Below are 144179 nucleotides of genomic sequence, written 5' to 3'. Positions count from 1 at the left end.
TTCTTCCAAACCCTGAATACCTGGGCACAGGGCCATATCATTATAGCAGGGGATTTTAACATAGCCCTTCAGCCAGCACTAGATAGATCCAGCACCCCCAAAGAGAGTAACAAAAAAGCGAGACTCTCCCTGACTTCAGGCCTCCGGAAGAACCATCTAGCGGATATCTGGAGAGAGTTGCACCCGCTGTAGAGAGATTACACGTTTTACTCACATCCTCACAACTCATATAGTAGAATCGACTACTTCTTTGTCTCTAGTAGACTGGTCCCGCTGGTCGCCCGTGCGGTAATCCATGATATTTCATGGTCAGACCATGCACCTATTGAGCTAAGGTGTAACCAAATTAAACATGGCAGGCTGGGAGCAAATTGGAAACTCAACGAATCCCTCTTAAAAATCCCCGATATATGCGAACACATTGGTAAAGAAATTAACCAATTCTTTGAAATCAACACAGGCTCTGTGGAATCCCAGTAAACTCTATGGGAGGCTCACAAGGCGACCCTCAGAGGCACGTTGATAAGTGTCGCGGTGAGACGCAAGCGGGAAAGGGACGTTAAAATTATGACCCTTCAGTCTAAATTAAGCTCCCTATCTGAGACATAAAAAACACCCAGATCCGCAGGTCCTCAAGGATTTGAAAGATACTAAGATTGAATTAAATATGCTTTTGACGTCCAGGGCAGACAATTCGTTATGTTGGTCCAAGAGGAAATTTTACGAAAAGGCTAACAGACCAGATACGATGCTGACCCGTCTGCTACGTAACAGACAGACCAACTACAATATCCAAGCGATTAGATTGATGTCAGGCTCCACCTCGGCCAATCCTAAAATCATAGTTAATGAATTTGGTAAATTCTATGAATCTTTATACAACGGTGAGAAAGTGGCACATACCACAAAAACGAGTAAGTCACTAGGAGATTTCCTAGCAAACTCAAATTTGGCAAAGCTTACTGAGGCGGAAAGACAGAGCCTAGGGGCAGATTTCACTGGGGAGGAATTACCCACGGTAATAAAAGAATTGAAACATCAAAGGCCCCGGGCTCGGATGGCTTCTCGGGGCTGTACTATAAAAAGTTTTGCAAAGTGCTTACCCCAAGGCTGCTCCGAATGTTTAACGCAATATTGGCGGGAGCCCCAATCCCCAGAGAGATGCTCCGGGCGTCTATATCACTAATCCATAAATCAGGCAAAGATCTGCTGGATTGCAAAAGCTATAGACCAATCTCCATGATTAATACTGATATTAAAATCTATGCCAAACTGCTGGCCAATAGACTAAGTCAGATCCTGCCCAGACTGATACATCCAGATCAAGTCGGATTTATTAAAGGTAGACAAGCAGCGGATAATACCCCACGAATCATTGATCTGATAGAATTGGCTAACAGTGGAAAATCACAAATTATGATGTTAAGTCTGGATGCCGAAAAAGCGTCCGACAGGATCGACTGGCCGTATTTAAAAGAAACGCTCAAGGCGTTTGGATTTGGGGAAAGGGTGAGTGAAGCGATTATGACACTTTACTGAGGCCCTACTGCTAAGGTCATACACCAGGACTTTCCATCTGCCCAATTCCAAATTAAAAGTGGCACGAGACAGGGGTGCCCGTTATCCCCCCTCCTGTTTGTTCTTTGTATGGAACCCTTAGCAGCTCAAATCCGTGGCTGTCCTGATATAGTTGGGATAAATATTGACTCGCAATCCTACAAAGCAGCTCTATACGCTGACGACATTCTATTATTACTTTCTCGACCCCTCACATCTCTGCCAAATCTATTTAATCTGCTAGACAAATTCACTAAAATATCTGGATTCAAAATCAATCAATCTAAATCAGAAGCTCTAAACATCAGCCTCCCCACAGAGGTTGAAAAGCTACTAAAGCTAAATTTCAATTTTAATTGGAAACAGAACCAGATTAAATACTTGGGAGTCCATATTACTAAGGATGTTAGAGACATTTATAAGGCAAACTACCTCCCCCTATTCAGATCACTAAAAGCTGACATCTCAAAATGGTCCTCCCAGAGAATCTCTTGGATAGGTAGGATACAAAGTATCAAAATGAATCTTCTCCCCCGTATCCTAACCTATTCCAAACACTGCCGGTGCCACTGAGACTGAAAGACCTAGTCTCGCTTCAGTCTGATATCTCCAAATTTATATGGGGAGGTAAAAAAACGAGAGTAAACAAATTGACCATGAAAAGACCCTCCACAGCAGGGGACTTAGCGGTACCTTGTCTGTAGTCCTACTATAAAGCGGCGCAATTAAGCCAAATTGTCCAATGGCACTCCAACCCTGCATTGAAAAGATGGGTGGAAATAGAAAGGGCAATTTGTGCCCCAATAGAGCTGCAATCCTTGATCTGGCTCCCAAAAAAAGCACATACAGGTGCTGCCATGCCGCTTTCCTCTGTGACCAACTCGCTGTCAAAGCACAATCACTCCCTCACCACTAAAAATTCCCTGATGTCCCCCCTTTGGGGGAACTCCGACTTTGCTCCTGGTCTGCAGTGTAGTAGTACCTCTAGTTGGATAACGGCCGGATATACGCGCCTTAGAGACTTGAAGGGCAGTGGCAACAAAATTAAATCATTTGAGCAAATCAGATATGAAAAGAATATCCCCCATTCTGAATTTTTTAAGTACCTCCAGGTCCGAGCATTTTATAATAAACTAGCCCCTTATTCAGCGCTGACCAATTTTGAAAAGCTCTGTCTGGAAGAATCAGACACTTCGGGACTCACATCGCAGTTATACGGAGAAGTGGTGGGTTCTGCTGACCACGGACAGGGACACCCGAGATACAGATCTCAGTGGGAATCTGACCTGGGAGAATCCCTAGAAGATGAGGACTGGAACGATATCTACCTAGTGGCTGCCAAAAGCTCAATCTGCACCACACTAAAGGAGAATGCATATAAGGTCCTAATGAGATGGTACCACACCCCACTAAAATTATCTAGGTATGTGCCAGGACTCTCCCCGCTGTGCTCTCGACAGTGCGGAGAGTCGGCAGACCTGTTACATATGCTGTGGTCTTGCCCTCGGATCGCACCTCTATGGGAAGAAATTCGTGATTGGACTCAGAGGATCTTGGGCCTCCCGATTCCCCTAGACCTGTGGCTGTTCTTGCTGAACAGACCGCTAGGGGAGCTCTCAAGAGCAAACAACAAATTGATCGGGCACTTTGCCCTAGCAACCCGATGTGAGATCGCAGCAGTATGGAAACTTAACAGGATTCCTTCCATCCCCAAGATTCGGAACAAGATTTGGTTTATCTGCCAGATGGAAAAGTTAACGAGTCTAGTTAACGACACTGGCATCAATTATCTAAAGATCTGGTTACCCTGGTTGGCCCAAACAGACATACCCGGGGTGGAACGGGCCACAATTTGGCATTGATAGCACTAGATGCATTCTCCTTTGGCAGGTCCAGCCTATATTTCATCTTGTTATTAAAATCATCAGGGAATCGGCAAACAGGTCATAGAAGTTCCTTGACAACAGGTGTACGTACACGGGCTCAAATAAGTAGGTCTTCGTGATTCTAGCTGAAAAAGCACCCTCCGAGATCCGCTTTCACCTCCCAGAGAAGACATACCTCCCCCAACCCTATATCCTCCCTCCCTTATGTCTCTCCCCACACTCCCCCATCATCCAGCGGTCAGTTATATATCTCCGGATACGACGGTAGATATCAAGATACCGAAAGATGGATGCTGTCTAAGTTAGTCTCGTCTTGTGTTGTCCTGTCGTCATCCCACATACACTGTATTAATTTGTAAGACTATGTCATATGTACTTCCCTTGATTGGGTTTATGACACGTTATGATTTGTACCTGTACATTACTTCAATAAAAATGACAAGTTACAAAAAAAAAAAAAAAAAAGAAACCCTAAAGAACTGCATGCTCCTAGGATGCATACCCGGGATCATCGACACCGTGATTGTTAAAGAGGCAGCTCATCCTAAAAACGAAGTGCACTAATGGCAGATACATGTTTATCGGGTTACATCTGGGCAATTGATGCCTTTTTATTACAAATCTGACACCTGTAAGTATTTTTAAATACATTGTAATGTTTGTTTGGAAACATAGTGATTGATCCAAGATTCAGTCAGACGTGACATCGCTTCATGTCAAGCTCCACATGCAACACCTACCTTTCATCACATACCTAAATCCACCCTCAGCTCATTTTCCCCTGTGACCGAGGATGAGGGCTGCGTGCTTCTTTGATCTCACCCTACAACCTTCCCTGTTGATTCTATTCCCTTACATTGCCTCCCTGGAATACCAAGCCCCAGCTCTAATTCACCTTTTTAACCTCTCTCTCACCTTTGGCACATTCCCATATTCCTTCAAAGATGCACTCATCACACCCATTCTAAAGAAACCCTCTCTTGACTCGGCCTCCCTCTCTAACTACCAACCCTTCTCTCCTCCCCTTTGCCGCAAAGCTACTTGAGCGATGTGTATACAACGCCTCACTTACATTCTCTCCTCCAGCTCATTGCAATCTGGTTTTCGCCCTCTACACTCCACTGAGAGAGCACCAACGTGAACTAAAGTGGCCAACAATCTACTCACAGCTAAGTCTAATTCCCCATACTAATTCTCCTGGAGCGCTCTGTTGCCTTAGACACTGCTGATCACCCCCTTCTCCTGAACACTCTCCACTCCATTGGCCTCCATGACGCAGCTTTCTCCTAGTTCACGTCCTACCTATCCAACCGCTCCTTCAGAACGTCCTTCTGTGGTGTCTCATCTTTACTCCCTCTCTCTATTGGGGTCCCCCAAGACTCTATCCTTAGTCCTCTGCTCTTCTCACTATACACGTCTTCTCTTGGCAAACTACTGCAAGATTTTGGCTTTCAGTATCATCTCTATGCCGATGATACCCACATTTACCTCTCCCCCTCTCTCCTATCCCGTGTCACCAACTCTCTGTGCAATCTCCTCCTGGATGTTCCCCCATTACCTGAAGCTTAACATGTCCAAAACAGAACTAATACTCTTACCCCCTTCCACTCCTATACCCAAATTCTCCCTCACTGTTATTAACACCACAATCTCATCAATACCTCAAGCCCGCTGTCTAGGAGTCATCATTTACTCTTATCTCACATTCATTCCTCACTTTCAGTCCCGCACGAAGACCTGCTGTCGTCCCATCCCAAATATTCAGAAAATACACCCTTTTCTCACTAAAATCCTAACTCATTAACTCATCTTGTCCCACCTAGAGTACTGCAACATTATCCTAGTTGACATATCTCTTGTCTGCCAGACTCATCTACAGTACCTCAGTTACAACTCCACTTCTGCTGCTCAAATACGCAAATCCCTACACTGGCTTTCTATATCCTCTAGAACAGAGGTCCCCAACTCCAGTCCTCAAGGACAGCTAACAGTGCAGGATTTAAGGATAGCCTCATTAGCACAGGTGGCCCAATCTTTTTGACTAAACTACCTGTGCTCTAGCAGGGGTATCAGTAAAACCTGCACTGGTAGTGGTCCTTGAGGACTGGAGTTGGTGGACCTCTGCTCTAGAATCATATTTAAAACCTGAGCTCTGACTTATAAAGCTCTCAAAGATGCTGCCCCTGCTTACACTCAGCCCTCACCCCCAAATTCATACCAAGATGCCCCCTATGTTCTTCTCACGACAAACACTTTTCTTCCTGCCTTATCACATTCTCTCACTCGATTGCCTCTGGGTACTCCTATTTGTACAGTATGATGTCACGGAGTCTTCAACAAGTGTGTGCACAAGTGAGCCCACTCCCCCTCATATCCCATTGCTTTCCAATAAAGTGAGATAAGGTTAGAGGAAGCACTTTGAGAAACACCCAGATTCAGAGGCCATGGAAAAAGGTTTCGTGCTTGATTTTCAAAGAAACAAAAAACAACCACATATTTGCTTTCAGAATGGAGACCTTTGTTTAAAGAAGTCAAATGTGGCTATTAAGCTCTTTACTCAATGTTTTTAGTCTGCTACAAGAAATTGCACAAAGGCATTTCAAATAGTGAGCTAATAGTAGTAATAGAGAGCTGCAAATACTACCATCTTAGTATTAAGCCAAATAAAACACAACTGTAAATACTGTACCTTGCCTTTGACCATTACTTTTATGTAACCTGGCTGTACATCAACATCAACCAGAGAAGTATCCAAATGCCTGTTGATAAAACAATTCAGATACTGTGTTAATAAACAAACAAACAAACATCTCAAAGGAACATTTATTAATCACTTTCTATGTATTATTCCCAACATACAACCATAGAGGCTCATTTTTACAAAGCAGCCTTCTGCCATAAGACACCTCTCTGCCACTGGAAGACACCCAACAGCCGATTAATAATGGGAACTCCTACAATATAATTGCATGAAAATGCACCAAATAATGTGATCCGTCCATCAATTAATACTGCAAATATTTATTCTGTGGTTTATCTTTCACTTTTCCCATGAACGAGTTAAACCTTTTTCAAATTATAGTGTTACTTTCAATTAAATTGCTGTAACATCTTCCCAGATCCAATGTAAAAAAAAGTAATCTAAACATTAGGAGACTAAATGCCTTATGCTATATTATAGTAATTTGAGATTTTTGAACACAAATGGCCTTGTAAGAGACCTGTGCAGAGATATACTCAGGGTGACCAATTTGAGGGAAATTAAACATGGTTTCATGTCACTTTCAACAGCAATTTAAGGCAAAACATAATACAAAGAAAAACACCAACCCCTGTGTAAGGGCTGACTCACTTCCCCAGTCTCTATCTGCAAGGCTGGGGGGGGGGGGAGGGGAGGAGAGGGAGGAGAAACCCCCTTTCCCAACTATCACACCAAAAAAGTCTAAAGAGGTAACTGTAGGCAGGGGCTCTTTGTGGCAGTCTCTGAGTCTGGTTGGGTGTCTTGGTGTCTTGTTATAAGCACACAGTTCTGCCTGTGTGCTCAAGACGACAGTGTGTCTGTGCTAAGAAGTCTCTACGGGTTTGTCTCCAGGAGGGGTGTTTTACCCTTGTCTGATTACCCAGGTTGAGCTGGTTAATTAACTAGCTGCAATTAAACAGCTGTCTGCTGGATTTCTCAGACAACTAGAGGCTTTTATTTAAAAACAGGGATAAGTCCCTGTTACAGGCCTGAACTGCCGCTTTGGACAATAAAGAATTACCTCATAAGAGGTTCACTTATCAAAATCTATCTGCAAAATCTGCAAAAATTAACAGCATCAGATTTATCAATTAAAAAATCCAATTGTTTTCAAATTTTTTATTTGTTACACACCCTTTTAAACCAATTTAGTAACCGAAAGACTGAGACACTCCCAAATGTCTGCCCAAGTCTCACTTCCATTGTGAAGAATTTTCCTCGAAAGTCTTGTGAGTTAAAATGAAAAAAGCCCTTAACATGTAGAAATCTCAATTAACATTTTAAGGGAACTGATACCTAAAAAAATAATTAGAGATGTATGTATATATATACACACACACACACACACACACACACACACTAATCATCAGCCGTTGTCTACCAACTGCTGAATGAAGGCCCCCCAAGGAACTTCCATTTACTGTGATTACAAGCCTCTTCTCTACGTGGCTCCAAAACATTTTCTAATTTTATTCTCCCATCTTACTTTTGGTCGTGAGCTTGGTCTTTTATTTTCCCTTGGAATCTAGTCAATTTTCCATATTTGTCCTATGATAGTAATTTCTTTGAGTGATATGTTGGCCCACTGCCATTTTAATTTCTTCAGCCTTGCGATGATGCCACAGATTTGTTTAGCTTCTGACCCATTCATTCTTTTTCCTGTTCCTTTGGGTAATACCAAACATGCATCTTTTCAAACTTCTTTGAGTTGTCTGATGCTTCTGAATTATCTTTGCGTTTAGGGTTCAAGTTTCACATTCATATGTGAGCACGGGCAGAATACACTGGTCGAAAACTTTCCTCTTCAGGCACAGTGGAAGATTCACTTAAAAGATTGTCTTATTTCTTCCAAATGCGTTCTATCCCATCTTCATTCTCCAGTTGATATCATTCAAAAGGTTCCCATCCATTGTTACTTGACAGCCAAGGTAGACAGTCTTTGACTTCTTCTAGTTCCATTCAATTAGATCTTTGCAGAGTTTACGTATTTTTTGAACATTCCTTTGGTCTTCCCGAGATTCATATCGAGGCCAACTTTCTTACTTGCTTTGTCAAGTTCTCCGATTGTTGCTAGAGGTCTTCTGGACATGTGGCAAATATAACAATGTTCTCTGCAAATGATCCTGGGGCACAGACTGAAGAGTTTGCACACCCCTGTGTTAGTAGATCGTGAAATCCTTACAAGAAAGAAAAATTCATTCCTGTTACCGTAACCATACTTACCAACTGATGCGTCGTCTTTCTGCTGGGAACCAATCTTTGCATTGAACTCTTCCATAACAATCTTAAGGCGACAATTTCCATTGTTGTTAAGTTTGTTGATTTCATGGTAGAAGTCTTCCACTTCATTATCTGTGAGTCTTGCTGTTGGGGCATACAGTACACTTAAATAATTTAAAAGTCTGTATCTCTTTGTCAACAGAATGATGATTTTGGCTGCTCTTTCGAAGAGCTTTCATTCTCCACTATCTTGTTTCTACACCTCTTGTTGTTAACAATGATGCCTACTCCACCGATTTTTCCATTTTATGTACTTCTAATAATAGATGTCCATTTTTGAGCTCCATAAGGCCTTTATATTTTCTTCCTACTCACGAAGGCCACATCCCATTTAATATTTTCACGTTTGTCTTCCAGTTATTGCAGTACTGTTTCATTGGAGAGTCCGGCAGTTACAGGTAACCGGATTTAGGTTTGAATGACAAATTTTATGTAACTTCCAAGAATTCAAGCATCCTCTGCCTTCATGCCATCTTCCTGAAGGCTGTTCCAGGGTCTGGAGAATTAGGGTCATTGTTTTTTGATGTGTTCCATATTTGGGGATAAAGGCCTTATATGCATATTGGCAAATATATTTCCCACTTTATCAAGCTTTCACAATATGGTTAAACCTACCAGCACAAATGCCACTACACTAGTGATGTACCGGGTACCAGGAAATTACTCGGTACCCAGCTTACCTGGCCATATTTAAAGTACCCAGAAATGACCCAGAACCGACCCAGGGCGCTGGGACCCGGTGCCGGGTAATTTCAGTTCTGCCCTGCTGCCTTGGTCCTCTTCTTGGAGAATGGCACGAGTAGAGCAACAGAAGACTTACCTGCAGCCAGTGGCGAAGAGTGAGGGGGACCGCGGCAGAGGGTGAGGAGGACCACTGCGTTATCCTGGTGGCAATGGAAGCAGCGGAAGACATCCTTCAGGCGGTGGCAGCAGAGGACAACATTCTTCAGCCTGTGGCAGCAGAGGGCGACTGTCTTCCCAGTCGGTGCCGCTGGGAGCAGTGCAACATGTGACCGGAGCAGAAGCATTACTATTGGACAGCCGGGGAGGAGCTGCACCGCTGGGGCGCACTCTTCCCCAGCTGTCCAATAGTAATGCTCCTGCTCCGGTCACATGTTCCTCTGCTCCGGCTGGCACCAGCTGTAAAAGATGTCGTCCTCTGCTGCCACCAGCTGAATAATGTCATCTCCTGCTGCCACCACCTGAAGGATGTCTTCCGCTGCTCCCACCACCACCAGGATGTCACCGTGGTTCTCCTCGACCTCCGCAGCGGTCCTCCTCACCCTCTGCTGCCGGCAAGTCAAAACTACACGGCCGAGTAAAAAAAAATTCCCCGGTTACCCGGTCATGTTTTGGACCCGGTACATCACTACACTATACATGTTCCTGAACACCCATTGTCACTTTCCCACCACTTTGAGGCAATGAAATGAGGTAGAAAATATATATTAATTACCTATAAATAGCAAGATCCAAAATTAACTGGTTATTTTCTTCATCTTCAACCAAAGAGAAATCAAGCCTGTATACACACATGAAGGCAAACATGTAAAAACAAAGGCAGGATACATGTTTACATTCATACTTCTCAATATAGTAAGAAATTCCTTCAAAGCTGCTCTTCTGAAATTCCAACTTAAAATCAACTCACTGAAGTAAACAGCAATGTAGGGTATACATTTTTTTCTAAAACATAAACATTACATTTGCAATAAAGAAAACAAAGATTGCGTAGTAAGAGTTTACATACTATGTATGTATGAACCTTTTTATTTATATAGACAACAGTGTATGTTGCGCTTTACAAAATTACAATACAAGGGAAATAAAGTGAAATAAAGAGGAGGTGAATGTTGCAGCTAATACACCATGTAATGGGTTTACAGGAGGAAAAAAATGTACAGGCAGGTCTCTAGGAAACTAAAATCATGACCCTCTGAGCAGAATTTTGCAAAGATGTGAGTAGTGAGACAGGAAGGTTACTGATGAGATGGTTAAAATAATCAATAAGAGATAAAGAGACACATTTACTAAGCAGTCTTCTTGGGTAAGGCACCTTACAGCCCATTCAAGCCATTCGAGTGATGGAAGGTGCCTTATGGCAGAAGACTACTTAGTACAGTGTTTTTCAAACAGAGTTCCTCGGGCATCCCCAAACGGTTCCCTGCAATTTTCAGGTAATTTTAAAATTGTACCAAATGCAGAAGAATTTACAAAGCATCTGATCTCAGACACACGTTATTAGAGAGGGTTGGGGTTCCTTACAATGCATGTGATCTCAGACGTGCTATTAGAGAGGGTTGGGGTTCCTTACAATGCATGTGATCTCAGACACACATGATTAGAGAGTGTTGGGGTTCCTTACAATGCATCAGATTTCAAATGCAATATTAGAGAAGGTTGGGGGGTCCTTACAATGCATCTGATCTGAGACACACGATTAGAGTGGTATGGAGTTCCTTACATTGCATCTGATCTCAGACGTGTTAGAGAGGGTTGGGGGTCCTTACAATGCCTCTGATCTCAGACACGCTATTAGAGAGGGTTGGGGTTCCTCAGAATTTCACATAGGGTTCCTTAACCACAGAAATGTTAGAAGCCACTGGCTTAGTAAATAGAAGCACATATGATAGCATACATTGTAGCTTTACTTTTCCTATATATTAAACATACAATACCTGCACAAAAGCAGAGTACGTGGTTGTTTTGCCCTTGTACAAAACTGGAGTTGAACATTTATAAATCTATTTTATGCTGTAGATGTTCGGTCTGCAATAAATAAAAATAATCTGTTTCCAGAGGACTGTTAAGAAAATATTTTCTAGAACATAAAAAAAAAATGGAGAAGTTAATTATCTTTCACATCAGTATTTCTACTGGATTGATAATTCACTGGTTGCCTAGTTTCAGGACAGAACTATAATTAACCTTGGCATTCTCCAGGCACATACTAAAGCATATATATATATATATTTATATTTTTTTAAAGATCTGTAATTTATTATACAACAGTCTATTCTCCAAAAGCAGGAAAAGCAGAATAATGGATTTTATACAATGACACCGATTTTGCATCAAATCTGGTTCAATTCCCGGTGTCAGGATCTTGTGACCTTGGGCAAATCCCTATCTCCCTGTGCCTCAGGCACCAAAAACAGATTGTAACATCACCTGGGCAGCGACAGCATCTAAAACTCATATGTGCTGCTCACCACACACTGTAATTGTGAAGGGCTTTGGGGAGAAAAGCGCTATAAGAAATAAAGTTATTATATTTTTTCTTCTGCGTACTGCACGATTCACCTACTTTGGCTCATTAACGTTCAAAACACGTCCTTCAGATGTAATCAAAGTCTTCTGAGGTTTTATTTCTTTTTCTTCTCTGAAAGAAAAACAAAAAAACAAAACAATGAACTTCTTATTCTTACAAGATTCAACGTTTGAATGAAAACCTTTCTTACAATGCAGAGACTGCACCCCAACACAACAGGAAGGGTGATGAAGAGCAATCAAAGATCTTGAAGCAAAAGAGCAAGTCCGTATTTAAGAAAATGTCCTATGTTTAAGAAGAAAATAGACATAGGGTTGTTTCTGCACGCGTTAACTCAGGGATGGCCAACTCCAGTCCTCAAGGGCCACCAACAGATTAGACTTTCAGGAAATCTCTGCTTCAGCACAGGTGGCTCAATCAGTGGCTCTTACCAATTATCGGGAATTTAAATAAGGGGTCAAGAGCATGTTCGCTAATTGAAAGTATAGGTATTACTTTATCCTGCCAAGTCAGACAATGAAATGTACAACATTGAGATACATTGTATTTGATATGCAAACCATTCCAGTTTCTGAGGCAGTTAATGTTATTAACTGTAAATATTGAAATGGAAAAATGCAGAACTCAAAAGTAGAACTTCTGTATTTTAAATAATTATTCAGTCACTTTTCCAAATAGGTATTTTGCGTTATCTTTCGTATTTTGCTTTGTATGCTTTTCACACTTGCTGCTCTTGGCATAAATACTGAATATCAACATGGGGAATGAAACAGCCTTATCTATCTCTCTCTAACAATCAAATTCAATGTGAATAATATTTTTGGGGCAATGCTGTATGAATATATATTTGGCACGTACTTGCATTCAATAGAAAGTCTCGAACTGTGTAAAAAACCTGATGAATTCCCAGTACCATTAAGCCATGGCTATTATATTTCTAGAACAGAAATCACTCAGATACAGTATGTGATACTTTGTCTGTGATAGCCTGTCTCCAAAAAGTTTAAGATAATCCATAAAAATATAGCAAATATGCATGTTTTATTTGGGTACTCGTTAAGGAATCATTGAAGATTTAGGATGACGGCACACGAAATACGAATATGATTACTGCCATAAATAAAACCAACTAAAAATAAGATGACTGAGAAGAGACGAGACACTAATCAAATACTGAGAGCAGACAAAGTAAAGCCAATGCATGAAATGATTGCAAGAAATGAAAAAGGGTGAAAATATCTTAAAAAATGCAACCAGATATCTCCAGACTGCCAGAACACAAAAAGGAAGGGAAGAAACTCTGTAGAAGGTGTATAAATCTTCTTATAAAGGTCCAATTTACAGTGGAGTTTACAAATACATGGGTTACGAAAGAACTCATGATTATTAGAGATCTGCCAAACAGACGGACCACTTTTTGTGAACATTTCAATAGGCACATTTCAATTCTAGTATTCTTGGGCAGTGAGAATCAGTGTTTACTGAGTATCTTTGAAGCCTTAGGTTAATATCCTGAGAAACAAGAAATCCAAACCGGCAAATCACAGAGAAACAGCCAACTTGTGAAACGTCTCATGCAGTACCAGTAACCTTGTAACATGCTAAGCACCCGCTTAGAATACGTACAATGAATCAGAAACTGCAATCTGTTTCTCTGCCATGTGTGATATCACCTGTATGTTTATACATGCAACTAGAAATTACTCCTATTTATACAAAGAACATTATAATAAGTGCTGTAGATGGCCGTGCATGGCCGCAATGGACAGAGTGACATGGGTGTGGGACAGTAGCCATGAGTGCAGGCTATTTGGATGCTTCCTTTGAGAGGTGAGTTTTAAAGATTGGTCGGTATTAAAATAGATAGGTTATATCCATTAACAGGGAAAGAGGTGGCAGGAAGGCGAGGGCAGGCGTGTATATGACTGGGTCTAGGATTAGGAGAGATATCCCCGGAAAAAGGAGGAGGGGTTGGGGGAGAGTTAGAGCAGGTGAATAGAGGATTTGTGGGGGTGCTTTATATTGAGGGGTGCAGAAGTTGTTGGGAAGAGGTGTGTAAATAATGGTGCCGTGTATGGGAACATGTATAGATGGAGGGAAGGAGAGATGAAGCAATGTAGATAGGAGGAGGGTGGGGAAGGTGGAGAGAACTGTGACGTGAACAAAGAGAGCTTTTGTCAAGTTAGAAGTTGACGGGCTGTCAAGCTGCAATCAGCGGCAGACGTTTTATCTCCTGTAATAAATTGGTCATATTATCTAAGCAGTTCTAAGCTACAGTATAATGCCCTTTACAGCTACTTCACTTCTGTCCCATGACTCAAAATAGAATGCAAATATAAAACATTGGCCTAGATTCACCAAGTGTCGATAGATGGAAAAATAGACGTTACTGGTGTTTAACATGTACTTTATTTCATCTACCTATTCTCTAAAGCCATATCCCCAAAAATAAAGCAGTGATAAGGTCTGTCTACCACAGGGATGTGTGTGCAAATGAGCATGAAAATGAGTAATTAACACCAAACTACTTCTTTACATGCTATTCACTAAACTCTAAGGGCCTCATTCAGAGAGGGTTGATAAAAATTATCGCCAGGGCATTTAAAATGCTGTTTTTTTGGGTGTTGCTATCACGGTATTCAGAAAGGCTCGATTACCTGTGATAGCAAAATTCCCAAAACGGGCGAGTTGCTGCCAGCGAGAGCATCGAGCCTCTGAAAAGGCCTAAACCAGCGATTCATTTCTGCTGCAGAGGGAGCGGCTCTGAGAGAGCCACCTCTCCCAGCTGAAATGTCGCCCGAAAATTATTTATTTAAATATACATTTCTTTCATAGTGTATATGTGCAGGGGGTCTCCGGAGTTGAACCACGTTGGTTTCAGGTCCGGAGACCCCCTGCTTCCCGAGATACAGGCACCTTTATGGGGTGCCGGTATCTCCTATGCAAGGAAATGTCCCGGTCACGTGACGCTGTCCCCTGCACCTCTACACTATTAAAGAAATGAATATTAATAAATATTTTTAAAAAATCAATACACGCCCCCCCCCTCCGCCCAAACCCATACAGTACAGTAATGGGCAAAATAACTATTATCTAGATATGGATAATAGATTATTTGCCCATTATTAAACACTGCATTAGCATACAAAAATAAAGTAAATAAATACAGTTATGCTTACCACAACAGCAGGTCCCTCTGTCCTCCGTAGCAAGAAAGCATATACAGTATACAGTACATAATAAAGACATTCTAATGGCCCCTAACCCCTTAATCACCTTAGCGGTTACTAACCGCTATAGTCATTAAGGGGTTAACCAACCCTGACCCGATACAAACCCGGGAGGCCTAAGCACCCACCCCTGACTGACCATACCCACTCTGTACCCACTGAGTAGTATAGTGGTACATCATACCCATATAATAATAATATGGGCATGATAAGCATCTATAGCACTCAATGGGCATCCTAATTACAATACATTAATACAGAAGACACACAATAATAAAACCTAACTCAAAAAAAACACACTTCACTAAATAAAAACAGAGTCAGCAAATCCAATCAATACAAGCAATAACAACATCAACAATGAATTAATTAAACCATTAACTAATCAAAACAATTAAATCCTAAAACAACTCAAAATGAATAGTAACACTAACCAATCAAAACAATTAACTACAACATTAATGAATGTAAACATTAAAATACAAAGAAAGAAATTTTAACAATATCTGAAATAACCATAAAACACATTAGCTAACATAATACAACATTAACTACAAACGAACACCAATCGCAAACCTTTTATTAGCATTAAGCATGAAAAAACAAACAATCGCATCCACATAATAAACTGAAATGAAAAAAAGCAACAGCAATACCAAGCGAGAAATGCCCCCCAAATATTGTCATAATAATGTATTAATCTGTACCCTAAAGAGGTACAGATTAATATATTATCAGTCAATGTGCCTCCCCCAAAAAATCAAAACACACATCCAATGAATAAACCCCCGGCATCAATCCGAGGCAGGAAAAGGGCCTGAATTTTTCTAAGTCCCGACACATCGCAGCTCATCGAGGCAATCTCCCCACCAATTTACCTAATGTTTGAGGTGAATTGGATTTGGGGAGAAGAACGCCTTTTAGGGCTGCGATAGGCCGCGACAGCCGACTAGCGGGTATCTAAATCGCGCGAGTTTATGATCTTCTCGAAAATGGACGATAAGCGGCTGATCGCTCAATTGGCGATTTTCTTTTGATCATAAAATTTTGCGTCGATACAGGCCGTTATCGAGCACTTATCGAGGCTTTCTGAATACGAGCAGCCATTTTGGTCGATAAGTGCTCGATAAGGGCCTTATCGAGGCTTTCTGAATGAGGCCCTAAGACCCTGGAAATATCGGAGCACTGATGTCGTTAAGCCCAGAGGTGAAAGTGGGTCGGTACGGTCCGGCACACAGTACCAGTGATTTTATATGAAACTAACACTAAAGATAACTAACCTGCTTCTCCCAGCCTCCACGTGTCTCCACAACAGAACCCGGCTCCGGTCAGTGATGTAGGATAATATAGATATGCCCATATTAGGTCATTTTACATCACTGACCGGAGCCGGCTTCTGTTGGAGACATACAAGGAGACGCAGGGAGACAAAGAGAGATGCAGGGAGAGAGACAGGTTGGTTTTGGTCAGGAGGAGGGCCGGCCCGGGACAACTGTGGAAGTATAGCATGGTTGTGATATTGTGTGGTGTCTGCTGGCTCCGGTCAGAATAAATATACGTTTATTTGACCTCTCTGTGTCCTGTCTGGTGCGTGATCCCCATGTTAAGTCCTGGTCTCCCACGACAATGTGCAATCATGGTTAAGCAAAGGACGTCAGCACATTCAAATGAGGGCATGGTTCGATGGGAAAAGAAATTAGATCACGTCTACTATGAAGAATTGTGGAAGCGTTCATGAATTATACATGTTTAGCCTCTCCCTTTGTTCCGGAGAGTACCCCGCGACACCCAAGTTAGGTTTTTTTTTCTGCAGACTACGTCAACAAAGTGATTCCTCCTTATTTATTAGAAAGGACACACGGGAACGTCGGCTAAGAGGGAATAGGTAAAGACAAATCAATCCACATCCATGTTTACCCACTAACATTGTTAATATGCTGCATATGAGATTCTTGGGAAAGAAAATTGAAAATGCCTCAATCACCTATATTTAACCCCTTCAACACATCCCCGATATAGGTTTATTTTGGAGCTAGGAGGGATCCCGCCTACAACAAGCAGCCGATTGGCTCTTATACTGTACCTTATGCTCCCTTTGGCTTTGCGTTTTTCCTCCATGTATCTGTGGGTTTCTAATCTACTTTCAGGAGTGTACGGTGACGGCTGCTTCCAAAACTCTTCGTCTTCCTCATTTTCAGTGGTTTTCGATGCCTGTTCTTCCTGGTCTATTTCAGGGCAGTTTTCTTTGTTTTCCACATAGTCTGGTCTTTAAAAAAAAAATAATTAAAAATAGTTGTCAAAAAGGTAAATTCATCTGGTAAAATATAGCTAAATGTTATTTTTTTTTCCGAAATAACCATTACCTGTTCTGATAAATAAATGCATAAATAAGAATGAGCTAAAAGGCGATTAACGGGATTAACCCCTCACTGCCTAAAGCAGTTACAATGCAATGTTGGCCCTTCTAACAGCGACTGTCACAGATTAGATATTGGCGGCTGCCTGCAAACAGTGATACCCGTATTCATTCTGAGATGACTCGGAATCAGTCATTTGCAAATAGCATGAAATGTGAGTGTGTGAGAAACATTAGAAATGTGTCCCTGAAGAGGCTTGGGGAAAATCCCATTTAAAAAAAAGGAAGTGAAAAGAAACGGATTATTCAGTTTCCATTGGTTTGCACGTCTCATATCATCATGACGCATGGATAAAGTAGTGCTCCTACTGCTAGGAGATTTATTGATGGCTGGGAATGTTGTGAACTGCAGGAGTGGGCAAAACGAATTAAAGCAAGAGAGCATTAAGTACACTACTACAAACATGCTCGGGAGGATGAATGATGGACATGCTCAGTAGGATGAATGATGGACACGCCCATCTTTCTGCAACTACTTTGATATACAGTACTGTAAGAATGGCTTGCTAAGCAACTGAAAACACTGGAGCTGTTCTACTAGGGAAGGGGATAAATAAGGGGATACAAATCTGAAAGGACTGTGGAAGATGTCCTGGAGGTAATTGAAAAATTAGCTTTGTTATGTGAATAAACTAAGTTGTATTTTCAAAATAAAAGCACCAGTCTGGTGATTTGGACTGGCATCCCTGTTATGGTTCCAGCACCCATTAGGTAAGCCTACAGCAAGTACAGTATTTCCCCGCAGCTTCTATCTAAATCCCTAATGTTGCCTAGTACTGCAATGTTCAGTATCGCCATAAATAGCAAAAAGTTCATATTCACCCCAACTCCAAAACATAAATGATAGTTTTAACCCCTTCTCTGTCAGCGAGACCTGCAACTAAATGCACGTCAGTTTTTAGTTATCATAGTGTCCCTGCATTACAGACACCCTGATCGAGAATTGGTTGGCCCCTGCAGCACTAGGGGGAGAAAAGCAAGTCTTAAACAACCTAGTTGACACGCACATGGTGTTGTTGATATCTGTATACCAGCGTCTGTCAAATCCAGGCTTTTTCTCTTGTGGTTTTTTATTAGCAGTGTGTTTCCCCGTCAGCTTTATCTGTGCATCGGCTCTCTCCCTGCTCCTCTTCCATGAGTAAGCCTCCTCTTGTTCTTTGATGCGTTGCTGCACTTGGGGATAATTCTGTACAGCCTGAATCCGTTCTGAGCGCTCTATCTCTTTGCCGTCCAGCCACTTGAGAAAAACAAACAAAACTATTTCAACTCATGGATACAGTAAGGAAAAGAAAAAAGAAAAATCACACAGCACATCTGTTTTTCTATATTACTTTATTGAAAAAAAAACACTACACCCAGAAAAACATAAGATGAAGGTAATAAGAGTTACATCTCTGCCAAAGCTCTATAACACCAGTGTGCATAATTTATATTACTCCCATTCTACTGAACACTTATATCATGCAGTGTAGGCAATTAATCTGCACATGCAGCCTCTCCAAAGCAGTTTAGGTAGCAAACATATTGCAGTATTCATGAGGAAGACACATAATGCTTCCAATTCTCTCTGCTCACATCTAAGAAAAAGTCTCTTGTTGGTCCACTAACAGGTGTCACAATCTAAACGCATATACTAAAAAGAAGCAAAAAACACAGGAAATTCATTTTTAATCCTAATCACGTATTGCACGGTCAAATCTTCATGCAGTTTTCCACTGCAGAAAGAACATAGGTGTACAATTATAATTGCAGGGCTTCTTAAACATGGCCAACACACTTCTGTGAATTCTCTGTGAAATCATACTAAACTGGAACTGGGACTTTAATTTAGTAAACGATAAAATATGGTTAGTTATGTTCAAGGAAGGGGACAGAGTAGCAAATATCACCTTAATACATTCCAATTGACTTCAATGCACAGCAAGTTGTCTACCAGTATTGGAAGGTACCCTATGCCAGAAGACTGCTTAGTAAATAAGTCCTAATACCTTTTGCGCTGCCAGAAGGTCCAGCAATGCACTGCAGCGGTGAAAGGGTTATTGTCCAACATATTGAAAGAGAATAGAAAGTATTACGGTCTGGGAATGTGAGAAAGTGTCTATAACAGGGCCTTTCCCCTGTCTAAAAGGCTTCCAAAACAAAGCGTCTTTAGCTGATGAGTCCAGCAGGGAGTGGGTTAATTTCAGCAGGAGTTAATTGACCAGTCTCCACCTGGCTCATCAAGCAGGCTTAAAAGCCTGCAGCGCAGACTGCAGGAGATCTCTAGCACAGGAAAGTCTGTGCTGCCAGAGAGACTCTGTTCCATGGAACACTGATCCCTAGAACCTGCCAGAGGGATCCCCCTTCCCCCACAAACCCTGGACTGAGGGACTGCTGAAATATTAGTCATGGGGTTAGGCCTGATTGTTGTTTTCTGTTCTAATGTATTTACTGTTTAAAGCTGCTGGCTAATAAAGCCTATGTTTATTTTTCCCTAAAAACGTCTCTGGTGTTTTACCCTCTGCACACATCTCCTACACTGACCCGAATAATTTTGCCCTTTTTTTTTTAAAGTAGCCGTTCAAGCTGCCGTAATTTGCTAAGCTGCCAATCGATCGGCAAAGATTCGGCTTGGGGGTTCACTAAATGACTGTTAGTGCAGCAGAAGAGGACCAAAGATGCAAAAGTTATGTGGGGAAGATCATGGGACCAGGCAGTCACTAGATACAATTGGTGCAGTTGTTGGGGAGAGGGCAGAGCTCAAAAAGGCATGTGCCAGAGACTGTTTCAGAAGAGGAAGGGGGATGTGACTTTGTAAATGGTTGCTATATAAACAAAAATGCTTGTTACATTATAATACATTAAAAATATCATTCAGTGTTATTAAAAAAAAATGCTACAATATTTTCTCATAGTACAGAATTGATTATTTAAACACACACATATTGCTTGGTCTGCAGCTTTAATTACCAAATTCCGCTAAATGTTTCACCGAGCTTTACAGGGCAAAAAAATGACCAGCGTTAGTTTGGTATTTCAAGACTGAGAAATCCATATCCTGAAATAGGGCTTTTGCTAGAGATCGAGATACCTGAAGTAACTAGGAATTAAGCTAATTTTCCCGTTTACTGGTACAGTAGGGCCTCGCTTCTCGGCAATCATGCGCAGAAGGGGAGGAAAGACTGAAAATCGCAACCTGCCGTATTAGTGGGGCCCTATTGTATCCCTCCACATATTGTATAGAGGCGTATTTTAGGAAGTATATACTTTAAGTCAATTGGCCATCTACTACATATTTGGCACATCTATTAAGGACCAATACAATCCCTTACAAGACTACCACCTATCTGAAGAAGGAACCTTTGTGATCCTGAAAGCTTTATATTCTTTTGTAATATTAGCCATTAACAATGATCATCTTTATCCTTTATTCCTTTTTATTTTCTACAAACTAGATTCAAATATACAACAGTAAAGAGAAGATGCACATGCAATATGGTGACAAATTGTTTACTGCACCGACACACTTTATTAGAGCAAATACCCGGTATGTACCTGGCAGATACCTGGAATGCGCCGCTCCTCACCTCTGACAAGCCCCGTTGCGTTTGCCTTCCCAGCCTGGGTTCATGCCTGGCTGATGGGCGGCTGATTTGTTAAATGATAATGATTAGGATTTAATAGGCTGCAATGCTTCGCGTGTCTACCAGATGGCATAAATTCATGAATTGTAATGCAGTATATATATATATACTGTGCAGTATTGCAGCCAGCGGGAATAAAATGCTTCAATCCCTGCCTAGAAAATAACCCAATATACTCGGGCAGAAAACAGTCACAAACCTCAATACACCCGGGTATACCCGAATTCGTGGGACTAGCCGAGCTCGAATAAAGTGTGTCGCCAGTGTAGTTCATTTCTATGTTTTTTTTCTCAGAAGCATGGGTCATTTAATTCAATCTTGTGGCCAAAACAGGTCAAGCCTGCAACCACGTCAAGGTCAGACCCTTTCAGCAGGTCATACACTACCCACTTATCGATGCATGTACTGTACTGCAATCGTCATATACGTGCATAACTGATGTAAATAATGCATTAGTAACAGGCTCTATAGTCTCCCCGCTAGTTAACAGCTTACGTACAGGTAGGGAGCCGGTATTGCTGTTCAGGACATGCTGACAGGAGCATTCTTGAGCTGCCGTTTGCCTATTCTGCGATATGTCCTTACTCGCGAGTGTACTTAAAGTGAGTGGCCTTAAACCGGGGTATGCGCATGCATATATATATATATAAATATATATATATATATATATAAATATATATATATATATATACGTATATATATATATACATATATACACAGATTCCCAACAAGCTCTGAGAAACCCCAACCATTACCACATAATTGGGAATCTGTGTATTTTGTTAATTGTGTGCAGTTGGTCTCAGTTGCTTATGGGAGGGTAGTGCCCCCCCCCCCCCCAAGGTTTAAGCTTGCCCCATCCCACTTTCCGAGTTGGCAGGTCAGTTTCATTTTGCCAGGTTACGACAGATCCAATGTGATCATTCTTCCTGTAATTATACAGGTAAATAAGAATGTTAACCCAGGTGAGTGTTAGGACCTGCTACGGTCATGCCTTGTAAGTGGCAGCAGGCTTAAGACGCTTTGGCCAAAGGGTTAAACTAAATGATCCTTTTTACAAGAGATATATAGGTATTGCACTGTGTATTTTTGTCACAATGGAAGTAGCTTTGGGCCTTTTTGTTTTTTGTATATATATATATATATATATATAATGTGTTTTTTCAATTGCACTGTAGCTCACACAAAGACGCTTTATGTTCATTATTAAAATACAAGGGGGACATATTTAGTGGACCCCTTTGGATTATGTCATATCTATGTTCAGATTTTCTGTTAATATCTAATTCTATCTCATATGACATAAGCATTAAGTATATGAATATATATTTGATATACATTGGTTTATAATTTTGCATTAATTAAAAATTATATTTATATATTTTTTTCTAATTATTATGAAACATATGTATATTTAAATCTATTGTTTCCAGTATATTAGAATATACACTATGGATATGTTTATATATATTTATGCATATTACATTAGATATATATTTTGATAATAGTTTGTTATAGTGTATTTATCTCTTGGTATGGAGTATAAGTTTATGCTAAACTGAGTCTTATAACACATAATACATACCATACCATGAATATGAGTATGAGGAGAGGGGTGTATTATGTGTATGAGGAGAGGGCAGTATTATGTGTATTGAGGAGAGGGCAGTATTATGTTTATGAGGAGAGGGCGGTATTATGTTTATGAGGAGATGGGGGTATTGTGTGTATGAGGAGAGGGGGGTATTATGTGTATGAGGAGAGGACGGTATTGTGTATGAGGAGAGGACGGTATTATGTGTATGAGGAGAGGACGGTATTATGTGTATGAGGAGAGGGGGGTATTATGTGTATGAGGAGAGGGGGTATTATGTGTATTGAGGAGAGGGCGGTATTATGTGTATGAGGAGTGGGCAGTATTATGTGTATTGAGGGGAGGGCAGTATTATGTGTATTGAGGGGAAGGCGGTATTCTGTGTATGAGGAGAGGGCAGTATTATGTGTATTGAGGGGAGGGCGGTATTATGTGTATTGAGGAGAGGGCAGTATTATGTGTATTCAGGAGAGGGCAGTATTATGTGTATTGAGGAGAGGGCAGTATTATGTGTATTGAGGGGAGGGCGGTATTATGTGTTTTGAGGGGAGGGCGGTATTATGTGTATTGAGGAGAGGGCGGTATTATGTTTATGAGGAGAGGGCAGTATTATGTGTATGAGGAGGGCAGTATTATGTGTATTGAGGGGAAGGCGGTATTATGTGTATTGAGGGGAGGGCGGTATTATGTGTATGAGGAGAGGGCGGTATTATGTGTATTGAGGGGAGGGCGGTATTAAGTGTATTGAGGTGAGGGCGGTATTATGTGTATTGAGGAGAGGGCAGTATTATGTGTATTGAGGACAGGATGAGGGTGTAAGGGCGGCAAAATTGTAATCTGTCACTCCCTACGTCATAAGGCCAGTTATTTTACCAGTTTTTCCTGGTACAATATTTGAATCAATAAATAAAAATAAAATGCCATAAGTCTGACATCAGAAGACACATTACCCATTGACTTGAAGGTGTCTTATGGCATAGCACCACTTAATAAACATTGGCCTTGATGTTTATTCCATCTGTTATGCATGCTGCGTATAAGAGGGCCAAGCGATATCACAGAAAAACATGGCTATTAAAAGGAGTTTTCATATTGTTTCCTTTAGAACCGTCTTTGTTGTTTGCATATTATAAAAATACTTACGAGTGTCACTCGGATAGAACCCCTTGAATATGGCACTGGCTTTGATTCATCAGAGTAAAATATGGACAATTCCTTTCATTTATATCCACTGAATTTCACGTTCATTAAAGGATTCTCCTATTTCCGCTCTCTCCTTTCATAGCCCAACTTTAATATTTTGCTATGCATGTGTGTTATTCCCCATGTGTTTTGTTCTCTGCCCTGGTTTGTCATGCATGTTAAACAGCTTCTCATGCTGGACAAGATCTTAGTTGCATAAATTGTAGCCTTTAGAGTGCCTGGTGTACGGTGGAAACAACCTCCGGCACTTTGAGGTCCTTTTATCGCTCCAGGATCAATCACATGATGCAGCTGGTCCCCGGATGCCGTAAAACGGAAGTATAGGAAGCTCCGTTGGCGCGGTCAGCCTTATCATCTCCTAGAAAACGGATCAATTGCCTATAATGTACAGATGTAACCAGATTTACTGTCCCCAGAGCCACGGGATGAAAAGCAAAACGCTGTAGCTCCGGGGATAGTAAAAACCGTGGCTGCCTAAAGGGGGGGGGAGGTGGAGTCTTACAAATGGAACTCCACACGGAAACATTTCCCGCTTCCGGGGGAGGCTGCAGTCAGGATCAGCAGCGGGAACATTAAGTCAGTCTGGCTACATCAGTACTAAGTAGGTCATAAGGGCCCTATAAGGGCTAAAGAAGCTGAACTTTTCTACAGAATTGTCCAGCAGCTTTATAACAATTGGAAACTTTTCCAACAGTGTTTTCCCTCTTCATTGTTTCCATGGCCAGTTAAACAAAGAAAGGATTTCAGAAGAATAAAAACTAAGGATCAGTTTGAAGTGTTACTGGTTTAGAAATGCACCTGTTCTTTTCATCATACCTTTAATTGTGGAAGAGTAGCCACTACATATTGCCGATAGCCTTCATACTCTGTGCATGGATTGCCTACCAAATAGATTTCTCGTATATATATGTTGTGTTGAAGACTGTTAATACTGGACAGCTCGCCAACAAAATTGACGGTCAGATCCAGTTTCTGCAGCGATTCACAGCCTGAGATGGAAAAAGAAAGCTTTTTTTTAGAAGAGGTCTTACACACAAGATGTAGACTACAGGTAGGTATTCTAGTACACCAGGGGTGGCCAACTCCAGTCTTCAAAGGTCATTAACAGGTAAGGTTTTCAGGCTATCCCTGCTGCAGCACAGGTGGCTCAATCATTGACTGAGTCATTCATTAAGCAATCTGTGCTGAAGCAGGGATATCCTTAAAACGTGACCTGTTGGTGGCCCTTGAGGACTGGAGTTGGCCACTCCTGTACTACATGAGACTATGAAAAACACAGAACAGATTGGAACAAAATATCATAAATGTCCAAGATATTTGGTTTGCAACAAGTTCTTCTTGGCACACACAAACAGTTCTGGGAGTTTTCAATCTGGTAAAGAGGGCAACCCCTGTTGTATAAAGTTCAGATGACGTCGACTCAGTGTGTATGTGGGGAAAAAACAAAAATAACAGACACAGCGCAACAACGTAAAAACTATGCTAAGCAATGCAATCAATATAAATTATTATTATTATTATTATTATTATTATTGAAGTAGAGTGCTATTAGTGTCACTCTTTCAAAGATATACGGTGTGTAGCAGCACTGATGGAGTTCAAATGTCTCCATGAATATAGTCAAAATGTATTTTATCTCCTATATGTGCATTAAAGAGTACACACACCACATTAAATATAATGTCAGTGTAGATTAATATAAAACTGGATCTTTGACACAGGATGCTAATTCCACCTACATTCCTATATTTATGGATTTGCTTAATTCTACTCTTGGATACTCTCCTTGAATGTGTAGCTACTATTTCCTCTGGAAATCACCACCACCTTCACAACCCTACTTAGAATTTGAGGAACAATATTTTGATCAAGTACAATTTCTGTAATCGTGACATTAAAACCCATATTTACTAGGGCCCACAAGGTGACTTATTGCTTAAGACACTAGAAAAAATATGGTCCAGATTGGGAATAAACGGTATTAAGCAAATTGTACTCGTCCATAACATGAAGGTACTATAAAGATAATATGCATTGTGATAAATTGTAATTCTTTTAAACCTTGATGAAAAAATGACCATTATTTGCTGATGTATTTTAAACGTGCCTTTTATTTCTCTACGGAAATAAAACCCTAACTTATACTGGAGCTCTTGAAAGATACAGTATACGCCTATTTTTATTTTGTTTGTAACCCCTCTTTGTTAGCTCCCAGACTTATGACTACAGCATGGCTGAGGTGGGGGCCTGAGTCCTTACTGATAACTTAATGGGACACGCGTGGCCTACGGTCAGACAGCGGGAGAAAATGCAGACGGTATATGGATGGTACAACTGGTTTACTTGATAACTTGGGCAATGTGATCCTCAGCAGAGGGTCATTACATACAATGAAAATACAGTTCCGAATAATGCTGCGCAGGTGTAAATCGATGTCAGTGGTGCGTTATCCATTCAATCCTGGGTATATTGGCTTTGTGTTGGAGTTCTTTGTGTACGAACTGTTGCAGGCCTGTACTTCGAAAAGGTTGCTTCGTAACCGTTGAGGATCCCCTTCGACGGTGCTGGAACTCTCGATCACGTCCGGACTAACGCGCTGCTATGTGCACACTCTCCAGTCCTTGACCGAACCTGAAATCTGCCGGATTGGACTGCTTTATCCCCAACATGGCCGCTCCCTTTATAAAGGCTCCTCTGCCTTAGTCCCACATCTTTCACAGCCATTATCATTGGCTGCTATCATGTTCATTAACAGTCACATTTATTTATTTATAAAATGTTTGACCAGGAAGTAGTACATTGAGAGTTACCGCTCGATTTCAAGTATGTCCTGGGCACACAGTTATAACAATACATGGTTACATTAAATGAACAGAGTTATCCAGTCAATTCACAGACATTTCATGGACAGATAGAGTTGGAAAATTGGGTACAGGGGATAAAAGGGCTGGTGAGTTTCAGATTGAAATAGACCCACTTTAACATCACCAAACATCAGCGAACGGCAGCAAACGGCTCACACCCTTTGGCTGCCCTTCTGCGGCGCCAAAGGCTGTCCACCTTTGGGGCGACGTAGATGTAGACTAAAGGGGTTCAGATTGAACGCGGCTGTGGTTTCAAAAAGTTCTTTGTCCTCTTGGGTCATTGTGACGGTAGCTTTGAGACAGGTTATTAATAATACAACACCAAAGATATAACTGGGTTGAACTGGACGAGACTTAGATATGATAAAATATAATTTATTCCTTGATAAAAGGTGAACACACGAGATATACAAATAACAGGCAAAATATGGGTAACACTTACTTAAAGGTTAGGACAAGAAAGCCATCAGGATACAGGATGGGCCATTTCTTCCATAATTCAGTTGACATCACAGCAATACATGTCGATCATGAATGAAGACATGAAGACACATGAAGACATTTGAGTAAGGGGTAACTCTGACTTAAATACCATGTCAAACTCATCTCTTAACCCTAGATGCCGAGTTGGCTAGAAAAAATCTCTTTGAAGCAGATTTTAGCTTCCATTGTAAGTGTGAAGTATCACACTTAAAAACACCCAGCCCCTTTGTTCTTGCCCCCAGTATAAACAAGGGCAGTTACCTTTTTGATCACCGGGCTATGTTAATTCTTGCAGGATGCTCTTCCTGCCTATTACCATAGCAGAGGGGGGTCTGCATTTTCAGAACAGATCCAAAATCCCATATACACTGTAAATAACTTCATAACTTCAGTTCAGTGGTACTCACTGGCACGCGAGATATATTACTACATTCCGGCACGCATGACGCTCCCAATGAGACTAAATATTACAGTGTAATACTAAAATTAAGAGAGATATTAATATCTGGCTCTTAGTATCTGTTAAACCTCAGGTGTCTGTAATCATTATTTGCGGATCAGTCCCACGAATACACATATGTAGCTTTTAGCACGTTCAGCCGGGGACATCTCATAATATTCTTATATTTAATAAGGTCACTCATTCTGTAGCCCCACTCCTAAATCAGAGGCGTTTGGCCAGTCTACCAAATGGAGTGTCTGGCAGGATACTATGGTTTAAGTGTGAGTTATAACACTCACAACCCACTCCAGCTTCATGCAAACAGGTACAGTGGCTGAGCCTTTGATCAGGAGTCTGCTTCCTAAACATTTGGTCGCTCTCCTGACCATTTGCATTCCTTAGTAGGCAGGCATCTTTGAGGGTAACTTAAACAAAGGGCTAGAATCACTGTTTTAACATTAACCCTTACCCTCCCGCATCAACCCTAGTGTATGTGTGGGTGCACACACCAGGATAACACAATACATTTACACAGGGGAATAAACATTTGGATATTGAAGCAAGACAAGACACATTACTGGACCTCAGTCCAGTTAACCCCTTGCTTCCCTGATGAGAGTAGAGGGTGGCCAAATGGGGGTGTAACCCCTTTAATCCCATGCCAAATCCTCTCTCTCGTCACAGTCATTAACATTCCAGAGGGTGGGGCTGACTAAATACAGCATTAAGCAAACACAGATAATGATCCTTAGCACACTGGATATGTGCAGAGGGAAGCAGCTCTTGGGGAAAACCCCATCAGGTGTCCGCCTTTGGGGCGACGCAGATGTAGACTAGAGAGGGATCAGATTAAATGCAGCCGTCCAGAAAGCACATGCCCAGAGGACATTGAAGAGGAACCAGCAAGCGTGTGTGGATCTCATCTGCAAGTGTGAAAAATGGCTCCTCATACTGTAGTAACTAATCGCTTCTCTTAATTAATTGCAGATTGTGATTTCAAATACATTTTTTTTTTTTTTTTTAATACAGAGTACTGAATATTTCAAGAGTGCTTCCTATGGGGCACAGAATTGCACCTCTTCAGTACTGATAATATAATTTACACTTACTACACTGCTTTTAGTTGTACGACAGTGTGGCTAATACTAATCATAATTATAATAATAATAATAATAATAATAATAATAATAATAATAATAATAATGTAAGAAAGTATGTTTACATTTTTTTTGTATTCTGAGTGTGACTGAGAAAATGATCAAATGAACATTAAACACAATAAAAAACCCTACTATGTAAATGTTGCTGTGAAATAAACTATATTTCAAATAGTTTTAATAACCCAATCTAAACAAGGCATTGGGTTAGAATAAATACTTTTTTGGAGCAACTGATTCAAAATGACTGAGAAAAATAACTTCCATAAGTTGCTTACCTTCTAAGTTTTCAATTCTTTCTATGTTGTTCAAAGCCAAGTTTAAATATTCCAGTTTTTTCAGTTTGCTTACATTTTCTGCAACACACAAGAAATTAGTTTAGCTTCAGAAAAATCACACAATTATTTTTCTGTTTTAGCCTCAAGAATGAAATTACAGTTGAGAGCCATCGGAACCTCACAGGTCTCTTCTTCAGGTGAAACACAACCTTCATTTATGAAAGTACATAAATAAACAGTCGTAGCATATATACCCTTCAGGACTAAACGGCTCGACTACTGGAACTTTGATCTAAATCAGGAAATTTAGCAAATATTGAATAGAACATTTGTTATCCAACGATGCTTTTATAAAAAGCTAGTGTGTAAGAAGACGGTGGTCCTTTCTTCCCTAGTAATACGTGTCCCATAAAGGGACATAAGGTCCAAAAAGCTTGCATTTAAAGAAACATAAACAATAACGGTCTTCTTTCTAGCTAACATCTGATGTTCTGACAAACACACAGCCCCCTCTGTTGTTAATGTTGAGGTATATCCAGTCAACATATCTAATTTATGCCTCATGAATTCAACCGTGAAGAAGTGTTATGGTTAAAAACCAAATCAATGTCCATGTTGGAAACACACCACAGTTATAATAGGGCTGTTCTCTCATATTCTGACGGTTAGCGAATGTTTTTTTTTTTTTTTTAACAAATGAAACTCCAATTTGTGATTTTGAAGCATTTTGCATTCTTCGTTTTTTAATATAGAATAAAGAAAAACTATTTGAAGTAGCTTCCCATAATACTTAACCCCAACGGCTAATGGCTCTACTTTATTGCTCCAACATAAAGCAATTTGTACATGATTTTCTTTCTTTTTAATGTTGCTGCAAAGAACAGGATCTACTATGGTTCTTTCCCCTCATACAGAGGTAAAAGGGAAGGGTTCACAGTGTAGTGTAGGACCTGCATTAATTTTGGTTATACCTTGACGTGGTATGCCGGCTTATGACGCTTTGGCCAAAGGGTTAACTAAATAACCAAGTAAATATTATTATTGAAGTATTTAAACTTTATACTTATTACTTTATGTTTTGTCAATTGGATGTAGCATTGGGCACCCCTGTCTTTTGTTGTATATTTTTAATGTTGTAGCCATGTTATACTGAAATGGTGATGTCTCTATTAATAGTTATGCATAGCATGCCTCACTTTAGTGCCAAGTAAATGTGTGCAGTGACAAAGCATTTTGAATACAGGAGCAAATGATATCAAGGAGAAAACTATCAAATGTATCCCATAAAGTGAATTTGCTGCACTATAAACATGCTACATATCATTATAAACATCATAGAGAACCAGATGTTCCAGTGATTCAGAATCCATGTTGTCTGTTAGGATCCATTTTGACTTGTCAAATGTGTTAAAAAAAAATAAAAAGTCAGATGTATTTAGAGATGTTTTGTAAGGAAATTCTGAAATCTGCTGATTTTTAGTTAAGGTAGAGCAAGTTAATTCTTATAGTACATTTGGGTACAAAATGGAGCCCATCAAGGTTATAGGCTATGTTCCCAGACTTTTCCAAGGATGAGGATATAGTATGTTATTGTTTAATTGTATTATTGTTTCATACTAACAAAGCCATGTATAGGTTAATCCAGGGGTCAGCAATCTTTTCCTTCTGTGCCCCCCTGCCTGCTTCCCTCCCTGCTCGCGCCCCCCCCCCCCCCGCCCCTCCCTTATATTGTCTCCGGCTCTCGGCATTAAATGATGCCGCAGGGTCACGTGACGTCACGTTGCCGCGTCGCCGAAGACAAGGTAATGGACGTTGCAGAAGCCTCACGCGATCCCCCGGCATTCATTTAAATGCCGTGGGGGAAGAACGCAGGGCCGCGGCAACCGCCGCGCCCCCTAGTTTGCGCACCCCTGGGTTAATCTGTAGATGAAGAAATTACTATATGAATCCGTTTTTAGAGTAGATGTGTCAGAATGAACGATACCATCGAGTGATCAAGGATACTTTACCATTCTCCCTCCATAGTATGTTTTAGTTTGGCCTGTACCTGTAGATGAAGCTTTATTGTTATTTCACCTTATGATAAATAAATGAACTGCCAAGAGATCTGTTTTCGGATATTTCATGTGATATTGGATAAGAAAAAACTATTACAAATAAAGGAGAGATTATTTTCACCAGAACAAGAGTCTCAATGTAAAATTATATGTATATTCCTATTTGCAAGCAGAACAGTGAATATCTTAGTATGCACGTACTGCACAGCTCAACCCCCTTATAACGCTGTGCTTGGGGTCCAAAGAATCACATCGCGTTATAAGCGGATAGCGTTAGAAATAATGTATAATTGTATGCATTGTACAATAAAGTATTTAATATAACAATAAACGTGTTGCAAAGTATTCATAAATACGAAAATTGGGAGCCACGCTTGCATCGCGTTATAAGCGGATTCGCGTTGTAACGGGTTGAGCTGTACTAGTTTCAAAGAATGGCAAATTCACTGTTACAAGTGAATTGAATGTCCCTCTGCTCTCTAATAATTACATTACATTCACAATATGAATATAAACAACATTTTGCATCACAAGTCTTGTTCTATGCGTTTGTTAGAATTCACAAATAACGAACAGTGACTTTTTTTTATTATTTGTTTTGTTTTTTCCATGGGATTCATTTTTCTTTCCACATCATAAAAATCTGAAAGCAAACTTGCAAAACCTTCTTCACAAAAGAAAACTTCTTACCAATTTGTGGAATGAGGTTGCTTTGAAGATAGAGAATTTTTAACTCTTTGCACCACTTGTCTATATGTTCTATTCTCTCTATTTCCTGTTGATGGAGGGAGATTTCTTCCAGGGAAAAGATTTCACAGTCATTGTGCTCTGCTCGCCGTCTGATTAATTCTTCTGTGACTGAAAGACACAAATGTACTATTTATTCAATCCTGTCACAATATCGGTTACCCTTTAAAAAAGGTGCACTTCCACCACCTTCCTTTTTTTAAATAGATTGGAAGTATGGGGTCCCCCAAACTGAAATGTGCAATTTTAAGTTCTGCGGATTCCCTTGTTCCCGAAATACTTACCACTGAAGGTAGCACCCTCTCCTGGGGAAACTAAATGAAAGTTTAAATCTCCCACGTCACGCATGTCAATAGCAAGTCATGGTAGCTTCCTATTGTCCTGTTTGATGCGGGAGTTTTAAATAGAATGAAATACTGGCAGCACCTTTCTCTGTCAGTATCTCAGGAACCAGGGGGTCCCCACAGCTGAAAATACTGCAGTTCTGCTCTGGGGACCCCCTGGATCCCATCCATGGCTCAAAGGGGAAACTACTCCTTTAATCAGATTAATATTGCCTTTATATTGTATAGCATGCTCTATCCAACCAGTAATCACCAAGGAGGTGAAGGCTTTCTGATGTTAAATCATTGTGGGGCGTGGGGAGGGGAGAACCGCGCCTTATCTTGAAGAAGATGTGCTCAATATGATAATCAATTAAAGCTACATCCAACAAATCCAGATCTACATCCAGATTTTCATGCAGACTTCAAAAAGGTTCATTAAATGGAGCAGCGATGTTACAAAGCAAAAGGGGCTGATAGAGCAGCCACGTTACCTTCACTTTCGGGCTACTGTATATTTTAGAAAGATTGAGAGATTTAAAATTCAGTGAACAGATAAAAAATGTATTATCAATACTATTGATTTGTTTTCTCATTGTTCACATGCGATGCACGCATTTTGAAGACGCAAGCTCTGGAGTGACATGTGAAACATTGGAAAGTAATGATGTGCATATCCTTCAGCACTCAAAAAAAGGGTGATTACCTTGTGGTTACTTTCCCTCCTATTACTTGCATGGCATGTGCAGCAGAAAAGGGTTGGATAATATCGCAGTGTGTGTGAGAGTGAGCGTGTGTGCTCGTCAAGCCAATGCAGATACAAAATCATTGTAATGAATAAACACTGCGATTTGAGACTCCCCAATATCTATTTAATGACTGTACAAGGTCATGCCCCCAGCAATGATACATTACACACAGTCACCAGGGCCCCTGAAGCGCAGTGACTGTGAATCCCCACTCCGCGTGTGTGCCCCTCCGCATGTTACACTCGCTGTGCCCCTCTGTCACACTCACTGTGCCCCTCCGCATGTTACACTCGCTGTGCCCCTCTGTCACACTCACTGTGCCCCTCTGTCACACTCACTGTGCCCTGTTACACTCTCTGTGCCCCTCTGTCACATTCACTGTGCCCCTCTGTCACACTCACTGTGCCCCTCTGTCACACTCACTGTGCCCCTCTGTCACACTCACTGTGCCCCTCCGCATGTTACACTCGCTGTGCCCCTGTCACACTCACTGTGCCCTGTTACACTCTCTGTGCCCCTCTGTCACACGCACTGTGCCCCTCTGTTACACTCACTGTGCCCCGTTACACTCACTGTGCACCTCTGTCACACTCACTGTGCCCCTCTGTCACACTCACTGTGCCCCGTTACACTCACTGTGCCCCTCTGTCACACTCACTGTGCCCCTCTGTCACACTCACTGTGCCCCTCTGTCACACTCACTGTGTCCCTCTCTCACATTCACTGTGCCCCTCTGTCACACTCACTGTGCCCCTGTCACACTCACTGTGCCCCTCTGTCACACTCACTGTGCCCCTCTGCCACACTCACTGTGCCCCTCTGTCACACTCACTGTGTCCCTCTGTCACATTCACTTTGTCCCTCTCTCACATTCACTGTGTCCCTCTCTCACATTCACTGTGTCCCTCTCTCACATTCACTGTGCACCTCTCTCACACTCACTGTGCACCATGGCGTCCCGGGAGGTACAGGAGGCTTTGTGATCAGAGCGAACAGCAACTGCTCCCCGCGCGGTGTCCTGTAACCAAGGCAACGGCGAGGCGTACGGCAGCCGGGAGAGCCAATCCAAACGCGCTCCGCTAATACGCGCTGCAGAGGGGACATAGCATGGCTCCGCCCACCTGAGAATATTAACCTCTCCGCTGCCAGCTGGGGGGCCCAGCAAGGCACTGCTTCTGGTAGCACCAAGGTTGGCGTAATCAGCGCATCTCCGGCCCCCTCCATAGGGAACTAATGGCTGTGATTAGTTCATAAACAATAATAGGTGGTGATTTAAGAGTTAATAAACAGGCTTTACGTGCAAGTCATACAACAATGATTACAAAGAATGAAAGACTGTGTCATTCACTTTCACACCTCACTCCCTGGCAGCCATACACTGTGAGGGGATTACAGGCCTTCACCAATACTATTACTGTTTGAGTCTGGAAAGAGATGTGTTTGTAAATGGAGACAGTAAATCTGGTTCAGTGTCAGACTGGGGTGGGATGCGGTCACGGGGGTAACAGTTAGTAGATGCCCAACATAGGACCATAACATACAATAACGTTATAACAGGGCATGCACTCGTGCTGTATACATATAGAGTTAAACATACCTTCACTTGTGCCTACATACTCTACTCAAACATGCATGCACTTACATTCACACACACATGCACTTACAGTCACACATGTATGCAATTACAGTCACACATACATGCACTTACAGTCACACATACAGTAACTATGTTTGGGTATGGGGTGTTGTACATACAAAATCAGTAACTTACCCAGGGGGGCTATAGCACTGGCACTCCTAGTTTCAGCCCCCATGCATACATATGAAGGAGGCACACGGGTCTTAATCGCAATACATGCTGCTGTCTATGGCATAGTAATGAACAGAAAAAATTTGACATTTCTGCATTGCAGCCCCTTCAGACAAATCCACACATGCTGAGCCTGATAGATGCAGAACATACTGGCCATCACATACTCTGACAAAATATACTGGCTCATACTATGACACAACATACTGGCTCATACTCTGACATAACGTACTGGCTCATACTCTGACACAACGTACTGGCCCCCACATACTCTGACACAACATACTGGCTTTCATAATCTGACACAATATACTGGCTTCCATACTCTGACATAACGTACTGGCTCTCACATACTCTGACACAATATACTGGCTCATACTCTGACACAACGTACTGGGGCCTGTCCTAGTAGCATTGAGAAGTGCATTTCCGTGCAGTAACTTCCCTTTTCACACAGACTTGCATCTCGCCATATTCTAAAAGCATTTCTAGCATGTCCAAACCGTGCAAGCGATTTTATTCCAGCACGATATACCAAAAGTGTCTCAATCTTGACAATTCGCCAGTATTCCAGAACCTCTTTAATGTCCAAAATGTTAAACCAATTGAAAATAACACATTTTTCTTGACACATTTATGTGTCTACGACTGTTTATAACATCAGGGACTGTGTACCATATAATTCGGATCCCACATAGATGAGAACAGAGCATTTAGAACGTAGACTATTTAGGTGGTTCAGGTGTCTGCTCACAGTGCGCAGGTGCACGGCGTTCTCCCTTTGAATTGGACTGGTGTGGGTTTACACCAGGTGCTGCTTGGGATTAGAGGTGAGTCGCGGTGCACCTGCGCGCAAGTGAGGAGGCTATATATAGCGTGGTATTACGATCTAGAATCACTCTTTGATAAAGTCCCTCCGTGGACGAAACGCGTCAGAGGATTCTCCTCATGTGTTTTTAGTTTTTGTCTTACATGCCGCAATAAAGTTTTTTGGCGATTCACCTGCCTCCAGCCTGATCTTTCTGCTGTGCTCATTCCCACATCCCTGCCTTGCGATTTTCTAAAACATACTGGACACCTAACAAGCTCCTATTGAACCCCCAAAATGACCACAACATATATATAAGCATATGAGTGTCACAGAGGAGTGCTACTGAGCATGGCAATATATACTTAAAACCAGAGACAGAACATAAAACACAGACAAAGCTCAGTTTTTAGCACATCCAGTGAGACTCATACACGGTACAGTGCCTAAATATATATGTATAAATATCTAATAAGTAAAATGGTCTTTTAGTTTGACATTTTTGGCCAAAATTGTTGTAAGCCCCTGAGCCAACGCCAAGGCAGACCACATATCAGGGGTCCCTAACGCTAATATAAATTCTTAATAACCTGTTATTACACAGGTTATTAAGAATTTATATTAGCGTTAGGGACCCCTGATATGTGGTCTGCCTTGGCGTTGGCTCAGGGGCTTACAACAATTTTGGACAAAAATGTCAAACTAAAAGACCATTTTACTTATTAGATATTTATACATATATTTAGGCACTGTACCGTGTATGAGTCTCACTGGATGTGCTAAAAACTGAGCTTTGTCTGTGTTTTATGTTCTGTCTCTGGTTTTAAGTACTTGCGATTTTCTACACTGCTCGGGACGGAAGCACGCGACGGAGCAGGATCCTCCGCCAACAATCACACACCGGAGAAGGAATCAAGTGCGAGTATATTCTAACCAAATTCTTCCTTATGTGACTACTTCCTAGCCAGTGCGGGATGCCCTAGAACTGTGGAGATGACATGGAGCCACAGGATTACTGAAGACCCACCCAGAGAGGGACCACCAAAGAAGAGCATACTACTCATCGGACAGGTCAGAGGTCTATAGTCTCCTGATACTTTGGAGCTCCTCACCGCATATTTTTAATTTTTATTGATGTTGGTGGGCTATACCTGTCACTGGCTATTTGTGTGACATAGACTGGTAAGTAATAAGAAGGGGAGTTGGATCCTGCTCTTATTATATATTACAAGGACTTAATTTTCCACAGCATTACCAGTATTAGAGCACCCAATTAGGGATTTTCCCTCACCCACCTTGTTTCTACGTCTGTTTGGGGAGCTCATACAGGACTTTGATGTTGCTATATATAGTGGATCGAAGATTGCCTTTGTTTTTGCCCTTAGTCTGGGCTTTTTGTGTGGTATTTACAGTGGTTTATGGATACAAGTTCACACAAAGCAAGGCTTGGCAGGCATAGTGCATATATATAATTTTTAATTTTAATGTTTTTCTCATATCTATTTTTCAAACTGAGCATAATAGTCTTTTAACCAAGAAAAGATTACACACTCAACTGGAGGAAATGGGTCCACCGGACAGACCCACGGCTGGCATCGGGCTGTTCGTTCATTGTGTGTGAGTGCTACATAGTTTTTATCCTTTGTTGTTGTAATAAACTTTTATTCGTTACTAATCCAGGCTTTGCCCATTTCTTGGTATTTGGGCACCTGGAAAAGAGCCTGATTCCCTACAGATTGAAATCAACATTCACTGAGGGAAGGGGCTCACACACGGCCGTGTGAGTTTTTTCTTCATTACTCCTCTATTTAGAGGTTATATATAACACCATATCCACTCTTCTCTGAGGGAATAGTCTCACATTAGGCGGTGTGAGTCTTTGAAAGTAATATTTATTGTTTCTTTATTATTATATTAATACCACCATCCGTCCCTCACCCTCCCACCCCCCCCTTCCCTTTTCCTACCCCCTTCCTTCCCATTCCCACCCTCTCCCTTCCCTCTCAATCTAAGACCAACTATGTCTTTCTAATATATGCACTGTATTTGTGTATTCCTTTTTTCTTTCATCTTTCGAGTTCAACACCTTGCGCTGACCACTACACCATCTTTATTGCCGTTATAAGAAGATCCCGGGCTTCATCTTCTTATCGGTTCAGCTGCAGAAAAACAACAAGGGCCAGTATACACACCCCCTTTTTTTTCTTGGTTTCACACAAATCCACAGGCGTTATATTTCTATACGCCATACATAATAGAGAGCGCCCCAGTTTCTCCTTTTGTTCTACACTTAGAACAGATCATTTTTTTTTTTGGATTACAATATACTACGAAGGAACAACAAGAAGATATTATTCAGGGGGAGGATTTGGAAGCACATGTTCATAGATGCAGTGATCACACTAGACGGAGTAGAAGAGCAGAACATGGGTTTGATGAAAGTGGGGGGTTTTCTGTGAGGCACCATCAGACCTCATAACATATTTTCAGAAATTATTGGTATTAAATATTAGGCTATGGTGGGATATAACCACATTAGAAAATTATACAAGAGTTAACAGAATACCAAGAGGACTCAGGATTATAAAATCTCCCACTTTTGGTTTTAACAACAGAGACTTTGAGAGCAAATGGAAGTCAGCGTTAGACAAATGCTCCTTTAAATTAATAAGACCCATTATAGAACACAAGAATGAAGAAAGATCTATCTTGGAAAAATAAATAAATGAGCTAAAGACCAAATTAAAATCTTTTAATAAAATGGAGCATTTCACCAGCAATGATTTAATGCTGTCACAAAACATAGATGAAGTTGAACAAGTAATTATGGAGAAAAAACAGACAAAATTTGAGAGAGACAAACAAGACTACATTAAAAAAACAAGTCTTCATCTGGCAAAAACCATCTATTCCCAATGCAAATCGGTATAAAGGTAGATCCAAGTCTCCCCATAAATCACAAAATGAGAGAGATAAGGGGCCTACAAATCCCAAAAAATCCATTCTAAAAAATAGATACACAGATACACAGAAACATCAAGTATGGAATCAGACACTTCAGAGGGAGAATATCGGAGTTACTCTGTATCATTTGATAAAAACGAGGACATTTGGAAAAAAGGAAATACAGGGGGAATATACCGGGATTCTTCCACTCCTGGTCGAGCGAGCTCCGCTGCGCAGATATATGATGATAAAGTAAGACCGTCCTCCTCTTCTTCTTCTTCTGCTTTTTTAGGACGCGGAGGTCAAAGAGGAAGAGGGGAACAACAGAGGGGCACGACAAAAAGAAAGAAATACTTTTAATGGAGGACAATGTGATCAATATTTCGAACACTACACTTACTACAGATCAATTGACACTCCTGAATATGGGTCTTAACTTTGCCCCTCAAAGTAATTTTCGTCTCTTTGATACCATCATAGACTTGCAATGTTTCACCCGAAAATTAGCACTAACAAAAAAAAATTCAGGAGCTAATTCCCGGGAAGAAGAGATAGAGGATCCTGATGAAACCGATGTAGACACTATGGATGTATTGAATATGGGTTTGCATGACTGCCAGCTTTCTTTCAGAGAACATTGTGCTATAGCAGATTTGGAGGGATTATTAGATGAGCAATCAGACACATTATCATCATATAATTTTTCTTCTGATTTCTTTACGCATCAACATACACAGTTTAAGAAAAAATCTATTTTTTGTGCTAACACTTCCATGGGTCCATATATTTCCACCTTCGAAAAACTGGTGGAAAGAGACTTAAGAATCTTGGCTGATGGTTTTACCATAGGTAACCCCAGAATGGATAATCTAACGGGGACTGAACGACGTGAACTATTAAAGCTTCAGAAAGATAAATCCCTTGTCATTAAAAAATCTGACAAGGGGGGAGCAATTGTCGTTCAGTCCTCGGAAGATTATAATATGGAATCATTAAGATAACAAGGGGACACTCTATCTTATAATAAATTGAAAACAGATCCAACTCAAATGTTTCTTAAAGAACTGAGATCTCTCCTAGTATTTGGTGAGGTCCTGTATGTCCTGAACCCCAAAGAGTTAGGCTTTTTGTATCCGATGCACCCAGTGGTACCTATTTTTTACCATCTCCCAAAGATCCATAAATCCTCGACACATCCGCCCGGTAGGCCCATTGTGTCAAGTATTGGATCTTTGGGAGATGGTCTTTCACGTTATATTGATTCATTTCTGCAACCCTTAGTATTTGATTTACCCTCATTTGTAAAAGACTCGAGAGATCTCATAGAGGATCTGAAATGTATAAAATGGAATAAGAATCATATATGGGTTACAATGGATGTAAGATCTTTGTACTCCATTATTAACCACAGACAAGGAATTGAGGCTGTACAACATTATCTGAATGTGTCGAATCTTTCCCCAACATTATGCACTTTTCTTATTGAATCAATCACTTTTTAACTTATGCATAATTATTTTTGTTTTGATTCACAATTTTATTTACAACTTATAGGCACTGCTATGGGCACATCTTTCGCACCTTTGTATGCAAATTTATTTATGGGATTATGGGAATCACTTTTTATTTATCGTGATCGTAATCCCTTTAGACAACACATCACTTTTTATCGACGTTATATCGATGACCTAATTTTCATTTGGGAGGGTGATGCACTAACACTAAAAGAATTTATGGATATTTTAAACACTAACGATTATAATTTACACTTCACTTATGAGCACAATATTCACCATATCTGTTATCTGGACCTAGAGGGGAATATACAAACAAACGTATACAGAAAGCCTAACTCAAGGAACTCTTATCTGATGGCCAGTAGTAATCATTCAAGACCCCTAAAGAAGGGGATTCCAAAGGGCCAGTTATTGCATGTAAGACGGCTGTGTTCTACAGAAGAGAATTTTGATACTCAAGCTCGGAAACTCATGGTGAGATTTCGTGCATGGGGGTGGGTATAAGGACAAAGACTTCGCAGAAGCGTTAACCTCTGTTAAATCTATGAATAAGGACGATCTCCTTTCTATGAACATTTCTAAAAAGAATCAATGGGGTAAAAAAGGATCAAAACCAATTTTTATTAGGCTCTTTATTACACAGCAGAGTGGACAATCTGACATTATACGATCTATCGTTGCAAAACATTGGGACACATTGAAATTAGAACAAGGGTTGAGGACAATTACGGATAGGGGACCTAAATTTGTCTTTCGTAAGGCGAGATCTTTGGCCACATATCTGTCCCCTAGCCTTTTTTCCTCACAACATACAATAGGTATAAAAAAATATACCAAAAGGCTTTTTTCAATGTGGCCAGTGCAACGTGTGTCAGTATGCGAAATCATTAAAAAAGATAGATTGTATTAAACCTAAAACACAAAAAAAACATACAAACATTTATTAATTGTAATACCAGCCATGTGGTGTATATACTCAGATGTGGATGCAAAAATGTTTATACAGTATTGGCCGGACCATTAGGCCATTAAAAAATAGAATCCAGGAACATGTCCGACTGATAAAGGAAAAAGACATGATGCATCCAGTATCGAGGCATTTCACCACATGTCCCATGGGAGAGATCCAGGGCTTCTCCTTCTCAGGTCTGGAGCATGTACCAGCAGCCACTAGGGGGGGGAGAGATAGACTCACCTGACTTAACAGGCGGGAGATGTCGTGGATCTTTTGTATGGATAGTCTCCATCCATCTGATATAAAAACGTGGACTGGGAATTAACCCATTTTTTATAAATGTATTATTCCATTTGATACTGTGTTACATTCTCATTTCTTCATGAGGAGATGAGATAATTTTCAGCCTGTTTAGATTACACATTATAGGTACATTTCTCAGTAGAGAATTTAGATCACTAAACAATCTGGTGGTCTTTTACATCGATAGTGATAGACTTTTTCTTGAATAGTAAGATGTAGCTTTTAGATTTGATGTGGATCCTCCACTCTATCCTGAAGTTCAGTATATTAGACAGAGATATTATTACTTACCAAGTACATAGATTATACTTCATAGTTTAATTATGTTATATATAGGTATTACCTATATATACTTCTTTATTATCTTTTTCTTTTTTCTGCATATGAGATGTTTTTTTTGTTTTTACATATGGCCTTTAAAAAGGCATTGGTCGTCCCCTGTTGAAAGTGGGTCTAGATGTTGACCTCGCCAACTATCATCCAATTGAAACCCTTCCTGTGGTAGGGAAAGTGCCGAAGAGGATAGTTTTTCACCGGATGGAAGATTGTCTGGCAAGGGCCCGCTCTGATCCCACACAGTCTGGCTTTAGAGCTGGTCATGGAATGGAGGTCGACCCTGGTTTGTGTGGCAGATTTATTGATGGCCGTGGACAAGGGTTGTATATCTGGCCTTGTCATGTTGGACCTCCTCGGCTGCCTTGTACAAAATTGGTCATGGGGTTCTGCTGCACCACCTGATGGATTTAGTTGGTATCTAAAGGACTGCATGACAATAAGTTACCTTGTTCCTGCAGGGCTGGACCCAGCAGGTGGCTATGGGGTCCCATGTGTCATCTACTCCCTTTTTGGGGTCTTTCATGGATCACTGCTGTCACCGTTCCTGTTTAACGTGTACTGTATGTAAGACCACTAGGCGAATTATCACCCAGAAGCATCATCTAAAGTTCCACCAGTGTGCTGATGTCATCCATATCTGTTTCTTTCCATGGCAGCCAAGTGATGGCTGTTATTTCATTGACTGCTTGGTTAGACGAGGTGGCAGCATGGATGGAGATGAATTGGCTGAAGCTCAATCCTGACAAGATGGAGCTAATTATAGGTTCGACAAGACGCCTGAATATGGGACAGGGGGTTTGATAACTGTCCATAATCAATGGTGTACAGCCGTTGCAGTGTCCAAGGTTTGTAACCATGGCATCTTCTTTAACCAGAGTCTCAACATGCAACACCAAGTGGCCTCAGTTTTATTTTTTAAATCTGAGGCTGTTTCAGAGTTTGGGTCCACTCATGTAGTTTAAGCCTTGAGTTGCTGGTCCATGCTTTTCTGAACGCGGTTGGACTACGGGCGTGCCTTATCTGCAAGACTACCGTGGGCCTGACACGGAGGATCCAGCTTGTGCAGAACGCCGCTGCTCGGATGCTGAGACATGTTTCTCGCTTTTAGTATATTACTCCCATTCTGCGTGATCTGCACTGACTTAAATTGATCTTCCAGGTTCAGTTCAAGCTTGCAGTTATGGCCTTTAACTTTGCAAGGCCAAGGGTCTGCCTATCTGCCATCTCTTTTGATGCCTCTGAGGGATACTGGCTAGCTTTGGTCATTATGGGGCGAGGGGTGCGTGCCTCTGTGCCAAGGGTACTGCACCCTATGCTGGGTGGGCGAGCCTTCTTGTATACTGCTTCTGAGGTCTGGAACTCTCTACCGCTAGAGCTCAAATGTTTTATCGACCACTTTTTTGGGCTCAGTAAAAGACTAACTACTTCCTTCTGCCTGTTCCTGTCTAACAAAATAATTGCATATCATTTTAGTTTGAGCTTAAACTCACTAAAGTATTGCAGTGCCCCCTTAAGTGGAGGTGTTTTTACTTTTTTTTAAATAAAAAATTGAGATCTGTATCTGGTGGCCTGATCAGACCATGTTATACTATGATTTTTGTTTTCTTTAGAAAATGCTGTCTCCGAATCTGTAAGTATAAATTGTGGGGGGGGGGGGGGGGGAGGGAGGGGCAGAGTAAAAAGGGAAGTCAGAGTTTGATTTAGTATCTTCAGCATCTCTACTAATCCTAAATCCTTTAGTCTATTCTGCAGACTGCGCACATCTTTTCTCCTTCTCTCTAGTGTTTCTAGGTCTTGATCTGTCTAAATTACTATTGATTGTTAAATTAAAGTCTCCTCCTACTGTTTTCCTTTAGGGTTTTTTGATAGAGCAGAGAGTGCTTGAAGAAACTTGAGCTATTTTCGTTGGTAGCATAGCATGTTGGCCAGATGTAGATCTGCCTACTATACTATACTATATTCCCTACTATAATCCAATAACTTCCTTCCTTGTCATGTTTTAATTGTATCTACATAAAAGTGTGTCTTTTATTTTATGATGGTGACAAATGTTCCAATAGTGTAATGATACAGCTCCTTTGTATATAATTCCAAATGCATTACTTTGAAACAGATTCCTTGCAGTTCCTTTCTTTATTCTTGGAGGCAACTGCACTAAGCTTCAGGAGGTACAGGATGGAGCACCATGCTTTGAGGCTAGGTGTTTCTGTTCTGAGGAAACTATTCCCAAACAAGCATCATATAGTTATTTCCTACATAAAAAAAATTAACCCATGCATGGCTTTGTTGGTATGAAGCAATAATACAACTAAACAATAAGTCATTTCCAAGGATGAGAATATTATCGGACGCCTGGGTGTAGAGGCCATATTCTTATCTAAACCTTTTAGGATGTTTTCTGTACCAACTCGTGTTCCATAAAACATTTAAATGCGTTTCTTTCTCCCATCCCACAATCTTTCCTACACTATATATAAAACGAACATTACAAATAGAGTTTGGGGAAACAAAACGCATTATAGCAGACAAGTCCGATTTTTAAATGACATCAAATAGTCCATAAGGGATTCGAATGTCAGGACCGCGTGCCCGGTCCCTACGTGCTTCTGCTTACCCGCGCCTCCTTACCATGGCGTACCGTGCGGCCGCATCCTCCGCCGGTCCCCCTCCCGGCGGCGCGTTGTCCCCACCTCCCGGGGGTGCGCAGCGGGTCCCGTCCGCATGCGCACCTAGGCGCATCGCGGCTCCGTGCGCACGCGCGCGGCGTGTATGCAAGTCTCTTAAAGGGACAGATGCCCATGGGAATGCCTGGACTAATCTCAGGGTGACTACACCTGAGTTTCATCCTGCCTCAGCCAATCAGAAGTCTACCTATATCTGGGTCACTCCTCCCTGTTCCCCCTGATTGGTTCCCTTCGGTATATATGCTTCAGTCACCCTCTGGTCGTGCTGAGCTTAGACCTCTCTATGCACCGTGCTCACTTGCAGCCTGAGTACCTGTCTACGTTATTCCGTATACCTGTCGTTACCCTGCTCATACCTGACCTGTCTCCCCTGAACTTTTGCTTGGCTAACTTTCTTCTACGCTCTCTTCTCCACGAACTCGGCTAACGGATACCTACCACTCTATGCTCTCCAATCCCCGACTACGGCTTACGGATCTCGACCATTCTACGCTCTCCAATCCCGGACCATAGGCAAGTACCCGCTACCCTCTCCACTCTCCTATCCTGACCCAGCTACTTTCACGACCCTGCAATCCGGACCCACCCCCGTGGCTTAGGGTGGTGGTTATATATATATATTCCCCACCTCGGCCCCGCGGTTTTGTCCAGGTTGCAGTGAGCCTCCGTGACATCGAATGGCCGACATACATCTTCAGAGAGTGGATACTCCTTTTTATTTAAATTTTTATATTAGAGGACAAATACCTGTGGGTAAAGCCCATCACACATTTTGGGGCGCTCTTTAGAAATGAGTCTCCAGAAGATATATTACATCCGCCCTGATTTTATATCCCATCTATCGTTTTTGTGGACTGTTTAATCCCTTCACATTGTGTGAAAGTACTTTTTTTAAGGATGTGGTCGTTATTTAGGCCTGCTTATTTTCTGTCCTATATAAAAGGAATATATCAAAAGAGAAGAATCCCTATAATAGCACTCTACCTCTACTAATTAAATAATACATTTTCATTTTATTTATTATGAATAAGGAATAATATTAACCTGTTTACTGCATTGGCTGACTAACTAATATATTGAGCAGATTGGGTCCAGAACCTAATTTACACCAGAATACTAAAGTGGGAAATTTTAACATGTCAATATCAACATTGGTATGTTTATCAGTGGATGTTAAGAATTCCTTGTACTTAGAAGCACTTCACTACCAACACCCTTGATAATTGGGTGTTGACTTCACTTGGATATATTATTATCCTTTATACAGTATCTTCATATCTCCTGTTTATCACATAAACGTTTATCACACGTGTATATATACTTTTTTGCCTAGGTTCTCTATACACCATGTTACATATCAGTGTTCTGTCTAGCATCACCCAATAGGGGGATATGTTAATAGAGCCATTACCTATGCTGTATTTATACTCCTAGAGACCTTATATTCTGGATTTCTTAGTTTATAGTCGGTTGTTAAAGCATCGCATTTTAGGTTTCATTAATACATACAGGCATACTCCGCATTAACGTACGCAATGGGACCGGAGCATGTATGTAAAGCGAAAATGTACTTAAAGTGAAGCACTACCTTTTTCCCACTTATCGATGCATGTACTGTACTGCAATTGTCATATACGTGCATAACTGATGTAAATAATGCATTTGTAACAGGCTCTATAGTCTCCCCGCTTGATCATAGCTTCGATTACAGGTAGGGAGCCGGTATTGCTGTTCTGGACGTGCTGACAGGCGCATGCGCGAGCTGGCGTTTGCCTATTGGGCGCTATGTCCTTACTCGCGAGTGTACTTAAAGTGAGTGTCCTTAAACCGGGGTATGCCTGTACTTCTCTCTCTTGTTGGTTCCTTCATCATAAATGTAACAGGTATTCCCCCCCCCAATCGCAGATCTGATGTGGGTGCAAGGAACATACGGTGTTACCATAGGTGTGGTGCATTACCTGTTGGCTCGCAGGAGGGCTGAGCTTCCGCCACGGGGAACCTGGGGCAATTATACTAGGGGTAACCACTTACTCAATCACATACACGGGAATATATATATTAACGAGTGACTTTACTAACAAGCAATATAACATATCACGCAATACCTTTATATAACCTGTGTCCCTCTCTAGAGGAGACACCTACGGCGTCGCGCAGGACGCTTCCCCAACACCAGGTGATCCCACCCAGTGTCCCGAGAATCCCACCCAATGTCCCGCACTCTTGGAGAGAACGTGGGTGACTGCGCAGTCACAGTTACACTAAGGGGCCCGTTGGTGTACTTATGACTGTATGGTACCTGCCGAGCACTCCGGTACTCGGATCAGCAACTGGCTTCGCAAAGGGTCAGACGTGTGATGAATCCGTCTGATCCTCCAACCGAACTCCTTTGTACGCAGACCGCCAGGGCGGTCTCCCTCTGGAATCGTCTCTGTGGACCCCAACGTGGGTCCAACCGCTTCCACAGGAACAGCAGCGTCCGCTGAGTCCCTAACTAACACTTGGCTCTAACGTGACAGGAACCCTAACCTAGGGCCTGTCCCTGTAGTACAGCAACCTGTAGTGGCTTGGGGAACTCCTATGGGCCTGCAGGGGTTAATAACCTGCCCCACTCCCCTAACTCTTCCCAGCCTTGACTGTACTTACTAAGACCTAACTAGTCCCAGCGCCTACAGCAGCAAGCTGTAGCTCACTGGATGCTGCATCCAACGTGCTGCGCAACTAGGTGCCTGCCTGTCAGACCTCACAGCACTAACAGCCGTGACCCTGACAAGGCAGCACTTTATACTAAGGGCAGCGTCCCTATCTTGGGCCTCCCTAAGCATTTACCCACTAAACTAGTGGGGAGTTGGGGCCTATCTGGGGTGTAGGTACCTATATGGGGCAGGAGCTGCACTCGCTCCCCGCACCCTTCCTTCCCTCACAGCTCCCTGACTCCAACTCTCTGTAACCTTTCTTTCCCAGCTCCCACTAATGTAAGTGGCAGGGTCCCTAACCTGAGGGCTGCCCCTGGCAACACTCACCTTACTGGGGAGCTGAGCTATCTCTGGCCCTGGGGGTGCTGGCCTAGTACAGGGAGTCCCTGACTCCTGTACCCTACCTCCTTCCCTGGGCTGCTCCGGTCTCTCACTGCCCAATGTGCTGCAACTGACAAAAACCCTGTCTGCACACAACATTGTTGCAACTCTGCAGCATGAGAAGCTGCCAGCTCTATTGGCTTCAATGCTGCCTGTGACCAGGGTGAAAGTGCATTCCCCAGAGGCTGCTGGGAATTATAGTTCTTGGTACAGCTCTTTTCTATGGGGACCGCGTGCGCGATCTTTACTGCGCATGGGCGAAGCTCGCGCCACAACCAAGAGGGCGGTGCCCGCCGGGAGCAGTTGCCGTCCCCTTCCCCCACTGCCACAGGGGTAAGGCAGAGGGCAAAGGAAGATCAGGGGAACCGGGGGTGACCCCCTTACATAAATAAAATTAAAATGTATTTAATAGGTAGAGTGCTAATATAGGGATTCTTCTCTTCTGATATAGGCTATAGTGCACTTTCCCTAAGCACCCCTCTAGTACGATATTTCATGCATATTAGCAGAGCGGGGGCCTTTGTTTGCTATATAGGCTATATAAAAGGAGTTCAATATCGTATGTCTTAATGGCCTTGACTGAGAGCCTTTCTATTTTAAACCATGGAGGTCTATCCTGAGTAAGTTAAACATTTCTGGGTAGTGTTGCTTATAAATCTAGCTTGGCCTGATCTTCTGGTCTTCCGTAGGTTGGGATGGGGAAAACATAGGGGTGACTTTTGTGCAGAGGGATATAACTTGGGCGGGTAAACTGTGTTTGTGTGAATTTGGGTCTTCCATGAGGCCCAGCAGGAACCTTGCAATACCTTCTAGAAGTTCATGTTACCCTAACACTTTTTTTGTTTGGCTATTTTGAAGTTTAGTTTAATGGAGATTAGTCTCTTCCCAGTCTAGTTGTTCCTTAGTCTTTTTAACCTCTATCTTCTAACTATGCAGCGGACTTCAGATTCACAGATCCTTATTAATACTAAAAATGTTGACCACAACTTGCAACTAATAAATATCAAACTTGTTTTCTTTATTTACAGATAAATGCACTCTATAGCAGTGGGACGTGTCTTTTCTTAGTCGAGATGGATTTCTGAGATTCAGAATCCTTTTGAGTCCTTTTTGATTGTGTCATTCAAAATCCGTCTTTTCTGCTATAAACCATTTTGTTGCCCTAGACTCTATTTTGTAATGTTGGTCTTGGAATGTGAGAAACCCATTTAAGGAAAACTTATTTGTGGGAAAGTTAGAAATGTTTATTGAAGAGAGGATGGTACACAACATCTGTTAGCTATGGAGAGACTACATCTTATATCAGAGTATAGGCTTTGGTATCAGACTTTTTGGAGAAGTAATTCATTTTTATTTTAGTTTCATACTAAAGCCATGTATAGGTTAATTTGTAGTGAAGAAATTACCTCTATTAATCTGTTTTTAGAGTAGATGTGTCAGGACCAACTATACTATACTTTATTGTTCTCCGTCCATAGGTATGTTTTTAGTTTAGCCTGTACCTGTAAATATAGCTTTATTTGCGTACAGTAAAACAAAAAGTGAACTGCCGAGATCTGTTTTCGGATATTTAGTTTGATCTTGGATGAGACAAAAATGCACGATTACAAATAAAGGAACAATTATTTTACCCCTGTGTTCTTTGAACTGGATCAGTAATTTGCTGAAATCGACACTTCTCTGCTACCATGATATACAAGAAGTCATAATAGGGAATTTGTTGAATTCCTACCTAATAGATGTGTCCATACAAACATTCAGCTGTTATAGGGTTGCTAAGCAACAACGTTTTACGTGTTTATTGTGGAGGGGGGTGTAACACCCAAGTGTCTGGCTCCCAGCAGGTGACTCGCTAAAATTGAGTTACACTTACGCCCAATCATTGAGACCCTCTGGAAAATATGTAGCACTGTTCCCCACCTCCCCCCCTAACCCCCCCCCCCCCCCACAGTGGGAAATAGACAGCTTCTGCTACCTATTGTGTGGTGCGAGTACCTGTTAGGGTCAGAAGAGCAGAGTCTGATCTGCGATGAGGGTGATCAGGACAGGCTTAGGTTCTTCTCTGAGCTCTTTCTCAGGGTGCTTAGCGCCTCCAGCAGTAGTGGGCTCCAGGGTGTTCAGAGGTCAGCCCCCACTATTGCATGTTTCTTACCTCCTGCCCAGGGACTGACAAACAGACAGGAGTATGATGATCTTTATTAGGCCTTCACTGCAGATCTTCTTCTTACAGCGGTGCATGGTCTCAGAGGCTCCAGGCTTCTGGATGATGCTCACCCCAGATATTATAAGGCATCTTGGTGGTATAATCAGATGTTCCCCCAGCCTCAGGGCTGGAGGTGGGCATGCTCACCCCGCGATTGGAGATACTCATAGGCCTACTGCTCTGTTCCTCATCCAGAGGAGGACTGCTAAATTTGTCATGCTCATCAAGAAGCAGAAGGGGCGGGCTCATGGTCTATACCAATCTCTGATAGGCTTACACAGGCCTTGAGTCACCACCTTACTTCTGTCCAGAGAGGAGCATGTGTGGGGGTCACAAACTCATAGAATTAAGCTCTTACAGCCTGCAGCTAGCAGGGCTTGCATAACAGGGAGGGGAAAGACAGGCAGAAAAGACATACCTTGTTACATATATTTTTTTAATTGTAATTATTTGGAACAGCACTTCACCTTTTTGTAAGTTAATTGGTCCCTGAATAAATCAATGTATAGGGGAACTCAATGAGGGACCACTCGCAGAATACTGTATAAGATATATCTTGACCCCCAGGAAACAATAACAAAAGCCACATTTTCAATGCAAGGTGGCGATAGTTAAAAATAGTTAGTGAACCTGGGCTCCACATATAGACCAACTCTAAAATGGTGACTACAGTAACTCAGGATTAAAAAATCAGCAAGAGGATGATCTTGTATGAGTTCAAACATAGTATGGAAAAGTACAACGGAAAATGGGAGCAGGACCCTATAAGGTAAAATTGGAGTAGACATCCTTGTCCAGGTGCCCAATTTCCCCGTTATTACAAGTAGCTGGAAGAAAATCATTGTAGTCTGGTTTCCCAGTTAACAGGACAAGGTAGGGACGAGTTAAACCAAGTAGATGCCCACTGGCGCATATTACAGTATGTACAGTCGCCACAAGCTTTGTGTATTATGACAATCGCCACGTGTCCATTTTAGACCAACTTGAACTCGTCATGATATAATGCACATGTAGCCCTGTTTCCCCCACCCTAAGTGAGATCTGGTGGTAGGATGTAATTAGCTACTGGTGCTGCCCTTTTACCTGTTGGCTCGCTGAGAGCCTGGGGTGAATTACTCTTACATATGGTGCAGCGCCTCCACCTGTGAGGGATCCAAGCAGAGTGGAAGCAGCCCCCCACAGGACACAATTACAATGAACACCTACACATTAGTAAAAATAGAGAGGGCTTTACTGTAACAGACTATGGTGTAACTGTAACACATTACATAACACTCTATATAGATCACTAATAATACAACTATCCTCCAGTCCTCACAGGGCCGTATCCGCACCTTGTTCCCAATACTGTGTAGCTCACACCGAGTCTCCAAGGGTGTGACTGTTGTTAAAGTTGGTGCACTTGATGACTGTACCTGCCCGGGCCTCCTGCATCCGGGTACAGCAGAATAACCAAAAAGGACCCGTCTGTGTCCAGCGCCGAAATCTCTGCGATTGCGTCCTCCTTCCAATAGAGTGATCTCACCATACAGATAGTCCCTTTTATCTGTATGGAGACAGGTCTGGTCCCAGACCTCACTTGCCAGGCCACGCAGCACTCAGCTGTGTCCCTGACTTACCTAACTCATAAAGGTCATAAGGGAAGGGGCCTTCCCTTATAGCAATTACAATCTACGATGAGTAGGGCCTAGGGGGGTCTCTGGCCTAGTGCAGGGGCTACTTGCCTCCCTGCACGTACACCCTCCCTTGTCAGTGTCCCTGCTCCTACTGACCTTTCTGTCCTGAGCGCACCAAATGTATCTCTCCTCTCAGGGAACCCTGCATGCCCTATTGGCTCCCTGGCGACAGGTGATCTACCTGCCCCCCAAGCACTCTGGGGGCTGTAGTCCTCCATGGCCCTCTTTAATATTGGGGCTGCGTGTGCGATCTGCACTGCTCATGCGCGAGTGTGTAATGGCCGCCGCTGCTCTCCACTGAGCTGCGCAACTGTGGGCAGTTCCTGCGCTCCTGAAATGGCTGCCGCGTGCTTTCTGCGCATGCACGAGCCTAATGCCAACCCTAACATGGCCACCAAGTCGCTTCTGCGCATGCACGAGCCTCCGCGCATGCACGGACACGAAAAACATGGCGGCGCCCTGTAACTGATGTTGCCGGGAGCACCCGGCAACGCGATCGCCCCTGCCGCTGCCCTCACGCTGTCGGAGGTAAGGAGACTACAAACGGAGGTCCGGGGAGCCAGAGGGGACCAGGCTACATATGTATATATCTTTATATAGCGCCATCTGGGTACATTGTGCTTTACAGCAGTAACACATAATGGAAATAAGTGCTTTAGACATGAAAGCAACAATAGGAAAGGGAGTCCCTGCCCCAAAGAGTTTACAATCTAAGTGGGAATGAGGGAGAACTTAGAGGCAGTAGGAGGGTGTTCTGGTAAATGCATCTGCCAGGGGCCAAGATCAGTGCATGGGAGATGTATAGTATCAGCCAGCAGGGCTACTCCTATGCTTCGTTACAGAGGTGTGATTTGAGAAATGTGAGGCAGAGGATGCCAGTCAGATATTGAGGGGAAGGCAATTTCAAGGGCGGGTCGTGCAGTGAGAGAGGGTTCAGGCTGGAGAGGACTTTAGATACAAAAGAGGTAGACAGAAAACATCCTTTAGCAGAATGCAAGAGTCGGACAAATGTATAGCGAGAAAGGAGGGGCAGAAGAGTGTATAGCCTTAAGTGAAGAGGAGAATTTTGTAAGGAATACAGGATTTAATAGGAAGTCAGGAGAGGGATTTCAGCAGGAGTGACGCCGAGAAAGATGTAGGAGCCAGTAAAGTTTATTCCAGCAGCAGCGTTTAGGATAAGTTGTAGGTGAGGCAGGGAGGTTAAAATAGTCGAGATGGGAGAGAATGAGGACCTGTTTTAGAGATTTAGCACTAGTGACAGAGGAAAGGGTGTATCTTTGCAATTTTACCGAGGGAAAGCCCGTGGGGGGAGGCGTTGACATGACTGCCTCCATAGATGGTGTTCTGTGAAGCTTCTGGGCAGAACATGGCATGATTGCTGTAAAAAGAATAGAGTTTAAAAAAAAATAAAAGTGTACACGCTACTTGCATGCATTGTACTAAAGGGCACTGCATATTTTGGAATCAGGGTGGGTTCATTTAATTGGTAATTACAAAATGTATTCTTCCAACCTACCAGAAACACATTTCCCTCACACAACTTCCAGTTTTGCTAGTGCGTTTTCAATATATTTATTCAAATGTACAATTCATCATTCTCAGTAAAATCTGTACTTACAACTTTATAATAGTTCTATTAAATCTACATATTAAACAACGTAAAGAGAATAAACATCTAGTTAGTCAAATATTTTTTTGTTTTGTTTAGCAAATGGCTATATGAGAATGGAATATACAACTGGCTGAAAGACGTATACATTGCTTATTGGCAAGTTTCATTTGGATAAGTGCTAAATTATATTAAAATATTCTTTTTAGAGAATCATAGTACCTTCTGAGTAAATAATTGGGCTATATGTGAACGCCAGATAAGGAGCGTGGTAAGAGTGCTCAAGTACAAGCCCAATATAATAATTAATTAAATTTAGATTGAAGGCATAGGTGAATCAATGTTCAATGCAGTAAATTAGTATATCCATAAAGCACTTTCATATGACAGGTAATCCCTGAAAACGGGGGGGGGGCAAGTGAAGTTGTCACCAACCCCCAATTTCATTGGGAATGTCCACTTAACATGGAAAATATAGAACAAAGGATAGACGTGCAGCTGCTGATGAAAGATACAGGTAGAAAAGTAAGGAGTAGAGCACAGCGACAAAGAAGCAAGGAGAGGATCCAATTGATGCCGAAAAAAGTTTATTGGAATAACCAAAGCATAGAGGATAACCTCCTACGCGTTTCGAACTAAAAGTTCTTTATCAAGGAACTTTTAGTTTGAAACGCGTAAGAGGTTATCCTCTAAGCTCCTAGCTCCTTTTTGGCTGTGCTCTACTCCTTCCTTTTCTAATATGTGAAAGCCTAAAGACGTTTATTTACCACGCTGCACAAATGCAGGGTTTGTGTGTTGAATTCATATCAGTCCCATTCATTTTACTGGGGATCACATCTTTCTTGACCAGGAGATAAGCTTCACAACATATTAAATAGGGGGTATGTAAAGGAAAAAATAAAAACAATCCACCAAGTCTCTTGGGATAAACCAGCCTAATGTCTACATGAAATGTAAGAATCTGAATTTAAAATGTGTTTTTGTTTTTACACAGAATCTAATGGAAATAGTAGATAATCTCTGCAATGCATAATTCATATTTTTGAAGCTCAATAAACAGTCCACTTAGGACAATATTTAGTAAGCGGTGCCTCTATATAAGACACCTCCCTATGCTTGAAAGCACAATCCGACCCATTCCACTGAATAGGCCATAAGGTGTTTTAGGCATAGCACCGCTTGGTTAATATGGCCCTTAATATCCTCTTATGGTCAGAAGCCATTTGTTCACAATCATCGTCATCTATTTTTCAAGTAAATACCGGCCTCCACTTAAGGGGGCATCACAATACTTTATAGTCAGTTTGAGAAGTACAATTAAATACCATTATTTTTGTTACATAAGAGACGGACAAGAAAAGTCACCGTTATAATAATAATAATAATAATAAATGGTTGCATGAACAGAACAAAAGTTATACCCATTCAGATGGGGGAAATGTTGCAGGGCAGTACCTTTTTTAAATAATATTTGGATATCAAGCTTTAAAATGTACAGGTGGCTAAAACCTAATATACTGTATGCTACACAGTGAAAAATAAAAAAAAACGTTTATACAGTACGTCCATGTTTTACATTTCAAATACATGTGAGATGAGAAAAGTAACGGAGAAGGGTAACATCCTCTGCATTGTTTGGAAGGTACAGGTGTCTCCTTTTAATCCCAATTGGACCACAGTTCGGAACCGGGCAGGGGTTCAGGTGACCTGGATGTGAGGACAAAGCACAAGTTTTTCACAAGCTGGACGGCTCTCTGTTCTCAAGATGTTGCAAAACAATAGGGCAGAATGGGAGCTATTTATGAAAGGATGCAAGTGACAAACAATGGAGTAAAATTACAGATCACGTTTGCACGAGATATATGACGGAAAAGGAGTCCTACTGCAAGCAATGGCTTTTCTTCTTTTGATAAATCTTGTGCAGTTTGTATGCATTGGTTTTGTCCCAGCTCTGCAGCTATAACACTTTAAAGCAGCAAAACGGGGAATCTTATTTTTTTTTATTAATACATTAGTTTTCTATTATTAGATAAGTGACTTTTTATTTTTTATGTAACATGGTCAGTTCATTCGGCCTCTCTCTTCCCCCTTATCACATAAGCCCTAAGCAGTCAAGACTGTGATAGGCCAATCCTATGGGCTTTTGACCCCCCCCCCCCCTCCTCATGCACCCTTCTGAGTGACAGAGGTGTGGTGGTGATTCATGGCCTGTGTTGGCCTATTTGGTAAAGGAACAGACCTTGAGCCCGCCCCTTCTGGTTCCTCAGGAGAGAAGAGACCAATTTAGAGCAGTCTGTATTCACCCTTTGTAAGGAGTGGACGCGAGTTCCCTCATCTCCCCTCCTGGGAGTGTGAGAGGCCAGTCAGACTGCAAGGCTGACTGATCAGTAAGATCAAAGGCTCCAGACTCAGAGAGCATGCATCATCCAGAGGCCTGGATCCTCTGAGACCCTGCAATGCTGTAATACCATCATGCAGTGACTGCAAAGAATAAAGACCCTTTGTGAACTTTTACACCTGCCTGGATCTGAGTCAGTAGCAGGGTGTATGAGAGATGTGCTTCAGGGGGACTTCCTCCATTCTACATGGAGCCCACCGAAGCTGGAGGTGCTGAACCACAGAGGAAGAACCCAGATGACACCAAAAGCCTGTCCTGATCTCCTTATCGCAAATCGGCTCAGCTCTCCTGACCCTCAAAGTTATGCACACCAACAACCCTTGTAGCCAGCAGTACATTTCACAGAGGGTGGGGGAAACAGTGCTACATTTATTTATTTTTTATTCAACTCTTAATGCTGATTTCTTTAGCAGATTTTAGCCCACCTCCCAAGCAGTGCAAGATCTTTGCAACACTTTGCTGTGTGTGATAATTTGTTGCCAATATTACCACCAGTTTGGGCTAGTCTAGATCTATCTGTCTGCACATCCCTCTGTGATAGGCTAAATGGCCTCTCACTCGCCCAGAGACAGCCATTGAGGATGCACATCCCTCCCCCTCTGTGTTAGACTGAGTGGCCTCTCGCCCAGAAAATGCTGGGGGGGGGGTATTTTAATGGCAATGGGATGCAGAGAGGGAGTGACAGGTGTTAATGTCCTAATTAATGTAATGTGTATGCGCACACACATGTATACACATACCCATACATACACACCTAAAGATGTCTGCACATCCCTCTGATAAGCTGAATGGCCTGTCACTCACTCAGAGATGGCCAATAAGACTGCACATCTCTCTCCCTCTGTGTTACACTGAGTGGCCTCACCCACCCAGGAGTTTTAATGGCAGCCGAGTGCAGTGTGACAGGTATTAATGTCCTAAATAATGTAGACTGCACATCCCTCCCTCTGTGGTGTGCTGATTGGCTTGTCACTCACCCAGGGACAGTTAATGAGTGGATATTTACATATTGTTTGTGGCTCTGCGGAGCAGAGGGAAAGTGATAGGTGTTAATGTCCTAATTAATGTAATCTATATACCTACATATTTAAAAGCCTATTGGTGTTTGCACATCCCTCTGTAATAGGCTGAACGGCCTGTCACTCAGCTAGGGACAGCCAATGAGTGGATATTTATAGATTGTTTATGGTATGGCCGTTGCCAACAAGTACTAACCCCGCCCCATGTTGCTTAACTTTGCACTGTATAAACATATGTACATTGACAGAGCAATTGATTGATACATAGATAATAATATCAATTCATTTCCTTTAAAAAAAAAAAAAAAAATTAAATCTAAATATGTATTGTAAATTAGAGTGTAGAGATTTTATTTCAAGGATTATTCATAACCAGGGTGACCAGATTTTCAAATGTAAAAACCGGGACACATTAAAAAATATTTATAAAACAAATTAAATCAAACGGCGCCTATTCTGTAGCCACAGGGTATATGCTACTGTAGATATAAGTATGGCCAGATAGCTGAACTCATCCCCCTTTTGAAAGCACAAGTCCTTTTGTCTGTTCTTAACTTTATTGAGGTAGTTACAGAAATGGAAAGGTTCTTGTGGGTGTTGTGTGGGTAGAGAGGGCTTCTCTATGTGAAGTGCTTCTGTATCAAGGGACGGTCAAAAAGGATTGCTTTGCAAGGGAGTAAGTAAGACTGGTAGTACTCAGTAGTTTGGGTGAAAAGGAAGTGTGTAATGTTTGACACACAGGAATAGGCACAGGGCTAAGCTACCTGTGAATACAGACAGGGGAGTATGGAAAAGTCCATTTAGCCAGGGGAATTAAAGGGGTTGTCACGGCAACCAACTTCTAGCAGGCTGGAGAATTGGGAAGTATCTAAATGTATCCATTCACACCTGCACTAGGAGTGATAGCTGCAGGGAAAGCTTACCTCCAAATAAAGGTCTACCAGGCAGAGCTGAAAAAAGTGGGGGGGGGGAGGTGCGGGGGGGGGGGGGGGGGGGACAGAAATAGACAATAGCTGTTTCAGGACAGCACCACCCCCAGCTTTTTTTTTTTCTTTTTCCTTTCCCTCTCCCCCCACTCCCTCTCCAACGCCTCTCCCTTCCCTACTCCCTCTGCATCATCTCTCCCCACACTATCTCTCCATCCTCTCTCCCCCCCACTCCCTCTCCCTCCTCTCTCCCCCACTCCCTCTCCATCCACTCTCCCCACCCCTTCTCCATCCTCTTTCCCCACCCCTTCTCATCCTCTCTCCCACCCACTACCTCTCCATCCTCTCTCCCCCCCCACTCCCTCTCCATCCCCACTCCCTCTCCATCCTCTCTCCTCCCACTCCCTCCTCTCTCCCCCCATATATAACACACAAACACTACACCATATACACACATACCAAACATGCAACATTAGTTTAACACACATACCATCTATGTAGCCCTAATTGGTGTTGGGCTATAGGTTTGCCCTCCTCCTGGCATAGTTCCTTGTAAGGGTAGGTTGCCAGGAGTAATCATGGGTTTCTCCCACTCATAGCAGTGCATTGAGTCAGAGAATGTAGTGTAATCAGGCCTTGTGTCCAATCAGAGGCACAGGGGTGGTTCCTACTGGATCTGTATTTAAGGCACTGCACTACCTGTATTTAGGCAGTGTTGCCTCTACCGTGAGAGAGGCTGGTCTACCCGAGTGCAGTGTACAGTGCTCTGTATACTGTGTGCCCTCCCTTAGGTGAGCGGTGGGAGACTGTTGCCCTTACTCTACCAGAGAGTAAGGGAAGAGCTTGGACTGCTCCTAGTGCTCTTTTGCTGGGAGTGAGGTCCAGGGACATCCTGAGGGTGGAAGCCCTACCAGCTAAAGATCTGACTGCTGTGCTGTATACGGAGAGAATAAAGACAACTGTGTTTTATTATACTTCTGTCCTGAGAGTGAAGTCTATTGGGAAGAAGGTAAATAGATTCTCCTGCAGAGACTTCTCCCCATACACGTGAGGGCTGAAAGAAATGGAGGCGCTGCACCTGTGAGTACGATTCGGGCAAGACCCCAGAAGCCTGTCCTGTCATTCCCCTATAACACCATGCGGGAGACCCAAGGCCACCTGTTACCAGCAGGTTTGCACCACACTCAAAGAAGTAACCAGAGCAAGTTTCCCCAAGATAGACCCTATGTGAGATTGAGAGGGGGGGGGGGGGAGAAACAGGGTTACATCTCCAAATACGCATTTATCTACAAACCCTAAATATACAGCATAAACATTCACATAATGCATGAAACACACACACTTTCACTTTATAGAGGAGCAGCTCTAAGCAGGATGCTCTGCAGCAGCACCTATTGCCTAGAAGCTGTAGCAGCGAACAAAACCCTGCTCTCCTCCCTCCTACTGGCTACAGCTGTTCTTATCTGATCGGCTCCGCGCTCTGCTGCCGGCATCCTCCTCTGATCTCCTCCAACCTCCACTCTCCTCCTACCCACCCAAACCGGTAGGACACCTCACTAATAACCGGGACGGTCCCAGCTAAACCGGGATATTTTTACAGTTTTTGGGCCACCGGGACATCGCCCTAAAAACCGTGACTGACCCAGCTAAACCGGGATGTCTGGTCACAGTATTCATAATGCCAATGTAAAGAAAAAAAATAAGGCAACAGCACGCGGTGTGCCCAAGCGGCCATGCATCCAAGTACTAACTGCACTGGATGGTGCTTCACTTCGGCGATTGGATTAGAATTTTGGGCTTTTAAAAAAAAAAAAACATTTTTGCCTGGTTACATCAGGTATAAATGTGATATAAAATTATGTTAATTTTTTTTGTTTATATATTTTTTTAGATATATTAAACTTAAGTATCTGTGTAATTTCTAAAAATTTACTGTGCAACAACAAATCATCTATTTCACATTTAAAATTCCAGCTCTTGCATACAGCGGGCAATGTCTGGCCTTTCTGTTTTTATTCCTAGGCAAAGTGACACAACATATAGTACAATGGTTCAGTGCTAATCTGCTCATGAATAAGAGTCATTTAGTTAAACCCTTTGACCAAAGCGTTATAAGCCTGCAGCCAACATCAAGGCATTCCCAGTCTGCAGGTCCTAACACTACCTGGTAAAATTCTCATGTACCTCTCTCTTTGCTGGAGGTAGAAAAACCATACTTGGTCTGTAATATACAGGAACATGATAAAAAAAACTGCTAATTGGAAAGTGGGGCAGAGTGAGATTTAAACCCTGGAAAGGAGGGGCCACACCTCCAAACAACAACAGTTGTGTAGCCAGGTCTCCCCAGCCTGTCAGCACCCCCCTCACCTTGCTGACGATCGCGGGTACAGCCGAGTCAAATGGCGGCCCAGCGCGGCGATTGCAGGGGTGAGGGCGGTCAGGCCCCGGCTCGGGGGTTGCCAGGGACGCATGCGGCCGGTTGCCAAGGCCGCGCGCGCGTCACAGGGCTCCCGGCGCTCCCGGAGCCGGGCGGTAAGGGCGCCGCCATGTTGCGCCGGTTCGCGCATGCGCAGTAAGCCCCCGGCGGCCCGACAGAGTCGCGCATGCGCAGAAGGTACCCTAGAGCCAGGGAACAGTTGCGTGAGGGCAGGGAAGGCTCAGGAGAGGTTGCGGCGGCCATTAGGGATGCGCACAGGTGCAGGAAGGTGCGCACGCGGCCCCAATGTAATTGCAGCCTCCACGGGACTACAACTCCCATGAGGCTTAGGGCCAAGCATACCAGGTGCCTTAGTTGAGCCAATAGGGCTTAGGATAACTTGGCAGAGGAGAAGAGATACATTGTTTGGGCTGCAGCTACGCAGTCAGTTGGAGTCCGGGAGCTGTGAGGGAAGCAAGAGTGCGGGGAGTGAGTGCAGCTCCTGCATCCAGATAGGTACCCACATCCCAGGTAGGCCCCAACTCCCCACCAGTTTAGGGGGTAATTATAAGGGACAGCCCCAGTTAGGGACTCTGCCCTTAGTGTGAGTGCTGCCTTGTCAGAGTCACGGCTGTTAGTGCTGTGAGGTCTGACAGGCAGGCACAGTGTTGTGCAGCCGGTTGCTGTACGTACCCAGTACTAGGTCCCAGTCACCTTGAGGTAGCGCTATGGGTAGGATGCCTGAAGGGATATTCTGTTAACGAGGTCAGGGATTCTGGAGAGGATCTGCACTAGGCTAGCCAACAGTAGGTAGATGCCTGGGGGCAGTGCGTTACTGCAAGTACTAGGTACTAGTTAGCTGGAGTCAGGACCGGGAGAGCTAGGGGGACAGGATAGGCCAGTTAACCCCTTAGGTCCCAGGTAGGTCCTCACTCCCCAGTTAGTGGTGCTCCAGGGACAGGCCCTAGGTGAGGGACCGTGTCATGTTAGAGTGCCAGTGTTAGATAGGGATCAGCGGATGCTGCGCTTCCTGCCAGGAGACGTGGGCTTAAGTCTGTGCCCAGAGAGAGACTATCTTCAGGGTGGGATCGCCCCTGGCGGACCCCAAGCAAGGAACCACCGGATCAGACGGGATCCAGGTCGACAGATCCTTTGAGAAGTAGTTGCAGGCCCGAGTGCAGGAGCACTCGGCAGGTAACCCCTTTTGTCAACAAGTGCACCAACAGTTCCATTAGTTAGTGACTGCGCAGTCACCCATATTCTCACCTAAAGAGTGCGGGACGCATGTGTGGGGATTGATGGGCACGGGGTGGGATCACCCGGTGTAGGGGGAAGCGTCCTGCGAGACGCAAGAGTCAGTGTCCTCACTAGAGAGGGACACCAGTTATTATGTTGATGTTATATGGTTCATGTGAGCACAAGTAAAAAGGTATTGGTTATCATACATATGGTGTACTGATTATTTGCATGTGGTTCCTATGTTAGGGTTATTCTACATACCCATAGAATCCTATATAGGTGGAGGCGCTGAAACAAAGAAACGTTCCAGAGGATTCACCCCAGGCTCTCACTAGCAGAGGCTCAGCCTCCTGTGAGCCTGACAGGTATACGCACCACACCTGGTAACATATGTTCTACGCACCCACACTATATACAGTATGCGATTGGGTGGGGTGGAATACCCGTAACAGTTGTAATAACCCAGCAAGCTCCAAAACCACAAAACCCACCCTCACATCATATATACAGCATATAAAGCTCAACCCCATTATAGCGCGAACCGCTATAATGCGGATCCGCTTATAACGCAGTTTGAGCGTGGACCCCGAATATTTAAAAAAAAAAACGCACACTGCACACACTCACAGCACACTACACAGCACACTGCACTCACAGCACACTGTACACACAGCACCAGCACACACAGCTCACTGCACACACTCACAGCACGCACACAGCCCCCCCAACCCCACTACCTTTGGTGTCAGCTGCTGGGGCATCGTGGGCTGCTGGCGGGGATCGGTGTAGGGCTAGGGGTGGGGATTGGTGTGGGAGTTGGAGGTGTCGAGGAGCTGGGCACTGGGAGAGGTGCTGTCTGAGAGCTTGCACTCGTTGGCCGTCTCTCTCCCAGGGTGCTGAGCTCTCAGGATGACCAGGGCAAGCTGCGCACGTTGGGTCTCCTCCATGTTTACCTCCAGCTGCTGGGTCCACGGCTCACCCTCACCCGTCGCCCCCTCCGCCGGGCCTACCCTCAGTGACATGAGTGCCAACGCCTGATGCGGGGCTGGGGGGGTATCGGTGCGTAGCGTACGAGGGGAGTGCGGGGAATGCTGGGGGAAGTACGGTGGCTGCTGGGGAATGTGTAGGGCTGCCGGTGCCTCACTCCACCTCTTCCCCCCTTCCCCCTCCTCCCGATTGGGCACGCAGCGGCCATTTTTTTTAAAATTAGCGCGACCCCTGTTAAAATACGGTTGGATAGGGTGGCCCCAAGGACCGCGCTATAATGGGGTTGAGCTGTATATTGGTGTCAAAAAGCAGAGCTACAGAGCGTGGCAAAATGTACAAACAAAAATTTTGCGCTGGGGAAAATGATGCCCAGCACAACATACAAAGTGAGTCAACATATAGTACAATACTTCAGTGTAAATCTGCTCATGAGTAAGGGTAATTTATTTTTATTTTTTTAATATTAAACTTAAGTATCTGTGTCATTTCTAAAAATTTACTGTGCAACAACAAATCATTTATTTACATTTTAATTCCAGCTCTTGCATATAGTGGGGAATGTCTGGTTATATAGAATGGCTAGGATTGTACTATGAAGTATACAATTTACACTGAGCCAGCAGCGGGAACCTATAGATTGCTTTATTGTTTATCGATATTGTTAAAGTTAGCCAAATTATAGTGATAGAAAATAGACGGAGAGAAAATGCGACATCAGAAGAAAGAAACCAACAATTAAACTCAAATAGAGAGAGAAAGCAAGCCAAAGGAGATCAAATAGTGACGTGCCTAATGCCAATAATCAAGAAATATGCGCAGAAGTCGATGAACATAATATTGGTAATCCATTCAAGTGCAATGTACATTTTGTAAAGCAAAATATTGGACGGTTGAACTAAACACATCAAAGAAATACACAAAGTGCTGTCATGATGGGAAAGTTTGTCTGGCACCTTTAACAGAAGCACCTGAATTATTTTAAAAAAAAGCTACTGACAGAAGTAACACCAGAAGCACAACGTTACAGAGATCATATCAGAGAGTACAATTCTGCTGTACATTTTGCATCGATGGGAGCTGAGATAAAGGCACCTTCTGGACATGGACCTTACTGTTTTAGAATACACGGTCAAATTTATTATATGGTGTCTCCATTATATGCAAAATCAACAAACAAACCAGGATATGGACAGTTGTATATTTTTGACTCAGCAGAAGCAACTACAAAACGATTAGATAACTAATTGTAATCCTACAACTGGACGAAATGTTACGATGAATTAATCTATTTGCCAAATCCTATAAACAAATGCAGGACATTAATTAAACCGATCCAAATATGAAAGTAAAAATCCCAAACTAGACCTACAAAGATATAAAACCCCTACATCCAAGACTGAAGCTGCAGCTATATTTGTCGGAGACGATGGTGAACCTCCTGCTGAATGAGACATTTGTATTTATCTGGAAGGTGATACTTGCACAATTATAGTTCCTATGAATAGGAACTGTGACCCAATGGTTTACCCATTATTATTTCCATACGGAGAAAGTGGCTGGCATTTTAAATTGAAACACTTTGAAGATAGAACACCAAAATGAACAAGAGTTACGTAACTGCAATTTTATACATATAAACTATCAATCGGGAATTAATTCAGCATACTACACTTGAGTGGAAAACTTTTACAGCAGTTGATGCATATTCTACGTCAAAACAGAGGGTGCATGATTAAACTATTTAAGATACAATCAGAAGGAGGAACGCATGGAACAATATAGAGGACTGGTGGATGCGGTAGAAGCGAGAGCTGAAAATCAGAACTTCAGAGCAGGAGACATGATTATTCTCCCATCTACATTTCACGGAAGTCCAAGATATATGCAGCAAAACTATCAGGATGCAATGGCAATAGTGCGTAAATTTGGAAAGCCAGACGTATTAGTAACTTTTACTTGTAACCCGACTTGGCCTGAAATTGTAAACGCAATATCTGGGAATTAATGACTATCTCATGATAATATCAGGAGATATTATGTATTTTAATCCATCTGGTGCTTCACGGGTTAATGAATGTACGGTTTGGGTTTAAAAATACAATATATTGGATTTATGATAGTTCAAGACTTTTCCTGGTTCTGTGGGGGGGGGCCTTCAAAGAGTATTTAATTGGGGGGTGGGGGTCCTGTCACGGATGGCTCACTCAAGGTGGCGTATGTGTTGTGTAGAAGGTCATAAATGCTAACCAGAGATAACGCTGTCAACCTCAAAGAAATCTAAACGTTTGTGAAGAATTACTAAGAGAGATTTGTATCTCTTTCTGATAAAAATCGAACTTTTGGAGCGCACTCCAGTAGGAACTTTTTCTGATTTATAATAATAGGTTGAGCGATAGGCATTGTTAGGTTCACTTATGTCTACTTACCTTACTATTACCGCTTAAAGGTTTGGAACTTCTACTTGATAATGGATTTGCAAGACCTTTCAAACAGAAGAGACATATATTTTTAATAAACAAAGTAGAAAAGGGAAATCATACAGGTATTTCACAGAGAGAAGTAGTAAAACAAGAGGTAATGCTGTGAATCAAAAAAGTGCGAGGTGCATGGGAAATATAATGAAAGTGTAGTAGATACATGGCATAGTCTCCCAGTGGTGGAGGCCAGTACAATAAAGGAATTCAAAACTGATTGAGATAGACACAAGGCTAACCTAAATATGAAAACTTAATTAAAATTCTGTGAGGTTTCACCACATGTAGTAGGCAGACTAGGTAAGCAGGGCTGTCGGCAGGGGGGGGGGGGAGCCGGGACAAGTGGTGGCTGCGGGGGAGGCCCGGCCGGCATTGACCTCTGGCCGGGCCAAACTTCTTTGCCCTGCTGCCGGTCCTCTCGTTGCCTCCAGGCCCAGCTCTCCCCAGCGGCGGGCCTCCCTCATTGAAGGGGATTATTGTACATACATCAATATAGAGAAAATCAGGCAATACATGTATTTTGGCAGGTTACTAAACAGCATTCAGCAGTCAGCACAGCTCCTCATCCAACGGACATCAAGATGTTAACGTGGCTGCAACAGATGGAATCCGTTGATCGCGGACCCGCTCAGAGCAGCTCCGTACAGTTAGGTGCAGTTAGATCCTTGTGCTGGAGAACCAGAATGTCCCGCTCCCATTACCAGGTGTCCGCCTTCATGAACAGGATAACGGGTGAGGGATAAGCTCCTACACAGCACCGGACCAAGTCCCGCCTGTGTCTCCATGTTGTGTCGCCCTCTCTCACTGGACCCGTGTCCACAGATGCGATCGTCAGTAGGGCAACAAATGCAGGCAGGGATTGGTGCAGCAATGAAAGCTGGCTCATACATTGTCCATAATAACAATCCTACGCGTTTCGTATGCTCTATACTTCATCAGGGATATTTTAATCTAATACAAGCACGTATTTAAATACCCTGCCGTAAACAGTGATTGGTCAAGACTGGGAGGTGGTTCAGCCAATCACGTCTTATCCCGCAGGTGTATCAAATCATTAAATTTAGAGCATAGAATATATACAACAATATTAAAAATACATTCACATTTTAAACTAAAACTTTAGTAATAGTTTTAACAATTAATAAAAGATTGTGCACTGAAATTAAATAGAATAAACATGAAATATGTTAGTACATATCATGTAAATAATGGACATTCAGTGAAACTTGCATAGTAATAGGAAATCATGAAGGCAAAAACATATTCTACAAACACTAGTGAATAGTACTCTAGATAGAGACAACTATAATCCATGAAGTTAATACGATCCTAACAATCGAATCCCTTAACAATTATAGAAGAAAAAACACATAGCTACATGCTAACAGATACTGGTCAAAGATTGAAATCTAAAAAAATATATAAATATGAATATATTACAGCTTAAATTAAAAAATGGAATCAAAATAAACTTCTTATAAAAAAAGCTGGAACCTCATTAATATAAAGACCAGACGTCTAATCTGTCATTCAAACCTTCTGGTGCTAATGTATGCATATTAAAAATCCAAAAGCTCTTGTTTCGAGAGGGCTTTAATTTTTTTTTGTGCCGGTTTTTGTGTCAAACAGCTGGTTCTTTGCACAGATTTAATGCCAATGTCGCTGGGGGCCAAACAATTTAAGTTATTGGCTTTTCGAAAGATAAATCTTGGTTTCTTCTCCAAATGAGGACCAAGTATTGGATCATTAGATAATAACCTTCAATTTTTATTAATTATGTTTTTTATCTCATAACTTGCTGCATTGAAATGTGTAACTATAACTTAGAAAATCAATATCTGTACCATTTGTATTTTTTCTTCTATCATTGTTAAGGGATTCAATTGTTAGGATCTTATTAACTTCATGGAATATACTTGTCTTCATCTAGTGTACTATTCACTAGTTTTTGTAGAATATGTTTTTGCCTTCATGATTTCCTATTACTATGTAAGTTTCACTGAATGTTCATTATTTACATGGTATGTACTAACATATGTCATGTTTATTCTATTTAATTTCAGTGCACGATCTTTAATTGTTATTAGTATTATTAAAGTTTAGTTTAAAATTTACATTTATTTTTAATATTGTTGTATATATTCTATGCTCTAACTGTAATGATTTGATACACCTGTGGGATAAGATGTGATTGGCTGAACCACCCCCCCAGTCATGACCAATCACTGTTTCCGGCAGGGTATTTAAATAAATACTTGTATTAGATTCAAATATCCCTGATGAAGTATACATCATACGAAACGCGTAGGATTGTTATTATGGACATTGTCTGAGCCAGCTTTCATTGCTGCACCAATCCCTGCCTGCATTTGTTGCCCTACTGATGATAGCATCTGTGGACGCGGGTCCAGTGACGTCAGAGGGCAACACTGGAGACACAGGCGGGACTTGGTCCGGTGCTGTGTAGGAGCTTATCCCTCACCCATTATTTTGCTCAAGAGGGCGGACACCTGTTAATAGGAGCGGGACATTCTGGTTCTCCTGCATAAGGATCTAACTGCACCTAACTGTACGGAGCTGCTGAGAGGGGGTCAGCGATCACCAGATTGCATCTGTTGCAGCCAGGTTAACATCTTGATGTCTGTTGGATGAGGAGGTGTGATGACTGCGGAATGCTGTTTGGTAACGTGCCAAAATACACGTATTGCCTGTTTTTGTCTATATTGATGTACATGCAATAATCGCCTTCACTTTCTTATCAATATAATTGAATTTACTACACCATGAGAGTTGTGCACTGTTTATTCTTTTTTCCCTATTAATTTTATTGGATGTTGAGCCATCTGAAGTGACATAGCAGCAGACTCTCCTTCTCTTAAGTTAAGATTATTTATTGTTTCACTAGATTCAATATTAATAGTTGAATTGAATATTCACTTATCTATTACACGGTAAATTTTCACTGTGGCACTTTGTGTTTTGTATTTTTATTAATTATTTTTATGATACACTGCAATTCTTTTATTTGCATAAGTTCGGGAACCGGAGCTACAGGTAGTACCTTAATTTTCCCCGGCGAGCAGGCATGATTTTCCGGTACGCAAGTAAAATTATACCGGGGCTGCCCGTGTCCCCACAGACTCCTATTTTCCGAGCCCTGATATCCCAGTCCTATATCCAGCATAGTCATGAGTCTCCCCAATGTCCCCCATGTATTAAAAGATGTTTCATATCTTTGATACATTTATTATAAGGCTCTATGCAGTCTGCCTGGACATCCCGTTAAGGTGCCAGCAAGTCTGCATAGAGTCCATAGTTCAAATGGGAGAGGATGTCCAGAGGTGTGAAAAAGTTTGGTGGGCAAGGGAAGGGCGAATGGCCAGGTCCGGACTACAAAGGGCACCCCGTGGGGACACCATTTGTAGTTTTCTGACTTGGTGGAGCCGGCCCCGCAGGTGGCAATGAGTTAGCCAGAGAGGATGCAGCCATAGAGTCTGCTCCTCTTGGCTAAAATCATATTTCCCACTCACCCAGCTTTTCGAGCCTGCTTGGCATGCCTATTTCCCTGACATCAGCCGACAGACGAGCCCCCCTTTCTATTGGGTGGCGGGGAGGATTCCCACACTCCCATTGGCTGCTCCTTCCCCCTGCATTCTTGGGATAGCCCAGCGGAGCATATGTAAGGTGCTGACCAAGAGAGCGAGTGAGCACAACCAATGAGTAAGTCGATGAAGCTAAGGCGGGCTTTTCAAAGTTGCTCTGTTCGAAATAGCAGAGCAACCGGCTTTGTTTTGAAGCCTGAAATGTTTGCCTCGCAGAGACTAAGTCCCGTCTTTTGCGGCAAAGTTCTGAGAATCGTTCTAGCGGTCGTGGCTAGGAATTAAAGCCGAAAAGAGGACCAGGAGATCCAGGTGTATGTCCCGGTCAGGGTAAGTTCATTTTAGCGGGCGCCCTGCACCTAGGAAAGCCTAGATTCGCCCCCCCCCAGTAAGTGTGTTTTTATCTGCCTATTGTATTCTCTTGTTGTACGCGGGTTTACCAAAATAAATTACAGTTTGTTTCTACTACTCTGTTTTGCTTAATGAATGATAAATATGTGTAAATAGTACCTGGTCTCCTGTGACAGGCTTATATATATATATATATATATATATATATGCAAATATAGCTGTATGCTCATCTGCATGTCTTAGGCAGGTCTGCAACCCTGCCTTTCCCCATTATCACCCAGCATACAGCACTTCCACTGCAGCAAGGGATTCTGGGAAATGACATGCAAATGAGCACACAGTGTCACTTTTTGCCTCAATAACCATTTTTAACATGGTTCCCTATAGGCTTAAGCTTGCTGCATGGTCACAGCTTTGAGCACAGCCAGGGTTAAGGTGCATACCCAGAAAACCACCCACAGACAGCTGTTTCGACCTTGATGGGTCTCATCAGTGTGGGGTTGATTTTACTGGGAATGCAAGAGAGGCTTATGGGATAGGCCAAACCATAATACTGAGTTAAGTTATGGTGAGTAAAAAAAGTGACAAAAACCCTCCACAGGAAAGCAAATATGCAAATATAGCTGTATGCTCATCTGCATGTCTTAGGCAGGTCTGCAACCCCGCCTTTCCCCATTATCACCCAGCATACAGCACTTCCACTGCAGCAAGGGATTCTGGGAAATGACATGCAAATGAGCACACAGTGTCACTTTTTGCCTCAATAACCATTTTTAACATGGTTCCCTATAGGCTTAAGCTTGCTGCATGGTCACAGCTTTGAGCACAGCCAGGGTTAAGGTGCATACCCAGAAAACCACCCACAGACAGCTGTTTCGACCTTGATGGGTCTCATCAGTGTGGGGTTGATTTTACTGGGAATGCAAGAGAGGCTTATGGGATAGGCCAAACCATAATACTGAGTTAAGTTATGGTGAGTAAAAAAAGTGACAAAAACCCTCCACAGGAAAGCAAATATGCAAATATAGCTGTATGCTCATCTGCATGTCTTAGGCAGGTCTGCAACCCCGCCTTTCCCCATTATCACCCAGCATTCAGCACTTCCACTGCAGCAAGGGATTCTGGGAAATGACATGCAAATGAGCACACAGTGTCACTTTTTGCCTCAATAACCATTTTTAACATGGTTCCCTATAGGCTTAAGCTTGCTGCATGGTCACAGCTTTGAGCACAGCCAGGGTTAAGGTGCATACCCAGAAAACCACCCACAGACAGCTGTTTCGACCTTGATGGGTCTCATCAGTGTGGGGTTGATTTTACTGGTTAATATATATATATATATGTGTTCTATATATGTGAAACGTGTAAAGCTTTTTGAGGTTGTCCTGTACAGATGCAGCCACCAGTATTAGAACACTTACCTGGGAAATTCTGGGAGATTCTGCTGCAGTCTGGGGATTCTTAATGGCCCATCGGATTAACCCAGTGGTGGGTCCCTGCAGTCCCATTCAAACTGAATAGGACTGTAGGGACCCCTGCTGTGTTAATTCGATGGGCCATTAAGAATCTCACAGGCATGTTGAGGCATTTACTGTGAGACTGCCCCAGAATTTCCCAGGCAAGAGTTCTAATACTGGTGGCTGACAGACGCCAGGCATTTCTCTGGACCCACGAGAATACTGCAAAGAGCTCTGCAGCAGGTTCTCATATACCATGGCTTCTCCATTTTGGCTTTATTTTTGTTAAGTAAATGATGTCACGGTGTAATATGTCATGTGTTGTTGTTCATCTGAGGTTGTATTTACCTAATTTTAAGACCTGCTAAGGAACAGATGATTGTTATTATGTCCTGACATGTACAACCATGGAATTCAAAGAGGGTGTACTTTCTTTTTCACACAACTGTATGTTTTGTCAATTGGATGTAGCATTGGGCACCCCTGTCTTTTGTTGTATTTGACTGTGCCTGTATTGTAATGTTGTATGGCACTATATAAATTAAACTACACATACTGTACATAGAGCGCAGGGTTATTTTAACATATCTAGACTACATTGTCATAGAAATGCAAACCTATTTATTTATGTATTTACATTTACTTACAGTATTTATCAAATGTTTTGCCGTGAAGTAATACATTGAGAGTTAACTCTTGTTTTCAAGTATTTGACTATTGTGCCCCAGAATGCACTGCGGTTACTGTTGTGTATCGAAATCTCATGATGACATGGAACCTAGTTGATAAAAATGTAATTGACTATAAGTTTTAAGCTGAAAAATACATTTCATGTATTCTATTATCCGTCAACCTGCTGTAACAAATACTATAAGCTGGAACTTGAGGTGACCGCCACCTGGCTTTAATTTAGTTACAAGAGCAGAACCAGGATATATGTACTGGTAATTTGATGATTATAATAACTACTTACAGACCAAAGCGATCACTAAAATGGAAGTCACCAAAGCAGCAAACAGTTCATTCAACCACAACCTGCAATATATAATCAACACACAATGAAGATGATTTTTTTGATATACAATCTGGTTACAGAAATACATTGTATATAAACATGTGCTCAGTAGGCATACTATACAAACATTGGCATGTAATGGCAAGTGCATGCAACATAATAATCATATATAGGTATACTGTACTTTACCCAAACCGACATTCAGAGAAAGAATAGGCAGAACATCACAGGTAAGTAAGCAATAAAAGTGCATTGGCAAAAAATACAAAATTCCAATGCTTCGTACCTCTGCCTCTGCTAGGGAGGCGGGGAAGAGCTAGGACGGCTGCGGGTGCCCTTGGCACGTAGTGGTGGTCCAGGGACTCTCATCCAGTGAATACTGACAGACTGTATTCGGCAGAAGACTGCCATGTAACTGTTACTGCAGAGTGTAGTAATAAAACCGTTCCTGTTTTGCAATATACCTCCTGCCTGGTGCGTGAACTTACTGGGAGGAGAGGTAATACGTTCTACCGTGGGAGATCACCTTCAGTTCCTGGAGCCTACGGTGGATGGAGGCGCTGCACTGCTGAGAAGATGTGTGGGGTATGAACCCCAGAAGCCTGTTCCTGTGTCCCCACTACCATCGGCGGACGTCTCAGCCCTCCTGTTGCCTGCAGATATATGTACCATAAACCCTGTAATGGCCCCTATCTGCGATTGGGTGGGGGAAACACCGTTACATATATGTTCTGTGTTCATGGAGTCATGATACACTTAGCCGCAATTTCTTTGACTGGAAGATTTCTCTGCTGTGGCTTTTTTCCCTTTCTGTAGCGCAACTTCGGGGAGAAAGAATGTAGCTGTGTTAACACCGTCGCTGGTTGTATGTATTGCAGACTCTTCCAGCAGGAAATTAGGTAAACAAGCATGTTCTCCTCGATCTTGCAAAACGAATGGCTTAATTGATACCTGGCTGTGTACCTGAAGCATCTCACGTTCAAGAATCTTTTCCCCAGACAATCAAAATATTTATGCGATATCCATACTGATAATCAATATACACTATCAGACATAAAGGGCATTCTCCTTTCATAAAATAGAACTAAACGTAGAGTAACAGAGATGTTTGACCTTGTGACTTTCAGATACTCTAGTGGTATTTTGGTAAAAGTATGTGTAATGAATAATGATTATTAGTTGGCATCACCACCTATGATTTTTGAGTTATGTAAAATATTCTTAATACTCCATTCTCTAGGCAAAATACTGGAGGCTTTAGACATGTGCCACTGAATAGACATACAGTACTTGTTATGTCATATTATTGTAGAATATTCATTTATAGTGGTGGGGGTCTCCAGATAGATGACTAAATCAGACGTATTTGCATAGTTTTATATTGAATGGAGAACATTATCACCACTAGTGAATAAGAATACTGAAATACTGAAAACTGCTTAAAAGACAATGGTCCATATTTATAAAGGTGTCTCCTGCCATAAGTCACCTTCCAGTGCAGGAAGAAATCATACAGCTGATTCAAGTCAACAGTGTCTCCTAGCACTGGACGGTGTATCATGGCTAGAGACTACTTAGTAAATATGGGCTAATATCCATTAATTATTGGCTTAGTGCCTGTTACGTGTGCAGTAAAAAGGTCTAGCAAAAAAAAAGTATGGATTTCTAGTCATTTCACAACTTGTGTATGTATCAATGGTGCATTGTCCGTAGCATATTAATACTACTTTATTATTGTCCATATAGCCCTGGCAGGTCCAGCTATCTTTCTGCCCCTCCTGTATCATAAGCCCCAGTAGCTACAGGCCATGGCAGGCTATCTTTTGGGTTTACCCCCCTCACGCACCCTGAGTGGCAGGGGAGGTGGTGACATTGTGTCAGGAATCCCCTCCTGGGTTTGGCTGGAGCCCACCCATCCGGAGCTTTGCAGGTTCCAGACAAACTATTCCCTGTTTCTGCAATCACCTGCTTCTGCAATCACCTGCCTCTTGCTGCCTCCTGTGCAGCTCTGGTCTGATTGGCCTCCTGTGCTATTTAGTTCCTGCCCCGCCCTCAGGAAGTTGCTGGACATAGACTTTGCAATCCAAGTTGCAAGTAACTGTGCTTGTCACAGACTCTCTTTTTGGCCTGCTAGGCTCCTTGTGCCTTGTATCCTGCGCCTAGTCCCCTGCTGCCTAGGGCTTCTTGCATAGTAGCCTCGGCGCTGCTTCCTTGTTCCTGGCAGACTTTGCCTTCGCCGCGCTGAAGCGGCTACGCTGGTTTCCCCAGCGTTTCCTGTGGCGTGTCTTCACCTCTGGTTCCTGCTTCTCCAAGTGGAGTTTACTCCTGGCCTTTTCCTGACGCACTGCAGCACCTTCGCTGAAGCATCTCCACTGCAGTGGCTTCTCTCAAGGTTCTAGCCTCCTATGCTGAAGTACCTTCATCCAAGATTTCCTGTTGATGACCTCGGCTTGTTTCCTTGACCACCACTCCTGTGCCGCCTGTCTTGACCCCTGCCTGGATAACGTTAACCCTACTTTCTCCAATCCTGACCTGGCTATGTCTGACTATGGAATCCGCACTCCGAACCTGACTCCGTGGCCTAAGGTCGGTGCTTATACATCCCCACCTCAGCCCCGCGGTCTGGTACCAGTTTGTGGCAAGCACGTACGTTACACATTGGTTCCATGTTGCAACCAATCCTGGTGCAGACTCAGTGCCCTCCCCTTTGGCAGCAGGGAGGAGACTTTACAAATTATAGAGGAGTCAGTTCCTCCTCCACCCTTCCTAGGGAGAGTTTCTCTTCCACCCCTTCTGGGGAGAGGAGGTGAGAGTCATCCTTCTTCCAGGGAAGAGAGAGGAGCTCAGCCCCTCATGGGGGGCTGAGAGCAATATCTGTGCATGGCACAAGGCCTTGACCATTAACTGCTGGCCAGCACCATCCAGAGATCTGAGACCCCACTTTACTATATGTGACACTGTTTACCATCTGCAGTGGTTGCTACAAATAAAGAGCTCATTTATGTACCCCTGGCCGAGTTGCGGTCTATTAGCCAGAGGTATTGGAGAGAAATAACTCATGGTAGGGACTGCCTGCAGCCTTGCTGCAGCCTGCCATGTCTGGACGCACTGTAACACCATGGAAAGAACATAAGGATCACCGTAAGCCTTTCCTGGTCCCCACCCCATCTCGGACTCTCGGCTCTGCTGGACCCTCACAGGTATGCACGCACCAAGACATCAGTAGAAGCAGCAACATGTTTACAGAGAGGGGGGAAACAGGACTACAACAACCTCAGATTATAGCAATACATTGAGTCAATTAATTATGTTCCCCTTCTATTTTGGAAAATTACCTTGCCCACATGGAAATTAATAAGCACATAGACAATAAGGTCACGTGATGAAAAAGTCTCCACACATTGTATTCTGAAATTACAAACATAAAAAAAGGTAGTTATATATTAGAAAAGAGAGAATTAATACAATGTGGTTTTAGACAAAAGCTCTTAAAATTATTCAGTACTCTGATTTCTTATTTATACAGGTCTACCTTACGACTCATATTTTACACACTGAATTAGGCAAAAAAATAACAGTTTCCTTGGGACGAAGTAACAGCCATGTTTTCTTCTCCAAAATAACAAAAAACATTGTAAATAAATGAAACACTCACTGCAAATCTTGTTTTCTTCTCCAAAATGTTCAATGAATGGAGACGTTATAGTTACAGTAGTGCACCTGTAATGTCGGGCCGTTCTTTTAAATAATACTGCATGTATATGTTTATTTATAAAAATGTTTTACCAAGAAGTAATACATTGAGAATTACTTCGTTATGATGACAAATACATGGCTTCGTTAAATGAATAGGGTTATACATTATATAAAAAGACATTGCATGAACAGTTGAAGATAATATATGATATAGACGTATGGAACAGTTATAGACCCGATTAAAATGTGAGACAGCCTTAGCTATGAATAGACACCAGTCTATGGTGGTGGATTTTAGAGTCTCGGGTAGGTTGTTCCAGTTGTGAGGTACACGTTAAGAGAAGGAGGAGAGGTTGGATTCTTTGTTGAACCATGGGACTGTGAACAATCTTTTGGAGTCAGATCTCAGGAGCTACGTGTGGTAGGGGTGAGGAGCTTGTTCAGATAGGTGGGTAGCTTGTGCAAAAAGTATTTGAAGGCAAGACAGGAAAAATGAACTTTGCGCCAACACTCAAGTAATGGCCAATCTAGTTCTTTGAGCATTTCACAGTAATGTGTGTTGTAATTAGATTGGAGGATAAAGTAGCATATTAAGTTGTAGAGGGTGTCTAGTTTACTAAGGTGAGTTTGGGGTACTGTATAGTACCATAGACTATGTCCCAATAGTCTATAATTGGTATTGGCATCTGCTGTGCGATGCGCTTTCTGACCAGCAGTCATAGAGAGGATCCTATAAAGTACACCTAGTTGGTATAGGTTTAGATGTCTGTAAGGGAGTAAAGGGGTTAAACTCCCTTTACAAGGCTGAAGACTGAACTGAGGTGATGGGTTTCGTGCAGGTGGATATGGTAAATCGTGATTGAGCAGGGGTTTATAAGACAGGAAGTTGCATGCACAAAGAGGACTGCTTTTCCCCAGTAAGGGAATAGATTGTTTTCCTCCCAGCCAGGAAGGATGCTGGCTGCTGGGACCAGCTGGGACCCCACCAAGGACATTGAATATTTCACGCTGGACTCAGCCCTGCTCCCCGGAACCGACATTCCCGAATACCTAGAGGGAATGACCTAGAGCCCTGGGATAGACTCCCCAGCACCTAAAAGATATGGACGCTTTTGGCATATATGACTTTTGTTATTGTTATGATCTGGAAGTAAAATAGCTACCCAGGTGGACAGCTAGGGATCTGCTTGTGTAGTTAGTTTCCCTAACGGAATAGGATTTTGTTTCATGATTTGTTTTGCTTAAAGGGACAGGGTACCCATTATTTTGGTTAGTGGTCTAATAAAAACCACTGCATTTAAAACCTTAAACAACCAGTCTATGCATCTATCTGACCTCGCCTACAGGCCGCTCCGTCACAATGTCATAGTATCAATGTGCAAAACAAATGTTAAATGGGAGTCAAACCATATGCCCAGATATTTGCTAGTTACAGTAGACTTCAGAAGACTGTAGTTGGACTGGAGGTGGACTGGAGACTGGATCTTTCTGCAAATTTATCGACACAAGTCAGCAAATGGTGAGCTCATCTGACCACACTATTATCGCACGCTTGTTAGCCTATACAATTAACTACCTTATACACTTTATTTTCTGCAGTCTCTCCCAGCACCTATCTGCACACAACTTCCTGTCCCACCCCCAAATCCCTGAACAGACCCTAGCATTGCAAATGTATGACTGAGCCACTAATTTAGCCAGCTGTGCTGAAGTAGAGATATTCTGAAACCCTGGCCTGTTTGCGGCCCTCGAGGACTGGAGTTGTGCATATTCACGTAAAGATTCTCACTACAAGAGGCACACTCTTAAGATGCTAAGCTAAACTCTACTATGCTACCCTTAACTGCTATTAAATGTATACATCTCAACAGTCCCATAACCTTCCTCCAATAAATCTGCCTGTTATAGGCTGGACAATTAACAGATAATGCAATTAACAATCAAGTTTGCTAACCCTACCATACCAGAGATAGATCACAAATACAGCCAGTGTGGGGTGATTCTTGTATACAGGGTTACAGACGATTCAATAGGTTAAACATACCAGAGATCACAAATACTGTACAGTCAGGGTGGTTTGATTCTTGAATACAGGGGTTACAGAGGATTCAATGAGTTAAACATACCTGTGGGTAAACAGACAAAGCAATTATTTCAGTTGAAGTCTATATAGTCTTGCACGAGGAACAATAAATGTGTGTGTATATATATAATATATACCGTCTAACTACATATTCACTTAAAAATTCTCATGTGGATTGTGATACAATTACTGTCTCTATATAGGCTGGAGTGTTGCAGATAGTTTGCTTTCCAGCCTACAGGGAGTTAATTTTCCCTAGAGAAGCTAGTTCAAATGCAGATAATCAGGCTGGACTCCTAAATGAACAAGGAAATGTTTTAAAGCAGACACAGGGAGCAGCCATGCTGAGAGAGACTGTTTTCCCTCAGAGAAGGGGGGAGATAGAAAGCGCTCCCCAGCTAAAGAAGAGGCTGGCACAGTTCCTTAGAGCCGCTGGCGGTGGTCGCGGAGTCTGCTGGGACTGCCTGGTTTTGAATCCCAGAGGGAAGAATGAAGGACACGAGACCATGCTGAAGCAGAGATGTCCTATCCATAGCATTGGATCTACAGAGGAGGGATTCTCTGAACTCTCAAGGGGTTCAGAGGGAACTACCTGGAGCCCCAACAGAAACAGATAAGAGAAACACTATATTGTTGTGTGCAGAGACTGTGTATGTTTAAATATAATAGTACCTGTTTTGGGGTGGGAACCAGCTTAGCTGGCGATCCAGTTAGTAAGAGCCAAAACTACGGTGTTGTTAGTTTTCCCTAAAGGGAATAGGTGTTATTTGTATGTTTTGTTTTGACTTAAAGGGACGTTGGGCCTGTTGGTGTATGAGTTAACCCTGTAAATAAACCCCCTGTATAGAGAAATACAATGTTTCTGGCCTTAATCTGGGACTAAAAGAGACTGCAACGTGTTGTGGGCATCACAGGATGTAATTACCTTTTAGTAAAGTACATGTTTAAGAGTCTAAAACATAAGGTTACAATGTTTAAAAACATGAAAAACTATGTGTTAACCCAGTTTTAACATTTTTTTACCTGATAATATTTGGTAGCAGTTTATATGCAGGCATAGCTGCATCTCTAAAAGCAAATTGCCCCAATGCTTTCATCTCATAATGCGGGACCTCTATCTGTGGTACTTTGACTTGCACTGTTGCTTTAACCAATGCTCGTTTGCAGGCTCATAGGTGTCATTCATAAAGTGTGGTGACTATTACTATACAGAACAATGCTCTAGATCAGCGGTGCACAAAGCGGGGGGCGCGCCCCCAGGGTGGGAGAATTTCCAGTTAAACATTTTGCACACCCCTGCTCTAGATCAGGGGTACGCAAACTTTTCTGTTCGCGCCCCCCTGTCTGCTCTCCCCTTCCCCCCTTCCTTACCTGCTCTCTGGCATCGGCGGCATCATGTGACGTCGCATTGCCATTTGACCGCACAGCGTAATTTGACGCTGCATTGTCATGGCAATGCGTCACCGAAGAACCGGCTGAGAGCAGGTAAAGGAAGTTACAGCGGTCTCACACCTCCCCCGTCCTTTAATTTAAATGCCTTGAGGAAGAGCGCTGGGCATCTGTAACCACCGCGTCCCCCCCAAGAAAATTCTGTGCCCCCCAGTTTGCGCACCCCTGCTCTAGATTATATGTTTTAGTTAATGATCCCCTGGCTAATCTGTCAAAACGTACTGCTGAAGTTTGGACAGCTCCCTATATGCGTTATGGATAACTTTTAATATCAATTAGCTTTCTACAGTATATATTGAGCTAACTCCCCAGAGGCTGGCCTCACTTGTTTTGCCCAGTAGGTTGATCCAATCCTGTACTGTTCACTTTGCTCAACAGATCATATGCATTACAAATTCCAGGATCCTTTAAGATACTGTAGGATCAAAATAACGCAGAACATGCCTAGTTGATGCGCCTACATGGCAACCCTACTGAAGGCTCTTAGGACCTTGAGAGTTTTGCTTGAGACAAGGTAAAACATTATATAAGGGGAGCTCTGGAAACAAAAAGCCGGACATTGCATCATTCAGCTCTCTCCATATTAGGAATAAATGTATAAGACATGTTTACAAAGAACTCAGCAGACATATATGTATTTATTTCAAAAGGGTTGTATTTCTTTGTCACATTAAAAGTTATATATTTTATTAATATACTCATCGCTCACTTTTGAAACAGCCCTACCCCAAAAAAGTCACCAAATAACTCTGCACAATTTGAGCCTCACAATCACTGTATTTGGATTCTTCTGCATGGTGGCAGAAGCCAAAACACGATTTCAGATTCAATTTGGATTAAAGTCCTGCCAAGATAGTATAGTAGTTTGGCCAGGACATAAAGTAACCCTCCCCTGTGCAATCATAAAGTGACTAGAGTTGTGTCTAGCAGTCATTTCAAAATGCTGTATCTGGAAAAGTATGTAATAAGTTTGTAATAACTGAAGAGTTCCATTATTTTGATAGCAGAAATGAAGCCTGTATCCAAATAATCATATAGTCCTTATTGGCGAACATTATGTCTCGAATTGTTTCTACATGACTCCATAACCATGGCCAATAGATCGAAATGATGATTGAAAATGCAATATCAAAACAAGCATCACTTACCTGATTTTGTCAAAGTGCCTTCACACAGGTCTCTGTTGAGCATGATAGATGTTGTAGGTACTGATGATTTTGTAGCTGGGTGCATTAACCTCACTTTTTCAGCAGGACTAAATCTCTGTGGTTCAGGATGCTGCCTTGCTGATGTCCAATGTTTGATGTCGTATGAGAATGCGAATTCATCTGTAAAATGAAACGGAATCATGTGTTTTAAAGAAATAAACTTGAGGATTCCGGAATGTTGTGAAAATTGAATGCACTATATCGGTTTCTCGTCTGCATCATGCAACGAAGAGCTTCATTTACCATGAAGTAAAGAGGACAACTCATTATCATCCCCAAATGATTACCTTATGGCTTCCTTTAATATTATAAACTATATAAATCCATATCACACTAGTAAAATGGTTCATGGCCTACTGGACATCATACAAATGATCAGGAATGACTAAAGGACCTCAGTATGTACCACTTGGAATAAAGGAAAGAGGTGGGGGTATGATAGAAACTTTAAATATATAAAGGGTTTCAACAAGGTACAGGAGAGCAGCATAGTTGATCGAAAGAGAAGTGTTAGAACAATCACTTAGATCGTAAGCTCTTCGGGGAAGGATCTCCCTTTGCCTTAAGTTGTAATTTACCAGTTGCACTTTTTTCTATTGTTTGTACCTTATTTACCTTCATTGTAATTTTGTGCAGAACTGCATACACTTTTGGCACTATATAAATAAAATCATACATAAATACATAGAAGAGATCATTCTCTAAAGTTGGAGGGTGGCAGGGGAAGTGTGAGGAAGTGTGTGACGGTGAGGTGGTAACCAGGCTCAATAATAAAGGTTCAGCCAACTTGGTTACCCCTGACCCATGTGTAAAGATCCTACAGTGTCAGCTCTTGGACCCAACTGTCGTATATGTATCACTGAGACTGTATAGAAATTATGCGACAACTCAATATTTTTTGTATTTTGCCTTTCCAGGGGTGCTGGGCAGTGGAGCTTGCGTGGCTGTGGGTTTTGCGGAGAATCTTCAATCAGATTGTTGCTATGTAGTGGGGTCCCTGAGTTATGGGACACCCCAGAGATGTAACCGGGAATCAGATTCTCGGGCACATTGAAGCACAGTGCTCCGGCAAAATCCTACCCTGGAAACATTCTTTCGACTGACTGCCAGGGTTCCCTGCTTCAGCACAGGCTGGAAAAGTAAACGGGGCAGGGGGATCAAGGTTTCCCCAGAACGGTCCCTGGGTCCCTAGTATAAGGTGGGATGCCCAGTCACCCTTAACCTGTGTAGGAGGGGTTCAGGGGGTGCTCCAGCTATGTTCAAAAGCTGCAAGGGTTTTTATTGTGTGGATACAGTAAAGTCAGGGTTATGTAGTGAGCCGGGGATAAGGCTGATAAGAAAAATGATCACATATTTTATTCTATCACTGACACCGGACCAGAAGACTTATACCAGGAGAACACACAGACACATAAGAAAGAGAATTTTATTAAAGGTTCTGTTTAAGAAATGTGAATGCTTATAACCATGTATATGTGTGGCTGTGGGATTCCAAGTCCGTGGTTCCGAGAGACCAGATGGCTACCAAGCTTGGCGCCACTGGGTCTACTCGAGACCCAGAGTTGAAAACCTCAGGGATGCCGAGGTGTTAGAACAGGAGGAGTACCGTAGTTATACCTGAGTATCTCCGTCCTGGGCTAACAAAGGGCTATCCGGCAACCTAGCGCTTCACAGCAATAATACACGTGACAATCATATAAATAACAAATAGTACAAATAACACATGATAGGAATAAGTGCTTTAGACATAAAAGTAACATTTAGGAAAAGGACTCCCTGCCCCAAAGAGCTTACAATCTATGTGGCAACCTGTGTGAAACCATCACTTTAGCATTGTTCACTATTGGTAGTGACTAGGATAACAGAGTAGTACTATAGACTTAACCAGTCTATTTTTATCTGTGTCATACACATCACACTACACAACACGATTTTAACGAAGTTATTTAATAAACCTTTTTTATTTTATGTATATATCAATTCACCCCTGACCAAATTATATTATAAAGGTTTGCTGTGCGCCTCTTAGAAGGGATCTTTGGTGCCTCCTTTAGGCACATCTCTTTATCTCTATGTGGTAAATAGAAAGAACGTACAGAGACAGTAGGAGGGTGTCCTGGTAAGTGCGTCTGCAAGGGGCCTAGGTTTATGTATGAGGTGTATAATATCAGCCATGGAGCTACTTATATGCTTCGTTAAAGAGGTGTGTTTGCGATAGTTTTCAGACTACCCTAAATATAAAAAAATCAAACAATAAACTACAGTAGGGTCTGAGATTTTACAATACAGGGGAAAAGAGAGCTGATAAGATGGGGCATGTGCTTTTTATCTGCCATGGCCCCTTTACCCAATGGCAAAAGGGTTGTTTCCCGAAATGTTGGGGAGTTCAGGTATGTCGGCCTTGTTGTATTGTTTGTATACTTTTATCTTATTAAAGTATTGTATGAGATTTTAATCATGTGATGTTTTTCACTCATTGTATGACCTATTTGATAGAAATGTGATAAAAGATTTGGAATCTGATTGGTGGGCAAACTTTTCATATTGTGATTGAAGTGTTTCTCCTTTTTTTTGTCTTGTTTAGCTATATACATTTGAGAAATTGTCTGAGTGATTACACCCACCTAATATATTATTGTAGTTGATTGATTAATAAAAAAAATTCTACTTTAAAAAATCTTTAGGAGTGCACTGTTACTTTATTGTATATTCCATTTGTTAAACAGAGCTGAACTGGTCTGACACCAGGAAGCCACCCTCAAAGCATAATAAATAAGGGCCGTTTGTGTCTGATGGTAAAATGAAGCAATTGATGTAATTTTTGCTATGCTTCGTACTCTGCTGAAGGCATATTTTAACTTAAATAATGGAGATTTCATTAGCAAGGAGTAAATGGGCTGAATAAATGGCTGTGAAGCACCTAAAAACATTCAATGTTACCATGCAAATCTCTCCAGAGACATGTAACTGAACCCTATATTCTGGGGATATATGTGTATTAATTAAGATGAATCACTTCTCTATTAAGCATAATTTCTTAATGTTTAAAAATACGCAATTAGAATTAAGTGAGTTGATTCTGTAACAAACGATATGTTCTACAGTACATAACGAGCTGCTGTCTTGATCCATGCAAAGCTGTCTCCAACTTCACAGGCATATTGGAAAAATATTTGGAAGTGTAGCACAAATAAAAAATGGATTTCATCTGTCTACAAATATCTCCACTGTTTTAATTCCATATTTTAAATATTTACTGTGACGTAGGAGAAGTGCAGCTCTTACAATAAAGGTTAAGTCCAACCATTGCCCCTACCTGTCTGGTTGGATACTCTGGTTTCAGTCTAGGTATCCACCTTATTGTGGCTCATCTGCGCCAAATGTCTATGGTATTATGTATTTGTAAATCTTACTCCTGTGTAATGTTGTGATTGATGTACTGTATTTCTGTGTTCCTTGATGTGTGTGCCTGGTAATACACTTACCCAGTCTGCACAGTCTAGACAGTCAGTGTATGAGGCAATGTGAGGGTGGGGATGGGTGAGGGTGGGGATGGGCGGATCTCAGGTCTGGGAGATGTTGGCTCAAAGAGCGAAGCCTTGTTCTTTCTCAGACACTGAAATGCCTATCTCTGCGGTTTCTATCCATCCGGCGATGGGAACGGTTACTGGGTATGAGCCCTGTAGGTGCTGTTCCGATTGGTTGGTTTGAAATCCCTGCTGTCCTAGCCGCACCATCACCACCCCCAGCCTGGATTGGTCCATCACAGACGAGCCCTCACTCTGTGATTGGCCAGGGCGCAGCATCTGCGCTGCGATTTTCCCAGCCCCGTTTCCATCCTTTTGTATGGAGACAAGGAAACTATATAAAGGGTAGCGTTCTGAGGTCCACAGTTTTCTCTGGAATTAGCATGAAAGCTAACTAAGCGGGGTGCTCCGTGCAAAGTCGCTGATGGGAGCGGGACAGTTGGGACAGCTGTCCCGGACCCAGCGGCTGCAGGATGCATGGCTGGCGCTGGAAGTTGGGCCCAGCCAGAGGTCGTGTCCAACATAGGTGCCTGATTGCTGGGCCCCTGTTTGCTGCCAGGCCCCAGCTCTTCCCTGCTGCAGCCCGGCCCACAGTCAAGCCCCGATCCCATGTGCTGGAAGTTGGGCCCAACTTCTGCATTTGCCCAGCACTTGAGGCTTCCCCCCAAGGTAGGTAGGTGTGTTTTTTTGGGGGGATGAGTGGGGGTTATTGTGTATGGGATGGGGGGGTATTATTGTGTGGGGAGGGGTGGGGAGTTATATGGGGAAGGGGGTGGATTATTATGTGGGGAGGGGGCATTGTGGGGGGAGAGGGGGAGGTTGTTGGGAGGAGATTGTGTGGGGGAGGGGGGTTATTGTGTGTGAAGAGGGGGGGTTAGTCTGTGGTATTGAGTGTGAGGGGGGTTATTGAGTGTGAGGAGGGGAGGGGGGAATTTAGTGTGAAGAGGGGAATGTGAGGGGGCAGAGAAATAGAGAGCGGTGAGAGAGCGAGGAGGTGTGTGAGAAGGGGAGAGCGTAAGAGCGGTGGGGGGGGGGGGGGTCTTGCAAGGCCGCCAACACAAGGGGGTGGGGACTTCAGTGGAAAATCTGCTCCTGGGCCCCCGGGAAAGCTGTTCGCGGCCCTGATTCCAAGGCTTTGCCAGAGACACCCCAGAACGAGACTCGGTGCTGATCCAGGAGGGAGATTTGAACTTGCTCTTCTCCAAATAACATCCTTGAGACTGTAACCTACATGGATGTGAAATTACTCCTGGGTAAGCCTACCGAAGCGGCGCCCGGCACCTAGCTAGATAAAATTCCCGCTTTAACCCTTGTTTTGGTGAGTGTAAGCCATTTCTGTGACTGTGTTGTGCTTCTTGGCCACGGCTGAAATAAATACACTTTATTGAACACCTTTATCTTGTCTGGTTCCTTGATCAAAGTGAATTGTCCTGGCCTGGCCTCCTGTGACATTTATGGTACTAAACGTATTGCTTAGATTAAAATCTATTGTTGCATTTTTAATCCAAATGTGTTCCCTAGTATATTCAATTTAATTAGAATATGATTTTTACACATTCAGTTTCAAGAAGATCTGAGCTCATAGCCTGAGCCTCTAACTAGGTAAACAGCATTTAGGATTAACACACACTTTCCCAGCAAGCTCAAACCCCAACACCCAACACATCCTATCTATGCTGTATGAACAGGACCTACTATGGTTGTTTCCCCACTGTAAGAAATCGGGGAACACGCCCCCTGCGGCGTGCTCCCTCCTTACCTGCCGCATCTCAGTTCCCGCTCTCCTTATAGAGCATGCAAGCACCCGCGGTTTCCTACTCGTACCACGGAGCTGGCCACCCCCGGTCACATCACGCATTCTCTCACGCGTGGCGCGTACACGTGACGGCGTGCGCCGCCCTCCAGCTGCGAGTCAACTTCACGCCCCCTTGTGGCGTATTCTCTACCCTTGCCTAGTTTCCCTGATGTCTCCCTGTATGGTGTGCGCCGCCCTCTAGCTGCGAGTCAAGATTCCCTGTTGATTCTCTGTGTGGAGGGCGCTGCCCTCTTGCCTAGTTTCCCTGATGTCTCCCTGTATGGCGTGCGCCGCCCTCCAGCTGCGAGTCAAGATTCCCTGTTGATTCTCTGTGTGGCGGGCGCTGCCCTCTAGCTGCGAGTCTATCTTTCTATGCATCGCTGCCCCTTAGTCTCTTGGATCGCTCTGAGTTCGATCTTTAAGAGGGGGGTACTGTAACAATGTGCGGAACACGCCCCCTGCGGTGTGTTCCTTCCTTACCTGTTTACTTCTGATCGCCGCCCTCTAGCTGCGAGTCAAGATCCTGTGTTTTTAAGGATTCTGAAGCAAGCAACGCCATCTTGCTTTCTGGCAAACCCTACCCTCTTCCTCCTGACAGGAATTAAGCCTCTCTTTGACTTTCTCTCTGCTATTAGTCATTTGCTGTCTGCCCTGGTGCCTGCTAGTACTCATCGCATAGTCTTCCTGCCTGGACCTCCTTGGGACCTTTACTTATCTCCTGTGGATTCCGGAAGACTGGGACAGTCACTCTTATACTACTGAGGTTAGTTTACCGTCGGGTAGTGTAGGTACCTGCTTAGTAGGGTTCACCTTGACGTGGTAGCAGGCTTATAATTCCTTGGACAATGGATTAGACTAAGAACCCTTATGTTATGTTTAGTTTCGCTGCACCTTGCTGTTTCTGTCACTATGCCTTTAAGTAGTCTGGATGTCCTCCAAGAAGCAATCCCCTTGTGGATGTTTCCTTGTGCTCTGGACTCTATGCCCATGTTCCTGTTCCATGTTCCTGGTTTCCGTTTCCAGACTCCTGTGCTGAAGCGCTGACTTCCAGCAACCCCCGTGTTGGTGCCTGAGAACGCGCGCAGTCCCGCTCTGCTGTCAGAGCATGCGCGCACATGCAGCTGGATCACTCGTGTCTCTGAGGTAGGCACCGCACCTCCGGCCGCGTCGCACATTCTCATGCGCGCGGCGCGGTCACGTGACTACGTGCACCGATCCCCAGCTGCGCGGCAACTTACTCCCTTCGTATAATCTGCGGCCTCCCCACCTCGCTATTGGGTCCCTTCCCTTTCTCTCTCGCTTGTGTGGAGAGCACAAGCGTGACACCCACATACAGAGGTAAAAGGAAAGGTGCACAGTGTAGTGTTAGGACCTGCAAATTTGGTTATGCCTTGACGCTGGTATGCAGGCATATGATGCTTTGGCCAAAGGGTTTAACTAAATAACCAAGAAAATAATATTATTGAAGTATTTAACTTTATACTTATTACCATATATGTTTTGTCAATTCGATGTAGCATTGGGCTCCCCTGTCTTTTGTTGCAAACAGCACTTAGGCTCAGATCCACAAAGTCACTTTGTAATTAGTTACAGTACAAATATAATATGTTAAGGAAATGTATATAGTTAAACCTCAAAGTTAAGAACGGTTTATTTCTGGGTCTCCTGAACTATATTAATTCCCAATCTTTCTTCAGACTCATACCAACCTAAGATTGTCCAGCCAAAGGAAGACCACTCTCGCGCTGGAAGACACCTTAGAGCCAATTGACTTGAACAGGCTACAGAGAAGGCCTGCACAACTCCAGTCCTCGATGACCGCAAACATGCCAGGTTTTCAGGATATCCCTACTTAGTATGACTGAGCCACTAATTGAGCCAGCTGTGCTGAAGTAGGGATAACCTGAAAACTTTGCCTTTTTGAGGCCCTCGAGGACTAGAGTTGTGCAGGCCTGCTATAAAGTATCTTCCAGCATTGGAAGATGTCTTACGGCAAAAGACTGCTTAGTAAATATGGCACTATATGATACCCGAGCAAGGAATGGTTTAAAAATAGACCTACAATATGCCTCTGTAATGCAAAAGAAAGCCGACAATGCCCTATGGTTATTTCCAACAGTACCTTTTGACGCCAATAACGACATGTTGCCTGCAAGTTCCTGCCTTAGTTTGGATATGAATGTGTACCTTATATCTGACATGCATAGTATCTTGCACAAGCTCTATCTTTTTATATAATTCTTACCGTTGTTCATGCACAGAAATCCTCCAGAAGAAAAGCGCACAAGTGGAACTTGAGGAGGTTCATCCACACATTCCGCTTGTTCCATAATGTTGGGACCACTTCTTGATGCACATGAGTTTACATCTGCAATCTCTGAATTAGCATAAAGGGGGGGGTGGAGTAGCAACAAAGGAGAGAAAAAAAAATCTATATTTATATGTATGTAATATTGTATATAAAATTGCATATAAAAATAACACGTTATTTTTTTGGTATCTCATTTTAATAATAATTGCCTTGCTGTGTGCAGCTATTATTTCCTTTATTTTATACGTTGCCACTCTTTAAAAACTGGAGAAAATGTACTCTGATCTTGTAGTTTTCTAGAAAACATGGTCCATATTTATCAAGACAAATGATGCAATTCTGGAGCAATTAAAACTGCACCAGATGTATGAAACAGAAAAATCCCAATTCAAATAATAGGACATTTTTTCTGATACATCCGGGACAATTCTTTTGCCAATCCAATGAATGGTGCCACTTTTGCCTTGATACATAGTGGACAGTGTTTGTTTGGAAATATCTTCCAGGCAGAATATAGGTGCTTAACCCCTCTTTTTGAGTTTACATTTTACAAACAGTATCACTTTACGGAAGCTGCTGATGCTGCACATACAGGGAGTAAGGTCTGTAATATAGTGCGCGTATGGCGCTGGGCGTGCACAATTCGTTTGTTTGTTGCCAGCGGTGAAGCGCGTGGCTAGGGGTTCGTGGCCCTGACATCACAGCATTAGGCTGCGCTGTGATTGGCTCGGGGCGTCACGTGACCCGGCAGCAGCGCGAAAATACAAATTCTTGTATTTGCTCTGATCTGCCGCGCCACCGCTCACGGCCATGCGCGCGTCTCGACTGTATCAACGTCGGCCTCCCACTGTCAATTATCATTGACACGCACGCGCATACACTATATAACAGATCTAAGGAGTTTGTCACACACTGTAACTAAGTTAAAAACGTGTCACAAAGCTTACGTACCTGAGCTAAAACTGTAACTGTTGTCAAAAACCTCTGGGTCTCCGTCCAAAAGTTCATCTTCAAGAGGTGACCTCATTTCCTGAATGTCATTACGCCACGATGCACGGGTTCTTGGGGTCAGGTGCTTACGCTTCCTCCTAAAAATCCTGAAAATAAATATTTTAGTCACCCAAATATAATGAAAGTCCTATCCAGCAGGTAATGATGAAATTGTTCTTTGTCAGTAATTACACTTAGCATTACAGAGTTTGTATAATTCTTTGCAATATTTTTTGACCCTCTGAAGTTCAATAGCGTTTGTAATGTAAACTGTGCCGATTTTAATAAAATAATAGTACAAATCATACTACATACTCTTCTTTTTCATTTATTTGTCTACATACACTTCTATTTAATTTATTTGTTTCACTTATATTGTGCATCCTATGCTATAATTACTTTTGTTAGAGTTTATGAGCCTTATACTATATACAGTATGCAGAAGTCGCTGGTTTCGGACAAAAATCCACATCAACATCTATGGGGATTTTCAGCGGAAACCGTCCCAAACAACCACTTCGGTATATATAGAATATGGCCATAAGGACAAATTCAAGTTGTGCTGTATGTGGCAATGTATCACACTCTCCTCTACTGTGCGCAATGCTGCAATAAAGTTAAAAGGTTTGGATTATGCCGAGATGAGTATCAATGAGGGTCGTTGTAACAGGGACTTATCTCTGTTAAGAAATTTGCCTCTAATCCAGCAGTGCGCTGGTTAATTGCCCACCAGCAATCAACCAACTTCACCTGCCTAAACAGAGCTCTGTGAAATAGTGTCAAGTGAGACACAAGAAGAGGATTTCCTGAGCTCACAATTGGAGCTGACCCAGGAAAGAAAGACTAGAGAGTTCCCTAGTCCACAACTGGGCTGACCTGGGAAACAAACAGATGTCTTGAGCTGCAAAGAGACTGCAGGCTGACAGCAAGACAAAAGGGACAAGATTTCTAAACCTGGATCCTGGTATTGCCATAGCACACAAGGGTTCGGACCCAAGAGAGCAGAGAGGCCTTCCCCTACAGCTACAAAATATAGAAAATACTTTCTTATGGGACTGATATATATATATATATATATATATATATATATATATATATATATATATATATATATATATGGAAAAAAGAACAAAAAAGAAACAGGCGCACACCTAGTGCATTACCACAATAAAAATGTATTGGATGAACATAAAATCTAACAAATGGCCACTCACAAGGATACAGCAAATAAAAGCATGTATGAGATAGGCTCTCATGTGCCTTGCAGCTCAATCACCAGCGTCCGTCCGCAATCAGTGGCGTCGTCACGTGGATCAGCCTCGCGAACCGGAACCGGAAGAGGGGTCTTTCACCTTCAGTGCTCCACCAAATCGGTCCCTCCGGGAAACAGGCACCCCAGATGTATAATAGTACAAGGTAGCAAGCCGGGAGAGCAGCACACGGGAGCCAAGAGTTCTCAGTCAACCTGCATCAGTGTTTGTGGGCAAATGGCGGCCGGACTCTAGCCACGCCCTACGCGTTTCGTCATCAAATGGCGACTTCTTCAGGGGATACCCTTCAAGCATATGTCCTTCCAGTTAGGAGGGGGGTCCCCGGCGGTTAGGGGGGGCTCTGGTCTCTCCTCTGCTGCAGTCACAGATCCGGGTCACTGCTATTAGAAAAATAGCAGTGACCCGGATCTGTGACTGCAGCAGAGGAGAGACCAGAGCCCCCCCTAACCGCCGGGGACCCCCCTCCTAACTGGAAGGACATATGCTTGAAGGGTATCCCCTGAAGAAGTCGCCATTTGATGACGAAACGCGTAGGGCGTGGCTAGAGTCCGGCCGCCATTTGCCCACAAACACTGATGCAGGTTGACTGAGAACTCTTGGCTCCCGTGTGCTGCTCTCCCGGCTTGCTACCTTGTACTATTATACATCTGGGGTGCCTTTTTCCCGGAGGGACCGATTTGGTGGAGCACTGAAGGTGAAAGACCCCTCTTCCGGTTCCGGTTCGCGAGGCTGATCCACGTGATGATGCCACTGATTGCGGACGGACGCTGGTGATTGAGCTGCAAGGCACATGAGAGCCTATCTCATACATGCTTTTATTTGCTGTATCCTTGTGAGTGGCCATTTGTTAGATTTTATGTTCATCCAATACATTTTTATTGTGGTAATGCACTAGGTGTGCGCCTGTTTCTTTTTTGTTCTTTTTTCCAGATATCACTAGGGACTGGTTGATCCCTTTTAAACGGGCTGCAAGAAACCAAGGACATTTCCACTGGAACAGGACTTTATGTATTGAAGGTTTTTTATTATATATTTTTATCTTTTGACAATTTTTTCTATATATTTTTATTAATAAATACATTTTTTATATTTTTTATATTTTTTCCTTTAGGGTTTTTTGTCAGGAGATTGCATTGCCATTTGTTTATTTTAAAAGTTTTATCATAGTGTACTAGCCCTATCTAGCTGCCCCTTCAAGCCTATCCAATTAGCTATTGTCTCTCCCACTAGTAATTTATAATTAATATTTATAATTAACTGGTTATTTAGCGGCGCTACTTCATATTGTTTTTTTGATATATATATATATATATATATATATATATATATATACATATTGCATAGTTTTCCATTAATTTCTAAGCACTGTTGATGATTTATCAAACTTTAGTTATTTTATTTGTATTCATGGGATAGTGCAATTTCCTATATTTATTAATCAGATATAAATATTTTGAATGCAATACATCAAATATAGAACAATCATATTTTGTATTCAGAAAAAAATATTAATGCATTTGATTTTTTTTCAATCATAACAAAATTAGTCATGTTTTTTTTTTTATAAATTAGTGTCTTATAATAAGCAGGGTGTTTAGTAAAGTGTCATTTATATTGGTCTCCTAAAGTGCAGTTAATTTCCTGCTACTTAACTAAGTCTGGGAGGCCGCACATTTATGTACAGTACCTGACTATTTTCTCTTTATAAGACACATTGGACTTTGTTGGACTTAGGGATACGTTGCCGTTATCATCAAATATAAAGCTATCTTCATCCACAACATAATATCCATTGGTAAGTAATCGAGGACTGCGTCGACACAGCGAGAAAGATCCACTCATGGGATTTACGAAGGAATTGTCATGAGAGGTGTCAACATTCACCAAATCACAGGAGTCGCTGCAATGGGAAAGGAAGAAGGGAATTCATTTTTAGTCAATTGTGTATTCATGTATTATTCATTTTTAGCTGGTATGTGATATACCTTAAAGGAACAAAATTGAAATGATTCATACATGATATGCTCTTAGCTTCCTAGTTTGGGGAGTGAACACACATTTCTTTTTAATCGATGTTAAGAAGCCAATGCAGGCACATTCTTTCCACATTCTTCTCAACTTTCTCTGAAAAATTCAGCACATTTATTTACTGCTCACTGTTAATAAACATATGAAAATAAAGTGTTAACTTTATGCTTGATCTCAGATTTCCTTCACACCATTGGATGTTCCCCCGTGTTACAGGTCGTTTCTCCACCTCTACGTATCTTACACCACTTTTTATCTTGAACATATCAAGGGGCGTACGTCCTGGGGAAGTGAATATTTGCTGTAGGCTGTGTTTCCATTTATTGGACCAGCCGTGAGAGTTCTTCATAGATCAAATGATGGTGTACAGAGTGTTTGAAAAACTCACCTCTCTTCTTTATGTTTGTTGAATACTGTTCACTACAATTATAGCTATATGGAGTTTGTTAAATGTTTCTTTCCAGTCGAATATTTCCCCTGTCTCTGGAATTCAATGAAATCAATGTGGCTCATATTTTCCAAGTGGTGTGAAGCCATAAGACACCTCCGGCAGCCAATACTGTAACAGCGTATGTCCTATTAACATGAATAAGTGGTGGTATGTCATAAGACAACTACCGGCAGCAGAATACATTTTATGATCCATTCACGTCAGAACTCTGCTTATTAAATATGGTTCTGTATGACTTTTCTCTTCATCTAAAGCCTCTATTCAATATTCTTTCAAAGTAGCATGGCTATACTTTCCCTATTATTATTCCATTATCCTCTCTCCTGTACCATATTCACGTTATTTTCTGTACCTAATGAATCTTTATTGACTGCGTAGCGTCCACTACAACCTTCTCCAAAGAGGGAAGCCTCCGAGATCCATTCACATCAAAGGAGCTCAGAGGCTTCCCGGCCATGGAAATCTACGTCACATTATAATATGTAAAGGGCCTATGTGTGATAGTCACACATGGTGGTTTTAGGCAAACGTTTCATATGTTCACAACTTTGCGAATGCTGAAACGTTACCAGGTGCGCAATGTTTTGTCTGATGGTTTTTTTTAATCTATTTATTGGTCTTTTTTGCATCATTGAGTATATTTATCAGTTTTATTTTCATTCTTGCGCTTCTATTTTTGATTAACTGTGTTTTAATTGATTTTATTGCATATATTTATATTTTTTCCAAGGCTCATCCGCCCGGTGGTTGAATTAGGGCCAGATCCTGTACCCCTAAAGGTTTACCTAGTGTTCAGGGGGTAAGGGTGTATTGAGCCAAGCGCACCCCATAAGCACCTCGGTCCATATTTTTCCCTGTGATGGTTTTTTCCCATCTCTCGTTATCAGCCCAATATGGGAATACATTACGTAAGTTGTTTTTTTTTTTTTATTATCTTGGTAGAGAGAGATATCAGTAAGCCAAAGGATTCAAAAACTACTTTTGTACTTTAAAGCAAAGGTTACATGAGAAAAAAAATAAAATAACGGAAGGCTTATTCCAAAAGTGTTACTTAAATATATACCTTGAAAAATAACGTTCAAAAAGTTTAGATGGCAGATCTGTAGACGTCTCTCTGGAAAAGGAAGAATCTATAAGAGAAAATATACATAAAAGAGAGAAATGAGCTCTTACTGTATTATCTTGTTTGCTGTCTTTTGTAGTAAATTAACAGTTGGCTTTAGCAAGGCTAAAACTGACACAGTTCTGACAACATTTGTATAGCTATATTCCTGCGGTAACAAAGGATTGATCGTTGCAAATTGTTATTGAAATTAGTCAATTATTAAGCATATCAGATTCACCTGGTACTCTCCCATGTAGACTTTAAAAAAAGTCACAGAGGAGCCACAGAGTACTGTGACATATTTCACATGTTATATTTAGTAATAGTGTAGTCACTCCAATATAAGAACTAGGTACAAAAACATGCCACCAATTGTCTATGCTTTGAAGGTTACCACCTGACACCTAGCAGAGCAGGGGTGGGCCACTCCAGTCCTCGGGGCCACGAACAGTTCAGGTTTTCAGGATATCCCTGCTTCAGCACAGGAGGCTCAATCAGTGGCTCAGTCGAAGCAGGGATATCTCTAACACCTGGGGGTTGGTGGCCCTTGAAGACTGGAGTTTCCCACCTTGTAGTTGAGTGAATAAATATCAAACAACATCAGAGGCTATAAAATGAAGCCACGTCATGGATTGTTTACGAATGATGTTTTTTTTGCCTTGCAAAAAGATCTCTTTGCCGACACATATAGCTAGATTATCTTTTGCTTGTTTAAATGCCATTCAAGTCAACCTAACTGTTACGGGTGTGGGGGCAGTAAGTACAAACAAAACCCACAATTAATGCTGTTTATGATGTGGTTTGTCTTTCACTGAAGTTACTAAAAGCACAATGGTGTTTGAAAACTTATGTGGAAATGGCTTCCATCTTACAATGACGCCGGAATCCCTAAACAGCAGTGAGCAAACCACCTCCAACATCACTTTGTACAGCTCTGACGTGGTAATATAGGGGTAATCCTCAGAAGTACGCTAATTTAGTGCAAATAACATAACGTTTGTGAAATTGGTAATGGACTTTAATTTCCTACTTATTAACGGTTATCTTCAAAGCTGATATGATAGCATGATATGCACAATTAAGGTTTCTTTAGCCAAACGACCAACGTAACGTTACCTTGATGGACAGGGATTTACGTAGCCTAAAAATATACGCTGCACCTGCGCATTGGGAAAGAACGTTTAGTTGATGATGCCTTTGATATTATCGTGACCTTAATACCGCGCCCATGAGCATGTTACAATTTTAAATAAAAACACTTGCCTAACAGCAAACCTCAGCCCTTTTTGTCTGCAAAACCGCATGGATGGCTGCCCAGGCTTCCACCTCCTCTGCTGAGGCTACTTCAGCTACTACTATTCCTGGGGCACCTAACATCCGGAGCCAAAAGTTTAATGACAAGGAGCTGGAGATCCCCATTGAAGGAGTTATGGGTAACTTCTCAAATTATTGGGGGCTATGTGTCAGAAGACCACGACTGCCGAAAAGCATCGTATATGGGGCCGCATTCTGCAGCACATTAACTCTCTGGGCAATATTGTCCGTACCATTGAGATACTGAAAAAGCGATGGGCAGACAGTAAGGCCACAGTGAAGAAGGAAATGGCTGATCATGCAGCTGCAGCCAAGAGGACAGGAGGAGGCCCACCTGAGCCCCTGCACCTGACCCGGATGGAGGAGCGGGTCAGCTCTGTCATCTCCCGCTCACTGCTAGTGGGAATACCTGGCCTTGTGGAATCAAGGGATCTTGAGAGACCTGGTAAGGGACAATACCGTACTTTTATAATACACCATCAATCTCATGTATACATGTCACTTAAGAACATCCAAACAAATATTACCGTCTTATTTGCAGTGCCCTCACACATACAGGTGAAGGGGTACTTACCAAAATAATGTATGTGACATGCTTACATGTGTGCCCTCATAACACCTGTGTCCCTCACATCATGTTCCTGATAAATAGCAGGGACTCCTCTTCCTTAATGTTACTTTTATGTCTGAAGCACTTATTCCCATGACCTGTTATTTATATTATTTGTTATTTACAGTGTTCGACAAACCTATACATTTGCTCGCCCCAGGCGAGTGGATTTAACCCCCGGGCGAGTAAATATTGGCCCAAGCAGCACACGTTTGGTACTAGGTGGCGAGTAGATTTTTTGGTGATTTGTCAACCACTGGTTATTTATATGATATGTATTACTACTGTGAAGCGCTATGTACATTTATGGCGCTATAAAAATAAAGACATACAATACAATACAAATACATTTCACACTTATTATGATATCCATAGCAATCATGTTTCAAATAATCACTTTTAAAGTACTTTAAGTTACTTTTTGTCCAGAACATACGTGAAAATTAGATATCACAAAATGATATACAGTAGCGAAACAAAAATGCTTACAATCTATAGCATGGCTCAGCATATGATATACAATCATATGCATGGGAGTAAAGGCCTTCTAAAGTTCAGCAGCAGATGATACAGTTTATGGATCAGGACATCAACATATATTCTACTGATAAAATGTTCTCTACAGTAATTGAATATTTAAAAATGTCTGATTGGTCTAAGAAAATCAATGTTAATGTGCTTACATGTACTCAAGTTTATCATGAATGTCTCTGATGATATGATGTATTTATTTTTCAGGGCCATCTTACAGATAGCGGACGCGGTTTACCTGACAGGGTGCGTCAGTGGCTGAAGAGGCCCAGGTTGAGGAGAAGGAGCTCTACATTGTTATTGCAGAGGTCAGGGAGCCTGAGGAGCCAGGTGAAGCTCTGGATGAGCTCACAACTTCTTCCTGGCCATCACATGCAACTGCTCCCCCGACCATCTCCTGTAACTTATCCCCAGTCATCTCCTGCGGCTGCTACCTGGCTATCTCTTCCGGCTGCTCCCCGGCTATCTCCTGTGGCTGCTACCTTGCCATCTCTTGAGACGGCTACCTGACCATCTCCTGCGACAGGGCCATCGTCTGCGACTGCTACCTGGCCATCTCTTGTGACTGCTACCCGGCCATATCTTGTGCTGGTCCCCGGCCATCTCCTGTGGCTGGTCCCCGGCCATAACTTGTGCTGGTCCCCGGCCATCTCCTGGAGCTGGTCCCCAGCCATCTCCTGTGGCTGGTCCCCGGCCATATCTTGTGCTGGTCCCCGGCCATCTCCTGTGGCTGGTCCCCGGCCATCTCCTGTGGCTGGTCTCCGGCCATCTCCTGCGGCTGGTCCCTGGCCATCTCTTGCGACTGCTACCAGGCCATCTCCTGCGGCTGGTCACCGACCATCTCCTTGTGACTGGTCCCCAGTCAACCCCACCTTTTGTCATGATGGAGATGCAATGTGAATTAATGGAGATTCAAAGAGCAGAATTCAGGCACATAGTGGGTTATCTTTCCCGTCTGGAGTCCAGGGCAGCCATCAATTCCCAAATAAGGGAGCGAGCTGCCAGGCACCGGAAGCATGCAGCCACATGCCGTGATAATGCTGCTGCGAGGCAAGGTCAGCAAATTCTGTGGACTATTAGGCAGCACACAATCGCTGTTACTTCCAATAATAACCTGACCTGGGCAATGCAGGAGAGTATGGACACATCTGTCCCCATAATACCTGTGGAATCGTTAGAAATGCTTGCCACATCTGAAAAATCCCCAATATACTGTATGACACTACCCCTCCAGATCCCTATTCTGAGGACACCCCAGTGTTGCCATACCTGTCCGCCGTGGGAGGTTCCATATCTGGGGCCATGTGTAAAAAAACTTAGCGACCTTCTGGGGATCTACCCCATAGACTTCCACTTACCAGTAACACAAATTGATGTGCAAGCAGTATTTATTCATCTACCTGTTTATGGGATCATGACACCTACAGCATGCATTTATCAAACAATATATCTATTGTGACATAATCCCAGGATATTAGGCAGCTTTCTGTCCTATTTAGATCAGAAAATGCAGCCACAGTGTAAATGTGATCAATCACACAGCTTCACAATTGCTGAAGCTGGTGGATGGAAAATCAAGACCAGAGTTCACAATTGTTCTAATTTCTCTCACCTGCCTCCTAATTGAGCAACAGGTACTTAAAGCAGTTAGCTTACTGCCTCTCCCTCTTACCTAGAGCCTGGAGGCTGGGGCACTGCTGACAGCAGCCAGATAGGGGAGGACGCCCCCTGCAAGATAACAAAAACATTCTTCTTATGAATTCTGAAACCAATTATAAATATTCTATATTTCGTATAGTTAGAAAGCAGATAAGCTGCCCAAACCTGGAGAGTGAAATATCTGTCTAGTAAGTGCTGCGATTGAGCAGGGTTTATTTTTGATGTGTATCAGTGAAAGTATTGCAGTACCCAACTGGGACGGAATAAAACAGGCAGAGGCCTGAAGTACCTAAAATGTGTTTTCGTTAAAGTGTTACAGTCCCCGGCTGGGAGGAAATAAAGCAGAATAAAAGAAGAAGCCTGAATAAAACAATATTGTGCTATGTGTTTACCCTAAAAGACTGTATCATAAAGGGTTCCAGGTCATTCCCTCTAGGAATTCGTGAACGTCGGTTCCGGGGAGCAGGGTTGAGTCTAGCGTGGAATATTCAATGTCCTTGGTGGGGTCCCAGCAGCCAGCGTCCTTCCTGGCTGGGAGGAAAACAATCTCTCCCCTTGCTCGGGAAACGCAGTCCTCTGTGCATGCAATTTCCTGTCTTTTATAAACCCCTGCTCGATCAGGATTTACCATATCCCACCTGCACGAAATCCATCACCTCAATTCAGTTTCCAGCCTTGTAAAGGGAGTTTAACCCCTGGACTCACCTCCAGTCGAGAAATGATGCAAACCATTTAGTAAAAAGATTGCAGGTTCAAAGGGAATCTGCAGCCCCCAAATAACTTGCAAGGAGTCATCAATCTTAGACCATAACTGTTGATCCAAGGGACATTCCCACTAAATGTGTATAAAATGATCCCAGAAAGCTGCAATTTCAAAAATATGCATCATCAGTATCAGTTTCAATGCTGGCTAGTGTTACGCCGGAGTAGCCCGCAGACCAGACCTGTCCCTAGAACTGAGGTGGCAGGTATGAATACACACACCGACAGAGCGAGAGACGTGTCCGGGTTGTGGTATTAGATGGTGCCAGGCCAGATGGGGAGTATTGCGTGAATACTTGCCGGTACCGTTATTTCCAGAAGAATGGTCGTTGCCGTTGCCGAGATCAGGGGTAGGAAAAGAATGGAAGGATCGAGATGAGTGCCGAGGTCGAAGGGAGCCAGAAGATACGTAAACAGGAACAATTTGAAGTCGAGAGCCAAAGGGGGTAGTCTGTCAAGCCGCGTCAAAACTGAGAGAATCAAAGAACAAGCACTGTGAATCACCCATACAAAAACTATGACGAGCGAGGAAGCATAGAACAGAGAGGGTATATAAAGCTGGAACAGCCAACCAGGAGAGGGGGCGTGCCTGGAGGAGCCCAGGGAGCTTCAGTGCATTGGATGCTGTTCTTAGAGCCCAGGTGACACTCAGCAAGAGCCAGATTGTAACCGTGCGGTGTTTGGGGGCGGAGCCTGAGTGGGGATAAATTCAGGGGCTGTTGTGTGTGCACTGTAAGTCCGACGTGCGCATGTGAGGAAACAACGTGGGGTGCGCACGTGCGCGCGGGGCAGCGATTCCGCGCCGACGGCTGTGGCGCAGAGCATGGAGGAAGTACCTCGTGGAGCGTCCCACCATGCCGAAAGGTAAGTGATGCAGCTAAAGGGGGCTTGCGTGGTTGTAGTGGAAGGGTCTGAGCAGTGTAAGGAGAGAGCTGTGATCTCCGCCTGTGGCGTTGTGTGCTCACATTTCTAACAGCTAGTCAGTGTTATCTTAAAGCACAAGCTAACTGGGCTGTAGCCCAGGGCCCCAGATCTTCCAAGGGCCCCTGACTTTTCAGAGGCTCCACAAATACTATGTCGCAAAATAGAATTTTCAATTCACAGTTTTTTATTTATTAATTAATTTCTTTGTTGGTTACTGTTTGAATTAATTCCTTGTTGTTTAGCTGAGTTGTTTTATTAATTAATTACTTTGATTCGTTAATGGTCTGACTCTAATTAATTCCGTGCTGTGCTTGTAAATGCTTTTATTAATTGCATTTGTTGGCTACTTTTTCTATTTAGTGAATTGTAGTGTTTTGGTGTTTTGAATGTTTTATTATTGTGTCTTTTGTGCATTAATGTATTTTAATTAGGGTGCCCATTGAGTGCTATAGTGCTTATCAGGCCCATATTATTATATGGGTATGATGTACCACTATACTACTCAATGGGTACAGGGTGGGTATAGTGGGTCTGGGGTGGGTTGTTAGGCCTCCCGGGTGGGTAGTGAGGCAGAGTGGGTTTACCCCTTAATTACTGCAGCAGTTATTAACCAGCATGGTGATTAAGGGGTTAAGCGACATTAGAATGTATTTATTACTGTATGTTTGCTTCCTGGCAACGGAGGACAGGGACCTGAAGAATCCCGATGAGGATGCCCATCATATTGCCAGGGGTAAGTAGAACTGTATATATTTACTTGATTTATGCTGGATAATGTTGTGTTTAATAATGGGCAAATAATCTATTATCCATATCTGGATAATAGTTATTTTGCCCATTACTGTACTGTATGTGTTTGGTGGGGGGGGGGGGGGGAGGGGTTGTATAAGGCCATGTTTTATTTTTACATACAGGATTGGTACTTCAGGCCTGCGGGAGACCACGGGAGAAGCCTCTCCCAGTGAAAATCTCGCCCGAAATGTATGTTTTTCTAATATATATTTTATTCACAGTGTAGACGAACAGGGGGTCTCCGGAGCAGAACCGCATTGGTTTGAGGTCGGAGAACCCCCTACTTCCCGAGATACAGGCCCTGTTATGGGGTGCCAGTATCTCCTATGCTTTGAAATGTCCCGATCACGTGACGTGAGACATTTCCTTGCATAGGAGATATCGGCACCCCATAATGGGGCCTGTATCTCGGGATGTAGGGAGTCCCCAGACCTCAAACCAATGTGGTTCTGCTCCGGAGACCCCCTGCTCATCTACACTAGGAATAAAATGAATATTAAAAAAAATATACATTTCGGTCGAGATTTTCGCTGGGAGAGGCGGCTCTCTCCGACCATCTCTCTCTGCAGCAGAAAGGAATCGCAGGGTTAGGCCTTTTGAGAGGGTAAATGCTACCGCTGGTGGCAACTCACCAGTTTTGTGAATTTTGCTATCACAGGTAATCAAGGCTTTCTGAATACTGTGATAGCAATGCTCCAAAAAAGGGTGATATAAATGGGCCGGAGATTTTTTTTATGAACGCTTACTGCATAGGCCCCTAAGTCTCTGCATTAACCTTAATGGACATTTGTGGATATGCAATGTTATGATTACACCTAATTTGCATATCATTTGCATGTCATTATCTATAATGTTCGTTATAGTTAACACCGAAAAAACATGGCTTAATGTTATGTTATTGTCTTGTGAAGATGCACCGTTGATGTTAATGTGACGTTAAGATCGGTTACCGTCCCGGTAAGTGACTACAATGGAGCTTTGGGCCTATAAACTAGACTCCTAAAAGTGCTGACAATTAAACAAAATTGAAAACAATATTATCTGATACCTTTTTAAACAATACAAAGAAATTGGGCCTGATGAGTGAGCTAAAGCACTATATAGGGATTTATTATGTACATTGGCTTCAATGGTAGATGTCACTTTTCAGATTATAGAATAAGCCCATTAGTGTATCCGTGCCTTGATCTTCTGAATTATCATCCATATAAATTCTGGAAATAGTCTTCTGTTTTCATGTAATCAATAAAATGTAAATGACATCAACATCAGTTGACAAATGTGTGTGGAAGAATTTCACTAGAAGTTCCCTAGGCATGTTATTTTGGATTCAATTAGCTGCAAACACAGGTGAGTCATAGGAAGGATTTCCAAAGGAGACACATGTAGAATGAGATGACGGGCAAAAAATAAAGGAATTGGATAAAGTGGACAAAATGTGAACATGTGAAATCTAAAGTGAAATGAGACATGGGAAATAGCTTGACATATGACGACATTTTTTGAATGAGTGTCAAGTAGCAAAGCTGGACAAAGGGCTTTCATCAGGCAGCATCTGAGATGCACAGACATAGAATAGAGATCACCACATATTCTTCAAAACTATAGATACATCACAAGCATTATTTGTTTAGGTTCTTCCCAACTCACACCACTCTATCCCTATCTTCATCATGACACCTTCACACCTATCTGGTTTTAGTCCCCCAGCTGTTCAACCCCACAGTGCATAAATCCTCCATTTTCCATGAAGCTATAGTCCTACTGCTTCTTGGTCTTCCATGGGGCCCCATCCTGTTGCCTTTCTATCTTCCATGTGTAACCTTCCAACCAGTCCTCTTTGCTGGTGGGATCCTGCCTTGTTCAGCACCTGAAACCATTTGTACTAACAGCACACTAAGACAAAACATGTTCTGCCACATGTCTGACTTTCTCCAGCTGACTACTAATTGGGGGATTCCAGAGCTCTTCCTACTGACAGTCAGGCCCAAGGCAGATGTGGTCCTGGCAGGGCCTTGGTTCCAACTGGTGTTTGATGATCGGCATCTACTCTGCCATTCTTCTCAAAGTGGCTTTAGGTTTACTTAACTGCTTAGGTCCCTTTTCATACACTTCTTCTGCCATGCACACAAATGCCTCTTGTTATGTACTGTCAGTTAGGAGAAATATTCTCACTGAAGAACATTGAACATTTGAAGTTTAAGTAAATATTTTAGGCAGATATGAAAAAAAGGAAAATATAGAAAAATAAGTGTTACGTACATTTTGCAGATACAGGCGTTGACATGAGATGAGGAACTTGAAACATCTTGAAGATCTGCTGTTTATGAGAAGTATGTCTGAAATTAGTTTTGTTACATACAGTACTACAAAGTGTTCTTTCACTTGTTTTATTAACTCGACTACTGCAAAGACATTGCTCTAGATTATCATCACAAACACTACTCAAGTTGCCTGCACCAGCATTATTGTATAATGTTTTGTTAGCGATACTTGTCTACAGTATATGCGCCCAAGTCCCAGTTGTTGTAATTTAAAAGTGTTGTTATTGGTCAGCCTGCCATGTAGCCTAATATCCTCAACCCACCACTAAAACACCTTCTTTCTGCCATCTGGTCTTGTGTGTGTGTGTGTGTATCATCTCATGTGTGTCTGGTTGGTTAGCACTTAAGATAACCAGAGTGGTGTTGAATTCCTAACATATTAAGTAAGGCTATTTCCACAATGCAAAAGAAAACATAGCAACTTAATGTACAGTACTCTCATTGAATGCCATACAAGCAGAAATGAGCATTAGTGCAGATGCTTGCACACCTTGTGCACATCTTGTTCACCTCACAAATACTATTTGAAACATGGTAAAATAGTCCTGTTGACAATATTGAACTTTCAAGGTTTATTCTTCCACTCTAACAAGATATTAAGCAAGGCATTAAAACTAACGTGCACCACAAGCGTTTTATTGTTTAACACCATCAGTGCACTACGGTTTCCTGTGGTGTGCCAGGACAGAGAGCATCAACAACACTTAGCACATACAGTGTGATTACAAATTCATTAACAACTCGCACAGTAATGCTGAATGGTATTTTTATTAAAAGTGCCGAGCTGAAGTAAAAAAACCTGGAGAAATTGTGTTACTGGAGAAAAATATCTATAACCTTTTCGCATCCTCCTATTTTAGTTCGTCTTTAGAGCGCCCTTATTACATAGCTGGTACAACACAGGCCCTGGCATAGGACCTACTGATCAGGTCGACCGCTCCAACGGGAGCCAGGGGTGGTCAAGAGTGATCACATAACCACAAAAGCCACAGGTCCTGTGGCAATCTGCTGCTGCCGAACCTCCAGCGGTGTTAAAAAAAGGGAAGTGAAGCAGAAGAGGACTTGCTGTCAACTGAGAAACTGGAAGGTATACTTAGAGCTGGCTGGACAGTTACAGCTATTGTCTGTATATTTTGGCCAACAGTGCTTAAAACTTAATTCCAATGGGGTTATGTGATTTAAAATAAGTGCTGCCACAAGAACACAAAAGCTAAGGCTTTATTACAATAATAATAATACAATTATATTAATAATAATTCTAATAAAAGCCAGTTTTCTTTTTACGAATGAATGGGAGGAAGATAAGTTAATTAAAAGATTTGCCATAATGCTGATGCAGAAAAGAGTTGAGTACTGTCTGTTACTATGCTACCTTTCTGACAATGAACCCTGCAGTAATTCATACAATACTGACACTTCACACCAACAGCACACAAACCGATTCTCAACATACATTCATTTGTGTTACACTTGCACAACATTTAAAAGCAACATACAAGTGTAATAGTGATACGTATCACTTACCAGAAATACTTTCTGACTACAACGATTCATTCTTCCTGAATTAACCCCCTAGTTGCCAGAGACGCCAGCAACCAATTGTTCCCTCTGGCAGCATTCCAATGCACTGTTAGACCCTCTGGCAGTAAAGGGGCAAAGAGAAGAGGTTGCCCATTGCGGAGTGTCCAAACATTGACCTACGTCCTACTGTGCCTAGTTTGTAGCTTACTCAGTCAAGTGTAGTGGAAACCTGCCCTTCTTCCGTCATCCCTTATCTGCACAACACACATCCCAGGTAAGTAGAGCACAGATCTGCTGCAGAGAGTCTATACCGACCTATGGTGAGAATCTGGATCTCTTGCTGACAGTTACTGTTTGTGCAGTTTGTCTGCGTAGCTCTGAGGTCCCGGGAAAGGCAGAACACTTTTCAACCCTCTTGTTTCCTTTCAAAAATAGTCTGTTCACGCAGTGGCTGACAGGCAGAATGAGGTCACATTTCCTGTTACAGTATGTCTGTAATCAGAGGTATTCAGAGGAATGGACAATGTATGTATGTAATGTATGTATATCTTTACTTGTGTAGCGCAGCCCATGTACATAGCACTTCACGGCAGAAATAAACGTGACATAATAATATAACGCATCATTGGAAGAAGTGCTTCAGACATTAAAAGTAACACTAGGAAAATAAGTTCCTGCCCCGAAGAGCTTACAATCTAAGTGGTAAGTATGGAGAACTCACAGAGACAGTAGGAGACAATCAGGATTATCACATCGTCCAGCCCTCTGTGTATATAATAATCAAAAACAGGTGCCATATGTTTTTATACAAAGACAATAAACACTACACTTTTGCAATGTGTCACCTAATTTCTTTAGACTCATTACTGAGCCCCCACCCCCTCTTCCCTCTGTTATGGAGCCGTCAAGAATTCTTATTTAAAATGAATTTATTGAATTAATACATCTCTTGGAGTAAAAGTGATAGTAACTGGGAAAGCACTGAATATATTCAGGGCCTACTGTACTAACTTATGTGCTGCGGTTATTTAGTGTACTTGAACACCTATGACTGTAATATGTTTTCTTAACCCGTTAACAGCCAGCTGAGACAATAATATATCACGGCCTATGTCATGGCGGAGCATTCTTCAAAAAATTTCCTTGAAAAAAATATCTGGTTATCTGGAACTATACTGTAGATGTAGCCGATGTGCGGGGGGGGGGGGGGGGGGGTTATTGTGTATCGAGTTTACTGAGTGTCAGGGGTGGGAGTTATTGAGTGTGTGGGTTGGGGTTATTGAGTGGGTGCAGGGGTTGTTGAGTGGGTGGGGGGTTATTGAGTGTAGGGGGTATCAAGAAGGAGAGAGATAAGGGTTTGGGGGAGATAGAGAGAGAGGTTGGGTGTGGGAGAGAGGTAGGGGTGTGGTAGGGGTGTGCCAGAGAGTTGGGGTATGGGAGGGAGAGGTGGGGCTGTGGGAGGGCGGAAGATAGGTCAGGTAGTGGGAGGGAGGTAGGGAGGGGGGGAAAGGGAGGTAGGGAGGTGGGGGAGGGATACAGGTGGGGGAGGGGGAGAGAGGCTTGGGAGTGAGAGGTGGGAGTGTAAGGGAAGGGGAGAGGTGGGGTGTGGGATAGAGAAAGGTGGGGTGGGAGAGAGAAGAGAGGTGGGGGAGTGAGCAAGGGAGAGAGAGGTGGGGGTGTGGGAGGGAGAGGAGGAGCTGTGGGAGGGCGGGAGAGCGGTTGGGGTGGGAAGGATAGAGGTAGGGGGAGTGGGAGAGAGAAGTGGGAGTGTAAGGGAAGGGGAGAGTTAGGGATGTAAGGGAGGGTGGGAGAGTAAAGGTGTGTAAGCGAGGGATGGGGAGAGGTGATGGTGTAATGGAGGGGGAGAGGTGGGATGGAACGGCGGGAGGGAGAGAGGTGGGGGTTTAAGGGAGGGCAGACATGGGGCTATAAGAGTGTAATAGAAGGAGAGAGGTGGGGGTGTGGGAAAAGGAGAGGGAGATGGGAGAGGTGTGGGAAAGGTGTGGGAGAGGAAGGGGGAGAGGTAAGGGTGTGAGAGAGGAAGGAGACCTAACCTTAACTATAATAATTATATAGAATTAACTCACTGTCCCCAGGCTTAATTTAGCATCCAGCTGTTCTTTATTTCTATGGAAATTACTTTTTTGGAATGACACCTAATTTTTTAAAAGTCCATGAACTTACAGAGACTTTCAGCTTCCTACTCAGTTTTCTCATAACATAGCTGTAATTGATTATGCATCCATACAACAAAATATCACAGAATAATCAATTGATATTCTATATTGAAATTCCATCAATCTTTTCTATTTTTTACTTCATACATTCATATCAGTCATTATCCATACAGGGACACTATCCAAAACCTTACCTATTTCTAACCTACAGTATTTCTAACCTGCAGTTCTTTACATCTTGATTTCCCAGTGGTAAACTGATAACAGGACTGTAACAGGAAGGTGCTGAAAACTTTCCAAATCACACCAAAATTAGATTGAAGGAATAATATAGAGGCTGTGACAATCAAAGTTGGACTTCAGTAAAATGTCTTTGATTTTTGAGACCTAAAAGGGTGCATGTAATATTTATTATGTACAGGATTCTTTTTTTCTCGTTTGTTCATTACATACAGTATGTGACAGAGAATAATGTTATGTCAGCAGAAGGTTCGAGCATGCTCTGTTCCCAGCATGATGGGGTTAAAGTCTGCTGGCAGCTGCTTCCAGTGCAACTCATTAACCTGAGCTGCAAGGTTTAAAAGCCAGACTGATAATACAGCCTTTGTCTAACACAGGGGCTGAGAGAAGGCTGTCCCACTGAGGTCCCGAGGAACTCGCATGGAAAGGACTGTGCTAGTTGGGTTACTATACCTGTGAGGATAAAGACTACTCATTGAACGTCTGCTACACATTCTGGTGTTTGACTGGGAACCAGCTTAACAGGCCAGTCATGATCATTAGAAAAGTTATTTTGTTTAGTTAGCCTCCTGAGTGGAGTAGGTTTTATTTTGTTACTTTTCCACATAGTATTCTTTGTTTTATCTGTGGGAAAATAAACCACAGTGAATTACACTCCTGCTGCAATGTGCCTGTTGTCTCACTGATCACCGGTCAACCTGCCGCAAGTGGGATCTATAGCGGCGAGCCCAGTAACAGCATGGAAGACATTTAAAAAGCCTTGTGTCCAGACTGTCAGTCAGAAGCCACAAAACCACATCTACTGTAAGAGTCCCAGTAATACCCATGCCCATTATTGAAGTCCTATTTGAATGTATTGCCATGGACTTGGTGGGTCCTTTGGAAAAATCCACTCAGGGATATCAATATATGTATATTGTAGTAATACTTGATTATGCCACATACTACCCAAAAGGCTATTGCAAAACTGCCTCCAAAATCATAGCAAAAGAATCGGTTCAAGTATTTTCTCGAGTCGGGATTCCAAATTTTGGCTGACCAGGGCATGCCTTTTGTTTCCCTACTCATTAAAGAGTTACTGTATGTACATTTTTAAAAAAAATAATAACATCTACGTACTACCCTCAAACTGCTGGACTAGTAGAGAGATTTAATAGAACTATCCAAAGAATGTTGTGTAAGGTGGTCAGTCGAGATGAGAACAATTGGGACACTGTTGCTATACTTATTATTTGGCATCTGTGAAGTTCCACCGTCCTCCACAGGATTTCCCCTTTTTGAACTCCTATATGGGAGGCACCCAAGGGGAATATTAGATTTTGTTAGAGAGGAGTGGGAAGAACAGCCTATACCAGGGGAAAAGGACATCCAATAGCTATGTCAAACCATTAAGAGAACGCATCACACAGGTTACCCCAGTGTTTTGAAAATATCTAGACGAGGCACTAAGATCCCAAGAGCCTGATTATAACCGACACTCCTGAGTGGAGAAGGTTTTATTTTGTTATTTGTCCTTAAAGGGACAGTGTTCCCACAAAGTGTTATTTGTTATATGTCTGCGGACAAAATAAACTACAGTGAATTACACCGTGAACACTGCTGCAAATGGTGTCTGTTTTCTCTGATCACCGGTCATCCTACCACACATATTAAAATACATTTTGGTGGCGTTCTGTGCTCCCGTTATTTGTGATGTAGCAAGTAGCGGTCACGTAAATCGCAGGGAGCAGGAGGGTCTGTGGTACTCTGATACCGTGGGGCCTCGGGCACTCAAAGGGTTAAAATGCACCCCCCCCCCCTTTTTTTTTTTTTTACAGAATTTGAGGAACAGCGAGGCTGGTATTAAAAGACTGATCTGATAAATCTGTGTCTTACCCAGGAAACCGGTTGGAAAGACTTCTACTGTAAACCGTGTGGGGCTGAACGGCATGAATTGGGACCTTAACCAGTTGCAATTGTGCAATAGAAACCTGAAACTTTGTTTTAAATGACTGGATCCCCCGTTTCTCCCTCCCCCCCCCCCCCCGATCCCTCCCAGCAAATGCCAATATCACGTTACATTGCATGATCTAATATATAAAAACAGAAAATTAAGCATTGTTTCCTATTGAGTAGCAGCACAGCCACAGACAGTAACACAAAGGGAGTATGGAGACTAAAAAAAAGAAAAGAAAAAGTGCACCGATAAAGGCTAAATTCATTTTTTTTATTGTTAACACTGAAATGCTAACTTTTTAACCACCTCCCCTAGGAAACTAGTAGAAATACCCATGGTGTGTCCACTACGTCATCGGGCCCTGGAGTGTTAGACCCCGGCTTTCACCTAAAGGGTGAATCGCGTGGCTGATTACCAAGAGCCATTTGAAATTGATAGAAATGAATAAATGAACTATAGTAGAAGGAAATTGTTGCAGAAAATAAACGTACACCAAGGTTGAAAAACTTTGTACGAAGTAAAGTTTCTGCTTTATTGGTTTTGAATGCTGTTGAAACAGTTCTTTATATTCTTGCGGATTCCCCAGAAAGTGTTGATTGCGGGTGTCGCTATTATGTAGAGTGCATTTGTAGTTTGTGATAGCGCCATACCCATTTCCCCTGTCTCCAATCCACAGTTTGTGAAAGATGCATCCATGCAATAAAGCAAAATACGCATGTGTTAAACACATTTAGTACATGTTCTTGAGCAATAAGCTCTATTCTAGCAATACATTTCCTAACCATTAAATAGTGGGCCGTAATGGTATTAAGCTTCGTCAAAGACAATTACATTTTTTTTTAACTATTTGCTAATGGCTGTAGTTTTTTAGGCTTCACATATGGATGGGTCTGCAATACAGAACTGACCGTAAATGGTTCCATCCAACGCTCAACAGCCTATAAAAAGAGAGGTTTTGTCGTTCAGTGACCAAAAATGAAAGAGAACTAGATATGAAGTGATTACCAAACATTATGCTGCACTCCTAGTTCTGTTTATCAACAATTTGCAGGGAAAGCGGAAGGAACATTCCTTAGCTGTTTGGACAAATGAGTTGACTAGTTCAGTATGTCTCTTAGAACTAGGTGAGCCAATCAGAAACGTCCCTACAGATGGCAAAAAATAACACCATCTATAATGGATGGCCAATATCGCAAAGTTTGGTTATAATTCTTGACCATCGTACCTTTAATTTAGGAATGGTTCAACTATCATATTTCATATTTTGTTTTTATTGGTTTGTATTCATTTCTGTAGCATGAAGGGTAAAAGATCAGCGAAAGGCTAAAAATAATAAATCAGACCTGTGTCCTGTCCTTAGGTACCATTTGGTCCTGGCTTCTCTTGTGCTATTAAATCAAATGCCTCTGAGAATATATTTTCTTCTACAGCTAATGTCATCTTCTGCTTTTTTAATTTGGGGGATTCAATTATAGCCCAAGAAGGAAAGACCAGTAAAGTAACAATAACCCAGCGTATGTCTGTGTATTTTACTTTACAGTTTTATGCTGGAATAGTTTGTCCGTTTACTTGGGATAGTTTAAAAAGATTCCTTATAGTCAAGTCTACCGCACCAGAAAATCTGATTTAATAGCATATCAAAGTGGAATAATGCTCCCCGTGGATATAATGCTTAGGTTTTCATTTATATCTTCAGCAATGTCTATTTAAAATTACAGCTTGGATTTCTTGATTTTTCAATTTTATTGGTTAACTAGGAGAAACGAAAACACAAACTGGCATAAAAAGAAAAGAAAATATATATATACTGTACAGGTATATATATATATATGTATTAATGTCTTCCAAATATTAACTTCAAGACGCTCGACTTTAAATAAATTTGAATGCCCCACAACATCGGCTTGTGAATATGAAGTGTACATCTGTTTCTACCTGTATTATAAAGATCAATTATAGATCTCCCTGACAGATTTAAGCCCAGAGTTTGTAACTGTATACTGTATTTACTGTAAAGATGTAGAACATTCAATAACTATTAAAAAAATTCCCAAAAAAAAAACCCATACATTTTGGTTCTCAAAATAAGGAATGAAAGCAAAAGGTTATATATCTTGATGGGAATTAAGAGGAATGGAGATTTGGTCAGAGAAAACAAAAAAAGTAGTATTTTTATATATGTGATCTATCTACACTAGTGTGGAAGCTCCTGTTTATATAAATGACTGAATGCTAATAACACATCCATAAGACCTTTTCACCAGAGTTCAGCTATAAGATAGTGGACAATATATTTAGCAACCTGCAAATATTTGAACCAAATACCACACTTATATTACACTTGTAACAATTATAAGTTTGCCAAAGTTACATGTAAAATCATATAACATATTTTCATGCCTATTTTCTGACAAATACATTTTTCCGATGTACCGAGCCTACATACATAATGATGTTTAGTCTCCCAGTAGTTTACAGGACCCCTTTGTGTTGTATTTCTCTATAGTATGCAAGTTGATATTAAAGGAATAGGCGACTATCTACATACCAAAATACAGCTTCTTACCTGACAGGCGGAGAGTCTTCAAGAAAGTTAGTCATCCTACAGGTCCCGATTTCCATTAACCCAAAAAAGACTTTGTTGAAACCCTTGTACTCCATCTGTCTCAAAAGAAATTATAGTGAAGCAAAGTAACAAATGCCGCAGGAGCAAAAAACTTCTTTTTTTTTCTTTCAATTTTGCCAATTTCCTGAGTATTGTTTAGTTTGCCACGTGTCATATGTTGCCACGCGGAACAGTGGGAACGCACGCCAGGAAGGAAGAACAGGCACCGCCATAAGTACAAGTATGAAAAGATGTCGGCAAGCTGTTGGCAATTATAGGTCACTGGGACAGCAAAACAACATTAGGGCAACTATCTTCATAATCAGAAGGGCAGCATTATCCTACAGTCTGAAGTCTGGAAGCCCTTGGTGTAACATAATCTCACCTGCTAAAAGTTGAGAGTTCCTCCTTGAGTAGCTCACAGCCGCAACATGCTGGGAAGTCCCGGCAGACATTCTCTAAAAGCGCGTCTGAGATTAGATGCATTGAACATTCTTCTGTATTTGGTGCAATTTTAAAATTACCTTAAAATTACAGGGGACCTTTTAAGGATATCCAGGGAACCCTATGGTTCCTAGGAACCCTGGTTGAAAAACACTGTCTTAGCCAGTACAAATAAACATATTTTGTATTAATTCCCTTATCGCGCCTTTTCGTATCCTGATCACGTACAGTACTTCACAGAGATATACTTCTTAGGCAGTTCCAGTGAAGATGTTAAACAAGATTCATTTTTACTGAATTTATAGCAGTTCTCCATTTAGGAGAAATATTGATGTAATTTTTTCGTGAATGGAACACACAGTATATAAAGATTTACCACTGAGTTTTACTTTAGTAACTCAACCATAGTCACAGCAAATTTGCAACTGCTTCTGCCTTCTTTGCTTGGTTAGGAATAAGCCCCTAACAAGCAGGTTTTAGAGTGTTCTAGAGAGGATATCAACATTTAAACACATACAATAAAAAAGTGATCTGTTTTAAATACTACCGAATCTGTTTTTAGAGCCTACTGACTTATAAACCATTTTTAAAGGTGTTAATTAAAGCAATGAGACTGTGGTTGCTATTTCCTCTGCCAGAATCCCCTGCTTGTCTCATTCTCAACCATCTTCAGATTGAAACGTCAACTCCAATTGATTGTCTGCCATGTTGTTGTATCCTGGGATTAAGACAACTTTCTTAAACACAAAAATAAATTAAAGTGAGGGACTGACCCAAAGGATTGAAAAAAAGTGTTTTGTTTTTTTAATAGAGTACATAACATTGCTTCTTTAGTTATTGAGCAAAAAAATAAATAAATTAAAGGTAGGGTAATTAAACTATTTGTTTTTTTTAAGATTTCTTTGTTCAACTGCAGCTTTTTATTGTATTTACAGCATGTACTGTATGTATGTATTTTTATTCAGATAACCAACCTCGTACACAGCACTTAGAATACATTAAATGCATCAAAGAAAAAAGTCCACCTTAGAAAATGAATTAATGTCAGAAAAAGTGAAGTCCTGGACAATAGATTGTTTTTATGTTTGGGAATATTCTGATCGGTGGCACACCGGCCCGCTTGTGTTCAAATCATGGTATAAGAGCATATTTGTGGTATCCCTTTCCGAATGTTGTTAGTTCAGAGTTCTGGCAGCCATACTAGTCATAGAGACGTGTAGCTTTTGTGTAGACTGATATCATTTTTTTTTATTTATGGACCAACAAGAGTTCTTCATAGATAACATGATGGCATGCAGAGCGTCCAGAGATTATTTATCTTACTTTACATGGCATGCGGAGCGTACTGCAAGAATGCAGATGAAGAAAATACCCGGTGGCTTCAAATCTTTCATTTGATTTATTTTATTTTTGTTCGATGTGCCAGAGTCAAGACAAACACTCAAGACAAGAGAGCATCAAAATGTCTCACTCCGGTTCACCATGCTCCCGTCCCTCAACTATTACACACTATTGAAACTATAGATAAGAAGACTGTGTATGGAAATTCCAATAAATATTCAGTATATTTTTTTTTTATCCTCCATTTAAAAAAAATAATTAATTCTCTTAAAACATCCAACTCGTCCAAATGGACATTTGTTTTGGTATAGGACCACACTGAGTTAGCCTCAGTTTGAAATCCGTGCATGATGGATGCTGACAGGAAGCTGCAAGTGAACCAATCAGCAAGGTCAACTGATGATGTCACCCCCGTACTGATTTGTTTTGTTGGCAGGAAGTGGTCAAGCCGCCATCTTGGAATGGGTCTCCCAGTGTTGCTGCTCTGCTATAATGGGGGAATCCTGGTTCACACACTTAAGAAGATAAAAGTGTTGCATGCTCTAAGGCTTTAACATTGCTACATTAAATTACAGTTTCAAGTCAAGCCTTACATGAGAAAACATTGTCCCAGCAGCCCAGGCGAGTATTGACAAAAGCATTAGGCATAGTTGCAAATACCAAATTATGAAGCTGTGCACAGGTTGCAAATTAGAACCAACCAAATTATGATACATAATACAAGTTCCAAAAACCCTCCACTATACAGAATGCGGTAATAACAATAAAAACCCAGGGCTACTTAAATCTAGGGCCATATTTACTAAATGGTGCAACTCCATAAAACATCTTTCTACCCTGGAAGACAACTTATTTCCCATTTAAGTGAATGAGCTTTAAGGTGTCCTTTAGCATTTTAAAGTGCTTATGGAATAGCACTGCTTAGTAAACATGTCTCTAAATTATCTCCAGGAAGAAGTCGTGCGCATTATAGTTTGTTTATGTACAACAGACCTGAATTTAACACACAGGATTATTTCTTCATATTTGAACCATGACACTGGTTGCCTCAAACCCCTCACATGGTTGCAATGCAAAAGATTATTGTAACTAAAGCAGAAGCCATTGTTACTACAGCAGACATTTCAGTGATTGACATAACACAGTGTTTTATTATGACATCACCCATATACTTAGATTGAATCACTGTTGTTTTTGGTGTGGCTTGGAAAGGATGTAAGTGCTGCAATATGGATACAGTTATTTAGACAATCTGGATCCCTTCATAAAGCTTAGAATTAGGGTAAAAATTATACTTCTCTTGTATAACATTTTATTAAGAGTTTTGAGTCTTCACACAGGTTGTACAAGACATGAGAAAGGATCAAGCTCTGTCACAGAGGTATGGCACTCGTACAACAACAAAACATTGCTTTAGTTGACATAAATATAGTAAAAAATATCTGAGCATGTGTCATGTCAACTCCGTAAGAAGTAATTCTTGTTACTTTAGTCCATTTCAAGTCTATAGTGTTTTGCTTGATCCTTTGTTGGCTATAGATCTGTATTGTGCCTTTGTTGTTTTCACACAGCTGTCCTGGGTATTTGTTGTTCTTTATGGATTATGTTAGACTATCCCTAAAGAGCTAGGGTTAGATGTGTGAACATAAGAGAAGTTAAGAAGAGAGAATTAAACCATTCAAACTGTCAGACCTATAACATAGTTACGTAGTAGATGAGGTTGAAAAAATACATATGTCCATTTACCTATGCTAACTTTGCACGACAGTTACTTATCCTATATTTGTATTTACAATATTTTTTTTTTTTTATAACTTGTATTTTATTATACATAAATGCATGATATACATAAAAAAAAGACATCAGGTGCATAATTAGCATATCATATACAATAACAAAAGCATAATAAACTCACGTAGTTTTTCGAGCCCTACTTAACCACGTGAGTGGGAATCGTCATGTGTAAGGTACTGGGGTAAATAATAATAAAAAAATAAAAAAAGGGGGGGGTGGGGGGGGAGGAGGTAAAGGAGGGGGTGGGGGGGGAGGAGAGAGGGAAGGTGTATCCAAGGATAAGAATACATCTGCCTCCGGGGAACACCTGGACAGCGTGAGGACTATGTATCAACTAGTGAGGCCTTTCGGTAGAGTAAGTGATTGGGCGTAAGGAGTATGAGGTTCTAGGTGTGGGGTTGGTTCTTATGTCCCTAAAGGAGAACGCATTTATTACTATTATAGCCAAATTGTGTTACGCTCTACCCCAGGGATGTCTGTTTGGGCAAGCCAGGGGGCCCAAACTTTTAGATAATTGTCGCCAGTGTCATTAACGAAGCTCGTTAACTTTTCCATCTGGCAGATAAACCAAATACGATTCCGAATCTTTGGGATAATTGGAATATCGGGGCGTTTCCATAGTGCTGCGATCTCGCACCGCGTAGCTAGAGCAAAATGTGCAATTAGTTTATTGTGTGATTTTGATAGGCCCTTTAGGGGTCTGTTCATGAGAAACAGCCACGGGTCTGGGGGAATAGTGAGATCAAATATTCTCTGAATCCAATTTCTGATCTTTTCCCATAGCGGGTATATCAGCGGGCAAGACCACAGCATATGTAACAGGTCAGCTGTTCCTCCACACTGTTTAGGGCACAATGGGGAGGACCCTGGTACAAACTTAGATAATTTGAGTGGGGTGAGGTACCATCTCATAAGAACTTTATATGCGTTCTCCTTCAGTGTGGTGCATATAGAACTTTTTGCGGCTCCTAGGAATATAGCATTCTACTCTTCGTCGTCCAAGGTCTCCCCTAGGTCTCTTTGCCATTGGGTACGAAATGTAGGTGATTGGTGCTTTGAGATTGCAGGCTCGACTACCTCTCTGTATATCGTAGATATGAGTCCCTTAGTGTCGGTTTCTGCCCGACAGAGCTTTTCAAAATTCGTTAATGGGGGGTATGGGGCAAATTTATTATAAAATGATCTGAGCTGGAGGTATTTATGGAATTCAGCGTGGGGAATGTCTTTTTCTAGTCTGAGATGGTCAAAAGATTTACATTTTAGATCATGACCCTCCAGATCTTTGAGTCTAGTATAGCTTTTTTGTTTCCAAATTGAGTGATTATGACCAATAAGACCCGGTGCAAAGCTAGGATTATTCCAAATGGGTGACATCAGGGAATTTGCTGAAGTAAGTGAGTTTTTTAATTTTGATGCTTCCCAAACAGATAAGGAGTTAGTCATTGAGGTGAGCGGTAGAATAGTGTTTTTCCTTGATGTTTTAGGTAGCCAAATCAAATTGTTAAGCTCCAAAGGGGAGCAAGCCGCATGTTCGAGCTCTACCCATCTTTTTAATTTGGGGTCGGAATGCCATTGTATGACCTGGCTTAATTGAGCCGCTTTAAAATATGACAACAGGCAGGGTACCGCTAGGCCACCCGCTAAGATAGGTCTCTTCATAGATAATTTATTTACTCTCGTTTTTTTACCTCCCCAGATAAAATTAGATATTCCAGACTGAAGTGAGAGTATGTCCTTCAGTTTGAGTGGCACAGGTAGTGTCTGGAAGAGGTATAGGATACGGGGAAGTAGATTCATCTTAACGCTGTGAATCCTTCCAATCCAAGAAATCTTCTTGGAAGACCATCTGATTAGGTCTTGTTTTAGAGTCCAGATCAGTTTGGGATAATTTGCTTTATAGATGCTTTTTGCATCTTTGGTGATATAGGTCCCCAAATATTTTATCGAGTTCTTTTGCCAGTTAAAATTGAAATTTAGTTTCAGTAATTTCTCTGTATGTCTAGGGAGGTTGATATTCAGAGCTTCAGATTTGGATTGGTTAATCTTGAAACCTGAGACCTTGGAGAATTTATCTAGTAGGTCAAACAGGTTAGGTAATGACGTAAGGGGTTTGGAGATGATTAATAGGATATCATCAGCATACAGGGCCGCTTTATGTGATTGGGAGTAAACGTTTAACCCTGAGATATCCGGCTATCTCGAATTCGTGCCGCGAGGGGTTCAATACATAGGGCGAACAGGAGGGGAGATAAAGGGCATCCCTGTCTTGTGCCACTCTGGATTTGAAATGGGACCGAGGGGAAGCCCTGATGTATGACCCTGGCGGTTGGGCCTGAGTATAGTGACATAATCGCTCTACTCACCCGATTTCCGAAGCCAAATGCCGCGAGCGTCTCTTTTAAGTATGGCCAGTCTATCCTATCAAAAGCTTTTTCTGCATCCAGACTTAATAGCATGCTTTGTGTGTTATTTTTGTTAGCCAATTCCAACAGATCAATAAATCGTCGGGTGTTATCCGCTGCCTGCCTCCCCTTAACAAAACCGACCTGATCTGGGTGTATTAGTCTGGGTAGGATATGACTTAATCTGTTGGCCAATAATTTCGCATATATTTTGATATCGGTATTAATTAGAGATATTGGCCTATAGCTTTTACAATTTAGCGGATCCTTGCCAGGTTTATGTATAAGTGATATAGACGCCCGCAGCATGTCCCCAGGAATAGGGGCTCCTGCTAAGATAGCATTAAACATTTGGAGCAGCCTCGGAGCAAGTGACTCAGAAAATTTCTTATAATAAAGCCCCGAAAAGCCATCAGGGCCTGGTGCCTTTGATGGCTTAAGCTCCTTGATGGCCTGCGACACTTCTTCCAATGTGAAGTCAGCGCCCATAGCTTCTCTGTCTAGCTCTGTCAATCTCTCTAGTTTTGAGCTGGCTAAGAAATCTCTCAGTGCGCTGCTCGTGTTGTTATTATGTGCCACCTTCTTACCGTCGTATAGGGAGCCATAAAATGAACCGAATTCTTCCACTATTTTTTTAGGGTTGGCCGTAAGTACACCCGATTTTAAGAGTATAGCTTGGATATTAAACTTAGATTGCCTATCCTTCAGTGCGCGCGCCAGCATCGTATCCGGCCTGTTAGCTTTTTCATAAAACTTCCTCTTAGACCAACATAGGGAGTTATCCGCCCGGGAAGTCAATAACATATTTAATTCAATTTTTGTATCTTTAAGTTCCTGTGTCGTAAGTGGATCGGGATTGATCTTATGACTCGCTGAGAGGGAATGCAATTTGGATTGGAGCGTCGAATTTTGGAATCCCTCACTCGTTTTCTTTTAGCAGTGAGATTAATTATTATGCCCCTTAGCGTTGCTTTATGAGCCTCCCATAAAGTCATATGGGATTCCACAGAGCCTGTGTTTATCTCAAAGAATTGAGTTATTTCTTGACCTATCGTTTCGCAGGTTTCGGGTATTTTAAGAATAGATTCATTAAGTTTCCAGTTTGCGCCTGGTCTATTGGTCTGAATATTGTTGCACCTGAGCTCAATTGGTGCATGGTCAGACCATGAAATATCATGGATCATTGTTTGAGTGACCTTAGGAACCAAGTGGCACGAAACAAAGAGATAATCGATTCTGCTGTATGAGGTATGTGGGTGGGAATAGAAAGTGTAGTCCCTTGTCGTAGGGTGGAGCTCCCTCCATATATCTACTAGTTGAGTATCTTTTAGGGCACTATGTAGGGAGTTTTGAGCTTTCTTGTTATCGGAATCACTTCCACCCGATCTGTCTATTGAAGATTGCAGTGTGATATTGAAATCTCCTGCTAATATAATATATCCCTTAGCTACCGAGGCCAATAAGCGGAAGAATCTGTCAAAGAAGGACGCATCCTGTGTACATGGGGCGTAGAGGGAGGCCAATGTGATGGGCTGTTCATGTATGGTTCCTGTTAAAATGATATACTGACCCTCTACGTCTTTTTTGGTTGTCTGTAGCACGAATGGGATTGAGTTACTAAATAAGATGGCTACTCCTCGTTTTTTGACTGATGCTGATGCTGTGTAAAATTGGGAGAAGCCCTTATCTAGGAATTTAGGGGAGTTACTATTACTAAAGTGTGTTTCCTGTAGGAATAACACATCCGCTTGTTTTCTCTTGTAATCCGTAAAGGCAAGCTTTCTTTTGATTGGGCTATTAAAGCCCTTCACATTGTGAGAGATTAATGTTAACGCCATGCTTTACGGTGCAAGAAATTATATGTGTAGTGAACTGTATACTTACTTGTGATATCATGTCTGAGGTTTCCTTCGGTTGTGTCCATGTCCATCCTGTTGGCAAGATGTTCTGGGTGGGATCCATACGTCCTAGAGAGGGGGGGATAGGGGAGAGGGTAGGGAAAGGTAGACAAAACAGGGAAAGCGACAAGCGGGCTAAAACGGGAACGGGAAAATAATAATAAAAAGGAAGAAAATGTGAAAAGGGATGAACAAAAAACAAGGGCGTATCTCGGGAGCCCCCGAGAGTAGCCCTTGCGCCCAGAGGGTGGGTCATCTGACTCCATCCTAAAGATGGACCTGTCTCCTGTGTTGGAGACATCCCACCCTGGGTCTTGGTATCGGTCCCTCGAATCTGGGGACCGAAAAAGGGGACACATGCGCGAGGGAGGGTACTTCCCCCGGCACTTTTTGTAAAGGAAATGCATATTTTGTAGACTGTGACAGCAAACGTGACAGTGATCATAACATAGTGCTACTTATAGCGACAAGTGATTCCTATTTGCAACATAAACAGTGATGTTAACATTAATAATAACGGGAATAATTGATGGAATAACAGTGACCGTAGGCCGAATAGCCTATATGTTTGTGTTCTTATCTAAAGTGAACAGCATCTGAACAACTTTTAACAAACTTTCTTATCCGAATTGAAATAGGTATATATGTATCTGTATACTATCTGCATAAACATTCATGACAGATATGATAATTAAAATAAACAATGTATTTTAGCCGATTAGGTTGTTGTCAGCTATATGTGGTATAATGAAGTACCGGATTAAATATATTGACCTTATCAATAACTGAGTTGACCTATCTGGGCTCAGTAACCTATGTACCAAAGCATATGCATACAAAACGTACAGTAATTATAACACGTAGAAAGAGAATACCCGAAGTGTATCGCATATATCTCTTATATACCCTACCCTTCATGTAGATATATACCAACCCACCTGTACCGCATGAATGTGTTGGTGCTAGAGTGTCTCTGATATTGATATGACAATTATGCCGTGATATAGAATATCCTTTTATAGCCTATCTTTGCCACCCAAACTGACGTCAGGTGGGTATCATATTAATACCCTATAAACCCTGTCTAACAATAGATTTATATATATATACATATACATACATACATACACATACACATACATACATATACACACACACACACATACACATACATGCACACACATATACCTACATATACATATAACACATTATGACAAGAATAATATAACAATATCTTATATAACATGTATTACCTATATTATATTACAGGTGTCAGGTGTACTTTGTATTAGGGGTGCATGCATAGTAGGACATAGACTGACCACATCTAATCTTACTTAACCAGAAGTTGCTCAGCTGCATGGGACTGTATAGGTCTAACTCATTGCTTATGTTGTTCCTATGCCTTGTGTCACTCTAAGTGGGGCAGCGCTTATTAAGGGGTTAATCTTTATTGGACATTGGGGATCTCATGGGGAACAGGGGCATGTTTGAGGAAATCAACGGGGGATGAACACACTCTCCTCAGCTGTTCCGGGTGAGTGGACCGAGATCCCAGAGTGGGGAGAGGGACCCGGTCTCCGAGCCTCCCCCTCCGCCTCCCATGGCTTCTGGGGCAATGCCGAGGCTGTCTCCTGCTCTGGGATCGCAGCCACTCTGACGTCATCAATGTGCGGCTGAAGTCTCGCGTGAAGACGGTGCTTGCCGATGACGTCACCTCCTTCGCGCCAAAACCATTGAGGTTCCCGCTCTGCCCAGGGGAGGACCGGGTCAAGATGGCTGCCGCTCAAAGTTAGCATGCGGATCCGATCCAGGCGAAAACCGGTAGCTGGCAGGATGGGTATGTCGAGGCGACAGCCGGCATTGAGGAGACAGCAGGTATGGACTGGGGTTCACTCCGGGAGATATTTAAGGTTGTAGACTTGTATTGCGAGTGTTCAGTTGGGGCCTGAAGCTTTAGGTGCTGCATGCTGTTTAGCGCGGGTGGCCCCTGCTTTGTTCCATGAGGGAGAAGGGGGGTTGGTGTTAGCGGATGGGAGGTGTGCTGGACTATGAATGGCTCCAGTGACACCAAGTTTGATAAGGAAGCCCTCTCCGTCCTCTGGATTTTTTAATGTATGAGCAACACCATTTTTAATTGAAAGGAGGGCACAGGGAAACAGCCATCTATATCTGATGCTGTGCTCACGGAGAACTTTTGTTATAGGAGCCAGAGCCTTTCTTTTGATCAGGGTAGCAGGGCCAAGTCCTGAAATATCTGAAGCTTGACCCCCTCGAACTCCAGTGTCCTAGCTTCCCGGGCAATCCTGCACACCTCCTCCTTGGTGCGGAAATGGTGAAATCTTGCCACTATGTCCCTAGGGGGGTCACCACCCTGAGGTTTTCCACGTAGAGCTCTATGGCAGCGGTCCAGCAGTATCTCAGAGTCTGGCTTATCCGGAAAAAGGTGTTCCAGCCACCTATTGGTAAAGTCCTCAGGATCATTTATATTTTCAGGGACCCCCCGCAGCCTGATGTTGCAACGCCGGTCGCGGTTTTCCGCGTCCTCCGCCTTGTCCTCTAAGAACCTGACTCTGTCATTCAATGCAGTGACTTGGTCGTGAGTTTGAGCTAGGACAGTAGTTGTCTCATCTATTTTGGTTTCAATGGAGTCAGTTCGCTCCCCGAGAGCATCAAGGTCTTTTCTAAGCGCCCAAAGTTCTGTCATAAAGAATTTCTTCATATCTGCGCAGAATGCTTTAAGGTCTTTGCGCCGGACTATCTCTTCATCCCCCTCCTCCTCTATGAGAGGATCCACAACAGGGGCCTTGTCTGATGTCTGTATAGGGATCTCCTTATTTTCGGCTGGGGGTGCTCCATTTTTCTTGAAATAAGTAGTAACCGGTTGGCTTTTGGACCGAGCTGTTTTGCTAATCGGCATCTCTGGTTGTTTATAAATGATGTGCTGTGTAGCGATCAGGTAGAATCACGCTTTTGTCACTTGTAATTGCGTTAATAGTGCCGGTGGGAGAGGAGCTCTGGAATTAAGTCTCCATTCCCTCCAACAGCCAGCAGGTGTCTCCTCGTATTTACAATATTTTAATCCAGAAGAAGGCAAACTAAAAACCCTAATGAAACATTATCCAATTATGTCTCAAAGGGGGAAATTAAATTCCTTCCTTACTCCAACTAATGGTATCTACCGATACCTGACAAACAGGTTGGTTCTCCTAGAAAAATCATTCTCTCAAGGGAGATGTTCTGTCATAAAAAGCTTTCTCTCAATAAATGTTCGGAAGATTGCGTGTACTGACTAATCTGTGTGGTTGATTTGAAGTGCTGGTTGTTTAAAGTGTGTGCAGTTAGAACCAGAAGCAGTTTAACACGGAAGCGGTTAAACAAGGTATAGTATATTGAAGTATAGTTTACTGTTAGTTCTTATAACCTTCATAGTTGCTAGAATGAGCAGGATTGAAAATGCCACTCAATGCACATCTTGCCACATGTATGTGCACTTGGAGCAGCTGTTCCAAGGAGCATACCACTGTGAGAGGTGTGAGCGGGTGGTCTCTTTAGAATCAGAGATTGCTGATCTGAAGAGGCAACTAGCAATATTGAGGGACATTGGCAATCTTGAAAGGGGTTTAGAGCTCACTGAGCAGGCCCTTGCTTCGACAAGTGGTGCAGATGGTGGCGCTGTTAGTGAGTAGCAGGTAGGTAGCTTGGTTGCTGTTAGTGAGGAGGAGGTAGGTAGCTGGGTGACAGTTAGAAGGGGAAGCAGGGGCAATAAGGAGTGGCAGGTCATTTCTGAGCTGACACATCCCAAAAGATTTGCCATGTTGAGTGAAGATATTGGAAATGTTGGGGCAGAAATGGCAAGGCTGGGGGAGACTAATTCCTCTAGCAGCCAGGGGAATAGTTCCTCCAGCACAGTGGGGACTCAGGATGCTCAGATACAAAGAAAGATTGTGGTGGTAGGGGATTATTAGGAAGGTAGATAGGGCAATCTGTTGCCGGGACCGCATGAACCGAACAGTTTGTTGTCTCCCGGGTGCTCGGGTTCGGCACATTGCGGATCGGGTAGACAGATTGTTGGGGGGGGGCTGGGATTGACCCGGCGGTCTTGGTACACGTTGGCACCAATGACAAAGTTAGAGAAAGATGGAGGGTCCTAAAAAATGATTACAGGGATCTAGGCCAAAAGCTTAAGGCAAGGACCTCCAAGGTAATATTTTCTGAAATACTACCAGTGCCATGCGCTACCGCAGGGAGACAGTCAGAGATCAGGGAGGTCAATGCATGGCTAAGAAAGTGGTGCAGGAAGGAGGGGTTTGGAGCACTGTGACTCCTTTTCTGAGAGGTGCCATCTATACTCTAGGGATGGATTGCACCTCAATGAAGAGGGATCTTCTGTGCTAGGGGGGAGAATGCTAAAAAGGTTGGAGGAGATTTTAAACTAGGATGGAGGGGGAGGGGGATGAAACAGATAATTAACTAAATGGAATAGATGAGGATACAAGGTGGTATGGATGTAGAATGGGGGCAAGTGCAAGTTTGACAAGCAGTGAGACACCCGTAGTAAATACAGATGTAGCCAGGTCCCCCTCGCGTGTAGTCAGGTTCCCCCCCCTCGCGCACTCACCCCCTCCTTCCCAGTTGCGAGCGCGCGTGTGGATCGGGCTGGAGCGGAAGCATAGTGATCCCTGGTAGCTAGGGACGCGAGCGGCGAGCAGGCCGGTTGCCGGGGACGCGATCGGGCCGTCGCTAAGGCCGCGATCGCGTTGCCACCGGCCCGGCGGCTCGGGAAGCAGGGCGCCGCATACACAGGGCTGTTGCGCATGCGCAATGGCAGTGCACAGCGCGGGAGGCTCAGACAGCTCGCGCATGCGCGAGAATAGACTGCCAGCCCCCAGGGTGCTTAGGGGCAGAGACACCTGACGCCAGGGAGCCAATCAGAAGGCCGGATTCCCCTGCTCCCAGTTAGATACATTTCGCGGGGTTTTGCAGCTACGCAGGCACTCAGGATCCGGACCAGCTAGGGGTAAGAGGTGGATGCAGGGGTCAGTGACCCTCTGCATAGGCCAGCAGCCCCCAAGGTCCCAGTTAGGTCCTGAGTCATCTAATAGCTTGTGGAGCTTAGGGACAGGCCCTAGATAGGGACACTGCCCCCTTATTTGGTCAAGTAGTCAGGGACACAGAGCGGAAGCCGTGCGGCCCTGCGAGGTGGGTTCTGGGCTCAGAACACCACCCAAGACCCTAAGACTAGGAGAGACATTGTTCGCGCTGGACTTTCAACCCACGCGGTGTGGAGGACAACGTCGGATCGTGCGGATTGATATCGCGGTACCCGTGGCTGGAGCCCGGGCAGGTAACCTGCAACTCACGTGCACCAACCAGGCCTATCACCAAACATAGTGGCTGCGCAGTCACACACACATATGCACAGTGGTATTTGACTCTGGGAGTACGAGACATTTGGGTGGGGGTTACTGGACACAGGGTGGGGTCACATTGTGGGTGGTAGCGTCCGCCGTGACGCCTAGAGGTGATAGCGTCCGCCGTGACGCCTAGAGGTGATAGCGTCCGCCGTGACGCCTAGAGGTGATAGCGTCCGCCGTGACGCCTAGAGGTGGTAGCGTCCGCCGTGACGCCTAGTGTGGTTAGTGTCCGCCGTGACACCCAGTGTGGTTAGCGCCCACCGTGGCGCATGATGATGTTATGATGTTATTGAGTGATATATGTGTTTCCATGCAGTAAAGCCAGTCCTGTTTTATATTCGTTCGTGTTGTGTGGTTGTTTCCTGTGAGGGCCTCCTCCCACTCCGTTGGGATCCCTCCCAGGTGGAGGCGTTGCACCTAGAGATGTATGATATGTATGTACCCCAGGTTCCCCAAGCGGAGGCTTAGGCTCCTGAGAGCCAACAGGTAGCACAGCAGGTAGTAGCGGCGGTATTCATAGGGAATACCCGTTACACAGATAATACTAGAAAACTTCTAAAGACTAAACCAAGTAAGTGGGAGCAGAAAGGAAGGAGCAGATAAGATAATAGTACAGGCTGAAAAAAAACTTAAATGCATGCTTGCTAATGCAAGAAGCCTGACAGATAAAATGGGGGAGCTTGAAAAAATAGCTGCAAGGGAGCTGTATGAAATCATAGGCATTACTGAAACATGGTGGGATGAAACTCATGACTGGACAGTTAATTTAGAGGGTTATTCTCTTTTTCGGAAGGATCGAACAAATAGAAGGGGAGGTGGAGTATGTTTATATGTTAAACTGGATCTAAAACCTATTATAAGGGATGATGTCTATGAAGGGAATGATGAAAATGTAGAGACTTTGTGGATAGAAATTAGCAGTGGAGGTAAAAGTGTAAAGAAAATGTTTGTGGGAATATGCTATAAACCACCAAATATCTGTGAGATTGAGGAAGCTAAAATACGTTTGCAAATGGAGAAGGCATCAAAACTGGGTCATGTTTGCATAAAGGGGGATTTTAATTATCCAGACATAGACTGGGGCAATGAGATTAGCGTTACAACAAAAGGAAACAGGTTTTTGGGGGTACTTAAAGACAATTATATGACCCAAATTATTGAGGAACCAACAAGGAGAGGGGCAATTCTGGATTTGGTCATATCAAACAATGTAGAAGTAATAAAAAATATACAAGTCCTGGAACATTTGGGTAACAGTGATCATAACATGGTCTCATTTGAAATAAATTATCAAAAAACAGATTACTTGTGTTCAACAAAGACCTTAAACTTTAGAAAGGCAGATTTTAATAAACTGAGGTCTAATCTAGTAGTAATACAATGGGATGATGTTTTTGCAGGGAAAAATGTAGAAGATAAATGTGCAGTCTTTAAAACATTGTTAGAAAAGCACACTTATCAGTGTATACCCTTGGGTAATAAGTATAAAAGAAATAAGTCAAAACCAATGTGGCTAAATAAATAGGTTGGGTAGGAAATGGACAAGAAGAGGAAGGCGTTTAGATTCTTTAAGTCAAAAGGGACAGAGACATCATATCAGAATTATAAGGAATGTAACAAAAATTGCAAAAGGGCAATCAAATTAGCAAAAATGGATCATGAAAAAAGGATTGCAATAGAAAGTAAGGTCAACCCTAAAAGGTTCTTTAAGTACCTTAATAACAAAAAAATGAGAAAAGAAAATATAGGACCCTTTCAGTGTGACATGGGTAGGCAGATTATTGGAGATAAGGAAAAAGCTGAGGTATTAAACAAATTCTTTGCCTCTGTGTTTACCAGGGAAGAATCAAGTTCAATAGTAGTGCCGCAGGAGGAAGCCACAACCTCCATATTAATGAACAATTGGTTTACTGAGGAAGAAGTTCATAAGCGACTTGAAAAAATTAAAGTAAATAAGGCACCTGGCCCCGATGGCATACATCCAAGAGTTCTCAAGGAGTTAAGCTCAGTAATAGCAAAACCATTATATTTAATATTCAAGGACTCCATTTCCACAGGCTCAGTACCACAAGATTGGCGTAACACAGATGTGGTGCCTATATTTAAAAAGGGAGCTAGATCACAACCGGGAAATTACAGACCCGTAAGCCTGACTTCAATAGTAGGGAAACTACTTGAAGGTTTAATACGGGATAATATTCAGGAATACCTTATGGAAAACAAAATTATAAGTAATAGTCAGCATGGATTTATGAAGGATAGATCTTGCCAAACTAACCTTATTTGTTTCTTTGAGGAGGTAAGTAGGAATTTAGACCAGGGTAATGCAGTTGATGTGGTCTACTTAGATTTTGCAAAGGCTTTTGATACGGTTTCACACAAGAGTTTGGTGTACAAAATAAAGAAAATTGGACTCAGTAATAATATATGCACCTGGATTGAAAACTGGTTAAAGGACAGACAACAGAGGGTTGTCATAAATTGAACTTTTTCAGGTTGGGCTAAAGTCGTGGGTGGAGTACCTAAGGGATCGGTACTGGAACCCCTGCTTTTTAACTTGTTTATTAATGACCTTGAGCTAGGATCGAGAGCAAAGTCTCCATCTTTGCTGATGATACTAAATTGTGTAAGGTAATAGAATCCAAGCAGGATGTAATTTCTCTTCAGAAGGACTTGGAGAGACTGGAAACGTGGGCAGGTAAATGGCAGATGAGGTTTAATACAGATAAATGTAAGGTTATGCATTTGGGATGCAAGAATAAAAAGGCGACATACAAATTAAATGGAGATATATTGGGGGAATCCTTGATGGAGAATGATTTAGGAGTGCTTGTAGACAGCAGGCTTAGCAATAGTGCCCAATGTCATGCAGTAGCTGCAAAGGCAAACAAGATCTTATCTTGCATCAAATGGGCAATGGATGGAAGGGAAGTAAACATAATTATGCCCCTTTACAAAGCATTAGTAAGACCACACCTTGAATATGGAGTACAATTTTGGGCACCAATACTAAGAAAAGACATTATGGAACTAGAAAGAGTGCAGAGAAAAGCCACCAAATTAATAAAGGGGATGAACATTCTAACTTATGAGGAGAGGCTAGCTAAATTAGATTTATTTACATTAGAAAAGAGGCGTCTAAGAGGGGATATGATAACTATATACAAATATATTCAGGAACAATACAAGGAGCTTTCAAGAGAACTATTCATCCCACGGGCAGTACAAAGGACTCGGGCCATCCCTTAAGGTTGGAGAAAAGGAAATTTCACCAGCAACAAAGGAAAGGGTTCTTTACAGTAAGGGCAGTTCAAATGTGGAATTCATTACCCATGGAGACTGTGATGGCATATACAATAGATTTGTTCAAAAAAAGGTTGGACATCTTTTTAGATGGGAAAGGTATACAGGGATATACCAAATAAGTATTCATGGGAAGGATGTTGATCCAGGGATTAATCCGATTGCCAATTCTTGGAGTCAGGAAGGAATTAATTTTCCCCCTTAATGGGGTTTTTTGTTTGCCTTCCTCTGGATCAATAAGTAAGTATAGATATAGGATAAAGTATCTGTTGTCTAAATTTAGCATAGGTTGAACTTGATGGACCTACGTCTTTTTTCAACCTCATCTACTATGTAACTATGTAAGATCAGAGCAATCAACAAGGCAATAATTCACTTCTCTCCTCTTTTCCAAGGAACGACTCTCTGAGGCATTTCTGACAACCAACTGGGGTGGCTTACCTGAACAAACAGGGAGGCACAAAAAGTGTGCAAGCATTAAAAGAGCTTTCAAAAATTCTGTCTTGGACACTAAATTCAGTCCCACACATAAGTGCACTACATATCACAGGGAAATCAAATATCTCTTCTGACTTCTTAAGTTATAACAAGACCCATCCAGGAGAGTGGTCTCTCAATTCAGAGGTGTTCAATCAAGTGATCTCCAGGTGTGGAATTCCAGCATAGACCTTATGGCTACAGGAAAAAATACAAAAGTCTATGTTTTTTGTTCCCGAAATATTGTCCAAAGGGCAACTATTACAGAAGCATTGTCAATGCAATAGAACTTTTGTGCTTGTCTCCTCGGCTCATGGGTCACAGAGTTCTGACAAAAATAAGGACAGAAGAAGTAGAGTCAAAGCCCCATTCTGACCAAGAAGGCCCCTGCTTTGCAGACGTACTAAAGATGTCCATAGACACTCACTGGAGACTACTGCTCCTTACGGATCTTGTCAACCAGAGTCTCCCTTTTCCCTCACTATGTCTCTCCCCCAACAATTCAGGTAATTTTACATTTTATTTACCTCGTCTCAAGCCAGTCCTGTTTCTTCTTTTTCTTTTCCTTTTGGGACTTCGGGATTCGTTGCTTCTGGAGGTGGAGGTCAGGAGAAAATGGGAAGAGGACCCCACGTGTTCCCCTTTTCTGTGAACTTGACTCGGGAGAAATGGCAGATAACAGGGAATGGTAATAGGGCCAGTCCCTGGACAGTATAATAAGTATGGAAATCATTGAGCTACCCGCATCAGCAGGGAAGCCTCTTGGTCCTGTACCATCAATTATACCTGAGCCATGGGGTAATGTCGGGTAACCCTGTGGATGCACTCAATTGGATATGTGGCTTTGTAGGAGACCTCAGGGTCCACCAGTTCTTTGAGCACCAGAGTCTTGGAGGAGTCGGAATCATGAAGGGCTTGTACAGTCCTTCCAGCAATCAGCACCTCAAGGAGATCCCTGACTTAGGGGAATTGTGGCCATTCTCTGGGTGAAGGAGCAATCAATCCTGGGACAGTAGGCTGGGTAGAGACATTGTGTACATGGGGTCTGAAAAAGGTGTGGCTTACTGGGACTTAGCACCTAGCAAGTTCTCGACTATCACAGGCACATAAAGTGCAGGAGCTGTCAGAACTTAGATGAACTGTTCCAAAACCTCTTCTTTATTATGCTCCTCCAGAGCCAGTGGGTACACAAATCTGACAGTTATTGTGCGATGACATGGGGTTGGACCTTTTATCTACTTTGATAGTTCCAGAACCGGTGATGATAGGTCCGGAACAGGTGACGATAGGTCTCTTGGGTCAGGCTTAGCTGGTCCAGAATGGTGGCCTTGACTTGTTTATAGTACAACACTTACTTTGTGGAGAGAGCTTGGTAGGCTGCTTGCGCCTCTCCGTTAACTAGCAGGACCAAAGTAGTTGCCCAGCGATCCGTGGCCCAGCCATGTTCAGTAGCAACCCTCTCAAAAGTCAGATGGAATGCCTTTGGGTCATCTGTTACTTTCATGTAAGCAGTTGCACCAGCGGGTTGCCTTGAAGCTCTGGTCTTACCAGTGCCGGGGTCTGGGTCAACAGTTGAAAGGGCATCTGTTTGCTGGGCCTGCCTCTCTGCTTGCTAAGCCTGCTGTTGCACGAATTGTTGAACTTTTTCTCCCCCTTCTCACACCGACTTGGGCGTCCGACCTCCACTGCTCGAGCGACGGGGCACGATCATCTCCTTCGCCACTCCACCGGAAGTGAGGTCCAGATACGCACGTGTACCGCCGCCATCTTGGATTGGGTCCCCAAGCGGGACCTCTTCCTCTACCACAATATCCGGCAACGCCTTTTTCCGTCGTGGCGTCGCCGGGGCCTGGCTCTTTCCTTCCTCCGCCACCACCATCTTGGAGGCCTGGGATAAGCATGGACTCTGCTTACCACTCCGGGGCGTTGGAGTGGACCTGCCGCCATCGGATCCGCTGGTCACAACGGCCGTGGGACTTCTCCGCGGAATGGGCGACACTCGGCTCCGTTCTTCGCCAACACCGGTAAGTGGCACTCTTTTTACTGTACTGCTGCTGTGGTACGCCGGCGGTCGGGTCGTAACGGCAATAATGCTGAGGGACTCTACGTCCGAGGACTCCAATTTGGCATTGGGCCGGGGCATTCCGCCTGTGATTTGCGGCGCGGGCCCCTCTTATCACCGCGTCGGTGACCGTTTTTCTCGATCGGCTCTGTTTTGATTACCGGAGCGGGTCCCTGTTCACTGGGACTCGTAGCCTCCCTCCAGAGCACACCAGGAAGCTCCGCAGCCAACATAGCGGCATCTTCCACCGCCTCTACTGCTTGAATCGGCACAAAGGTTGGCATGGGCCACATATATTGTAGTCCACACTGGGCGCATCGTGCGGTAGAGCTCACCGCTCCGCCCGGCAGTCGACACTGCAAGCATAGGCATGCTACTGTCTCTACGCCCTCTACTCGGAGAATCAGGAAGCCTCCTGGAGCCGAGTAGGGATGCGTTGTTATCAAGGGCCCTTGTTCTTGTTTGCAAGCCATAGTCACCAATGGAGGTGCTCACACTAGTCTGCGCTCCCTATTCACTGGTCTGGAATGGACTAGAGTACTCTGGTTCGTCCATGCAATACTTGGCTCTACCTACTGTTGCTAGTCTAGCGCAGACCCTCTCCAGGATTCCTGCTCTAATTTACCAGTTTATCCCTTTAGGCGTCTTACCACTAGCACTTCCTCAAGGGACTCGGACAGCTATAGCCCGGCTCCAGACCTAAGAATCCCAGGGCGTCTATGCGTTCCACGTCTTCTACGGCCTCCCTTGACTACCCCTGGCTCCTACCTACGCAGCACAAAGTGGCAGCAGACACTCTTCCCGTTCCTGGTGAGCCTAGCAAAAGCCTGTCCTGTTGACAGGTATCTCAGCAGCGCCTCCAACTGTAACGCCTGTTCGTGTCTGGTCTGACCCACCCAATCTCACATTGGCCCCTGTGATCTATCCAGCCCCCGTTACATGTTCGTGTCTGTGGTGCACCTGTAGGCAACAGGACTCCTAAGTCTCCCGCTTGATGGTATTGGGGGATGTCAAGGCAGACAGGTCTCTGAGGTAGTGGGTGCGAGCCCTACTTACATCACGTGCAGCGCCTCCACCTCATCAGGATCTATGCGTATGCAGGTAGATGGTCCTGATGAGGAACTCCTTCTTGGTGGTGAGGGCCCCAGGAGAGTAATTGCAGACTCACACAATGGGGTTCTCGTTGAGCAAGCCATTTTTATTGTGCGTGGTGATAAGGGCCAGCCGCCCCTCACAGTCATTGTCTCAGCCGCACATTGTTCCGTGATTCCGTTTAAAAGGTACGCCCTCCCAATGGAGTGGGATTCCCTCTCCCCGCAGGGAGATCACCCCTGTGCCAGGTCCCTGGACACAGTTGGCCTTCTCTGACTTGATATAGAATGGTGCCACTAGTTACTGCACTAGTGGGCACCGTTGAACTTGCTGCTTTACCTTCACCTTCAACCTCAACCCGCAGCAACTACACGCTGCAACCTTCCACACTAACTTTAGACAGTTCAGTGCCTAAACACGCTTACCACTGGCGTGCTGAGGCTCAGGGAAAGCGAGTGCTTTCCCTGGCCTTGCGGTTGCTTACCGCAAGCGCTCTCAGCAGCCGTCAGGGGGCTGGCGCGTCACTGGCCGGGGGCGGGCCAGTGATGTCACGGAGCTGGTTCGCCCTCATTGGGCGAACCGCTCACGTGACCGGCCTGTCTCGTCGGCAAGCGGGGGAATTTTAAATTCCCTTAAGACCTGCGCTTCCGCAAGTGCGCGGAAGCGCAGGTGAGCCCCTACTAAAGCCGCTCTAATTGCGGCTGTAGGGGCTCAGTGCTGAGCGTGAGCGCGCGTGAGCACGCTTCCGCAAGCACGCAGGCAACATGGACGAGGCCTTATATACCTCAGGAGGCAGGCACATCTCTGAGGTCACTAATAATGGACTCAGAACATGCAGCCACTCCCATCCATACATAGGGCACCTCACCAGGGTGTGAGGGCAAACCTCCATGATTACTGCTGGCATTCCTGTAACTTATCAGGTTTTACTGCCAGCAGGAGAGATGACTGTAGGCATTGTTAGGCATGACTATATAATAATAATGTAACAGTGTTTCCCCCACCCTCTGGGAGATTCCCCTGTTACCAGGTGTATGGTGCATGCAACCTGTTGACTCACAGAATAATAAGTGGTCCGCCGGTGGTATTGGGAACGTCTGGACAGGCTTCTGGGGTACATTATCGACATTTATCTCTGGTGATACAGCGCCTCCATCTGCTACAGGCTCCAGATGTGTGGAGGCAATACAGAAGAAACGTACTCCACTCCCCTCAGAAAGATTGCACACCAGGCAGGTGTTATAGTTAACTGGAACCGGTTTATTCCTCTGCATGCACAGTATAACACTGATATCTGTTCAGCACAACTCAATACAGGCTTCCAACCTCAGCATGGTCCCTGGACTTCCACTTCAGGCCAAGGGCACCCGAAGCAGTCCTTACTCTTCCCTGACCCTCTAGTAGAGCCAGGGGAATGGTAATTACTCACTCTCCCCTAAGGGGAATAGAAACAGGAGATTCCAATGCGCAGACAACCCTGTGTGTTACCTGTCTCTCTCAAGGGTAGAGACAAGTGACTAAATTTAGTAGTGCAGCCCCTTAAGTACAATGGAGGAAGATACAGGTTTGAACCCAGGATTTGGCAGAACAGAGGTCTTGTCCCACCTCCTCCCCTGTCACTCAAGGGAGCTGCCTCTGTGGGGAAAACCCATGATTGGTCCTGTCACTGTCTGCACTGTTTCCAGGGCTTGCTTGACAGGGAGGGCGGCCTGGTAGCCAAAACCAGGCATGGCTACAACAATAATAATACTAAACTTCCTGTAACAATAGGATAAAGTGAGTGTGCAGTGTAATAATAATACTAAGCTGCCTGTAATAATAGGATGCAGTGAGTGTGCAGTGTAATAATAACACTAAACTGTCTGTAATAATAGGATGCAATGAGTGTGCAGTGTAAAAATAATACTAAGTTCCTGTAACAATATTATGCAGTGAGTGTGCAGTGTAACGTATCAGTGCATGTAATAATAATAATAATAATAATAAACTGCCCGTAATAATAGGATGCAGTGACTGGGCAGTGTAATAATAATACTAAACTGTCTGTAATAATATTATGCAGTGAGTGGGCAGTGTAATAATAACACTAAACTGCCTGTAATAATAGGATGCAGTGAGTGTGCAGTGTAATAATAATAATAATTATACTAAACTGCCTGTAATAATAGGTTGCAGTGAGTGTGCAGGGTAATAATAGAATGCGGTGAGTGTGCAGGGCAATAGGCTGCAGTGAGTGTGCAGGGTAATAATAGGATGCAGTGAGTGTGCAGGGTAATAGGCTGCAGTGAGTGTGCAGGGTAATAGGATGCAGTGAGTGTGCAGGGTAATAGGCTGCAGTGAGTGTGCAGGGTAATAGGCTGCAGTGAGTGTGCAGGGTAATAGGATGCAGTGAGTGTGCAGCGTAATAGGCTGCAGTGAGTGTGCAGGGTAATAATAGGATGCAGTGAGGAGTGTGTAGTGTAATGTAACAGTGCATGTAATATCACTAATACCCGATGGGGGCGCTGTGTAACAGACACTGTGTGCTTCCTGTATACTCTGACACTTCTGCTTCGTCTCCCTCGCAGCAGCTCCTGTCACGTGATCTGCCCGCCGCCTCTCTCAGTGGGCGGGCCGGAGTGACAGGAAGTGACGTGACAGAGTTCGCTTCACCTTGGAGACGGCGGTGGCTGCGTCTCCCTGTTATGAGTTGACCCGGAAGTCACGTGAGCCCGCGCTCTGCCGTCGCGGCTTGTGATTGGCTGACGGGCGGGCAGAGGGATCTCTGGGAGCTGGGAGTCCGGCTGAGGCGCCGCTGGGAGGATGCAGCTCCCCGGAGATTAACCCCCCATACCCTGCAACCGAGAGAAACCGTCTCCCCTTCCTTGGCCAGAGCAGCGTCCGAGGGCGAGAGGAGGAGAGCGGGGTGAGAACAAGAAGAGACCGGGGGAGATAGCAGGGAGAAGGGGAGAGAGAGAAGGGGGTAGAGCGGGGGTGAGAACAAAAAGAGACCGCAGGGAGAAGGGGGGAGATAGAAGGGGAGAAGGGAGAGAGCGAAGGGAGAGCAGGGGGGAGATAGAGCTGGGAGCAGGGAGAAGGGGAGCTAAGTGCAGTGGAGGGAGAGACGAGCAGGGAGGATAGGGAGAAGGGAGAGCCGGGGAGAGAGAACAGGGAGAAGGGGGGAGACAGCTGGGAGCTGAGATAGCAGGGAGGAGAGAGAACAGGGAGAAGGGGAGCTGAGAGCAGCGGGGGGGGGGGGGGGGGAGGAAGGGGAGGTGGATATCTGAGGGAAGGGAGAATATGAAGGAGTGAGAGATGCAGAGGCAGTGAGAGGGTTGGAGAGGGGCTACAGATAGGAGTGGGGGTATAGGTGTAGTGAAGGCAAAAAGAGAAAGGGGTAGAGCACTGGGGAAGGGGGGGGGGGAGCTGTTGCGACAAAGTTTGGTTCAAGTGACGGAGAAGATGGGACTGACGAGACAGGATAAGAGTCAGCAGAACAGGGAGTGGAGTGATATGAGTCTAAGTGGTGATAGCTTTGTTGATGCAAGAGTTTGATTTGTGAAACTGTTGTGGTGGCTGGAAGTGCTGGAGTTCTGGTTGCTAGTAGTAAGTGGAAGGGGTGAAGAGGTTGCATAGACATTGTTTGGAATAGAATACGATGGAGTTGGTCTTGTTGGAGGAGGCAGTTGTGGGTGCTTGGGTTTGTGGTTACTGTGGATACTTGATTCTTTGCAGGCCAGCTGTGGGTGGTGGCTTTGGGCGCTTGACGTTTAAGGAGGCGACTGTTATTGGGATGGGAGACTTGATGCTTGGGGTGGCGAGTGTTGGGGCTTGATGCTTGGGATGGAGGATTGGCGCTTGGGAATAGCGGCTGCTGTGGTTCCTGTTAGCAATAAAGGGTGCTGTAGAGTGATAATATTGACAGCTATGGGATGTTAGAGTTGGTGGTCAGGTTTAGTAGAGATAGCTGTCGAGTGCAGAAACTGCTTGGTGGATGTGGTTTGTGCATCTTGTCGTTGTGATCGTTGCTTTCTGTAGGTGGTTGCTTTATCTGTTTTTTTTTTTGTCATGGAGGTGGTTGTAGGAGTTTTTAATCTGTAGATGGGAGTGCTTAAACTTTTAAGTATGAGACACACTGGTAAATGGATAAAGCTTATGATCTTGGATCATGGGGTTAATAGACATGCTATGGTAAACTAGAACATATTGCAGCCTCAGTCAATAGTTAAGTAATGAAGTTCTGTTTAACACATAAAGTAAATATATTCTATTTTAGAAACTGAAGTTAACATTAAGTGGTAAACCATTACTTGTTCAGTTGTGCGAAATGTTTCCTAGATTATTTTGCTTTAACGGTTATCCTATTTATTTCTTCTTTCTCAAGGAAGGTGGGGACAGGAGAAGGAGCTAAGATGAGTAAAAAGCCTCCAAGTCGCCCTGGAATCACGTTTGAGGTTGGCGCACGTTTGGAAGCACAAGACTATTTACAAAAATGGTACGCATGCAATTTATGACTCGGAGCTGCTGTTTCCAGTACTTCTGTACATTACACTACAGTTTGGACCAATGCTGACATTAAGTTCTGAGGAACTGGATAGCTGTTCACATTGGTTGTGTAGATTTATTATGGAGGAGGTTGAAATGTTCATGCTTCTCTTTTAATAAATGTGAAAATGTGTGCTATGTAATTTATTCCAATGGTTGACCACTGTGTAACTGTTGCCAATGTAAAATCCTCCTCCAGTACTTTTAAGTAAAACTCTAGCATATTTAATGCAGACTTTAATATAACCCCGTGCTCATCCAAATTAAGATATTGTAGTTTGTGATATGAAGTATCAGTATAAGCCCCCGGTTCCTGAAAACTTGTCTCTGATAAAATGTTACGGTTAAATTGGATGCAGGAGCGGCTTTGTGGGTAGAGGCACTGACTCTGAAAGCAATGACATGGAGCTTGAAGCAGGGGAGCCTGGTTCAATTCCCAGTGTTCGCTACTTATGACCATGGGCAAGTCATTTATCTTCATATGCCTGCAAAAGTTCAATGTACTGCTCTGTGTACACTCAGAGCTATACAAGAAAATAATATTATGTTATTAACACTTATACACACACAAAAGGGGCGCAAAATGAGAGAAAACAAAGACTAAATTAATACCAAAATAATACTTTGTCAAATAATGGAAAACATAACTTCCACATTAAAAGAAAAAGATCTAGTAGATTTAATGGTCTGAGTACACACACAGAGCATCAAGCTCTATACCGAGAAACCCTGCATTCTAAAATGTTATTAACACTGTACGAGATCTGCCACATTAATTTTTCCACAGTGCCCTCTAACGAGTGATAATATTCCATAAGTGGTCCTATAGCTGCCTGTCTTAAACATAAAGTAAACATTGTTGGATTGTTGTGAATTTTTGATTTCTCCTTTGCTGCTGGAGGGAGGTGGTACTTGGTGATCTGCTTTGAAACTTCAAGCATCACTTTAGCCATGTTAGAAGGATACTGGGTGGTGTTCACTTCACGAGCTCTTGGATTCTGCTCCGATGCTGGATAGACGATTAATCCATCTCATAGAATACCTTTTTTCATAAAGCTTCATGTTTCAATGTTCTCTGTTGCATGTTGCTCTCCTTGTTTAATTGTCAGTTTGTGTCTCATCAGCGTGCTTACATTTGCAGCAGAGCATTAGTCCAGCCAAATTAGAGCATTGTTTTGAAGCTAAGCAACTCTGGATGGAACAGCTTCTCTCATGGGGTTAATTCAATATTCTCGAAAGCGGCCGTCACAGTGAATGGGAGTTTGTGTGCGATAACAGTGCAATCAGCCACTTTAGAGCATATTGAATAAGGCCCTTCATGACAATTTCATGGGAAATTGTGCATATTTTACCTTGGTACATAGAACACTCACTGTTATTTGTAGCAATGAGTGGATCAGATGCAAAGATGCAGACCTATAAGAGCATGTTGTCCCCGGTTTACGTGTGACTGCAGGGTTGCAGTGGGACACATCCTTTTATAAGCCCTTTTTGGTCGATCTGTAAGGACAGCCTCGCATGACATGTTTCCACCCAACAACTGCTTTAGGACTTAAACTGATTTGTGATTGGGCCTTTTATTGAGATGTTCTTGTACAACTTGTTAAAGCAGCAATGTTGGTTATTTTGTACTGCTGTAGGAGGGCACACTAATGATCGCACACAAACCGTGTACATCTAACCATGCATTGGAGATATTCCTATATTTTCTAAGCGGTGCTATTCCATATGACGTATAATGGGTTATTCACTTTAAATGGTGTCTTAGGGAATAGCACCACAGTCAATATGGGCCCAAATTTGGGAAAACACTCATTGACGCAACCATCGGTTAATAGCTTCCTGAGGGCTTCCTATTGGTAGTCTGGCCAAGTGGGTGGCATAGTGTACTGTGTGCTAGAGTACTTGTCGTTTGTAAGTGCTTATAACTATTATCCAAAAAAATCAATTGCGACTAAAAATAAACACGGCAACATCCAGCGGTATTTATTCTCTTTATTCACTCTGCTTTTCCAGAGCGCTTTCTGCCTTCAGAACAGGATCATTTAAATGACAAATCATGTGCCACTCACAGACCCTTTCCTGCTTTGTTTATTTTGCATGATGCCTGTTTCTGCTGACTTCAAAAACCAATATTAAAAGGCGCTTCTCCTGTGCATAAGGAAAAGCTTGTCTTGACCCACAGGACAAGCTCCTTTAAATACTGCAACCTGGGAGCCAGACGTACTGTAGGAGTCGCTGCCCAGGAAGCTCTTGAACTCTCCAAGGGCAGGTGATGTTTCCTGGATTGCTTTTCTCCTAAAGTACTTTGATGCACCAAAAGTGTGAAAAGACAAGTGATACAAACGGCAATGTGTTCAGGTTTTGTGAGTGGGCAGGATAGTTTGTTTTTTAATTGGTTTATTTTACTGGTGGTAGTTTTGTTCCAACTCCTGCAGGCCACCCTTGCCCTTATAGGGTTAAAGTGTCAGCAAATTCTAGTAATTCCAAGCATGCCATTGGAAGTTGATGTGGCAGAATATAGTCCTTAAACTAGCTGTTTGCAGATTTAAATGTGTTTGAAATATAATGGTGCAGTTAAGTCAAGACTGACCTGTAGCACAATAATATTTCAATGGCGCTTAAATAGAAACGACATATTTTCCGTATTCCAGAAGCTTTTGCTACTCTGTGTTGGTGTTTGGTGTATTAATTTACTTACTATTAACTGGGAACATCCAAATGTGAGTAGAGAAGAAGCAGCAGGCACACGGTCTTATTCAGCAGTGAAAGGGTTTATATGCCAAGAAATCTGATTTTTAAACCCTTTCACTGCTGAATAAGACCGTGTGCCTGCTTCTTCTCTACTGGACTATTTTGGGGACGTCAGGAGCTCCCCAGAACCAGCGCACAGGCAGCTAAGTACCCCACTGTCACCTATTTGTCCTGAGTGCGTGCACTACCATCTCAACATCCAAATGTGATGCATCAAACTACTTTTCAACACATGATTTTTGTGCATTTATTCCCCCATCCATTTGCTGTACTTTTTTATTGCTGTACTGATTTCCTTCTACTTTTTCAGTATGTTCCTGTTTGTAAAACAATATTTCTTATTAACGTAGGATAAAAGTGAATTATAGTTCTGTTCTCAGGAAAACGATAGTGTACTGTATGTACTATACAGAACAAGTTCCACTATGCACAACAGGCCAGATTTATGAAAGGGTGAACGTGCAGAGTAAATGAGTACTTCAGTATTACGTTATCCTTTTTTTTAATTTGGACTAGCGATTGATTTTATAAGACAAGTTTTCAAGAGTTCTCTCTTCCTCGGGTCAAACAGTTCTGATTTACAGAGAGTCCATGAGTTTAACACAGATAAATAAAAAAGCAAGATAATCCTAGATACAAGATGTGGAGAATTCATGGGAAAGGGGATGGTAAATTAACAGACAGGGCAATAAATGGATGAAAGGGATAGTGAGAAATGTGGAGATGTGTTTTTTTACTGCTGTGTTAAGCTCATGGAATCTTTGTAACTCCGTATTACAGACCTGAGGAAGAGAGGAGAACTCTCGAAAGCTTGTCTTATAATATCAATCGTTAGGCCAGTTGCTACAGTGCAGAGTAAATGAATACTATTTTATTTGGACTAACAGAGCAATTTCTACTTAATTAAATGGTGTTGGATGATCTGCCGTTAGATTTGCTAAAGCAAAAATTGATGTCGTTTTCACTAATACCAAGTGTTTTCAACACTGCAATATGGGAGATTTTCAAGTACCTGTTCATGTGTTTATTTATATAGCTCTGTCCATGTTCAAACCACTTTTATAGGCATAGCATACTAGATATAATAAAGCGTAAAATATTACGTAGTGGGCAGTGAGTCAAATAAAAGCCCCAAATACCTCACTGTTCCAATTAAAATGGGGTAATTATTGAGCACATTAAATGCATGTGGCATTCGATAAATGGTGGTACTGTATGTGTGGGACAGTGACTACCACAAAGGTGGACAACTCAAGTCCTCAAGGGCCCCCAACAGGTCAGGTTTTCAGGAAATCCCTGTTTTAGCACATGTGGCTCAGTCTTTGACACGCCATGCATATATGGAATTAAACCGGTGGCAATCAGAAAATGTTTCAAGTTTTGCACGTACGTCCCCTGCTTCGGTGTTAAAAATGCATTGTTATTTTGGCTCCAATTTTTGTGTTTTTGTTTAAACATTCCTTGGGTGAAAATAATTCTGAGCTTGTTTTCTGTTTATTGAAAGATGATGCGTGGCTTATAATTATCCTGTCACCCCCAGAGGGGCCTGCAGTGCCTTACAGTATATGTGGTAAAGGGGGTTAATGCCCGAAGATTCAGCCTGGCTTTGGCGTTTCACAATGTAGCAGTATCCCTGGTCACATTTGATACAGTGAATAATATAGACAAGATTTGTGGATGCACACAACTACGCAGGCCTTTAATAGTAAATGTAATAGTACATGTTTGGGTCACGTGATTGACTGCTACAACATGTTTGCAGGGTTAGTAGGCCCAGATCCACAAAAGGGGACCAAGCTTTAGCACACCTTTAGGACTGGGACCCGCCGCGTGACCGTTCCCCACCAGCAGGGGAATCCTTCTGAGCAGGTCCCAGTCCCCCCCTCGCTGCACAGCTCAATACGCGCTGTGACGCGTCAGCTGCCAGGGGATGCAAGAAAATTGTGATCCCGAGCGTTGACGCGTCACGTGGTGCGCTAATGAGCCTATCAGCGGCGGGAGCGGGAGCTGTCAGCTTCCTACACAAGGTAGGGGGTGGTGGTGTGTGTATCAGCGTGTGTGTGTGTTTATCAGCGGGTGTGTGTTTATCAGCGGGTGTGTGTGTGTATCAGCGGGTGTGTGTGTGTATCAGCGCGTGTGTGTGTGTATCAGCGTGTGTGTGTGTATCAGCGTGTGTGTGTATCAGCGTGTGTGAGGGGGGGGGGAAGGGGGAGGGAGTGGGAGCTTACCTTCCTTCCGCAGCCCGCAGCAGCTCCCTCCTGCAGCCCGGGAGACCGAGCCAGTGGAGGGGGAGGGGGGAGTAGTGGGTCCCTCCACTCAAACCACGCCCACTCCCGCTCCCCTCCGGCTCCAGGCTCCCTACAGACCGCATATCGCGGTCTGTGCCTGTTAGCGCGCTGCCTGTCTGCAGTGCGGGCGTGCTGACTGAGGGAGCGGGGCCTTAGCCTTACTCCCACTCACATGGGTCTGGGCCTAAGGCTGCTTCCATACTGCGTACGACCGCGCGCTAACAACAAAAGGCCAGATCCAATGAGGCAGGCCATAGAGCGCGACGGCGCAGCACATTTTACGTGAGAAAAATAATAGTTTGCGCGACGGCTGGGTCACGTGGATGGTTCAGCCAATGACGACGAACCAGCCTCACGACGTCACAGCCCCGCCTCCCCGCCACACGCTTCATAGAAATCTTAAAGGCCACGGATCGCTCAAGCTACAGGCGCGCACGCCGCCTAATATATCCGAGGCGATAGTGTATGTTACTCATGCCATTCGTTTAAGGAATTGTCAATATTACGTTTTTTGTGTTTTTAAAGGGCTGTTGTGTCAGTGTTTTATGTTCTGTTGTTTAGGGGGTTGCAGAAAATGTCACTATATTACACACCCTGGGGCCTATGTACTAAGGCAGTTGTGGAGCAGAGTTGGGGCAAATTGTTATTTTTGTGGTGTTCTCTGGTCACCAATGTATCAAGGACTTGGCGCCACTTTTTTGCACCATGTATGTCCGTCTGTCTTATAGGAGTGCCAGCAGGAGGCACAGATTATGACATATAAACTTGTGAGCATCACTTTTCTCCTTTTTTTTTCATTTTTTGCGCCAGAAAAAATCTCCGGTGACGTCGACTTTGTTGCTCAAAACTCTGCACCAGAAGCAACAAGTTTGGTACACATGACTCCATTTTGGAGCAAAATTGGCACTGTGCATCACAACATGTATTTCTGTGTGTATATACATGGGCCGCCAGGGTGTTGTAGGTTTATTTGCAGTTCTTAAACGTATAATGTATAATTTAATTTAGCACCAGTCGCATATGAAGCACTTTTATACAATACAAGGTAAATAAAGTACAAACAAGAACATTAGCGTAACAGGGAGATGACAACATAAAAGGCAAAGGGAGACCCTTCCCCAAAGAGCTTACAATCTAAGTGGTATGTTGGGAGGCTTACAGGCACAGTAGGAGCAAGCACATAATGATGCATTTATTTCTACCCATTTGAACTGTCCATTTTACCCCACTTTTTGCCATATCCAGTGTGGCCACTAGAGCTCTATTGAATTTGCAATAAGGCATGAGTGACAAACTACAATGTAATAGCTACTTATGATGTGTACAATGTAATTTAACGCTTGAACGTGGTTGTATTGATATAGATCTGTATTTGCCTTTTTGTCCTTCCCCTTTATATTTGTTCTTGAGGTGAGGGCAGACACTGCAGAGTGGGTTATGCAGTTTGTTGTGCTATGCTAAATGTACCCTGTATCATTTGTATTGAGGTTGCAAATGAACGGCACAAGCAAACACCAGTATATACATGCCCAGGCGCATGGTTGGAAAATGGAGTATAGAGTCTATTTCAAATGCACCCACAGAAAACTTTTAAGAATAGTGTTTTTATATTTAATATCTTCTTACTTATATAGCGCTGACCGTGTATGGAGCCCCATATATAGAATATTTTGCAGGCACGAGTCTCTGCGCTGCAGAGTTTATTCTCTGAGCAGATTTTTACCTTTGTTTGGCACTGACAACACTGTATATACCTCATGAATATTCTGCGTCAGTGTGCATTGCGTGTCTACTTTAAGCTATATTAAATTTGTTTTGGCCTATCCTCTTAATTTTCCTGTTTGATTTCCATTGAGTGCTGGGAACTCCCAACTTTTTTTGTTTACATATATGGGACCTTTGTCAAACGCTCTATTATGATAGAATTTCATAAGTGAAATTATGCAAAATAAAATAGTTTAATCAACTAATTTTAAAATCGTGTCGTAGGTGTGTTACATGGCTAAAAGATTAGGACTATAACGATTATATAATTCCATTGAAATGGTCATTCAAAATAGTCCCTGAGATCAGTAGTCAACGTCCTGCAGCCAGAGTACGTATTGGCATCAGTCGACCTAAAAAATGCTCATCTACCTGTCCTTATCATTTTATTTCACTGAAAGTTCTTGGGTTCTGCATGAGAAATCAGCATGACCTGTTTTCTAACCTTCCTTTAGTTTACAGCCGCAAGAACCTTAAAAGTTCTGTCACTGGTGATTGTTCATCTCTGAAAGCAGGGCATCTGTGATTCCCTATTTGGTTGACCTTTTGATCAGAGCCTACTCATATATCAAGGCACAGAGGCATGTGGAAATTATGCTAGCCACACCATCATTATGGATGGATTGTGAATATGGAAAAAAAAAACTCCAGATCAATGGCGGAACAATGGGCAAGGTTTTCTCGATCACTTCACTTCCATCATAGAAGTGGTGCCATGGGCACAATGGCATCTCGTGCATTACAAATACATTTGCTAAATCAATGGGACAATTATCTAGTGGATTATTCCCAAATGATTAATCTCCTCTCACCAGAAAGCCTGAGATGGGATGGGGGAAGATCTTCCAACCCCAACAAAGGGAAGAGATTTAAAAATATTACAATGGAATATAATCTATACAGACCCAAGGCTGGGAACACCTTTTTTTTCAGGATGTCTACGCTCAAGGAGCAAGGTCAACAGAAGAAGAGTCTGATTTTGCTCATCTCGAAGGATTTGCACTTAGTCTTTTCAAACAATGCCACCACAGAGGCTTATCTGAACGAACCGAGTGGCAGAAAAAGCTGGCAAGTAATGTGAGAAATTTCAAGGATTCTTCTATGGGCAGAGAAGCTGATTCTCAGGTGAAGGGCAGTTCATATGGCAGGGAAATGAAATACCTATGCAGACTTCTTAAATCAAACCAAATCCATCTGGGCAAAGTGACAAAAAAAAAAAACTTTGACCAAATAGTAAACAAATGGGGTTTGCCAGATGTCGATCTCATGGCACCGGGCAGCAATACGAAACGAACAGCAATTCTGCTCTTTCTTTAGAGGCATGAAGGCGACCTACTTGGAAACGATGACGATTCCATGGAATTTTCATCATTGTTTTATTTTTTTCTTTCTTTTTTTTTTTTTCCTATACATCTATATCTATCGCTCTATATATCTATATTTTCTTGGTCTAAATTCCCTTGAAAGCCATGTTTCAACACTGGGTATTTTCTTTTAAAAGCCACTTGCAATCCAGGATCCAAAGATGTCAAATTCTTCATAAAGGCAATGGGGAAATGGGGGGCCAGAAAAGTTCCTTTTCAACCCCTACTACATTTATCATCCAGATGACTAACTTTGAAAGCAGTTTCTCTGGCTACCATTACCTCAGCCAGGAGAATTGGTGAGCTTCAAGCTTTATTTTTCAGCGCTCCATATTTTAGGATGCATGAGGACAAAATTGTCATGCAATTTCGATCAAAAGTGGTCTCATCCCATATGAACCAATAAATAATTGTGCATTCATTCTGACCCAATTCCAAGTGAGAAAAAGAGGGCTTCACTGTCTGGATGTGTTTAGGACGTTGTTAGCTTCATGGAAAGATAGACTATATCAGAAAAGTAATTTATTTTCTTTGGAAAAATGAGAGCTTATGCTGACCCGGAATCTTCAGTAGCAAGATTGATTAAACTTTGTATTGAACAGGCTTACAAGGCAAAACAATTGGAGTATCCATTAAAAATGTAAGCACATTGCAGAAGAGCCATGGCAGCTGCAGGGGCCAACAGAGCACAAGCCTCTTCTGAAGATATTTGCAAGCCAGCTACATGGGCCCCACTGTCCAATTTCACAAGGCACTATACAGTAAATTGTATTTTTAATTTTTTTTTTCCACCAATGAGGCCAAATTTTGGGGGAAAAGTACTGCATGCAAGAAAAAGAATAAGGGCAGCACTCCAAAATACTCATGGCCAGTAGATCCTGAAATCCTTACAAGGATGACAAAAACTTTCCTAATTCGATAAAGAAATCATAGCATTTATTTTTTGTTGTTGCTAGCTTATGCAATCGCATTACGTTTCTGGCCACTCGGGACCTTTCTTCAGATAAGAGAGTACTGTATACAGTCATTCCAGGTGGCTCTAACCCTAGATAGAGGGACTGCTTAGGGACATGTCCCCCATTTGGGGTGTACTGTGATGGGGGATGATTTGAGAAAAATAAAACAGTAAGGACCATTTTTTTTTCTTTTCCCCCCCCTGAGTCCCTCCATAACAGTATTGTATTTTCTCATCCTGAAGAGGAATTAAGGGAAAAGAGAAAAATATGTTTGGTGACGTAATT

The 144179-nt window shown here is 42.9% G+C and overlaps 3 protein-coding genes across 18 annotated transcripts in view; 1 reads left to right on the top strand and 2 right to left on the bottom strand.

Moving 5' to 3' along the window:
- The window catches only part of DNAAF11 (dynein axonemal assembly factor 11), a 71669-nt gene extending 37507 nt beyond the window's left edge, over positions 1-34162 (bottom strand). For 2 of the 6 annotated variants that reach the window (XM_075581909.1, XM_075581928.1), the window contains exons 1-9: positions 33815-34162; positions 31772-31939; positions 29025-29102; positions 24617-24789; positions 18373-18617; positions 17048-17230; positions 11771-11845; positions 9920-9985; positions 6133-6202 (exon numbers count right to left, since the gene is read on the bottom strand). In XM_075581909.1, the coding sequence (XP_075438024.1) occupies positions 6133-6202; positions 9920-9985; positions 11771-11845; positions 17048-17230; positions 18373-18617; positions 24617-24789; positions 29025-29102; positions 31772-31939; positions 33815-34124 (1368 nt within the window). In that variant the 5' untranslated portion in view covers positions 34125-34162. The remainder of the gene's footprint in view (positions 1-6132; positions 6203-9919; positions 9986-11770; positions 11846-17047; positions 17231-18372; positions 18618-24616; positions 24790-29024; positions 29103-31771; positions 31940-33814) is intronic. The other 4 variants (XM_075581925.1, XM_075581917.1, XM_075581939.1 and 1 more) reach the window with 4 other exon arrangements.
- An 18666-nt stretch (positions 34163-52828) lies between these two features.
- Positions 52829-103504, bottom strand: TMEM71 (transmembrane protein 71). 5 transcript variants are annotated; one of them, XM_075581883.1, is made up of 12 exons: positions 103372-103474; positions 101474-101531; positions 96747-96802; positions 92578-92644; positions 90723-90935; positions 87726-87871; positions 86709-86840; positions 79082-79261; positions 74041-74113; positions 70664-70725; positions 64236-64291; positions 52829-54531 (listed from the first exon to the last, which is right to left on the bottom strand). In XM_075581883.1, coding segments are annotated over exons 2-12 (996 nt in total). In that variant the 5' UTR covers positions 101476-101531; positions 103372-103474; the 3' UTR covers positions 52829-54522. The 5 variants fall into 5 exon arrangements, with proteins under 5 accessions (XP_075437998.1, XP_075438006.1, XP_075438010.1 ...); XM_075581891.1 differs by having other exon boundaries at positions 101474-101528; XM_075581895.1 differs by lacking the exon at positions 96747-96802 and having other exon boundaries at positions 103372-103504.
- A 29439-nt stretch (positions 103505-132943) lies between these two features.
- Positions 132944-144179, top strand: part of PHF20L1 (PHD finger protein 20 like 1) — a 103089-nt gene continuing 91853 nt past the window's right edge. For 2 of the 7 annotated variants that reach the window (XM_075581871.1, XM_075581864.1), the window contains exons 1-2: positions 132946-133149; positions 134608-134718. In XM_075581871.1, the coding sequence (XP_075437986.1) occupies positions 134636-134718 (83 nt within the window). In that variant the 5' untranslated portion in view covers positions 132946-133149; positions 134608-134635. Of the gene's footprint in view, positions 133150-134607; positions 134719-144179 lie in introns of those variants that run through there. The other 5 variants (XM_075581870.1, XM_075581875.1, XM_075581869.1 and 2 more) reach the window with 5 other exon arrangements.

Source organism: Ascaphus truei, chromosome 2, assembly GCF_040206685.1.
Source record: "Ascaphus truei isolate aAscTru1 chromosome 2, aAscTru1.hap1, whole genome shotgun sequence".
In the NCBI taxonomy this organism is placed as follows: Eukaryota; Metazoa; Chordata; class Amphibia; order Anura; family Ascaphidae; genus Ascaphus; species Ascaphus truei.
The sequence above is the reverse complement of the archived record's forward strand: the minus strand, read 5'-3'. Positions and strand labels throughout refer to the sequence as shown.

Coding starts and splice junctions, on each gene's coding strand:
- TMEM71 (XM_075581881.1), bottom strand. CDS start 103,089: ATGAATCGTTGTAGTCAGAAAGTATTTCTG. Junction 101,532..103,059: donor GTAGTCAGAAAGTATTTCTG/GTAAGTGATACG, acceptor TCTCATAAACAG/CAGATCTTCAAGATGTTTCA. Junction 90,936..92,577: donor TTTGAACGTTATTTTTCAAG/GTATATATTTAA, acceptor TTCCCATTGCAG/CGACTCCTGTGATTTGGTGA.